Genomic DNA, 142,566 nt, shown 5'->3' on the forward strand with positions numbered 1-142,566 from the left:
GCATGAGCCCAATTTTTCCCTCCCAAAATTAATGTTCCTCATCCTCAGTGACAGAGAGACTTCAGAGACACATGCAGATCAACACATTGGTCTTCTCCTGATGTTGGAGTTCAGTCAGTACTTGAAAGGTTAGCTCTATCGGCGAACACAGTGATGGGACTTTATGAAGTATCCCAGATTTCCTGAATGCAAATTTCCATCATTAAACCTTGACAGGCATATGTCAACACAGAAAATGCAGCTCATATCAATTACAGATTCAGTTCTATCTTCTCTGTGCTAATATGGCCTTAGAAAACTGCAGCAATGGCAACACGCTCACAACACTTCCCACCACAGCTCTGCATTTAGACCAGTTTAATGCATCTTAAACCATAAATACTGACAGATCACGCCTTCCTGTTTCTTCTATCATACTCATTACATCACATTACATTTACTCATATGGCAGATGCCTTTATCCAAAGCGACTTACAAGTGAGGCAACTTTGGTGTCTTGCCCAAGGACACTTCGGCATGCGGACAGGAGGAGCTGTGGATCAAACCGCCAACTCTGCGATCAGTGTACAACCCACTCTACCACCTGAGCCACAGCCACCCACACTACACTCAATCCCTGGATACTGGATTCAAAGACAAACCTGTTGAGCCTTACATGCCGTAGGACTGCCTGAAGATATTTAAGGCCTTTAGCAAGTCACGTACTAATAATTCATATTTAAAAGTGACTTGCCAAAATTAATCTCATCACATTCCTAATGAGATGAACCACAATAAATCCGTCACTTTCGGTTATTCCTTGCACTGTGCTCTTAGTTCTTTGTGCTGTAATGTACAATCTGAAGCCGAGCCCACACAACATTACCCAATAACTCCATCCTGTTTGGCGGCGTTGTACTCTTTGGCTGCTTACCTCCCTGTAGGCCTGCAGTTCCTGGAGCTCAGTGAAGAGCTTCTCCTCCCGGGAGAGGCCAGTGTGTGGGCTGGTGGGTGCAGTGTGTCACCTCCTGACTCCTCCGCCCACAGGAACTCATCCACTCCACTGTGCCTATAAACGCAGAGATGCAAACATATGTGATATGCTGGGGAAATAACACTGGGATTTTTTTCTTTTGTTCAAATGAAGCCAGTCTTTCCCCCAAATGTAAATTACACCACTGAGATTCATGTTGTCATGGAGTTATCAGGACAGACACCTAATTTTAGTTTTACACAGCTTTTAGATTTGAATTCAAAGTATCTAGAAGGGGGATCCCTCACCTAAAGTATATGTACAAGCAATAATACTCTCCTCATTATGAAATGATTTACACGAAAATACATCAAAAAGAATTCTTACTGTAGCCTTTACCTTTACCCTAACCTAAACCTTATTCTAACCCTATCCCATAAACCAAGTCTTAACCCTCAAACAGCCATTTAAACTTTAGGGGTTCAGCATTTTGGTCCCCACAAATCTGTTGGGCCCCACAAGTATAGGGGGCTGACACACACAGAGTCTGACCAGCTGTTTTACATTCCAGGGGAGACAGAGAGCCAAGCGGACTCTTCAACTGAAATTACACTGTTGTATTTCGCAAGATGTTATAAAACACACTTTCACAGAAATCAGGACCACAGCTCAAAATGCCTCACTAATCGCATGAACTGCCCTCCATCCTTCCAAATCTTAGAAAGGGCTAATCAAATATGCTCCCTCTCCCTTCACAGGCCTAATCCCTCTTAGCCAGAACGTAAGAAACGTGCCACCTGCTTCCAGTCATACAGCTTGAGGCCTGACTGCCCTTGTGACACCACGCTGCCCTTAATCTCATGAACAAATGCATATAGCTTCATCTAGCCTGGATACTACAGCTGGACCTGGACTCACTACTGCATGCAAACGTATATGTATTACCACCCTCACTTACCACACTCATAATCATTTGAATTAACTTGCTGAATGGGATTAAGACCCAAAATATGTGTTTATGAGTGTATTTTTCACAAAGGCCAAAGATTATGAAAGGGGGAAACAAAGAACCCCACACTTTCCTTCTACAGATTAAACTCTGTCAAACATAATAAATGTACTGGAATGATGCCAAACTGTCCTCTATGAGTCATATGCTCTGGTCAGCATTGAAACAGACATCATTCTTAATTCAATCTGATTTAATTCCATAAAAATGCTTTATCTCCAGACAGAAGTAGTGAGACTGACAACTGACTGCCACAGCGTGGACAAAACGCGTCCCACTTCTCTTCAAATCCAAAGTGGCAAGATAATCCAGGTGCACAGACAAACAGGACACTGCAGCAGAATATGATTTGCGGATTCTCTGGAGTCTGATAAAATACTTTTTTAAGAGAATGCATGTAAAGATTGATGAAGAGTTTCCAGCTTGTGTGTTTTGAGCTTGAGTCACTGCTTTCAGTGGAGAGGATGACTACATGTATGTGAAATGTAGGAGGATACATTTTGCATGAAGCATCAAACTGAATTGTATTTGCCATTCTAAATTCTCTAAAAGCAGCATACATAAAAAACACTGTTCATGAAATCAAATACATATAAATACTGCATATAAAATCAATCTTTGTATTTTGTGTTCAAAAGAGCACAGCACTGTCATCTGATTTCACAAACTGCCTACACAATATTGTCAGGATCAAATCAGACCAAGCTGGGATCTGAGTTTACTGAAAAAGTAGAGCAGCAGTGTTCAGATGGATATTCATAGTAAAGTTGCCTTTAATTTGCCATTGCAGTAACCCATTCAGGATAACATGGGTTGTTTAAACAAGGATGGAGATGTCAGGCTGCATTAGCATCCAGACAGACTCTGCACCCAGAGGATTCAGCGGTGCCGGGAAAATCAGTCATTAAATTTGCAGCTGTTCTGCAGAGCTTCACCGTCTGCTTACGGGATGAGGGACAGCGTTTTATGGCCAAGATGCGTTCATCTCAGCGCAGGTTCATATTTCTGATTGACCTCACAGATAAAGAGATGCCTGTTGACATATGACACAAAAGCCCAGGATGTTTTAGGAAAAGTGTAGTTGTAAAAAGATGTGGATTATATTTTTACTTCTGAACTGTGGAAGAGATGGCATGCCATCTTTGAACAGCAGGGTCTTGAAAGTGCCCATTCAATATTTACAGCATACTAATGTTACCAGCCACCAAAAAGGACTGTGCTAAAAATACACATTAGTCTGTAGGTCATGCTTAGTCCTTGCTTCTATATTGGTTTCTAACTGTCAGTGAGTGGTATTCACCTCATTATAGGCTTTAAAAACCTGTTTACACGTGCATGAAATGTGAATTTCAAAATCAAAGCTGGATGCCATTATAAGGCTGTCATTTTCCACAAAATTATTCAGTGAAAATCACTGAACTACCGTGTGAAAGTCTGTGACAACAACATGTTTATAGGGTTTTTTGTTTGTAAAAACATTTAGAATATTTTCTCACTAAATCATTTTCAATGTAATGCCTTAGAAGCCTGGTCTCCCTTTTCCTTTAGTGTTCACACTATAAACACTATAAAAGAAAAATGACTGTAAAACACATTTCCACTTGCCATTTAAGAATCTTTTCAGGTTTGTTGATGTGGCAGCCATTATTCTGAGGCATACAGTATTCACAATTGTTGGTCTGTCATTATCTTTTTGATTGCTGTGGAGATATTCGTCACTGCCCGCTGGCAGATTTTCTCGACCACTGCGGCTGAACAGTGACTTTGTTTACTGCTCTTTGCTCATCTATTGTAAACAAAGGATTTTTGTTGTTTCTCATTTCAAGTGCCCTTCCCCCGTCTACCTTTTGTCTCTGAAAGCCCTGGTTTGTTGTTAGAAGCCTTCAATTGGAGCCTGGTTGGCCTGCCCCCCTCTCCTGCCTCAAAGGCGGTTGCAGATGAAAAATTTATGACTGTATGCCTTGAAAACCTCCACATTCCATTTGAAGTGCTGCTGTTCCTCTGATGCTGCCCCCACTGATGGCGACTGCGTCTGCCGTCTTCATTTGACCAGTGCTTTTCCTCACAGCTGGAGTGCAAATCAGGGAGAGAGTGTGGGATGGCGTCCATGGCTTTACACCCCTTTACTGATATTCACTAATCAAGGAGAGATTTCTCTTGGCTGTGTGCAATAAGACATTGATTAGCTGATGGTACACTCGCCCCCACACAGCTCCCTCACAGTACAGCGATTTGTCTGATCTGGCTCTTTGTCTCATTTCTATATAATATCATATTAGAAAAATGTTGTTCATATTATACACACGTGGTGTTGCACCTTACACTCTTAGGTGTAAAGGTTATATTCCCTTGCAAAATGCTCTTTCATTAGAGTGTATAAATGACATGTATAAATTATGGAGGATTACACCGTGCTGCTACTCGCTCAGTTAAATGTGCTCACTGGCAATAAATACAAAATACATTATTTCAAAGGCCAATAACATGCAGTAATGCTTTACCAATATATATAATAAATAATATTCCCACACTGCCATGGCAGCCTGGCCATTACAAATGGCAGGATTTGTACTAAAGAGTCACTCTACTTAATACAATTCCCATTTGAGTCTATTTAAATCTTAATTCCCTCCAAAAACAACAAGAAAGAACAAAAATATTTTTACCTTCAAGTTTTGTTTTGTTTTTTCAAAAGTGCATTTTAGTGCAATTTCCCCAAAGAAATGCCATAAATAAAGACAAGACAAAGCAACAAGTAAAAAGGGGCTTATCCTAAACATTGCAACATCAGTGAGGATTTTTTTTTGTGAGTATGCTTTTGTTTTTAGAACCTTTAGCTTTGGAAAACATCATGGGACCAGATGTTGCACATATTGTTCATGATTATTACTAAGACTGTGTAATCTTCAGATATGTGTATTGAGTAACACTAATAGATGTGTTACTGGCACCGTTTCATATGGCTGTGATCTGTGTTTTTCATTCACTGGGGGGAGATTTAATCACCATGTAAAGTTGCACAGTGATAATGACAACCTCTGTGCCGAGGCTGAACACGTGGGCGTCTGTGCCCAACACCTCCACTTCCCTCAGATCCTTAGTAACTGGAAGAGATATTTTCCCACATCCCTTTGTTCAGTTGTGAAATGTGCAAATAGAGGAAACAATAAAAACAATATGCTAGGGAGTGAACAAGTAACCATAGACACCCTGATTATGATATTACAAAACAAGAGATTTATCCTGACTTTAGAGTTTCATGGAAATATACAAAGTCTGTGAAAATGAGTCACAATAAAGATCTCACGCACAGAGAGAAGAGGATAAGATGGTCAGTTTGCTTTGTAATCTGAGTCCATTTACAGTACATTACATATAAAATGTCAATAATTAAGATTTGACTTAACACAAGACTGTAGAGAAATTCTTGTGTTCAAAGACCTTGGCAAAGCCTGCTCTCATGCATCAAGTCACACCGGTTTCTAAGCAACAGGTAATTTCACAGCACACACCGCTGTACGTGCAGCAGCAGCTTTTCATAGTCAGGTTTCAAATTTCAATTTAAAGTCACATCTGATGGCAACCTTGAGCCATTCAATACTGTTCAAAGCTCTGTTCAAAGATGGGGGGCATTGTCACACTTGTCACTGGAATCATTAGTTCAGGACAATGAGGAAGCATTCATCGTCAGCAGCAAGGTCGTCTCCAGCTCCACATGAATCAACATTCCCCTGCACGACCAGCGGTTTCCAGGCGCGGGCTCAGCTTGGAGAGTTTTAACGGCCATGATGGAAACCAAATCACCGCAAGGCGGCTTCCGTGAAGATCAGAGTTAGCAAAAATATTCAGGGAAACTCTCAGACTCTGTTTTAAATGATTCAGCAAGATTGTGTGATAACGTCAGACTGTGAGCGGAGACTATTCACAGGTACTTTGATGTGATTGAGAGTGATGGCAAAAAAAAAAAAAATTACTTGCATGAGTTTTTCATAACATTATTTTCGCTGCCTTGAAATCACTTAGTATCAGGAACTGGCCGTAAAATTTAGAATTATGGTAAAGATTAAGTCTGGTGATGGCCTTCATATTTCCTCTTATTATTTATTATTAATAAATCCTATGAAAAGATGTAAAAAATGTGTTGAATGTACTTTCTGTATAGCTCATTTCTCTGTGCCATAAATGAGTCACACATACACTGTCTGAAAACAGTCCCCAGTGAATTTCTTTCTGTTTGAATAACATTTGCTGAAAACTACATTACCCAACTGATTCAGGAAATTACCAACACTTAAAAAAAAAAAGAAAAAAGAAAAGAAAATCTTACTGTGTATTCATGACCAATTTTTAAAAATTTACCTCTTCAACAGACTGACACATCGTTGGCTTTGTCGATCTCTTCATGGTATTTATTGACAATAAGAAAACATTTTGAATATCACCTGCCTTGTCTCTCAGTGTTTCCTGTGTCAATAAGTGGTGGGCAGATAGGATGATCGTCTCTATTGTTTACCATCCAAAACGGTGCCATATTTCTCAGAACCAGCCGATAGCGTTAAAAATCTATTTCCTGCAATGGATTGACCTTGACAAAGTGCTACTGTTAACACACAAACAAGGCAATCAATACAAGAAACAGAAATGACCCAGTTCTAGCCTTTTTGTCATGGCAAACATTTTAACATCACTCATGGCCACAAAAACAGAGGTGTAACTAATGAAGCTCCTCTCTTTAATACTGTAGGTGTGTCACTTTCCATGAGACGCTGCCATTGTTAATGTTGGATCATTTGGTTAGACTTTTCAAGGAAAAAAGTGACATGTTGGACAAAGTAACATTTAAATCCTCTAATTACATTTATAGAAATGTTTCTTAAACTATATGCAGCATGTAGTGTTCAGTCAGAAAACGCAGACCAATTCATACACTAAAAATTTATTTATTCATACACAATTTTCTGCCCGTCGGTACAGTATGCAGCTGTTGTTATATGGGGAGAAGTGAAATGCCATCCTGACTGAACATGATAAATCCCAGCATGTTTTCATTTTGGTTTTAGGATTCTACAAAATAAAGCTCTACTGCTGCTGCTGATGGACTACAACACAACACAAGCCGAGTCTCACGGGATTCCAGACTAGTCAATAATTCAGAGTGAGGTGAGAAATTTTATAAGGAGGCAGAAAGATAGTCGACAGTAAAAAAAAAAAAAAAAAAGGGAGAAAAAGCAAAGAGTAGATGTGGGGGAGTGACTCCTGTTTGCCTGCTCCTGACCCAGAGCAATAACACGCCAGCAGAGGCTTTCAGGGATTCTACCTGTCAATCAACAAGATACTCCTTACAGGGGAACGGTCAATATGGAGTACAGGAAAACAACAATTTTTCTTCCATTTTCTGTGGCTCCCATTTTACAAGAGAAATAGAGAATGTGAGATAATACGCCAAGGAATGTGTTGGCCACACAGGTATAAACAGCAGACACTGGTGCTGACAGCGGAGCAACAGAGCAGGGTGTCTGCAGCATAGATGCAAATCACTGCAGAGAAGATTTGCATGAGCTGTAGTTAGCAGCTTAATCACAGTATGAGTGATGATGTGAGATATTAAACCGGCCAGTCGCATGTGTACAACTGACAACCAGCCTGACAAATGATACAGGTAATGAACTACAAAAAAATAATTCAACAGGGTAAAGAAAACAGTTTTTTGTACATGACAGATGAGTTGAAGACGGAGGTTAATGATAAAAAAAACCCAAAAAAAACACGTTTAAACATGGTTAAATAATATTTATTGAACAGAGGTAAAAAACAAGAAGCCTGGTCAATAAACCACCTTCCTGTTGCTGTTGTGTATCTTACATTTTCTGTTCGAATTCAAAGCTGATGTCATGACAAATACTCATCTTGTTTTTCAGTCACAATGAGTGGAAACACAAATGCATGGTACACACATTTCACGACTCACTCCAATAATTTATAAACTCACAATCTGACACCACAGAATAGATGTTGTATCAGTGTTAGAACAAAGTGATGTGTCTATGGCAGACAAGGCTTTTTTTTTCCACTTTAAAGCAAACAGCCAAAGGCATGTAACATCTAAATGTGGCTGCCTGCTAAATAAAAGGAGTCTTACAGCGCGGTGCCGCTCTTTTTCTCCAGAGGCAGAAATCCCCGGCAGGTATGAGGCGGATCTTTTTGTCAGGATCAGGGCGCTACTTTGAAAAATAATGACGCTCTGTGGCGTTACGCTTTTGTGTTGTGCACAGTGAGGGTGAGCCGTGTGAAATTCAAAGACAACCTATTTCTATGCCCCTAATGCAAACGCAAAGTCATTCTGAAAAGCAACAATATGACATAATAAATGAAGTTTATTCTGCAATATATCATTTTACTGGGCCAGTACACTGTCATTTTAAAAAGGGAAACTGGGCACAGTAAATGTATCCACAAGCTACAACACCACTTCTGAACTGACTGTACCTTTGGGGTCTGTTAAGCAAACTGGCCCTGAAGTGCCACTATCCTTCCCCCATATGTGCACCACCTCCCATCTACTCACTGGGGCACGTACATGCAAATGACAATCTGCTGCCGTACTAATTAAGGTCTGGGTCACGTGAAAGAGAGCGGTGTGACTCCTTCAGCTCAAAGAGGCGTTTTTATGATCCAATCAGACAGTGAGCGGCCTACTGATGAAGGCGAGGACTGTGATGTTATGAAAATCGTGTCAGAAATCATCTTTGAAGAAGAATTTCAGGACTTCACAATAAAATAACCGCATTCTGCCCTGCCCATACAATGCCCACAGGGGGTTTCCTCACTGGCTTATCGTCAAACCTCTCCGGGAAACATGACTCAGTTTTCCATGGCGGTCATATGGGGAATCAATACCATGATGTCACTGTGACAGCAGGTGGGTATTAAAACCAATACTGATAATACATCAGGGAAACTATTATCGCAAATGCAGTAACATAATACTGGGCAGATGTTCCAAAAAGTGTCTAAAACCACTATTGCTAAATGTATGTAATATTTCTTTCTTCTGTAAAGAGAATTCAGTGGTGCACTTGTGATCGTAACATCACAGAAATAACATCACATATTGTCAACAGCAGCAAATTACAGAGCAGGTTTCCTTTGAGAAGCAGGAGGTGACATGAATGTTGCTTTGACAATCAACTCCTGTCTTTGGGAATCACCGCCGGCTTTTATCAGCTGCTCCCGTCTCTGAAACACATCAGTTCAGATCATCTGAACTGAACATTTCACATCTACCAATTCAACCAAGTTACACGGCGAATGCTCCAGTTACAGCACAATGTTACACAATATGGTAATTTATAAATTACACAAGCTTTTTTCTCGTGTCAGAACCTGTTGGGCAGAACCTTATTTACGGCTGCTATAGCATTCCTCCTTTAGTGTCAGATGAATACATGTGTCTTTGTTCAGGCAGTGACATGTGGAGAGCAGCCTTTTGCTAATGCAGTTTGGCATGAGTGATCTTTGCAGGGGACCGACACAGTGTGATGGCACTATGGTCTCTATGGGATTGACCATCAGCTTCAGAGAACACCCAGATTCCCGGTCGTCTGGCCATTTGTGCTGCACTGACTTTTACAAATCATCACGCTGACCACTTCCCCGCCTTCAAAGCAACCACCGCAATCCATCTACTCTGACGGGAGTGATCGCATTGGTGTTTAGAAACTCCAAAAGAAACCCCACTCTTAACAGTGCAAATCAATGTATAATCTACACCTTTCTGTATTATATAGCAATTTAAAACTTATGTAAGGAGGTCGTAAACATTAAATGTGTAACTATTATCTATAATAAAGGCATTCACATCAACAGTATAACATTCCTTATCTCTTTTCTGTCATCATTTGTCTGACTTTTTCAGAAGTAACCAAGCCTTTATCTCCTCGGACAACAGCAGCTTTATGACTGCAGGTCAAAATCCTCCCACCGACAAGGGACCAGGTAGAATCCATTATCTAACTGATGAGAAGCTATTTTTCCTATGCTTCAATAACTTTTGTTATGAAAGGAAAACAGATCTGATTGATTTTGTGCCCCATGGAAGCAACGCGATCCTCTATATTGATCCTCTTGAACTATAACACAGTAGTCTCAGACGCCATAATAAATCCTATTGGTAGAAATAATGATAAAGACTCTCTCTGACTTACTTTCACATATACTGGAAAAACAAAACCTCTGATATCCCATTCATTTCGGCCTGACTAAGGAATACTATTATACTTATGATATTTATTCTCCCAAAATGTGACCCATACATATACTGTATGTGGAGGACAGAAAACCTTGAACACTATATCATAATCAGGTCTAGCCCAGGAGGATATACTGCAAAAACTAGTATATTTTATTTTATTATGGTTTTAATAATATTGTCAACCTCCTTGTCATGTCAACTTTAATTTATGCTATCCATTAGAATTATGACATAAACAAAATCAAAAATTTCAGATTGGAAACACTAAATATGTAAAACTAGCAATCGGCCACAGTTCTGCCTGTGTGGCCAATAAGTGGGTGTTCACACAGTCACCATTATCAAGCCTCTGAAGCCAACATGTAGCCTTCGAAATATCCTAACATCACTGTCTGTGGTGCATACATGGACTTATCCGCACAGCTGTTGATAACCGAGACAAGCTCTTGATTCAGCCTCATTCCAGCAGAGAGGTGTGAAAGTCAAGCATCTCTGAGCACACAGTGAGACACGTCGGCAGCTTCAGACTATGAATACATTATTCATCAGAAAAATCTAACGCTTTGCAGATCAGGAGGCATCGTCTCTTATGAAAAACTGGTCAAACTCAGGCCCTCTGGCACAAACGATTCTCTGCTGAAAGGCATGCTAAATAACAACACATTCGATTTTCAAACCCTCTGCTTGGAAGAGTCACTTAAGATTTTATTCTAGCAGTGGAGAATACACTAAAAACATTACATTTCTTTTCAATGTGTTTGCTTTTTAAACACAGTGGTGATCAGCCACAATATAAAGGTTGGATGATTTCCAATTTATACTGCACACATGAAGTCAGACACAGGGTCTATTAATGAGTTAAGAAATGAATCAAGACAAAAAAGAAACCGCTACATACACGCACAAACATGAAATGCGTAATCCTGTGTGCTCAGAGAATCAAACCTAATCAGTATTTCTCTGCCCTCAATTAGCTCTTTTGGGACATTTTGGCAAATCTCTCATTTTGATAGCAATTATGTTGGGCATGCTGTGGTGAATTTTTCATTCCATAATTAAAAACTCAGAGATGTGAGAAATGCAAATCCCCCATCAGGCTGAGACGGGACATGTTGCTTTGACGGGGGAAATCCGTATTCATGGCGCATTATCTCGGATAAATTCTGTGTGTGGATCATTTCAGTGCCTTTCATTTTCTTTTTCCTATATGGGATATTTGTTATGTTTCTCTGATTTAAAAGCCAGCTTTAAGGGCTAGTTCGCTCTCCTTTTCCTAACACCTAATGAAATCTCATTCTTAAACAGCAAAGTGCAAAATAAAAAACAAACAAAAGCAAATCATGCTCCCAATTCAAGGAAAAAAATTAAAGGTTGTGAGAATATGTCAATATGATCGAACTCTGTACCCTGCAGTTTTATAGGTCATAAGATAAGACTGCAACATCCCAAATTCAACAACAAACCAATAATCCACTGCACACACAACCCACTTTAGCACATCGCCAAAGCCTTTAAATTTATGCTTACACAGACCACCCAAACACACACACATGGAGAATGACAAAATAGAGGCCATAGCAAGGACGTCATCTATCACACTGACATGTACAACACCCCAACTAAAGCAGACATCAACACACACACACACACACACACACACACACACACACACACACACACACACAATCTCAAAGAGCAATAACCACCTGATATCAATAACAGAGAGAATCCTTCATCTATTTGCTGCATATCTGTATTTTACCTTTTTTTTTATCTCACTGGATCAGAACAACACACAGTACAGACACTGAGCTGCCCACACAGTCTAATACAGTCTAATACAACAGCTCTGCAATAAACCTCATCCTTGTAAAGCTTAAATTGTTCAGTTTTGGTAACACTGTGTCGGAGAAGTATTATATCACTGATAATTTACTTGTATTGTATTAAAAGGTGACATTTTGTCCAACCCCATTTACACACGACGGGAACATTAGCTTGTATTGGTGTAGCTAATAAACTGGCAAGTCAGTGTAAGTGCACAGCTACTGTATGATGCCTGTGGCGTACTTAGATCAAGTGTAAGTCATTTAAGATAAACAGATCATGAAGATCAAATTAAAGTGTGTGTGCTGCGTTTGCCAAGGTGTTCTCCAAACGGTTATATAAAGAGGATTATTACACCGCGGCTCAGACACGACCCTCCCGCCCCACCATGAATCCAAGGCGCTTGTCAGGCAGGCGCAGCAGGAACGTGACAGACTGAGCGCTGTGTCTGCGGCAAAGTGATCATGACCACTTTAATAACTATCAGGAAGATTTGTGGTTGTCAGAGGCTCCTTAGATATAACATCCCATTCTCAGCGCTCATAAACTGGGACATAAATCTTCCCCTCCTGGCCTGCAACAATAACAGTGATATATCACAACAGAAACGACCTGTATGACTGAAATTGATTTTTTTTTTTTTCCCTAGTGGTCGCTTCGGTCCAATCAACCTTAGATGTCAAAATGCAATATGGAAGCACATTTAAGACATAACTTGATTATTAAAATCCATCAGACAACACTGTATTAAATCTCACTAATCATGTGTGTTAAATTTGAACTGAAATTAAAATTCATCTTTGCTAAGAAATCTGTGTTCTGGGTGTTTAAGTTATATTTATGTTTTGATAGTGCCATGAAGTCTCCCCTACATTACCCTGCTGAATACATTAGTTACTCTGAGTTTGAATCATGACTCACAGGGTAACGTAGAAAGTGCTGAGGTGGGGAGAGTTCTGACAGTCTGTAACAGTTTGTGTGCTGGTTGAAAATAATGTCTTGTATCAATGTTCGTACGGTCTATGGGCTATGATTTGCTCCAGTCAATAGCACTCCACAGAAGTTGACAGTGCGTCTCCTAGCACTGGCATTCAGTCAGTCAACTGCTGCCGTGGAAACACCCCCCACCCAGAGGCTTGAAGCTTAGACACGAATTGAAACACAGCTACTGTTTCTACACATATGTCCAAAAACTGTTGTGTACCTCTTTTGAAAGATTAAAAAAAAAAAAAATGATGCACAAATATGCACTATATTTTATATTTCTATAGACACAAAGACTTAAAATTATAATGCTGAATTATGTGTGTAATTTTAGTTATATGTTCAAATCGATCAACTCTTTCTGTTACATGTAAACAGTGCATATGGACTCATTGGCACTATGTGCCCATGTGTAAATTATTAATCAAACATTACAATGTAAATGCAAGACACCTGGGTGTAGAACAGGAGAGGATTGTTGGAATATGCTTATACTGACTGAAATTTACAACCGGCCGACCCAATTCAGCTTCATTACAGCTGTCGACAGAGATAAGCAGTTCTTTCATGTCCGCTCAAATGTACATGTTTTTCCACCTTGAACACACACAAATCCAATTATGTTCTAATTGAGTGTTACAAGGCTCATTGATTATGACAGAAGCATGGCAGCAGACTGAGCGGGAGAAAATATCCCCAGTAATTAGCCACCGGCACCCAGGAGGCCTCCAGGAGGCATGATTTAATACTGAGGCGATATTTCTCAATATTACTCAATTTGAACTGACTTTGCCAACAATGAAATGTTAATGTTTATGGAGAAACCAAATAAAGAATAAAAGAATAATCAATTGCAATGGACTCCAATAAACGATGGGTTTGTTTTATTTATTTGAGGCATATTAGATATGAAAAATATTGCCTTACATACAAAGCAATGACTAATAAAATGGACACCTTTGAGAGCAGAATGCTAACTCAGTTCAATGTTTTTCAGAGGAAAAAGTGGAGTCAGCTAGTTAATAATTATGATGGAAAGCCATTCCACATGATTGCTTTGCTAGTCTCAACAGTTATTTTGCATCAGTGTTCAGTTTTAACAAAACAGACCTAGAGAGAGATACTGGGAAACAGCAGTCAGAGGAGGATGTACTCACTAGCTTTTATGGAAAGGTCATAAGAAGGTCAATTTTCCCTGGTGAGCGGAAGAACGAGTCTGGACTCTTTCAGATGCATAAAAAGCTTCCACTTGGGATTTCCACTTCAGTGTCAGGAAGCTGGCCCAACAGAAGAAAAACAACGTTTAATTCAAACTAATGCCCGTAACAGTCACCAGCAATTTGGGCCCTGAAGTGCTGAAACCCACCCTAAACTGTAGTTCATGTTATTCCTGTGAACCAGAACCAGGTCTCTATAAAGGCCAGAATCTAAGCTCTGAAATTAATGAGGACAATGTCTCTCTCTCCTTCTCTCTCCCTCTGCACTATCCTCTCTAATGAGTCGGGGACTGTGCAGTGAAAGAGAGTGGAGTCTTGTGGCTAAGATGCATTTGAGAAGGGCGTCTTAGTGCAAACAATCCTGATATAATGATGCCATGAAACCACACGAGGCTAATTTTAGCGGTGACACTTTGTATCACAACTGCTCCGGTTATATGCAGAGGTGGATTTGAACCGGTGTGATTTCCCGCTCCTTTGTTTGAAAAAAGAGAAAATGACATGTCTCCGGTGTTGTTGTAGATGAGCCTCACTCATTTTCCTTAGGAGCCACCGTGCACTCGTCTCCACAAACAGGAGCTAATGATGTTCTTCACAAGGGGTCTGACTTCATGAAGGGACACTGAGCACCAACTGTCCTCGGTGCATCAACAGTATATCAAAGCAAAGACACAATATAAGTGTGTTGATAGAAATCTTCTCCCTCATCATCAAACAAGTTAAGTTTGGCAAAGAGCCCCTCACCAGCTTTGACATCGACATCTTTATCTGAGCCTCGTACAAGCAGAACCTCGATCTTCAGGTGAACATCATCATCATTATCAAAAGGTAATAATGCTACTGTACACAGAGTAAAGACTAACAGTGAAGACCCTTAGCCGCACCAGTCTGCACAATGACATCAGTGCATCCAGAGCTGGTCTGAATGATGTCTCCATTGCCACGTTGCGCAGCAGCTAGTTTCCTATTTTAGTAGAACTTCCCGTTCACCATGACTCCTATTCATTGTGACAAAACTGCTGGAAAATCAAGAGATATGCGTCAGAATTCATGGTGACTGAGATTTGATATTGCAGAGCTGATGCAACTATGACAGGAATCTCCTCCTTAACCTGAAATGTCAACATGACAAAAAGTCCAGCAGTTTGTCACAAAGGTCACTGAATATACAAAACTTTAAGACACAGTTAAAACTCATACACAAACGTATACTTTGGGATGAACGCTTAAAACAATAATTTCATCCAAAGAGGCTTCAGCATCGTTTACTTATAGTTTCATTCATTAATATAAATTGCTAAAGGTCAGCATTCTGCAGCCTTGACTTGAACTTGTCCCTATTATTCACATCTATATGTTTCACAACAGCTTTTCCTCAGTTTTCATGCAGCTGCACTTTTATGATGCTCTCACCACAACAAGATAGAGACAGTTCAAAGTCCCATCACCACACACTTGGCCTCTCACATGAGGTGTGGAGGAGGAAAAAAGGAAAAGTTGCTCTTGAGGTTGATGTGTTGTTTATGTAATTATTGAACTTCTCAGAGGTGGGTGTCTGTTGGGAAGTGATTAAAACTCAAGTCATCTGAAATTCTCCAAACCAAGAGACAGACAGCACGAGATTAACACAAGGTAAGGTCCTATAATATCAATTTGAATTTCAGGGGATTATGTGGAGCTAGTCTGGTGTGACGTTTTAGGGGAATGAAAGTGCCAAACAAAACTTTATTTAAAACCTTGTGCATTGCTTGAGGAAATTAGCTGTAGGTGCTAAAAATCTTTCTTGGACATTAATCAACCCTCAACGCCTCCCCGACGCTGCAGCAAACCTGCAGGCCGTCGATGAGGAGACCAACTAAACTAAACTAACTAAAAAACTGATTAACCGGTGTCGGTAATATAAAATACACTCGCAATAAAACACTCTCCTATCGCGATACTTACGACTTTGCCACGGAAAGGCGCACGTGTAGGTCTGATATATATACACACACACACACACACACACACACAAAGAAACAGTACACATTCATCTCCTCGTGTGAACGTAGCTAGATGGTTCCACCACATGTGAGGCACAAGTGACTGAGTTACCTGTCATGGCGCTCAAACTGAAGGTCCCTTTGTTGCCAGAAGCTCAAGCTCAACTTCAAAGGCATGAAATGTGTCTGTTTGAAACCGAATCCAGGGGATCCAGAGGACCTGCACGGCTGCTGCAGCTGCACCTCTCAGAGAGGAGACGAGCATGCTCGGCTGTGGGAAGTGGGACAACAGTGATCTGCCTGCTTCACTGCTGTATATTGTTTTAAACAGTGCCAAATGAAAAATAAGTGTGTTTTACTTCGTACATCTAGAGCATAAATGCTTACACCTTAAACAGACAATTAACTGAATCCGTGTAATGGCTAAAGAAACAGTTGGGCTACTCAAGAGTCCCTGAGTGATGATGATATGGATGTGTTCAAGTGAGTTATGGAAAGTAGAGCACTGATGCGTCATGGGCGTTTGAACCACATTCAGGATGAAGAACTTTCAGAGGTAGTGTCAGCATTTTGTTTTATATTTAAACATTATTTCTGAAGGATGCTCTTAATGTCTTTTTTAAGTATTGGAGTTATTTGCAAACTGTTTCCTTTTCACATGTAATTAGTTTGTGGATGCTTGACTTGTTACTGCTGCTGATGTTGCTCTTTATTAAAAATGGATTAGTAAATAAGTAATTCAATTATGTTTGTTTTTACAAGGCTCTGCTTAATATTTTTTCCTACCAAAGGGCTTTTTGAGCCGACTTCCTAAACCTGATACAAGTAAGATGTCTGGCTCAATCAAACTGCCTCTCTGTGATGTAATTATAACTGTTCAAAGCATTCTTTGTTCAGTGACCCCTTTATTTGCTGGGCTGCTTTTTCTTCAGGAGCATATTTGATTTGGTGGCTTAATGTGCTTGAGAAACCATGTTTTCTCAGGAGTGTTAGGAGGGAAAATTTGTTGCTTTTTAAAGTTGTGTGACTGTAATCCCTGCATAATGAGTGTATGCTGACATGGAAGCAGTGTTGCAAAACTGACTTAGTCTCAGCTGGCTGCAGCTGAATGCAGGAATTGATGCAGACATGTTGCACAAGATATATGCAACCTGCTGTGTTGCTGCTCTGTATGTAGTGGTAAACGTAGAAATGTGAATATGTTTGCTGTAGCTTTATTCAACTTGTTGAACAAAGAAAATAATTAGAGCTAGGTGTTGCTATGACCCTTGACCTTAGTGTGTCTTTGTAGCACTCACATGCTTGTGCTTTTCTTACGTCGGAGGTCCTCTGTGATCATTTTCCCTCTCTTTATACGCTTGTTGCTGTTATTAGCTGACTTGAATTCCTTGGCGTTTCTGTCCCCTAAGAAACAAGTAATGTTGCTGTTTTGAGACAGTCTCTTATCATGAGAAACAAGAAGCAATGGTAGAGATCATGAGGAGGGTAAGCAGGATACAATAGAAAGGAGTGAAAAAAAATCTGATAATTAAAACTGTGATGTAAATGAACACCAAAAATCTGGTGGGATGGGACAACTGCTTTGTTTAACCTCTATGTGCTGCTAGACTGTGAGGATTTAATATGCAACAGAGATTTGTTATGAGTCAAGAGTTAGCCATCGCTGACGACAAGATGAAATACGATAAGATAAGGTTCACCTTAATTGTTCCTCTGGGAGGAAATTCCAGCTCCAACCTGGTGTGATGAGATGTGCCAGTTCACACTGAAATATAAGACTTATAAACAATCTAATATAATTTTCTTTAGGTCTGCAACTTACAATAATTGTGATTATGGATCAACCTGTAATTTCTTTTTACTGAATGAATCAATGAATCTATAAAAAATGGTAAATAGTAAAAATGCCCCTTTTTTCTGACCAAAACCCACACACAAAATTTACAGTGATATAAAATAGAAAAAAGCAGAAGATGTTAATACTTGAAAAGCAAGAACCAGTGAATGAATTTAATTATGTGGCACTTTTGCTTGATACCCAACTTAAATGCTGAAAATTGTTAGTGATTAATTACTGTTGCTCATCTAATAAAGTAATCAACCAATCATTTTGGCAATAATGTTTTTAACAGGAAAATGAGAGGAACTTAAGTGGTCTGTAACAAAATGAGTTTATCCATCAACAACACAATAGATTTTGCTTTGGTGCTTTTTCATTTTGATTTAAAAAGTTGTGATAATTGAAGTGGTAAGTTAAATTTATTCTCTTAAGGAATGTTTGGCTATTATAAATTCTACTCTCCAATGTAAATCCACACAATGGAGAGAGGCCCATTTTGATTGTTGGATATTATTTGCATATGATGAGCTAATAAAAGACACCACTGGAATGAAAAAGAAAGATCTAGAGAAGCTTTGGTTGAATTCCCCTCCTCTGGGCAGTGTGACTGCACATATTGTTAAACCATTTCATTCTCACATATCATGTGCTAAGTTTAAAACAGATTTTCCCCTTTTCTCATTATATTTGTACAATCTTAATTAGTAGTTTACATGTTTAAATAACCCAGTAACAGGTTACCTGGTTTTTAAAACTACTTCCACACAAATATGCCCTTGAAAACATTTATCTTAATTTATCTGCTGAAGACAAGATACTGGGTTGAATGAACCCGTCCTTGATCCTTATCAAGCTGAAGGTGAAGAGGCAGTGAGGTGAGCTGTGGTCTGAGTGTTGTACTGAAAATATGTTTATTTGGTTCCATGTTGTTGTCCTGGAGATTTACCTGGATTTAGTTTTGGTAACCTTTCAGAAATGTACCTGAACCATGACAGAAGGAAACAATGTGAGAATTTCCCTGTTATCAATGTGGAACTCCGCTCTGATAGGAAAGACTCATCCCTCCCAGCTACCCACACAGTCCTGGCCACAGTTTTATAACTCTGCACACCTGACTCCTTCAGTCCACAGGTCCAATAACACAGCTGCAAAAAGTAGATGTAATCCCAGTAAGCCGCAGGTGGCCTTGTAGATTGGCTGCCCAGATCTCCACATTTTTCCCTCCTTTCACACACTGCCCCCCTCTCACTCTCTTCCCCAGGCTCCCCTTGTGGTGGCAACCCTCAGCTGAAATAGGGCCTTTGCAGGGTGGAGGCAACACACTGCAGCCAGGACCTGTCACATTACTCTCAGCTCCACAGTGGGACCAGGGCACCTGAGTACAGCTTGTGAGGGAGGGTAACAGAGTGTCAGTGAGAGCAGACCAAATACACGGAAACAAGGACACCTCTGCAGCAGAGTCCGACTTGGGACTTGGGAGACACTTTTGCCCCTTGAGTCGAAGGGGATTGCAGCCGTGTCGCTAGAGATTGTGGTTAAAAGTTCTTCAGCTCCTTTGTAAGACTTTGGATCTGTTTGGAAAAAGAGAACAATGGATAAGGATGCTCTACTGGACTACGAGTACCCAGACCTGGATACCGGTCCATCCAAAATTGAAGTCGAGTAAGTACATGCTCACATTTCTAAGGACTAAACTTTAGTTTTATGTGCTTTTATTGTCTGTCTGTTGTATTTTTTGTTGTATTGTATGTTATTCATAAGATGAATTGCTCCATGCTTAAATGTGCATAAGTAGTTAATCCAACTTTTGTAAGTCTGAACAGTTCTGCAGTGAGATACAGCTATCATTGAGATATCAGGTGACACTTGGCACACTTCACCAGAGCCAGTGTCAGTGTGTGATCTTGTTCCCATTCATATTATTTGTAATATTATAATAGAGACTGTATCATTTTCATGTTTTGAGAATGTAGGTTGTTATAGAAACTGGTAAGTTTTGCCCACAGAACTTATAAAAAAAAAAAGTATAAACAAAAATTGGGTGCATTAAACCCCAAATGACTCATTGTTTGAACATTTTACTGTTCTTTTGTTTTTCCAAACACAGACAATGAAGATGTAGCACATGAAACCATGCAACTTTGGACATAAGATCCCAAACTCTGAATACTGACACTCATTCTTTACTCCTGACCAATCCCACAATGCAACAGGGTGTATGCAATTATTTCCATTTAGTACTTTTGGGATGATTTGTTACGTCTGAGTTTCTTTTGTATGTGGAAAAAAAAAAAATCCACCATGTTTCCATTGGTACAGAATGATGAATAGTAAAACTGTTTATGTTTAGTAATGGCCTCAGAAATAGATGGAACAAGTGTCGTTTATCACCAGCCGCCATGTTTAGCTAATAAACCGTCTGGATGTCGTGTAAATGAAGACATTGTGGCGAGTTGTGGTCTGAAAAGCTTTTGTGTGGCCACTACTGTAGCTCACTAAGCTAAGCTATCTTAGGTGTAATTCCTCTGCTTTTGTAAACACTCAAATGTCCTGTTGGTCTCTGGAAATGTGAATCTTAACATTGGCTGAAATTTACAAATGGTCTGGTGCGGTGCCGGAGTCTGTGCTGTGAGTGCCAAGTTACAATATCCGCACATTGTTTGGACAGGTAAGAGACTGTCGTGAAAAATGTCAAAACATCCAGTCTGGAAGCTGCCATCACTGTGCTTGCAGGCAATATATGAAGTAATTTTAAAGTCCCCCAACTTCTTTCATGTATGAGGCCTTCCCTGTTTGTCAAGAGTTGTAATTACTGCCCCATGACCAGGCATTCCTGCTTCTTTAGTGTACAGGAACGTGAACATAGGCATTTGTTGTTTTCCTGTGTCACGCTGATACCAATCCGTTTAAATGCAAATCTCTGCTGCAGGATTTCAGCTACAAAGTTTCCAGCCACAAATGGTCCTGACAGTGACGTGTGAAAGGTTTAGGGAGGTATACTTTAGGTCAGCTCAGTGACTCAAAGCCTTGAGTTTTAAGAACCGGATTTATTGTTTTGCTCTCTCTTCCTTTTTTTAGAATAATCCCTCCATGTGACCCCACTGCCGATGACAGGCTCTACCATATATGCATCACTGCGATATCTGTAAGTCCGCTTTCCCATTGGATTAAAATAACATAACATATCACACCCTATCCTGCAATCCCCTGTCATTCAGTCATTGGGTATATGATATCAAACAAAGCGTTTGTGCTGCATTGAGAGATCATGGTTTTTGAGATATCAGGTCAGCCCTGTCTAATTATCTTCACCCAGGAAGTTACTGTATGTTTTCAGCTCCATTTGTTTGTCTGATAGTTAGGAGATTATCTCAAAACGCATGGAACACGTTTGAATGAAATTTGGTGGAGCATGTCCAAGGAACAAATGGTTCTGGCCAAATGTTTTTTTTTTATTGATGCAGACCCAGGTGTGAATCCAGGGCCCAGGAAGGATCAGAGAAAGTATTCACATCACAATATCAAACATTTCTTGCTGGTCTTGAATATAAAAAAACAGTCACTTGCAGCCCATAATGAGCAATCAATGTCTTTTTTGATGGAGGTCCTGACCCCACAATGATGACTTAATATATCAAATTAAGAGTGGTGCAAGGGATTTCTAGTTACATCAGACAAACCGATTAATACAAATCCAAATTGAATATATAATAATTAAGCCCAGAGGATTTACCAGTTTGGTCCTCAGGCCTAAGTCTAATAATTGCACATAATATTTTGTGTGTGTATTTCTCCTCCTCTCATGTGTACATAATGATGTTACTTGGTATTCACTGATTCTCCTTGTGATGTCTGTTTAAAGAAGAACTTAGAAGTTGATCGTCACTGGCCCAATTTAGAGCAAGGAATTCTTCCCAGCCTTGTGTTTCCTGAATGTGTCACGGGTCATGACAGGTCGTTGAACTCTCACCGGTCGGTGATCCTGAGTGATGACACTTGATTCAGACCACATCCACGGGGTGCACTAATGAGACGCTGAGGTTCGGCCTTTTGTGGCATCAGCTCCCCTCACGATTAGTCAGAAGGAGGGTGATGCCTGAGCCCTGGGCAGTCCACAGCTGCATACTGCTGTGCAGGTCATGCTAACTGATGTATTTCCTCCTCTAGCTTGTTGTAATGCTGATCCTAGCGATCTTAGCCAGACGCACGAAGGTGGGCAACAGACAGAAAGGACTCCCAGGTTTACTCAGGTGAGACTCTTTTCTATGTAATAAACACCATGGTTAAATGTGCAATGAAATAGCTGCCCACTACTGCTGGACGATATTGGTACCTTTTGCCTCCAGATTGAATTGCTATTGATCATTTTTCAAATATTTATAAATTGAATTCCAGTCTTCAAGGCAGTTATCGGCTTCCATTCATTTTAGTATTGTTTGAAGATCAACATGCAAACACTTCAGCTAAGATAGGAAAATCTGTCACGGTGAACATTTACCATGAGAGATGCATATTGCAGGTGGCGTTGTGATTACAAGCTCAGTTTTTGAGAGCGTTAGGTCACGTGGATTTTTGAAAAAGTCTGAATTTGGAAGTTTGTCAGCTCACCCACAAAAGGTTTTTAAAGAAGAGGCCACTTATAACTTAACTATAATACAACAAATCTTATCGGCACTAACTTTGACTGGCTGATGAACCGTTGAGTAATTAACCTTAAAACCTTCTCGAATGGACATGCCCAATGGCCAGCAGATAACACTGGTCACACTGCGTAACTTGTAGGTGTGAGTGTGTTGTTTCTGGAGCTGGGCGCCAATGAAAAAGGGTTTTCATGCTTAGTGAAACTTCTGTGTATTAATAGAGTTTGAAAACTGTGATGGATTTTCTTGTCTCAAGCAAAGTGCAATACTCAAAGTTGAGTTTCATATCACACTGACATGAATGGGAGCCAAGGGCAGCCTGGGAGGTAGAAAATCACGATGAAATTGTCTTATTGACACTTATAACACTTATATGGTCCTTTTGAAGTGTGATCATTTCTGGTCAATAACTGTTTCATCCAAATGTGAGGCTGGTAACATGTGGACTCTAAATACCTGCTCCTTGATTTCACAGTCCAGTCAACTTCCTGGACCATACACAGCACAAGGGCCTGGCAGTGGCTGTGTTTGGAGTGCTCTTGTGCAAACTATGGGGCCTGGTCATATCGCCAAACCCCCTCCCCTTCACAACAGATTCTGAGAACAAACGTGAGGAGGTCATCTTGGTTCTTCCTGATCTAACATCAGTCTATTCAGTGTTTTTCGCTTTCACATTGTAAATCTTCTATAGCTGCTCTTCATCATGATTTTCCTTAAAGTTGGATTTTGGATTTTTATCTTAGTAATTAAAATTTCCCTCTTTTGGATAAGTGGACAAGAGAAAGGATTTGTAAGGAGATCAGACAGAGTCAGATGGATAGATGTAGCTCTGTAAACAATACTTTTGTTAAATATATGTAATTGGATTATTTCCTTCTGTGTGTATGTTATTTTCGACTCAGGAGCTTGATGGTAAGCTTCACAAGAAGCTTTTTTTTTTTCTTAAATGAAATTACATAGGAATTGACTGTAAGGAGTCAGTCACCTGCTACTTTACACAATCCCCGAACAGGACAAGCTTAAGAGTAGGAAATATAGTTGTTGTTCAGTATTGTGTTAAGCAGAATTAGTTGTCAGAGTTATGGCCTCATGTCTCATGTCACGTGCTCACAGCTTTCACACACTTGTTTGTATTTGCAGAGAACTGGGTGATTCTGGGAGTATTCTACTACCCCGCGCTATACTACCCTCTCCTGGCATGTGGCACCTTACATAATAAAGTTGGCTATGTGCTTGGCAGCCTCTTGTCATGGACACACTTTGGTGTTCTGGTATGGCAGAAGATTGACTGTCCCAAAACACCTCTGGTAAGCAAATAAAATGATTCCAATTCATTTATCACTAATAGATTGGTGTGGAATCTGGTGTCTAAGGATTGTTGTGTGTGTCATCTGTCTGAGTTTTAAGGATTAATTCAAAGACAAAGCTGAATTGTTTTGGGTCTGGAAACCCATTGATTACCGAACAAAGCTGGACTGTTGCATATGTAAGAGATGATGTGATTTGAAAAGATGGACACATGGTTGGGGATTTAAACCTTTCCCAGTCCCAGATTTTGTGCCACATTCCTGTTGTTTGGGTTTTCTGTGCGATGAATGTCTGCGACTCACAACCATTAGTTCCACTGCCTGTTGGTCTTAATCAAGAAGCTTTTTCACAGTTAATCAGTTTAGTGTGTGTCAGTATAAGAGAGACATCCAGTCATTATGGCCCATTGTCATGGTTGTCTTTTATTTTCAAGTGATGCCTGTCTGTTTATCCCACTATGAGCTGGCACAGATGAAACACTGCAGGGAGCATTTCAGCTGAAAGACAGAATACATTTTTACTGATTAATACTATTTCTTTCTAAACAAACCAAAATACACAAAGCTATTTGTTCCCACTTTTTGTGTCAATACAAGATAATTTTAAGATGTATTCCTAATGTGTTTTTCCAAAACTCCCAAAACAAGTTGCTTTGATTTTAAAATCTTCTTTTATTCCTTTGTAGATACACAAACACTACTCCCTTTTCTCCAGCTTGCCCCAGATAGCTTGCTTGGCATTCCTTAGTTTCCAGTATCCCCTTCTTCTATTCAAGGGCTTAAAGGGCACAGAAAAGAACAATGCTACAGAGGTAAGTTTTGATCTTCAGCAGTTCCTGCATGTTTGATTCAGGATGGTTGCAAAGTTCTTACAGCACTAATTGTTTGGTCTGCTTACATAACAGACTGAGTAAAAGTGTCTATGTTAATTAGAAGTTCACGTTCATGTAAGCCTGAACTATAAAAAAAAGAAATAAAAAAAAAAGAAAAATCTCACTAAGACGCACATTTCCTCTCAATCTGTGCACGTGAAGAACCTTTATAAGCTGCCTGCTAATCAGGGGGTTTATGATGCTCATACAGTCTGGGCTGAGGGAAAATGTGAAGTCCAGCGCAGCACGCCAGTGGCCTAATCATTTTAAGTAGATTTGACGTAATTGGTTTATGTTATGTTCTTGATCAGATTATGAAAAGGTTGCCTTGTTTTTTCACCGAGGAGACACAATGCTGTGTTTATTTGATGCTAATCTCAGCATGGGTGTGACAAAGCCGGGGTGAAGCCATTGCCTGACTACCCCCCCCCCCCCCCCCCCCTTATTGTAAGGAGGCTTAGCTTGTGAGCAATACTTTTTCCACATGTTGATGATAAAAAAATAAAGTTTAAATTTAAACTACCTAATACCACTTACTCCCAGAGGATTTCAGGAATATGGACTGAAACATTGGTGACCCCAAAAATCACATCAGTTAGTTCAGTGTTGCCACACTATCCTGGCTTGTTTACTATTTTATTGTCATGTGGTTCCTCATATGGTTGCTGTTCTTTCAGGATCTAAGCAGCAGCTACTATAAAGACTATGTCAATAAAATGCTCAAGAAGAAGAAGCCCAGCAAAATCAGGTGAGAACTGCAGCCTGTTATCAGTAACCCTAACCCTGTTACATAGCTATGTTTTTCTTTTGACATCTGTTCAGTTGACATTTGGTGCAGCTCCGAGTTGGTGTGTTTCCATCATGTACTGATTTCCCTATTGAGTTTATGAGTTATGGTCGAGAACAGACTTCAATGGGGAAACAGCTGGTGGGAAATGTTTAGGCCTACTGTCGACCTTGATGGATTGAATAGTGGATGTCAGTGTGGGGTGACCATCATTTCTTGGGAAACAATTAGGACAAGAGTGTTCTAGGAAAAAAGGGGTCAGTTCAGGCCATATTTGTTGTTGTTTTGTTCTTGTATCTCTGCCAAATGGTGCTGTCGAGTGTATAACAAAAGACAGATGATCTCTGTATCAGAATGGGATGTCACTTTGCAAATGTACTGACTGTTTTCTGCTGTATCTTCCATGTGCACGTTAAAAAGAGATTAAGGTAGCATTTCACCTGATTCACCTCTGGGTTTAGAAATCTTTCTTTACCGAGTTTTGGAGAGGCTTCTTCCTTTACATTTTTACATTTTAAAGAATGTTCTTGTCGGTATTTTAAGCTTTTATTAGACACAGTTAGCGAGATGACAGGAAATGAGGGACTCACACCAGGGACATTCACATTCACAGTCAGGGTCTTGACCCCTTAACTATGGGGTGCCCTGTGATGCTTTAGTTTTTAGCTCACAGGAAGAGGCTGTTTGTAAAATCACATCTGTGAATGTAAGAGTTTCCCAGCCTGGATTATATCTACTAACTAAATACAGGACTGTCCCATGTGGTGGTGTAAAAAAACATCCACTTTCCTTTGTCTCTTTATTCCATATGAAAAGAACATTTTTAACTGAGGTCAATGATGTGCAAAGAATATCTATTGAATGAAAATATCAGTAATCTGGTGGCAGGGAGACTAGCTAGAGGAAACAGGTTGCTGCTCTTCCTGTTGTTGTGTCCTAGACACTAAATCCTGATTAAGGAGAATCCGCTCACTGGGGCAATTTTTCTACAATGATCAGCATCTGGAGTATTTTTTGCAAAGTAATCATCTCTGGTGGTTAAATGATTGTAAATCTTTCCTTGTACATTCGATGCAAATGACTAACACAGAGTCACACAGAGCTTGTTATCATGGTGAATTAGCACCAGGAAATAATGCATTTCCTCTCTCTTTTGAAGTGCATGTTTGACTCATAGAAAGACCTTTTCTCTAACTTGACGTATGCAAAGATGGTGGCAAAAAAATGGTTCATTCATTCACAAATCTTTCCTACTCCTACATGTGTGAATGTGTGCGAAGCCTTTAAATGTAACTCTGTTTACCTTTTCACTTCAGCACATCGAGCACAGAGATGCCCAGGCTCCCTCAAAGAATAATTGATACTGTGAAGTCGTACATTTATACACCGGAGGAAGGTAAATATGTGAACTTGGTTTCTTTCATGCCTTAACGTGTTATCTCCTGTTAAAGTTTAAAAACAAATTTTATTTTTTGTTTTTTTTAAACAGCTTTCCGTTTTCCACTGAAGTTGGCTATATCTTGTGTAGTGTCATTCATAACACTGTATCAGGTAAATACAGTATCTACTATTAGACTTCATGATCTATGATTATTACATTAACTGTCAAAATTCTGATTCAGGACAGCACTCCACTCATGCACTGCACAGGCATATCATGTTAACTATAACATAGTACATAAGGTCAAAGTGATAATCGCATTGAATTAACCCCCCTGACCTTGGCCCGATAACTCCATACTCTGAATATCATCAGATTATGTTTTATGCTCGTAGGCTCAGAGTTTCTCCAGTAATGAGTAAATAATGTCCTTTTTTTTTTTTTCTTTTTTTTGTAGGTGGGTCTCCTACTGATCTCAGCAGTGGTGCCTCCTCTCCAGACCGCCCGTGCAGGAGTTGATGAGGATGTTGCCAACCTTTTAGCTGGCTTCAAGATTATGCTGTCTCCAGACAAACATGAAGTGGTCAGAATCGTGGTTTATTACATGTGGTGTGTAGAAGGTGAGTGAAACCATTAAAGCAAAAACGGCCATTTAGTGATTGGAGAGACTCTGAATACAGTTTAATCACATTAGACCCTTTTTTTCATATACCACAGTGATATTAACATATTTTCATGAACCACCCAATACAAGCTGCAGTTACTGTAAAAGTGTATATATATATATATATATATATAACATGCGAATTGTCAATGGATGACATCTTCATACAGTGAACAACCTGAAGGTCATGTGCTATGTTTTTCTTGCAGTGTGCTTTGTCTCAGCGATGACCCTATCTGGCTTGGTCAACCTGGCTTTGCTCATGCGGTCCATGGTTCTGCATCGGTGAGTTTAAGAACAAGACAGTGTTGTGGCTCTCTTTATCTATCAGGTTTATTTTATTCTCTTCCCAAAGTTTCCAAGAATCATGAATGTGCTTTGCATTCTGGTTCCTTCATTATAATGTAATGGGTCACACTGGAGTTATTATAACATAATGGAGTACTAATCATCCAGACAGACAGAGTAGCATTCACTCTGCGTTAACTGCTGCTGGAATTGAAAATGGCTATTAAGATAAGACATGAAATGCTCTGCTATTACCATAAATTACGTTGTATTAAAAGAAACGTTTTCCAAGTCGAGTATTGAATTGCATTTCAGCCCCTATCCCCTGCTAAATTACCTCTTCAATTTGCTATATAATTTGTACATTTAGCAATAAAGCGATTTATGTATTGCATAGTCCCGCGTTTTCTTGATTGTGTTTTTCTTGCTGTAGGTCAAACTTGAAGGGGCTGTACAGAGGAGACATCTACAATGTTTACAACTGCCAGAGAAGTATCAGGGCTTCCCGGCCAGCACTGGTCTGCTGGATGGGATTCACCAGCTTCACGGCTGCTCACATCTGCATCGGTACAGTCCCTGTACATACTGAATAGTGAAAGAAAACAGCAAAGATTTTAAAGATTTTCAGGAGATGATACTAAATGTTTTAAATTTAGTGTCCTACAGTTGAATACAGTACTGGGGTGCGTATGCACAGTATATCATAGATAGTCTAAGGGTAAAACACTAATGGCAGGTCCTCACTTAGGCCAACAGCCATAGTAAGCTTTCATCATTTCCTTTTACATTATTATTCGTAGTAATTCTGTTCACACTACTAAAATGCATCTAAATGCATCTCTCTAGCAACCAAGTGACCAGCTAGAGATGTACCAGGGTTTGTGAGGTTACACAGTGAAAAGAATGATTGTTCGCCCCTCCTCTCAGTGTGACATGAGAGAGAAGTCGGTGTGCTGTGTAGATTTGTTGGATACAGGACGGGGTCTAAGCCATGAGGCCCTGAAGCTCTGATCTTTCCCCTGCAGGCATGATCGTCCAGACCTTGGTGTTCTTCTTCTGCCTTCTGATCGCTGTCTTCCTCATCGTCATACCTGTCCTGCACAGACAGAATCTGATTCTCTTTCAGCTCCTGTGGAGCATGTGGTGAGCATCATTACATCTCTCACTCATTACTTCCTTTTATAACATGGCTGACCATGAAAATGCTTCAAAAATCTATCGGACGAACTCAAACGTTTCACGGTCAATGAAGAACTGAGGCTACTTTGTATATGTACATGTATGTTCTATAGAAATGACTTTGGCTCTCATGTTTTGAGCCTTCTGTCTGGCTTGTATCACCACAGGAGATGTTTGATGGTTGATTTTTTGTCTTTTCAGGCCGTTCTGGCTGATGATTGTCTTGGCTGTGTTGATTCAACACATCACCGCCAGGTTTTGCTTCATCAAGAAAACAGCAGGCACTCGAGACCTAGACAACAGGTTTACTATATTTGTTGCTATATATTGTCTGTATTGTGCTCACTGATTTGTGGTTTCTAAGTGTTTTGATTTCCTGATATACGTTCTATCCGCATCTATCTCGCAGGGGTAATCTGTTCCTGCTGACGTACCTGCTTTTTCCAGTCAATGTTCTGATCGGGGTGCTACTGGCGCTCTGGCGCATGATCATCACGGCCCTGTTCAACATTGTTCACATGGGACGCATGGACATCAGTCTTCTTAACCGCAACGTGGAGGCATTTGACCCAGGTGAGCAAGATATGCTGCACTCTGTATAGAGCCATATTGTAACTGTCTACTACGCTGACCACACCAAGGCATCAGGTCAAGTTCAATGTCATCTGCAAAAAAATATTTCTTGATGTAATGAACAGCTTGTAGCGTGGAGGTCTCACCTCGCACCAGTTCTGGGTCTATTATATATTTGTTCAAATAAAAACTAGCAGCCTAGCATTGCTAGGGACATGAAAACCTTACATTACATTGCTCAGTTATATTTTACATTTTCCTTTTTCTTTTTAGTCTGACACATGATGTTATTCATTGGTATTAACATCATGCTTTTGCCTTTGTAGATGTCACTGAGTTTTTTTTTCACTCTCACTGTGGAGGCTTAAAGAGAGGCAATTTTCTATGAGTAAATGCACTTTTACTGATCCCACTTAGAGGCCAGAAATGCGTATCCTCTCCACTTTACCCCGCTAGCACCTCACTGCAGCTCGTATGATATCTGTATTCTGTGCAGTGCAAGGGACTCTAATTGCGCACCAATTTCTGAACCGGCTGCAGATTTAAGACATCTGTTGTCAGGAAAAGCAGGTGGTTAAAAAAAAAGGAAAAAAAGAAGTGTGATTGTATGGCCATTATGTGTGATTGCCTCAAAGCCAACATGGGGTGCAGTCCTATGTGTTTATTGCTTTTGCCCAGTCAGAGTAACCCCCCTCCTCCTCCCTGTGTCTGTCTGCAGCCTACCGCTGCTATGCTCATTATCTGAAGATTGAGGTGAGCCAGTCTCACCCTGTGATGAAGGCCTTCTGCGGGATGTTGCTGCAGTCTGTGGGCCAGGATAGCAATGCTGCACAGAGGTCACGGGATGCTGAAGAGGGTCAGTAACACAAATCTCCGTCCACATCAGTGGAGGTCTACGGCACAGAGGAATGAGCTATATCAGGCTTTGACTACACAGACAGTACTCGTTAGTGGGATCATTGATGGTTTTTGTGACAATAAGGATGATATTGAATATTGCAAGCCTCATCCTTTAAAGATAAACAGTACATTCCTTTCTATATTAAAGGCATCTTTAATTTCTCCAGAGGGGTTTAAAATTCAGTAGCAGGTCACTGTAACACAGGATCAGATCATAACACTTTCTTGTGCGCACAGAAGAAATGAGAGCTTGGCAGCTCTGATTTAATATGTCAAGAGCAAATTGAGTCTTGCCCTAGAATAATTTACAGACCTGCTACTGGTCTCAATCAAATCTGTCATAAACTAATCAGCTGTCCTTCTGGCATGCGTACACCCGTGTGAGCCCCTCAGCCTCTGTCACCAAGAGACAGCGTAGTCCTGGAGATTTAACCAATACAAATAAAACCAATATATCATTTATATACAACAATTTACCCAAAATATGAACAGCAACTTCAAAGCTGGCTGCTGCTCTGCAGCGATGGTACTGACTCAAACAGGAGGTGAGTTATAGTCGCCTACATGTTTGGTGACAAGTGAACGTACATCATAGTGAGAAATGCATCAGGCTTCATCTGTTGTTGTGGAATCCAGTTCTGTCTGGTGTATAGTCACAGCTGAGTCCAATTACAAATGCACAGTGGAGATGTTGCCTGTTTGCATCTAGAGAACAATGCATTATCAGGAATAATCTATTGTATTACAAAGATTAGTTCTTGGGTATCTGAATACATATATGAGCTGCGCTAATTGCCTGTTTCATATTCATGTAGCCCAAGGGGCTTAAGCTTTCAGTGTGTTAATAGCAAGCCCAATATGCTCGTACCATGCTTAGAGGATTAGAATATGATTGCTTTCTATTATTACTCTTTCTGTAGTATCTAGCTGGTCCTGGGTGGCCTTCGACAGAGTCTTTTCCCATTCCAGTTAAGATTTTAAAAAAATCCTCAGAATACATCTTGTGTATATATGACATACCTTTGGTGCTTTAATGATGTCTGACTGTCCTCAGGGATCCAGCTAGTCCAGCAGGAGAAGAAACAACACAAAGTGTCCAGTGCCAAGAGGGCCCGCGGGCACTGGCAGCTCCTGTACACCCTGGTCAACAACCCCTCCCTGGTGGGCACCAGGAAGCACTTCCAGCGTCAGACTGCAGAGAGCTTTCTAAACGGAAGCCTGAACCGCAGCACCAAGGAGGGGATCAAAAAGGAGGCAGCGACCAAGGAGGCAGAAGCCGCTGCCAAAAATTGAACACGAATGTGTCCCTGATTAAGGATTTTATTCAAAGTGTCTCTTGGTTTTTGGGCAAATTCTGCAGTCACATTATTTGTCAATCCCTACTGTATATGTGTCTGCATTTGTTGAAATAAGTGCACTTATAGCTCAGTGTCTCGCGTAGAGATATTCAGGAAGCCCTTTTCTGTCTGTCTGGAGATTGTGTGTTTACTTTGTGCTCTTCATGTTCCTCTGGTTGTTTCAAGTGTGAGAGCCACAGTCTCCAGTCAGATGGGAAAGCTTGTGTGGCACTGCTCTCCCAACTAAACACACTCACTACACGTCATTTTCAACACGTTTATGTGCTTATTTTGGGAAAGCACTCGTGTTATTTTTCAACCGGCAGGTTAATCACATGTGTTTTCCAATATGTTGTTATTATCTTGTAGTGCAAATAATGCAGAATGGTAGTTGCCCAAACTAAACACATGGATGTGCAAAACACTGGAGCATCCTTTTTAAAGAGGGTATTTATATTTAGAACTTTTCACTATTTATGACTTTACAGAATGAATTGTTTTCATAGACTGGGTAATGCATTTTCTTTTTTTCCATTGTACACATTTTGCGTAATTCACAATAACCTGTGGAATAGGAACTACCAGACAAATGAAACTGTTTATATTTCCTGTAGGCATTTAAGTCCTAAACCACTTGCTGCTACCAGTGTAAAATCTTATCTGGTTTCTGATATTCACCAACATTACACCGTCTGTCTCTGCATTGACATTTAAAATTACGACTTTTAAGTCAAAATAAAATATAAAATTTCCCTCCTGATTACTGTGAAAATAAAACTGAAGTTAAAGTTTATTTTTTTCTCCCACTCATCACTTATATTAATATGGAATATTTCATTCTAGAGTAGGTAAACTTAGGCTCCAAATGCATAGTGTGATGCTGATGTGAAGTGATGAGCGAAATGAAATGAACTCAACTGGACCGACAGGAAAATTAAGACAAAGGAGTTTTTTTTCTTTTTCTTTTTTCTTTATATCGGCGCTTTCATACGCAGCAGTTTACCTTTTGCATTAACACACTAACGCCTCAAAAATCACACTTTATATATCGTTTCCTCTTTTGTTAGAAAATACAAAGGAGAGGGAATAAAAAAGCATGACAAATTCAGCTCCTTCAGAATCCATTTCAAACTTATATTGGTTGTATCAAATTATATTAACGTGATTACTTTTTTTCATTTCAAATGAATTTAGAAAATAATATAGCTACCTGAGCTCTATTTTTTTTTCCTGGAGTGTCTCAATCTGTGTCCACGAGTTCAGTGACGAATCCAGAAAATGGTCTGTATAGTTTCATATGTTTTATTAATTCCACTTACATAAAATTATATCAAAAAATCTCAAAAGGTCACGGGGTTTCTTGTTTTACAACATAGTTCACAAAAACTCACTATGCATCAAATTACAAGACGGTGAAGCCGTGAGACGCTCACACGCGCCCTCTCTGATGAGGCTTCAGTTAAACTTACCTTCGTAAAAAAGAATAATTTCAATTCACATGGCTTTACATCACAGGTTGACAGTATAACATCTAAAGTCCTCTAGACTACACTAATAAAAACCACACAAGGAAATACGTGTGACATGCCATGGACACGTTCATTGTAAAAAGCGAGAGTAGTATAGCAAGCACCCGTGGATTAAAGAGGTTAAAATCGCACATTTTTTAAAGCCTTATACGTTACGTGAAACAACATGTTGGTAAAGAACCTGGGATGTCCCGTTAAGCACAACACAGCTGACGGTGAAATTTCCCTTTTGGGACTCACAGGACAGCGGGCAGGACGCTGCTGTGTGCGATGTCAGGCGCAGTGACGCCGAAATCAAATACCCTATCTGCATCTAATAGTATCATTTCATCAAATCTCATCATCCAGATTTGTTGGCTTCTGCTCCGTGGACGAGTCAGTGGAGTCGGAGTGCCGACACCTGAGAAGATAATTGGCCCGTGTGAGGTTTTGGAGAAGGCTCATCCACAGACGCACACAGCTTAGAAAGAGCAAATTTTCCCTGATGCCAGTTTGTTTAAAATGGCTTTGCAATATATGGCACTTTTATTCTTATTTTTTGCTTCGCTTTTTTTGTGCTCTCCAAACCGGCAATTAAAATTTTTTCATTTTTTGCTTTTAATTACGCATAAACTCCGCTCGCCTCGCCGTCCGTGTCTGTCCTGCAGAAAGGGAACACTTCGTTGTTTTCATGTCAGTCTTGAGGTCTGATAAACTAGAAGTCTGTGCTTGCATTCTAAACGTATGTTACCTATTTTAACCTTACAGTAACGACAAATGTCACATGAATCAATTCACAATCTCAGTGACTGGCGGAGTAATTTCTGAGGTAAAAAAAAAAAAAAAAAAAAATTAAAAGATCCACCTTTTTTTTTTTTTTAACAGGCGCCGTCGTTTTTCACTTGTGGTAATGGTGGGTGAGTTACCTGCTTGAATGTAAGCTACTTAAAAGTAAAATATTTTACATGATACTCGCAGACATCAGCGGAGCTCAGCGGCTTGGCTGCTTGTAGTTGCCGTTGATCTCCTCCGAGATGTTGACTGCCTCTGCTCCCAGCGGTAATCTGTCACTGTACTCCGAGCCCATCTCGAACTCCTCCTGGTTGGTTTTGGAAGAGGAACCGGGGATGGACTCGGTCACCACGCTCCCCTCTGCCTCCCCGTCTCCCTCCTCTCCCTCGGCCTCTCCCTCCCCTTCGCCCAACTCGCTGGGGTTGAAGGTTTTCTCTGACTCCACAAAAGACGCCCTGGGATCAAAGTCTCCAGCCATTTGTTTCTCCATCTGATCTGGATTGTGAGCCTTCATGATCAGTTTGTAGGTCTTCCCTTGGTACTTGTATAACAAATGGCAGCAGGTGGCCCCCAATAAGGGAACAGTGGCCAGAGCCAGCAGGAAGATGCTGACAACAACGATGATAAGCAGGGAGGGGATCTTCTTCCTAGTTGTGAAGACCACTTGGACTTGGCAGTCCTGCCCCCCATAGGTGAGACAAAGTGTGTAATTGGTGCCAGGCTGTAAACCACGGAAGTGGTAGGCATTAACCCCTTCTTCTATATTGGACCACTCAACCACAGAGTGTCCATTTCCTGTATTTACACAGAGGTAGACCATGTCCAGGGTGGCTTTACCGGATGAAGACTGGTACAACCCCATGGGCTCTTTATTCACTGTTTCCTGGTTTTCAGTTTGACTGAGATGAAGGTTAGATTTGCTGCTGGGAAGCTGCAGCGGATTCAGCTGAACTTTGGCCTCCGTCTCCGACACCTCTAATGCAATAACACCAAAATCAAAGGTGTACTGCTTCAGGTCCTCCAAGCTCATGTTGAAGGCATGGTTGGAGATGTATTCGCTGCTTTCTCTCACACCGCACTTGGTTGCAAAGGTGGGGTTCTTTGTAAAACTGCCAGTTGGATCCTTGCGGTCAGTTTTGTCTGAAGCTTCAGGACTGCCCTTTGTCTTTTCTTCAGGCTTGGCCCAGTCGATCACATTGTTTTTAGAGGTCTTGGTCTCTGTGGGCTTTTTAGCAGACGGATGGATTTTGCCATCTGCAGAATCGAGCACTGAGTTACTGGCATGTTTTTGGGTGCCTGCCATAGCCACTCTAACACTGCTCTCTGCTTTGCCCAAATCATTCACTGCAGAGCAGCTGTAATTTCCATCTTCCCTTTTACTCATACGAGGGATGATGAGAGTGCCGTTTCTAAAGACGAGAAATCGATTGTTGGTTGTTTTATCATTAATTGGCGCATCATTAATCTCTGCAGTGGATGGCAGAGGGAACAGATCGTTTTGATTTCCTGCAATTACCTCCCAGCTGACCTGTGGTTTGGGGCTCCCTTTTGTCTCACAATTTAAGATGACCATGACACCCTCATAGAGCTCTGTGTTCTCAATGTTGGGCTGGTAGGTTATAGTGACAGTAGGGGCCCTACAGTCCAGTGTAGGTATCTTTGTAACCAGTGTGCCTTTCAGGTGTTCAGGGGCCTCACATACAATTGAATTTGGCTCAGGGACAGAAATCTTTGTTGTTGTGATCCACTCCCTCAGCCACTCCAGGCTGCAGGAGCATGTGAAAGGGTTGTTAAAAATCTGAAGGTGGGACATGGAGGAGAGAGCGCTGAAGGTGCCCTCCACAATGGTGCTGAACTTGTTATTGTTAATGCGCAGCGACCTCAAGTCTTTGAGTGTGGAAAAGGCATCCTTTGGAAGGTTCACCATCTCATTGTTGTTCATTTTCAGAAGCTGCAGGGCAGTGAGGTTGTGCAGATCCTCCCATGGAAAGTTCACAATTTTGTTGTAACTTATGTCCAGGTTGCGGAGCTGGATCAGGGGGGCCAAGGTGTCCGTCTCTATGGTAATGATCTCATTGTGGGCCAGCCAAAGAGAGGTGACCTGAGTGATATTGATGAAGCTTTTACTTTTCAGTAATTTGATCTTGTTGGCAGAAAGGCTGACGGTGGTAACGTTGGATGGGAGGCCCACAGGTACCACCAGCAGGTCCTTGTAAGCACAGTCTGCAAACTGGTGGGAAAATTTATCCTGGCAGCTGCAGAGCTCTGGACAGCACTGCACAATGCCAATCACAGTAGTCCACAAGGCAAGGAGCTGCAGGAGCCTTCTCGCCATTTTCTGCACCTGCAAGTATCAATTACCAGACATTAGCCAAATGACTTTTTTTTCTTTCTTTCTTTCTTTCTTTCTTTCTTTCTTTCTTTCTTCCTTTCTTTTTTTTTTTTTTTTAAATCAGATGCCTACATAACATCCATTATGTCCATTACAGCAGCGGATATGTACTGTGAAAGCTTTTATCTCATATTAATTCAAATGTGTAGGCTAGGTTATGCTTTTTTAAAAGGCTCAACAGCACTTAAAAACATTTCAAAACTGCATTACAAACTAATAAAAGCAAAGACCCTGAAAACAACAACACGATATGAACAATACAACTGCTGCTGTCATATCTGCAAGCATCACACACAGTTTCCCATTGTCTTTTCCCACAAATCACATTACAAAAACAACATTTATAGCGTTTATTTTAGGAGTTTTGGACATCCATGCACATTTGCTGTGTCTCATATTTTTGCAGCAATTTCAGGGTCAGGTCTCTCCTGCTCTAAGCGCGTTTCCACAATCCGGTGCGGACAAACTGGCGCTGTCTGTGGTGTTGAAACCATTTAGATTTTTGCAGTTACTTGAAAACACTTTACTTTCAAAAAAAAAAAAAAAAGAGTTAAATGGCAACATGTCCATTTGCTGTACGTTGTACCTTTCTACACTTACGCACAGATGCCCTTGTGATTCACTAGAGTTGCAACTGGCCTGCAGGGCGATTTCTTCCACCTCAGCTTAGATTTGGACACTGCTCATTATTTGGATTTTTTTTTTTTTTTTTTATCATTATTTTCTCGAACAGTAACCACCTGAGTAACTACTGAATCGTCTTACCTGTCCAATGATAACTTCAATTCCTGTGTCTTATAAATCACCTTCGGAGTTCACAATCCTCTGAAACAAGTTTAATGGTCGAATAAACTCGAGTCCTCATGTGTTGTGGATCCTTTCACATGACTTTTGCAGGCCTGGACAGCGCGGATGAAGGGCGGCGGTGGGACCATTTTTCCCGGTGAGTCGCTGTTGCAATCCGACGGCGCTTTTTTCCTCTCCAGCGAGAGTGGGATCCACTGCGCGTTCCCGTCGCCGCTGAGCGAGAAAATGAACCGTGAACGCGCAGCCTCTCCCATCTCTCTCCTCACTATTAAAGATACAGAAGCTCCGGGTCCTCCACCCTCAAAGAAAATTCATAATTTAGAATCCCATGTTTAATTTATTACCCCGACCCAAGCCTAATCTTTGACCTCATTCGGTTTGCCTTTTGTCTATTGTCTTTTTTAAAAAAACAGAGTTTCCAAACGCACTGACAGATTTCAAGTTTAGTTGTGCTGCAAGAAGCAGGTTACAGACACACTTTCCTGCAGCATTATTAGAACTGATCTTCAATAATTACAAACAAACAAAAAGAGCCTGAATGTCAGCAGAGTACGAACATTAAAAAGAGGCAAAATCTCGAGCCACATCAAGAGCCAGATCATTTGATGGCATTTCATTATAACAGCGTTATGTGACGCCTGAATTCATATGTAAGCTTTAGTGAACATGTTATAACCGGAAGTGGAATAGAAAGCTAATACAAATTACTTTAAGGAAAAACAAAAGAATGTTATCTCAACCTGAAATATTTGTGATTATGAATTTTTAACTAATTTGTTTTAAATTCATGAGACAGCCTCTGACTTTGAGCATATTATTATCTTTTTTTCTTCAAAAAAACGTTATTATTCATTATGTTTCCTTAATTGTTGGAGTCATGTTGATTAGTGTTAGTACTTGAGGAGACTTGTTTCCTGCTAAAATACTGCCATCGTCTGGTGTACTACAGTATGAACTCTCTGTGACATGCAATTCAAACAAAACTCCACTTGGCCATAACAATAAACAGTGGTGGAAAAAGTAAGTCTAAGAGTAATAATGCCATATACTAATATCATACATATGTATGTATGTGCATGTATATAATGTGCATATATATATATATACACACATACACACGCATACTCATATAAACACATAACAAAGCAACAGCTGTATAATGCACATATTTCACAGATCACCAGGAAAGGCCAGCTTAAGATAGGGTTGGACCTGTTTGTTATGTCACAAAATTAGACTTGAGCAATGCAATACACAGCAAAACTCAACACATTACACACTAAACATCATTAAACATTAAACACACATTAAACATCACATTAATTTTGGACGATTCTCACTTTATCTGAATTAACTCGAGCTGCTGAAGCCTCAAACTTTAACTTCAGATACATTTTCAAAGGTATTATTATTGCACTGAACAAGGAATCTGGATTTTGCCCTCCATCACTTACATCGGAAACATCTCAGAAAATGATCTTTTAATGACCAATATGGACAGGACAAATGATTACAGCAGTTTTAATTTACATATTGAACTTTAACTATCAAAGGTTTGATACTGTAGTTAAGGTTGGGGGTTGTAAATATGTCAGTCCTGTTAGACAACAGTGACCCCTGCTGTCGAAAAACTGTAGTTGCAGAAAGAATCTGAATAATTTCTGTAGGTCAACCCACAAACCTCACGCTTACAAATAATAACATTAAGAGTGCTGACACATCAGGCTTCAAGTCCTTACAGTGTTGTCTGTACTGTACTTAAATTAGATGCACTTTTCTGATGAAGGCTAGTTTAAGCTGGAGGGCCTGGGGATAGGAATTTAGTTGACATGGATGTGGTTGGGGTTCTGAACCTGTTAGACGACAGAAACCTCTGCTGGTACTGTACTGTAAATACAGACTGAATTTATAAACTTGCATGATCAGCAAACCTTTCAGTAACTTATACAGGTATACAAATATTAAACATATTTTAAGTGAAGCCTTATTAATTTCCTGTGTTATGTTGTGCTTTGGAAATGTATCAATATTTCATATGTTCTGAGTATGGTTACAGTATTTTTATACCATGGGGTGTGGTTCCAGCAATGAGCTTTGTTTGGTTTCATTTCTTGGAAAAAAACAGTGTTATTGTTTGTTTGTATTCCATTACCGCATTTATTTTGGCTTCCTTCCAGTCCTGTCAAGCACAACAGGAAAACTGCAAATTGTAGTCCAAGGCCTCTGGAGATCAAGTTTCTCGTATCAAAAACCAGAAGCTAACGGTCACGATATCGCACAGTTTAGATTGCAGCCCGGTGCCATCTAGACTCAGAGATGGCAACAGTAAAGAGATGTAGATCCTGAAAGTATCTTAAAGTAGGCTGTCAGAAAAATCCTATCAGTGATGCTTAACTATACAGTGTGACACCAAAGGTTGCCAGGAAACCATGTTTTAATCCTACAGTATGAGCAAAGAGGGCTAGGATGACTCATAAAATGACTCATACAAACCAAAGACTAATCATGTGGTGATCCATAACAACCATGTTTTACATCTCCATTTCAGCTAAGAATACATGCTTCTACCTGGCCTGTAGGTAGACTTAATCATGGGAGGCAATTAGCTGTTAGGTCAGGTGCTGTGTCAGATCCAGCTTAAGCCAGACACTTCATGATCTGCATGAAAGTGACCTGAGGCTGACTGCAAGACACATGCACGTGCAGAACAACAAAAACAAAATAACAACACAGCATGCAGAGCCACTACTCCCTCAAATGTTAAGTCTGTGATGAAACCTCAGATGAAAACAACTGTGAAATTGTGGTGTTAGGTGGAGCCTGTGGGCAGAAAGAATATTTCACTAACTATAGAGCATGTGTTAGCCAATGTTGTAGTAAATGAAAAATATTTTCCTGACAACCCAACATAGTAACAGCAGGGTTTGGTCACAAACAGCTAACCCGCCCAGACGACTGTGCTCTGTGACTTTTGTGCTGCTATGATGATATTCTGCCTTCAGTATCACTAAAAGTCACAGCAGTTCTTTGTAACAGATATTGGCAGTGTTTGTTTTCTGAAAATAAAAATTGTATTCAGAGGTGCTGTGTAGATGTGAATCATGAAGTTTCCCTTGGATTTAGGATAAATTAAAGATAAACAGCATGAAAATCCTCATGCAGTTTCCCAGTTAGTTTATCTGAAAGAATATTTGATGAGAGTCCAGGATTTCCACTCAAGTGGTTTTGGAGTGAAGGGAGTTTGTGTCTCTCCTTGTGTAATAAGATGTACTCATTTGGTCATCCTGGGCAGCGTTGAGACTTTGGATCCAGGAACCAGACAGATTAGGTGAAAGATTCTTACAGTGTTGTCTACTCTCTGATTAGGATGCACCTGGTTTACTGAGGGCAGTCTGATGAAGGAATGACCTACTAAGGAAGAATAAATTCAAATTATATGATCTGTGATGCATGGATCAACAAAGAGAGTTATGAGAGTTATGATTTTCAATTCCATTCTTCTTTTTTTATTTTAATGATATATATTAATTTGCAAAATATAATATGAAAAAAAACAGTTTTTGAAATTCTAAGGACACATTGCTAAGTACAAAAATCTCAAATATGAAAGATTTAGCAATAAAATAAATGTTTCAATTGTACCAGTAGTGTTTAAATAATAAATATATTTAACTTAGTAGTTTTTACCATGTCTTGTTTGAAGCGAGACATGGTAAAAAGAATGATCATTGAGGAAATAACATTTTCACTTTCTTACAAGAGGAAAGTTGAATTGATACACAATAAAACGCAACACTGCTCACTTCATTGTATTCAGCTGTTTTGCTGCTACAGCCTCACTTGGTTGCTAAATGTTAGCTAATTATTAGTTTAGTTATTAGTTAGCCTAGAATTCATAAGCAAACTTTTGCCAGATATTGCTGTGTAATGGACATTACAAAGCCAGTTCTCTGACTTGTCTCTATTGGTTTAACATTTACCATTACCTCATTCAAAACATCAGTAACAAATGTTTGCACATTGTGTGAGTATAGTCAAAACTATTCCCTTCAACATCCATCACAAATCTGTTCTACGCAAATGCAATAATATACATTTACATTTATGTTCATGTATGTATGTTTTATGTGCAAATTTAAAAATGTGCTCTCTTTCTAACTTAGACGTGGTCTGCTCAGTAGCAAAAATATCTTTCATTGCATATTTTTCAAATAGCCCCCTACCACTTGCTGTTACAGTGGTAAAACAAAACTGAAACATTCAGCGAAGGTCTCTGGGTACTTCCTCCCTTCCCTAAAAACTGTGAAGTAATCTGAGTGAGGCACAGAGGAAAATCACACGGAAGCACAACAGCTCCTTGACCTCTAATGACCCAGAGAGAGCCACAAGATACCCCTCTACACTACATCTCCTTACTGTATATCGGTCTGTGGCTGTCTGCCTGGAAGCTTACATTTTAACGCTGTGCTTGGTTTGAGGGTTAGAGTCATATACATACTGAACCCTGTTAAAAGGCATTCCCTCAGATTACTTCTTATACCTTCCCTCTTTTCTTTGTCTTAAAAGAAAGACAAGTACTCACTCAATGAAACATTACAATGCTTCATGCAGGATCAGGATCGAAACAAACTCCACAGGCGATCTAAGCTGCATCCTGCTGTTGATTGGTCGTGCTTTCTCTCTTTTCATCATATCAACCTTTTCCTGTTCTAAACTTGGCTACAGCTTGTTCCTGTAGATTTGAAACTCTTCTGCCAAAAACCTCTACTATGTCAACAGCTGCACAAAGTTGGTTTGAAGTTCACAGGAGGAGTGTTCCAGTTTGAGTTGTTGAGCTTTGTTGGTGTTACAGTGGATTTCCTTTAGTGCTGCCTGTGTCCTGGCATGATTAGCCATGGCAGAGAAAAAGGGCCTGTGAATGTTGATGCTCCATTTTCAAATGTGAGGTTTGGAGCAACAGGAAGTTTAAATAATAATTATTTGAAGCACTGCTACAGCCAGTCCAAGTATGATAGATACTGTCTGCGATGCAACAGCTATTGCATCGTTTTCTTTATAAGGGGTCTCACTTGCAGTCTTTGTGAGGATCACTTGCTGCGTAAGGTGATATTTTTTCACCACTTTTGTGTAGTCTTTTTCTTTGGAAACACACTCGTAGACGCCATAGTTCTCTTGTGTCATGACAGGGATGAGGTGCAGGCAGTTAGACTGCATTTGCAGACAAGGGCTGCTCTTGCCTTTGTGCTCCCAGGTGTAGACCGCATGGTAAGAGTCTATGGGGCACGACAGGTAGAAAGGGACACTCAGGGGGACTGAATGAACCGTCCTCAAATGCACTGGTGATGATGAATCTATCTCCCGTCTGGTCCGGTTTACTTGCTTTTGTCCTAAAAGAATAAAAAATAAAATAAAATATAGATCTGATCTTAATTTTGTGGGCCTTTAGCCAGTGTGTAGTATGAATAATAGCAGTCATTAGTTACCTTCTGCTGATGTGGGACAGACAGTTGTTTCTCCATTCATGACATTTTGAATGCCCCCACTGTGAACAAACACAAAACATGTTCCAGCTAGTACTTTTTTTCTTAATGTGATAGATGATCTGCTTTTTCTATAAAATGTTTGACTCTCATTGTGCACTAAAGGGTCTTGGTGTGAACAATGTCCACACTTACGGGACAGTCGGGGTGCATCCAAACTCAGTCCAGGCACAATATGGGTCCCGGGCCAGAACACATGTTTCACAGGAGTTGTTGTACTCCTGACACCTCTGGAGGTCCAAGGTGGAGATTTTCTCTGGAAAGCCCATGACTAACTTTTTCTGAGCAAAGAAAGACAAAAACACAATTTCCCTTTAAGCCAGCATTAATAGCTTTTTTTCCAACTTGAATGCAGTGCAATAAGCAAACCAAAACAGTATTCCCGTCAAACAGAGAAGGGAAGCAGCACTTGGACATTTGCACATGTGCATTGAGGATAATCCTGAGATCTTTGACAGGGGACTAACTATAGCCCAACTGTACTTTACACATAGTGAATTTTAAAAATATCAATATGGTTCAAATGACTAATGTAAAAAAACATTTTCATCATCTGAGAGCCGTAGCAAAGTGACAAAAACACTACTGACAGCACTGCAACGCAGATATTTAGAATTGGCGTTTTAAATGAGCTGTACCTTTTTGGAGTCGAGTTTCATTGATTGTATGGATGAACTGTTGGAGAGTTGTGTTTCAGAGATGATGAAAGGTTCAGATCCGGCCTCTAAGACTTTATGGATCTTCCCAGAATCTGTTGGAACAACACACAGAGCGCAAAATGAAATGGTGTTATTTTGGGAGTGCTACCTAATGCTATATTTTTAGCCCATTGTTTCTAGCAGAGATTATAAATAATGCATGATTACAACAGAGGTCAATGAGGAAACACAGAGATTGCCTCTGTATTAAAAAGTTTACCAGTGGCTAGAAGCAAGATGTTATACATGTGCTGGTCCACTGCTTGAACTCGGTCCACAACTATCTTGGTATAGTTGTTGCTGCTTATATAAAACGGAGCTGTGTAGTGCATGGAGTGAACCCAGTCAGTCATTTCAGGGTTATCCTTCACCACATTGACTGTGGCCGGTGGCAGTCTCCTGCTATTTGGAACACACTGAGAGATACATGGACACAAAACTGAATATTTACAGGACACCAATTCTGACGTCATCAGGTATACAAAAGTACAAGTATATACAAAGTTGTATAAAAACAAATTCAAGACAAACTCCTCCAGCTGTAAACTGAATAGCTGGAACAAGCGAGTGGTTTTCTCTACAATTTAAAGCATAGAGAGGAAGTTCCACCCATTTATGTAACATGTCTGAGTTTTTTTTTTTTTTTTTTTAAATCTACACCCAGGCTCTGTAACTGCAAAGCAACATCGCAACAAAACAAGTGCTTACCGTTCCTGGCCTTGGTGTGGGGATGTCTTTGTTGTAGCCTTTGAAAGATGAGGTCTCAAATATTTCTTCAATCATTCGTATAGAATAGATGCAAACTGCTGTAGAGTTCCTAGCAGTTAAAAAAGACAACCGAGGTTAGCATGGATAGCACTATACCTCAAGAGTAATGACTGGATTTTTACAAAAGTTTTGCGGCACAGGGCAGGGCACAGAAGAACTGAATAACTTCTCATTCATTAGCCAAATTGGGTGCAGTCCTCACAAAATAGATCATACCAGATTCATGCAACCCCATCAATCAAACTTTGTGTATCTGACAGAATAAGTGGGAAACCCTCCAAACTTATTGACCAATATTCAGTTTCCACTTCAGACACAAGGGCCCTGCCAGTTTTCAGAGGCTTGGTTGAGTGATAGAAGGGCAGCTCCCTTGGCCATCGAGCAAATACAGCACATGGTGTGAGAATCTGCTCAGGATGGGATTCAATGAGGCATGTCCCACTGAATTTACACATAATGGTCAGTTTACTTGTTATGAGAAGTACCACTCAGCTGGTGTCATATCTTCTGAGGCTCTGGGGGAGCTTTGTCAAGTCTGACGAGATAGTCCCGATGATATGAAAATTCATGCCTCGCAAACAGGGGACATTAAGTTTGAAAGAGCCTCCTACTGGGCGGGGCCAGTCAAATGAAATGATGGTATTATAGCACATGACATAACGTTATAGTGCATAATGTTATTCTTATGTGTGGGTCTAATCTTGAGTCCTAAACCCATTCATAAGATGTAGTATGTATCACTTAACCTCAGGGACACATTAGATCATATCAGATTTAGTTTTTTTGATATCTGTTTATGTTTTGGTCACGTGGAAAACCCGTTCTCCATGGCGGTTGTTATTCATGACAAAGCTTGTTCAGCAACACACTGTGTGGGTCCAGACCTACAGGACAAGGTTAGTTTTGTCTCCAAAACATTTCAAAATGCTGAGCTTTCAATTTAAAGCAAGAGCTATTCTGTGTTGCCCAGTAAGCGCTTTACTCATGTTGCTGCCTAGTTGCTGACAATAAAGGAAGGGAAAGTGTCGAACCAGCTACTCGTGAAAAGGGCATAGACTCTGGTGTCGTGCCAGTCCTCGGCGTGCATCACATAGATGTCTTGGAGACGGCTGAAATACAGCGACTCTACTGGAAATCCACAGACAAGTCGGGCCTTGAGAAAAGATGTCCACATGTTCTGGAAGAATCGTTTTGATCCTCCTTCATCTACCTGTAAAATAATACATATGAATTACACCGGGAAGACGCTCTTTCAGTTTTCTTGCTAGCTGAAATTCATCAACCAAGAGTTATTTGAGAGGACTGAGGTGACATGGGCCATGATATCTGGAGGGCAAGTCTTGTTTTGCAGAGATGTCAAATAACAAGGGTGAAAAGACAGCAGTTTATCAAGGAAGAGGAAGGCTGACTCTTGGATAGTGGGAATGAGACCACCCTGAAACACACCATTGTACTACTACATTAATCTGCTTCAATACTTTAATTATGTGTACCCTTGTCAGACCCTGGCACTGTATTTACCAAACCATGGCATATCACCTTTCCCACTATAATTCCATCACCCTTTGTTTTTTTTAAGCACAGTGCAAGCCAATAATTAATTTCCAACAAGGTTATCATATAATCTTTGATGACAGCTTGAACCCTCAGTATGAACACATCCATGTGCCATAACTCTTCTGATAAACCTGTAAATAGTGGTTGACCTTAAACATGGTTCCCTGAATGAAACAAAGACTGACGTCAACATCTAATAACACTGCTTTGACAGATGGTGGCACTTCATCTCCTTTGACTGGCAAAGCAGGAGACGCACTGACAGAGCATGAAATTATTATTGAGTTTCACTGAGCGTTCTTTATGAGTCCTATAGGCATATATCAATATCAATGTATTATACAGTCTTGTTCTCTGGAAGTATTTAAGCGACAGCCATAATAGGAGCTAATCAAATTTCCTGAATGCTGTTGAAAGGAGCTTCAGTGCTTCCTATCGTATCTCCTTTTGCATAGAATACACTGGACTTTCTTTATGAAAGGAAAGGAGATAATGGCATCCCACAATTCTGTGCGGAAGCAACATTTATGTGGTGCACCATTGTGCAGTAGTTTCACCAGGGTAGCCCCATGTAAATGTAGAAACAACAGAGCATCTATTTTATACTTGTGACACGATGCAAAAACTTCTTCCTTGTGTGATTGGCTGAGCTCCAAATTCATGGATATAGATCTCTACTCTCTCAAATCTAGTTAGGAGTCGAGCAAGAATATTGAATTTATAGTTAACAATATCATCATCGTAACAAAACACTTTATACATAAATGTTTCACTAAATACCCCCATCATGCAATACACTGAAATTAACTTTCTCTACTGAACAAATGTAAATAAAAAAAAGGTCAAGAGTGCCTATGCCAGGAAACTCTATACACTTAAATGTTTCTTATTCTATATTTCTTTCATTTTATGTTATATCAGCATTTTAATCCTGTTTGTTTTGTGCTTAGAAAGGAGTATTTATGTTCTATGTTTTATAAATAAAGTTGGTTTAATAAAAAAAAAGTGCGGTCAGATCCTCTCAGCACCGCAGTTGCCTTATGAATTCTCCCTCATATTTCTCCTTGACTTCATAATATTTTCCTTTGAGGTCAAGAAAAGGGGTTAGCCCCCCCCCCCAGAGGTCATACTAGTCTTTTTCATCCAATCAATGTTGTTTGAACCATAGGTGGACAGATTGATACCTAATACTGATAATACATGATCACATTTAATATGAATACTGTATCATCAAAACTAACAACAATAGAAATGTTCCAGCATCAAGTAATCAATTCGTATTGACCTTCCATGTTACTTGAAAAGGACTTGGATGACTAGCTTGATTACTAAAGCTGAGCTAATGAGGTTTTTGAGAGCTTAGTGGTTTAGAAAGGTGCGAGCTTCACTGACATAAGCCAAGTGCACTCCAGTGTCCAGCGTACCTTACAAACTCTGGCAACCCTTGATATCCAGGGGTCGGCCTCTGGGCTGTGGTCCGAGTTCTTTTCACGGAAAAAGATGTAAATTTTATCATTCTCAGGGTCTTCCTTTCGCTTCACCCAGGACACAGAGATGAATGTGGGCTCTGTGAAAAGAGGAGGAAATGTTTATCAAACTCCACTGTTTACAGTACAGTACAGGATCAGCAGATGTGTGACGCAAAAGCTTGGCATGGAAAAGTCAACATGATAATCACTCTGCACTGAGGAGTGAACAATATGAGATAAATCGTTGAAGTGTTTCCTAAAAAAACGCCCTGATTCACGTTAAATGATACTCAGGAATCAGATCATAAATATTAATTATTGCTTATTTTCCCTGTTTTGTATTGTCACATCAGAATACTGCAGTGTAATAATCATCAGACATTTCCATCATTTACCCACCTGAGACCCAGTTGTCATACATCCACACATTAGTTCTGCTGCCAGCTTTCCTTCTGAATTGCAATGAACTTCTATCAGCACCCAATGGCGCAGCTGCATATAGGTCCCCATCTAAAAATATCAGAGACACATCACATGAAGACACAGCAGAAATGTTCAATTATTGAGAATATTCATGTGAAAATGCACTGGCCTGCCAACTCAGTGCTGTCACACATGACTTGTTATTGTTACATAAGTCTGCAATTGTGAGCCACACTATTTAAACCTTCAAACACATGACCTACAGTAATGCAAGAAGCTGTACTATACTGTGCTGTACCTACCTACTGTGATTGATAGGGAGTTCTGGGTGTACACGAACGGAGAGATGCCCGTTCCCTCATAACTCTCCACTATTTCATGAGACTGATTGTTCACTGATGAAAACTGTGGAACCACAGACAGCCAACAAAATGTTAGGATACACTGTCTATAGACAAGTGTGATGGAAAAAACACAGAACCACCCAACACCAGCCACCCAACACCCTACCTACATTATAAAACAGGGTTGTTTGATTAAAGTTTAATTCAGAACCACAACTTCACAACAGTCCCACGCTTTAATCAGCTGTGCCCCACTGTTACCAAAATAGCCACAAAAAAACTGCAGTGTCTCAGACGGATATGATATCAAAGGACCAGTGTGTAGCATTTAGGGGTATCTGTTGTTCTTAATTATGTTTTCATGAGTTTATAACCACATGAAACAAAAAAAAAATCGTTGTGTTTATGTTAACCTTAGAATGAGCCCTCCACAGAGCCCACCATGTTGCACCGACATGTTTCTACAGAGCCCAGAATGGACAAACGAAACACTGGCTCTAGAGAGGGTCTTTTGCGTTTTTACATTTTACCAACATTCAGTTAGTTGCAATCTGCAATCTCACTGGACGCCACTAACTGCTACACACTGGTCATTTGAGTGTAACATGTGCAAACACTCACAAGTTTCCAGCACTGGGGTTTGTGTCCATTTGTTCCACAGACAAACAGACTGTCCTGAAACTTCTCAATGACAGTGATGACATTTTCACAGGGACCCTATGACAGAGAGGCTGTTATTGCCAAGTTGTTACACAGAACAGATTGTATATTTCATTTTAAAAATCCATTACTCAGCAAACTTGTTGAATAGTCATTTCTGATAACATTATTCATTCTCTAGTCACCAACCTCTTGACACTGCTGTTGCCCCGTTGTTTTCAGAGTAAATTTCTGTGGGAGAAATAAAATGAGGCATTATAAATGGAAGATTAACATTTTTAAAAACAGTCCTTGTCAGTTACTAACCAAAAATAATATTGCTCTAAAAGCTCTGCCCAAAAACCTGGTGCTTTTAGTGACTAAATGTTTGAAATAGCTGGAGGATAGATAAGATTAAAGAGTATGGCACCTATCTGAGATTTTCTCTCTAAGGTATACTTTCTTTGACCAAACCTGTTTCACTCAAGATAATGTCTTTGAATGGTTTCAGCTGTTCCTGCCACAGACTGGTCTCCATCAGTGAAATGAAAATCTATGTGTGTCTTACGGTCAGAGCTGTCATTTGCTCTAGTTTAATGGACAACAATCAATAACCCATCCCTCATTCATTCTTAAGAGTGGATGAATTAAAGTGGCCTCACGAAAGTGTCTGTCATCATCTGAATTTTCTGGTATACATGTGCAATACTATGGAAACTGTTGTGTGTCGTATGTCATCAGGGTCTGTTTGTGACGTGTTCACCACCAGCTGCACTTAATCAGGAGCTTGAAGCCAGAAATGGCTGTGAAAGGTTAATGTACCTGTCAGTGGATCACTGAAAGACCAAGAGAACAATGGGTCTGTCGCAGCCATCTGTTACAGTAACATCTAATTATGACCAGCTGCACTTCCACACAGATATCAAGCTGAGAGTATACATCAATAAAATATGAGACGACTTGATAAAAACTACATGCAAGTGCATTTTCTGCAGGTGATAAAATACATGAAATAAAAAAGATGAAAAGCAATGGTTCACCCACCTCTATGACATGATAGTCATCCATGTCAAGTTTTAACACAAAATCAGTCCCCCCGATATACATCTCCTCAGAGTCCTCATGATGGAATAAGACACTATGATTCTGACAGACTTGATATTCAAATCCACCACTGACTGTATCTGAGGGAGGGACAAAAAATGAAGGGTCACATTGTCATATTTTAGACTTGGGAGGATGTAAGTGAAGATTCAGACTGAACAATGTCAATGCCCGCTTTGTGCAGTCACATCAAAAGATCTACTGTCTGTTTGATCCGATGAACAAAGTTAAAATAGGTCTTGCTGAAAAGCTCAGAAAAAAGAAGAATCCAGAAGTATCCAAATTGCTTCAAATAGTTGTGCACCTAGCAGCGGTAGCTCCAAGTAAATTACAGTCTGTTACAGTACTGCTCAAAGTCTGTGTGATCAGCTCAGATGTACAGAATTTTATTACAGAAACACCAAGATAAGGAAGAAAAAGCCACTACAATTGAAATAAGTCTGGTGCTGTAAAGTTTGACTTCTAATCTCTCTCTCTACTGTAGCTGTAGAGTTCTATGGTCATTTTTGAGACTATATTGTGGTTTGTCATATGCAATGATGTTTCTGAAACAGTTTTCCCTCTCAAGTTACATTAATAAAATCATCATTGAATTTGTAATTGAATTGTGTGCATAACAATTAGACTATAACATTACAAAATTATTTAAATATGATGTATGTGCAGGTGTTAGTGTTTCATTTAAATGTCTACAAATTATCTTAGTAAATTTAACCTCTGTTTACAGCATGATTCTTGTATGTAAAGTGTGACGTGCTGTATGCGGTGGTGTGTCTGCAATTTTGATTCCCTCTCCCGGTGTTACCTGTTTTTTGGAGAGTAAAGATGATATATCTAAACTCACGTATATCTTGGGGAGTTTAAAAGGGATCTGAAGACAGGATTGACTGCAGGCCTATTTCTAAACAGCTACAGATATTCGAGACATTAATTTTAAGTGGATACCTACATTGCCAATTAATTTTGACCCAGTCAGTTGTTCAGAAATGAGAAATGAAGCTTACCTTTGCACAGAAGTCTTGGAGTATTTTTAGATCCAAGAATCGGTGTGTCCTTCAAATTAACACTAAGGACAAGCTGAAAATCTCCTGCAAGCCAAATGTAAATGATGACAAATCGCTTCATTTTTGCGCCTTATTTAGAGAGTATGTGTTGTGCCTGTACGTATCAACTCTACTGAAGCTGTTCGCAGCTTATCAGAGCAGAGCGAATAGTCTTATGCTGCGCTGCTGCTCCCCTCCTCCTCCCTCTCCTCCCTCTCCTCCCTCTCCTCCCTCTCCTCCCTCTCCTCCCTCTCCTCCCTCCTCCTTCCTCCTTCCTCCTTCCTCGCCAGATATAGTCACGACTGTACACCGTTCCTGTCAGGCTTTGAGGGGTAAGGCTGGACCCAAAATGCAGCCAACACTTGGGAAACGGTGCAAAAGGTTTATTTAACTAAACAAGAAGCTTACACACAATACTGGTGAAGCACAGGGAAACACAGGGGAAGAACAGGGAAATACAGAAACTTAAAACAGGAAACGGGGCAACATGAACAGACTGAGGACAACCACACCTGAACAGCTCTGCGACCAACCACATGCGAACAGGCACGTGAATCGACGAGGACAAACCCAGAAATCAACAAACGAACCGACACAGACAAAGGGGAGCACAAAGACTATATAGACAAGGGATGCTATGGTGATTGCACACAAGTGAAACACATTAGGGCGGGACAGACAATTACCACACAGAAACAGGACCAAGACAAGAAGCAAAAACACTGAGACACACAAGAAAACCAATTACAAAATAAAACAGGAAGTGAAAAAAGTCCGAACAAAACTAACAATAAGTGTCTGCCATGGCAAACCATGACAGTTCCTTAGAGAGACAAATAAAATAAACCTTTAAAAAAAACTCTGACTCATTTGAGCTTTTCATCTGAGACAACATTTCCAACGGATATTTCCATTTCCACTGTAGCCCACTAAACCTTCCCCTATTTTTCCCCAGTAAATATTTATATAAACATTGGCATCAGCTCGTGAAAGCAAAGAACTGACCACATACATGATGCTCTTTTGTTTTCAGCTTTTTTCACTGACTTCTTTTCAGCCCAGTCCTCGGATCTCTTGGCATTTTGCAAATGATCTTCTAACATCCAACCTGTCCAAAATTGTACGCTTAACTTGCATTTGCCCGCGTTTGTCCCACAACAAATTCTTAAACTTTAGATCTGATCATAAAATCAATCTTTTCCTGCCTATTTCACACCATTAGGAGAGCACACCTGTCATTTGGCTGAAGGCAGCCACAGGCAAGCAGCTGGCATCTGAGTTACGGCCACCTACTTGATGTAAGTAAGTCTGAAGACGTATACTTCTCAGTCCTGTTCCCTTTTGCCCCATTTTCTACATCCTTGTCATCCTGTCCCATCTTTCTGCTACATCTCCTACAAGTAATGAGCACATGTTCTACTGTTTCTGTTTGGTGACAAACATCAGCATAATTGTTGCATTTTACTATACCCTGTAAACCGGCAATAGAAAATCAGGGAGGCACTTGTTTGGTCCCAAATTCATTCTGCAGCTCAAAAATGACCTCACATGTGCAACCACAGCCATAAAGAACTACTGTATCTTCAGTGTAGCACAAAGAGCTTTGCAACAGATGGTATGGCCCCCACAGAGCCCTGACCTCAATGTCTGATTGGACGATACAGCTTAAATCCAAGTTCTCCAAAAGGCTTGGAGCAAGCTACCTGCTAAGTACCTTGAAAAACGGTTTGCAAGTGTACGTGAGAGAACTGGTGTTGCAAAGGCAAAATATGATTGCATCAAATTTGATTGAGTTTTTTTCTGTTTACTGCACCAAGTATAATGAATAAAAACTATAAATGGCCTCATTTACAGCATCTTTTCACAAATGCCTAAAGGTTTTGCACATGACTTTTCCTTCTTTGGCCTTTAGGTAGCATTAGACAGGGTTTCCACAGGTTTCCACAAAACCAATAGTTCATTGTCTGTCTCCCTGTAGACTGATAGATTCAAGCTGGCCCAGTACCCAATAACAGTTGCTAAGGTCGTAAAGATATGATAAAGTCATAACAAAAGGGACCTTCAGTTGCTAAACCTTGGGAAAGTACTGCCTGGACTGCTGACTTGGAAATGTAGTAAGTTTTGTATGCGTTTAGATATGCCTGCAAAGAATGTGACCTCCAGAATTTGGTGGAACATAGTGTTAACTCTTTTTTAAAACTTGTATTGCTCATCTCTTCTCCTCAATGCATTGAGCTTCAATAAATGCTTCTAAGACATCTGGGTCTCCTTAAACTTCTTCCATCACAAATTAACCAGATCACAAGATTTCAATCACAGATGTATCCCTTTTGTTTGTCAAAAAGCAATTCACAGACAAAGAAATAATATTATCCTACATAGCAACACTAACTTCTGTTTGGGGTAAGTTCATTCTGTTATCAAATTGCAATAACAAATAGATCGAAATAGATTTGTGTGATGTTTGAGAGAGATAGTGTTGTTCTTTCAACACCACTCATACATATAGATCATATTCACATCTATTGTATTTAACCATGTTTTACAGCTGTAATCTCTGAGACCTCAAACAGAAGTATTTTACCATTTTCTCAAAAGCAAAGCATCAGTTCAAAATCCTGTACATAACCCATTTTCACATAAATAGGAAAATTCAAGGTGACTCAGCAATGCAATGTGTGTTTTATTTAAGCTGTGATAAACAGAAGATTCAGATCAGGATCATCATCTTTTCAAGCTGAAAAAATGCCATGCCCCGCCCCTCTCTGCTCCGCTCCCCCATCCTCCAATCAGATGAGAGGAAGCAGCAACACTCTTCCTGTTCATATTGTTTTTATTTGCAGCTACTCAGCTGACCGACAGCCATGGTAAACACGTTTAACAGTCGTATTATTCAACAACTATTGAACTCGTTTGCTTCTTTAGAAGTCCTTTTATTTAGAGGACGTTTTAGTTGCATGCTTTGTAAATGCTTTACGTATTTATTTAGTTCAACACTATGTTTAGCCCGGCTTTCAGGTATGGCTAGCAGAATGGCTAGCTTAGCTAGTAGCATTTAATGATGGATGGCTAATGTAAATGCTCACGCTGCAGTGTTTGAGGTGATGCTTTTGTTGCAGTACATTATTTGACACGTTTATTATGTCTTGTCTGATGTAGCGGTTCCGTTTCTGTGGAGATTTGGATTGCCCAGATTGGGTGCTTGCCGAAATTAGCACATTAGCGAAAATTGTGAGTAGTTGCAAATGACATATACGTAATCAATACAGCAATATCATTTTTCATTGTGAGTTTATGATTTTGTTTTGTAATAATACGTGTGTCTTCTGCCTTACGATCTGTGACAGTCAAGTGTCAAGATGAAACTCCTGTGTGCTCAAGTGCTGAAGGATTTGCTTGGGGAAGGCATTGATGTAAGACTTTGACATATAGTTGAAGTTATACACACACATTTCACCCACAATGATTAATACTGCTTGTCTCTTTACATTTTTAGTATGACAAGGTTGCAAAGCTTACTGCAGATGCAAAGTTTGGTAAGTCTCCCTTCTGTGGAAAAAGTATTTAGATCTTTACTATACCTACAAGTGCATTAACGGTATTTTAAGATACTGGACACGTGACACTTTACCCTCCACGCAGTTTCATTGCTTATAGTGTAACTTTTGTATTTGATTTTCTTATTGCAGCTTCCTTGTCTTATTTGTTTCATTTGTATATAGCAGATGCACACATACAGTATACTAGTTTTTTAGTTACTTCTATGCATTTGTTCCTATACTTCTGCTGTAGTGACAGTTAAGTTTCCCTGCAATCAACAAAGCTTATCTTGCAATTAAAGTAAAAGTATGTAAGTACTCCTATACAAATAAAAGTCTTGCACTGAATACTGAAGTAAAAGTACATATTATTGGATTGTTACTGATGGTAAGCATTTTGCTGTTGTAGTTGGTCAAGGGGAAGCTACTTTATGTATGATGTAGTGAAAAACAAGTTTAAAGAGGCACAAAAACTCACATACAACTACCTCAAAATTGTTCTTAAGTACATTATTTGAGTAAATGCTCTTACTTACATTGGTACTGCCTTTAAATCTGACTCATTTACCTTACACACAAGCCCATAACATTATCACACTTGCATTGTATTGTTTTTTTTTTTTTTTTTTTATAAAACATGCATTTGTGACATCATTCGTTTCTGCAGAGAGTGGAGACATCAAAGCTAGTGTGGCAGTGCTCAGCTTCATTTTCTCCAGTGCAGCAAAGCATGATGTTGACAGTGAATCTCTATCCAGTGAGTTGCAGCAGCTCGGTCTGCCAAAAGGTCAGTCCCCTGTGGTGTTCTCCATGTTTGGTATAAAAATGCTGATTATGTTATGTAATCTATGCTCACACATGCCCAAAACTCTTGCCATGCTCCCATTTTTTGCCAAATGGAAGGAGAGCAGAACAAATCATCTGACCAATTTTTTAAAACTACTTGTAATATTTCATTGCTATTCTGCATTAAAGGGAGCTTATTTAGCAGACCCATATAGCTGTCAGACAACCAAGGGCTACTGAATACAGATATTTTCAATATTTGCACATTTGTTATGAAAATATGCCCAGAATATGAGTCCCAGCAGGTCAAATATAAATTGAAAATGGACCTTAGTTCGGAGGACACAAACAATGGCCTCATTTCCAGAAACATGCAGGTCATAAATCACAGCCTACTGTGTTATTGTTTGAGATTATTGACTATAATTGCCTATTGTGTAATATATTTGGTACAACGTGTATTCAGCTGGTACTTGAAGGGAACATTGTGAAGCAAGGACAATGCACTGCGGTGTTGTGGGTGGTGTGGTGCATTGTGACTTTGGTGCCTCACTAGTATTAAGCACTCCCAGTTGACTCCGCCAGCTTGACATTGTGTTCTCTTTTAATGCTGTTTAATTGAGACAGTTTATTGAGTCTTAGTACTGCTGATACAGAATTAAAACACTTTTATGTGAATATGCTTGAAATAAATCCTGACTATTAATTATGCACACCTGACCTTTTAGAACACACAACAGGACTCTGCAAATCATATGAAGACAAGCACTCTGCACTGCAAGACAAACTCAGGGAGACGAGCCTGAGATGTAAGTATTTCTGTCTGTTTTGCCCTTTTCAAAGAGGAAGACAAAAACTACTGATGATGAGCGCTGCTATTTGTGAGGCTGACTGACTCATTCTGCTCTGTCATGAATTTCAGTAGGACGATTGGATGCAGTGTCATGGCGCATTGATTACACCCTGAGCTCCAGTGAGCTACGAGAGGTGAATGAACCTGTGATTCAGCTTAAACTCCAGGCACAAGGAGCAGAGTCAGGCTCCACAGAGACGACTGTTGTCTCTGTCTCTGCTGACAAGTTCAGAGTCCTGCTTGCAGGTCAGTTCTGCATTGGTCAAATCACAATTTTCTCATAGTTTTTCCTTTTCAAATTAATTTTATTATTTATTTTGTTTATTATATTCCTTTGTGTGTTTCTACAGAGCTCAAACAAGCCCAGACAATGATGAATGCACTATAATGAAGTCTGACCTCAAATGTCTGATCAAGAGCTGAATCGCGTGCTGATCGACTGCCAAAAGTGCCATACTTGCATCTTGTACAGTCTAATTTGTTTGTATGAATGCAGTTCAAAAATTTTAAGTGAAAGGCTCATTCCTTATTTGGATTAACTGATATTTCATTGTGTTTTTCCGCCACATTAATAATAATTGTTGAGAATGTTTCCAGACTGGGTGATTTGTCACTGAAGCAGAAGTACTGATTGGACCATTTTTGTAAAATATTGAGTATTACTTAACAAAATTTGATTAGAATGATGTTGATAATTTGTGTGTTGTCTTAATATGCTCATATGTAAATAAAACAAATAAATAACATGTAAAACACTGAAATATTTCTATCCTCGCCCAGGATCCGTAACGACTACATCGCCCATCATGCATTGGGCTGCTCGGTTTTCTCATGCTAGGTTACTACGGTTGTCTAGCGTGCATCTAATATAAACCGGTTCAATGCATTATTAGAGAGTATGACAAAAACATCCACTTAGATCAGAAATACCTGATAATTACTCGATTACAAATAACGAGCGTAAGAAGCGCGGAGATCTCGCGATACTTTCAAAAGAATGATTGGTGAACAGTGATGTTACACAAGTTGTTTGGTAACAAGCATGTTGTGAAAGCTTTGTGGTTGGTAACATGTGCCCATTGCTGCAGCCCGGTGTAGCGTGGAGGAGCAAGACAATCTCTGTAGGTTAAAAAACTGCACTTTCGGCTTGATAAATCAGCAAGTTTATCAACAGCGAAGTCTATTTCCTGGTTTGGGTAAGTTATTTGAACCGCCGTGCTCTTTCACCTGAGTGAGCACGCCAGTTTTTACCTGTGTATGGTTCCTACCGGTTCTCTTTCCCCTTGTTATGGAGCAATGTAGAAACTGGATGTTTTTTTCAGCCTGGGTTAAATGATTAATCAACAATACATTCGGGACACGCATATTACAGTGGCTTCAAACAGTCTGAGACCACATTGAAAATCTGTAGTATTTTGACGTAAAACTGTAAATAATCAATATGTTTGAAACATTTAAGAATACATGAAGTTATATAATGTACTACACTAGTGCATTCGATCATGTACCCATTAGTGACAAATTAAAAATAGCCCATTTCTCAGAGACTGCATTCTTCCACTTCATACTGCAGCAGGATAATGACCCCAAACACACCTTAAAGCTGTAATGGAAGAAGAAGTATTTTGAATGGTGGTCTCAGATTTTTGGACCGTACTGTATGTAATATAATTACTTTTTGATATTTAATTTATGAAGTTAGTTTAATTAGTTAAGTAGTTCGTTGTAAACACATTGAGTGTTCAGATACTGAATTAACTTCAAAAATAGCTACCATGTGTAAGTTTTTAAATTGTATAATGTAAAATCTCTGAAGCTCACTGAAAACAGATGACATGCCCTCAGTATTTTGTGATGTAATCTTTGCTCTTTTTTTCTCTGCAGTTGTAGCACAGCTTCATCTGTTCCATCAAAATGCCTGAGGGACCAGAGCTCCACCTGGCCAGCCTTTATGTAAACAAAATGTGTCAGGGAGTGGTGTTCACTGGACCGGTCAGAAAATCTGAAGTCAGCAAAAGTCCCGATGTGCCCTTCACCTGTGAGGCCTATCGCATCACAGCTGCTTCCAGAGGCAAGGAAGTGAAGCTCACGCTGACGCCCATGAAGAGCGATGGCCCTAAAGAGCGGGTGAAAGCAGGACAAGAACAACCCATGGAAATTGTCTTCCGCTTTGGAATGTCTGGCTATTTCCGTCTCACCACAGAGGATGAGTTGCCCAAACACGCCCATTTACGTTTTTATTCCAACGAGACACCCTGCAGAGTGCTGAGCTTTGTGGATGCACGCAGGTTTGGCAGCTGGCATCCCAATGGGGCCTGGCAGCCTGACAGAGGGCCCTGCATCATGTTTGAGTACAAGAGCTTCAGGTTAGCCATGTTACGAGTGTCACTTGTGTCCCATGTTCAGTGAAAATATCACTATCGCACTGACCTGTAAAACATTTTGCAGGGAGAACGTCGTGTCGCACCTGTCTGACCGTGCTTTTGACAGGCCCATCTGTGAAGTTCTGCTCAATCAGAAGTACTTCAATGGTATCGGGAACTATCTGAGGGCCGAAATCCTTTTCAGGTGATAAACATACGCATCCCGCACAACTATTCAAATGACACTTTATCCATTTGTACATTATTATTACAGATACTGACCTTATTAAATGGGTCGGTATCAGGTTTGACATGACAATCCATTTTAATTATGGTTTATACAGATGTCAAATTTGGGAAAAAGAGAGCACTGGTATCAGATCAGTACCCCGCGTTGAGGTATCAGAATCTGATAGGATCTGATCCAACAGAAAATGTTGGATGAGTTCATCCCTGATCAGTATTACAGTATTTGCTTGTTTAAAGGGAGACTCAAATATTACTGTAGATGTATTCGTATGTCTAGTCTGCAGGTGGATATCCTTGCCAGATATAACCAGTGGCACACACATTCACAGGACGGAGAGCCTGGCACTCACAGTAGGCTTATACATCGCTACATGTTTTCCAAGGTCTGTGTCCTTCAGATATGAAATGAATGGTTTCTTTCACTTTTCAGTTTGTTACTCTCCGTGGGGAGCTGTACTGATTCAAACACTGAAGACAAAACAGCCTTATTGTTTTAGAGAAGAGGCCTTTTAAGTTTTTTTTTTTTTTTTTTTTTTAAAGGTTGAACATTCCGCCCTTCGTGTCTGCCAGGACCGTGCTCGAAGGCCTCGAGTCAGAAGATTTATGTGAAAGTGGCAAGTCTGTGAAAAATGAGATTGCTGACTCAAAGGTGAAAGGGCCCAAACAGGACAACCGCATTTCTCATATCATCAGACACTCAACCACAATCACTCTCCATTTTCTAACACTGCCTCTCTGTTTTCCTTCCAAGACGTCAGACAGAGCTAAAAACAAAGGAGTGAAAGTGGAGATGGGGGACCTGCTCAGACTGTGTCATACAGTACCTCTGGAGGTGGTCAACCTAGGTCAGTGATTACGTGTCTCAAGGATTGTTAGCTTTCCTTTAGAGAAAGGCTTCATCCTTACGGTTTCATTTTCCTGTGAAATGTCTTTGATTTTTTGAAACCTTTTATGACTTACTGTAGGTGGAAAGGGCTATGACCCTGAGAAGGCAGACTACTCTGACTTTGAGGCGTGGCTGCAGTGTTATTATGTGGATGGAATGAAATCTATCCGGGACCACAATGGCAGAACGATGTGGTTCAAAGTGAGTTCAAGGAACAGCCTACACTCCCCTCCAAAAGTATTGGAACAGTGAGGCCAATTCCTTTATTTTTGCTATAGACTGAAAACATTTGGGTTTGAGACCAAAAGATGAATATGACACAAGAGATCAACATTTCAGCTTTTATTTCCAGGTATTTACATCTGGATTTGATACACAACTTAGAAGATAGCACCTTTTATTTTGAACACACCCATTTTTCATGTGAGCAAAAGAATTGGATCATGTGACTGACAGGTGTGTATTGTTGCCCAGGTGTGTCCTATTACATTGATTATTCAAACAATTAATAGCACTGAATGTCTACGCTCAGTTTCAGATTTGGATTTTATAGTTTTTATATATAGCATTTATAGTTAGAGGTGTAACTAACATGAAAACCAGAGAGCTGTCTATGGGTGAAAAAAAGCAATTGTGAAGCTGAGAGAAGATGGAAAATCAATTAGAGCCATTGCAAAGACATTGGCCATAGCCAGTACAACCATTTTGAATGTACTGAAGAAGAAAGAAACCACTGGTGTACTAAGTAACAGACATCGAATGGGTAGACCGAGGAAAACAGCAGCAGTTGACGACAGAAACATTGTGAGAGCTGTAAAGAAATACCATAAAACAACTGTTAGTGACATCAGCAACAACTTCCAGAGGGCAGGAGTGAAGGTATCAGGTGTTCGCAGAAGACTTCATGAACAAAAGAATAGAGGCTACACCAGAAGATGCAAACCACTCATTAGCAAGAAGAATAAGAAGGCCAGGCTGGAATTTGCCAAAAAAGTACAGAGATGAGCCTCAAAAATTCTGGGACAAAGTTTTATGGACTGATGAGGTAAAGATGAACCTTAACCAAAGTAATGGAAAGGCTAAAGTTTGGAGAAAGAAAAGATCTGCTCATGATCCCAAACATACAAGCTCATCTGTGAAACACGGTGGAGGTAATGTCATGGCTTGGGCTTGCATGGCGTCTTCTGGAACGGGCTCATTAATCTTCATTGATGATGTAACACATGATGGCAGCAGCAAAATGAACTCAGAAGTCTACAGAAACATTTTGTCTGCCAATTTAAAGAACGATGCAACCAAACTGATTGGGAGATCATTCATCACGCAGCAAGATAATGACCCAAAACGCACAACAAAGGAGTTCATCAGGGGCAAGAAGTGGAAGGTTTTCGACTGGCCAAGTCAATCTCCAGACTTAAAGCCTATAGAGCATTTTACCTGCTAAAGAAGAGACTGAAGGGAGTAATCCCCCCAAAATAAACAACAACTGAAACAGGCTGTGGTGAAAGCCTGGAAAAGCATCACAAAAGAAGAATGCAAAAGTTTGGTGATGTCAATGGGTCACAGGCTTGATGCAGTTATTGCAAGCAAAGGATTTGCAAATAAATATTAAGTCTTAAACACTTTAATCTATTTTAAGTCTATCTGTTCCAATACTTTTGCTCACCTAAAAATTTGGTGTTCCGTTACAAATAATGCTATCTTCTAAGTTGTGTATCAGATCCAGATGTTAATACCTGGAAATAAAAGCTGAAATGTTGATCTCTTGTCTCATATTCATCTTTTGGTCTCAAACCCAAATGTTTTCAGTCTACAGCAAAAATAAAGGAATTGGCCTCACTGTTCCAATACTTTTGGAGGGGAGTGTATATTTTAATCTCTGGCTCAAGATTATGTATATCACTGACACTAATACATACTGTTCTACCTCCAGGGGGACCCAGGCCCCATGGCACCTAAAGGTGTGTAATACTTGAATACATTAAACACCTTAAATGTATCTGAGAACAGCCTCACTGATCTGGTGTCATCGATTTTGCTCATCACAGATTCAAAGTCCCCCAGGGCAAAAAAGAGAGCAAAGAAAGAAGATGACCATGATTACACAGACAACAAAAAGGTATTAACAGATTAACAGCCTTTATTTTGTTTTGTTTTTTTGCTTGGCTTGTATTAAAGTCTACAAATGTACCTCTGAACAAAAGTTTGATTTCATTAGTTGGCCAGGAGTCGCTCTGAAAGCACAACGAAGAAAAGAGTGGTTAAACAGGAAACTGTGACCAAAATACCAAAAAAAGAAAAGGATGGAGGTTGGAAGGAAGCCAGATCAAAGAAAAAACTGACCGAAAACAGCCGGGAAGTAAACACACTACAGCACGAGAAGCGATCAACTGCACGTAGGAGGGCAGGCAGCAGTGCAGCGCCAACTGCAGGTGAGCTCTTCATTTTCTCCCAAAGTGAAAAGTTGTTTCAACTGAGGGAATTTTAGAACCAATTTTGATCTAATGGATTCCTCCTTGTTGCAGGCTCACTGAGGCGGAGCAGCAGAGTTACCAGACAGAACGAGTAATAAAAATGGGGAATGGGGGAAAAAGGGAGGCATGTTTTTAAGTTTTTATACTATTAACTGTTTTTTAATAAAAACACACTACGACAAAACTTCTGCAAGTGTCTGATTTGAAACAAAAGTATTTGGGGCTTTTTGGCAATAGTGCGTCCCTCAAATAGATGTGCTGCACTCAGTATCAATCAAGTCTAGACAGACCCCTGACAGACATAATAGACTGTAAACAGAGCAGCACCTGATGATTCATTTCATAGTTACTATGAAACTACTAAATTCTACCTTCAGGACCAATGTCTATATTGGTCTGACTGTCATATAGTCTGAATTCTTTATTTGTACAAAGTTTAATTCTCTCCATCACACATACATTTAATCAGTATTCCAGATGTGATCTCCCCAAGACATGATAATCACAAGATGAGAAGAAGTGACACAATTTGAAAGGGGCTGAAGTTCAGAGTAATTCCCTCTGATGTAATGTATGCTGGTTGGGTGTGTCTCTCCAAGAGGTCACAACTGAAGGAAGGGAGGGGAAAAAAAGTTAGCAGACTATACAACATAAATGATGCCAGACAGCAGGTAACACCAAAAATAGAAATACTCACTGCCATGCCTCCTTCATTGAAAGGGTGGTGCGGAGAGTTGCAGTCGCACTGCTCCCATGTGATTCGTACAGACGGACTACAAGTGCTCCCTTCCGGTCCTCGGCCTTGTCATGCATAATCGTGCAATTAGAGTAAATAACATTTAATGGGCTGAGTGGATTAAGTCAAGCTAGGTCAAGCTGAGTGCTCACAGGATACCTGCTTAATGGTTTCCAGGATGACTGCTTCAGTGCTGACAGAAAAGGCACTCCATGGCACAGTGTCAGGAGTGCACTGGATTAACCTCAGAGGGAAGTTGAGGTTGTACGAACACTGGATCACAGAGGATTCTTGGAAGGATCCTATACAAAAGACAGTATTATCACGTTACATTTGTGTTTCACATATGTCACAGTAACAGTTTTAAATTCGAATGAATATGCTTTATTTTCAAAAATGCATCCGAAACACAAATGAAACCTGTATGTGGCATGATTGCATAGGTGAAATGGTGAGTCCCCATGTCAGCATTGGCATCTGGGGCCTTAGGTGCTCTCAGTCTACAGTAAAGACATCCACTGTTAGATGCAAGGTTTATTTAAAATAGCTGTAAGTGAATTGTACTATTTGTAGAATTTGTTGTATATTAACAAGTGGGAAAACTCACAGGGACAGCGTCATTGTGTTCTTGTGGACTGAATAACCGTATTTACAGTCATTCAGCAGTGCAACTCCGAAGTTGTGCTCTGACAAGTCAGCCCACTTGTGACCCCAAACCTAAGACAGAAACTATGATGTAAAACAGTAAGGACATTACAAAGCACTTCAGCAGCACTACCGTCATTCTAGCAACATCACTGACATCTGTTTTCCGACAATTTCGGTGTGCAGGACCAAAACAAGCCACAAGGTTCGGCTGTCAAAACACTGTGGGGATCAGGGTATATTAAGATTAAAAAGAAAAATCACTACTCATTCACTTGACTCCACAGTGGCGTACCTCAAATCTGGCCCAGTCCCATGAAGTGTTCCTGTGTGTTGGTCTCTGCAGATGGCCAAACTGGATCTCGTATGTTGCATTGGGGTTGTGCACTCGCACCGGGAATTCCACCTTGAGAAACTTGTGTGACTCTGCCCACTTCACCTGAAAGTGGAGGATTCAGCATTGGGGATTTCTTGGGTACTGAAGAATTCGTCTCAAAATTTCTCCAGATATCACTGATGTTGTAAGGTACCTCTGTGTTGAATTTGATGTAAGGACACATGGCGTCCACGACAATCTCCTGTGTGACGGTGCTTTTATCACTGATCCTGAGGGTGAAGCTGACACTCCCTCGTAGCCCACCTGAGGACACCACACGGACAGGCTGCACCACCTCCAGCACCGGCTTCCTGTAAGGTCACAGTATTCATATCTACAATAACTGCACACACTCTCATGAGTTTCGTGGTGTCATAGGATGGATGTAAGAGTAATGACTGACACCTTGTCTGAAGATGGTAGTCCATTACATCCCAAGCATCCCAGTACAGCGGGACATCATCAAACATGACAAACTGGTTCCCATGGCAGCTGTCAGAGACGGCTTCTCTGAAACCAATAAAGGGTGAGACAGGTGTTTATTAATGTTAATGTTGTATTAGACACAGAGAGATGTTTCGCATGTGGTTTCACAGTACCTGTTTGTATTGATTAAACACAGTGAAGCCAAAGTGCCATCTTTGTTTACAACAGTCCGTAAAGTCCCGTTCTCCATGAGGACAGTGCCGTCGGCCTGTAATGTTACACAGCACCTCAGTTGTCCAAATTAAATTATAACATACAGTGGCTAAATTAATTAAATGATCTATACCTTATATAGTACACACCTGAACAGTGACAGAGACTGGAGTCATCGGCTGTGTGTCTTTGACAGGAGATAAACCGACACTGGGGACGCTCACCAGAGCTGCAGCAACACAGATACCACATAACATCAGATATAAAGTTGTAGTTTCATAGGGCAACAACTTAATCGTTATGAGTATCTAACATACCAAGATCAGGTTTACCAGCACCATCTTGAATTTGGATGACTTCATGGCGCTCCCATGGCAGAGAGTTGAACACACCGACACCGTTTCCTTTGGACCCCAGGGCTCCACACGCCTCATGCAGCAGTGCAGTACCATCACTACGGATATCTAAGACACATTGTGATGTAGTTTTCATTTTGGAAAATTCTATGTAACAATATGGCTCTGATTTCAATGGACAGCTGCTGTAATGAAAACTGTACCTTCATAATACCTGAGTGCATCCTCCACAACCATCTCTATGCAGCTGCCAGGGATCACATCATGGAACTGGTTTAGAAGCAGCAGCCTGGACGACAATGAAAAAAAAAAAAAAACAAACAGTAACAACAGACACCAGTTATTTATTTATCAGCATCATCAAGCTTTAATGGGTGTGCCTGGACCTCCAGAGCTCCTGCAGTTTTTCCACAGGATACTTAAATGTCCTCTCCCGACACAGGGCCAAGCTGCTGGCTACCTCCACATCATGAAGGAGGCTCTCACACTGGCGGTTCCCTCGTTTAATCTGGAAACAACAAAGCAAGCATAAAGAAAACTGCATTTTATACAGCACAAACATTTTTAATTGTTTTAACGCATAACTAGTTGGCATTGTTTTTATCTTTTCATTGAGATCTCCTTATCTACTCCGTGCATGACCCTGCATAAAGTATGACCCTTTTTTTCCTATTTTGTGGTGTTGTGAGGGACTGTCTTATTTTGTAAGATACTAGTGGATCTTAGTAAATATATATATATATATACACACTAAGATTGGTAAAAGGTAACAATCCAAGTAAATCCATCATGTAAATAATCTATACTATTCAAAAATATGCATTTTATAATTTTATAATGCACAATTCTAGTTAGTCTGACTGTTCTATCCTATTTGTGTTTTTTTTCTCAGAGGAATCCTATTAGTTTTGATTCAGAAAGAATAATTTCATTTTACAATGAGGACTGTGAACAGATTTCTATTCTACCTGTGCTTCTGTGGTGTAGGTGCCATTGTGCAGCTCCAGAAAAAGTTCTCCGGTCCAGGTGCACAGCAGAGCTGAGTCAGCCCGAAGCTGTGCGAAAAGCTCATCAGGACTGGACATCTGGACTCTGAAAACACACAAGGAAGTGATGGAAGTGAGCAATGACCTCTCTGGGTAGACAATCGTCATTCATTTCATTCTAACCAAAACATGAATGTATGAACTATTATTGTGAAACAGCGCCATGAAGACATCAGTAGACATCACTCATATCCTGTAGTATTCATAAATTATGGCGTGGTCTCTTGCTTACGTGCTGACACGCCCTTTTGATTCATAGAAATCCCACGGTACAGAAAAAGTAAATATAAATCTACTGACTCATTCTTTTTATTTCCCGTTAAGTTTGGGCTTGGTCACTGGGGCTCACAAGTGACCGGAACCTACTTGGGAAGCCCGTCTGTGTCCTGAAGCCGGTGCAGTCTGTCTAGCATCAGCTGCGTGGGTCCGCCTCCGCCATCACCAAACCCAAACAGTAATGCACTGTGGTTGGCTCTGCCTTTGTCTTTGTTATTTTTTATTGTTTTCACAAGCTGTGGGAAGAGAAAAACCCAGATGAATGGAAGGTTTTGAAAGCATTGTAAAAATTCTCTGCACAGACTTAATTTATCATATTATGTTTACAAGAAACCAAACTCACGTCTTCAATCTTTCCTTTCATTTCGTAGGAATTTCCTGGAGGGAAGTGTGTTAAAACCTTGGATCCATCCAGACCTTCCCAAAAAAATGTGTTGTGCTAAGAGAAATCAAAACTGTAAAATCAAAACATGTCACATACTTTTTTTAAGCCAGTGTTTACTACCTACTTACAGGAAAGGTGTTGACCAGATTCCAGCTCAGCTTCTGTGTCAAAAAGTTGGAAATGCCACAACCCTGCATTATCTGAGGAAGTTGAGCGGAATAGCCAAATGTATCTGGAAGCCAGAACTAAAGAGTAAAGAGAAAAGATCCTTATATTATGTGCTCAATTACATACAAAAAAGCCACAAGTATAGCACAGATTTTATACAGAGGTTAGCTCAGGTTATGTAGACATGTTTTATGAATCCCCACCTCTTTGCAATGCATCCCAAACTCTTGGTTAAAGAAGCGCTGGCCCTCCAGGAACTGCCTGACCATGGACTCACCTGAGGGCAGATTGCCATCCTGACAGGCAAGCATGTCATTAAAAAGGGCTGAGTGACAGCAGGCCAAATAATACAGCTAAATTCATAATATGTGATATGTGATTTACTTATTCCTGAAATCAGGTTTACCATTTCCACCCACGTTCCTCCCACTGGAATGAACTGGCCTTTCTTCACGTAATGCTGGATCTGGGAGAAGAGTCCTGGGTACCAGCTCTTCACCCACTGGAACTGTTGGGCCTGGACAAAAAGCAAAAAGGTCTAAACTGAAGAGGACTGCTCTTGTTTGGAGAACCTTTATGGCTCATAGAAAACTATACCAGTGTGGAATTACCTGAGAGCAAGTAAACACAAACTCTGGGTTCTTCTCCATTAAACGGATCACCGTCACCCAACTTCGGCCACATTTGCGAATGGTCTCTTCATAAGGCCACAGCCAGGCTACAAATAAGAGAGTCACAAAAATGAACTAATTTGAAACATTTTTCAAATATTGCATGATTTTATGTACATTTTCTATTTGTTATTCAATACAGTAATACGGGTGGGTGTCATGTAAGAATGTTCTATACCTGAGTTTTGGTAAAAAATACCAAAACAATACTTTTTTGAAACATGTTTTTCTTTCTTTTCATTTAACAACAGAGCCCAGTTCTAAAATGCTTGATGTTGCGTAAACACAAGGAGTCTCATGAGAAATGTACCTAAATAAAATAGTCTAAAATTGGCAAAATTATGATTTAAATCATGAAATAGCTAATTCAGGAATAAGTAACAAGATTACAATCTGACTGCACTGTTGCTGCCAAGTACAGATACAATCCGGTCAGTACCAACAGTATTGGGATTTGATACTCAGCTGTATGTAATCTGAGAAAAAACAAACAAAAAAAAGGGACCTGAGTCTATGTGGCAGTGACCCATTGCATGGACAATGTGCTGGCTTTCCCCGTTTCGCTGGCTGAGGAAGTTGCGAGCCAAACTGCGTGTTTTCGAGAAAGAGCTGTTATCAGAGGGATCACAGAGGTTGACCATCTCATTCACAGTAAAGAGTGCCTGGTAGCCTCGCTGCTCCCCCTCTCCTAGTTCCTGTGGCGAAAGTGCAAAGAATGGAAAGGACTGTATGTTTGAAATTCCATTTGATTAAAGTAATGCTTCGTCATGCATTGTTCTGTGTGAAAATACCTTCACAATGTCAATAAGCAACTCAAAATCTGTCAGCAGCTCCCTTACAGCGCGGTTAAATACCACCAACTCAGCTCTCTGCACAGAGAACTTCCTGTTGGGATCTGGACCTGCAATCATGGACCCTTGACCAGCTCCAAAAAGCCCATTACAGGCCATCTCTACATAAAGGGTGACACTAAAGAATGAGACAAACCTTCAGTAAGCCACGTTTGTTACAGAAATAGCAATGAACTCATGTTTTGAATAACTGACCTGTGTGGCTCCTCATCTTTCAGACAGGTAGATAGGATGTAACTCGTCTTTTCACCCTCTTTAGTCAGGCCCTGCAAATCCATACAGTGTGTTACACATGGCAATAAAATCTACACGTTCGGCTAAGCATAGCAATTTTACCACTTTCAGCTCATTTGATGTGAATTCCACTGCTGCTACGTTACCTGTACTGGCTGTCCATCTCTCCATACCATTGCTTCCCCATCACATTCCCACAGAAGATGAACCTCTTTCCCTCTCCAGGATTCAGGGATTTTCAGGGTCACCTTAAACCAGCAAGTCCACCACCTTGAAAAAGCATCATCAAGCTTGGTTTAGTGCCAATATTATAAATAAAAATAAAAGATACAACAGTGATAAAATCAGACAATATCTCTTACGTCGGTCCAAAGGTATCGCCAACTTTATAAGGGGCAAAGTTCTGCTTGGAAGCTTCTGTGAATGTGATCCGTTTACGGGACAAGAGGGAGGTGAGGGATTCCAGTGGGTGAGAGTCTCCATAGAGTCTGCAGACAATAATCATTCATAGAGCAGAGGCAAACTTATTTCTCAAAATCATGAATAACACTTTAAATTTCACTCAAGGGCCTTCACTATCCCTCTAATGTTACACCCTAAATTAAGATGAGCAACAAGTCAAACCAAAGAAATCCATTCACACTGCACATGATGCTCTGACCAGATCTGATCAATGTGCAGTTTGCAATAACATACGCATCAACTACAGAGCACGTGAGCAGATGTGGACATCATGTGGACATTTGTTTTATAGCTGTATATGATCATTTATTTTAGAGCCTAAAAAATTTAGCGGAAAATTAGCATTAAGTATGACGAAGGCATTAGTAATTTACTTTTTAATATTAGAAATGACTCCCTGTAGATTTATTTAGTTTTTTTTCGTCCACACTATCTTGCAGACCAGTGCCCAGCTGATGAGAAGCACTGCGATCAGCATGACGTGCGGCCGTGATTTACATGATCTGGATGGATTTGATATTAAACAATCCTCTGCAGAAACCAGCACAAGAAGTCACACAAATATGTTTGGTCTCTCGCACATGATCGTTCAATTGGATGTTGTCCAAGTCAGCGCAGCTGTGTGGAAGAAGCCTTACCGTCCTCTCAGATTACAGTCTGTGAAGTAAATATCAGAGACAAATTTCTCTGCCCTCTCGAGAAGAGTGCGTCTGTTCTTCAGCACAGGCTGGTGATACATCACAAAACTAACACGCAAACACCTGCAGATCTGCAAAACAGCGAGCACTCACACACCAATGACTATAACTCAAATCCGCTGACAAGACCCGGAAGTGAAACGTTTTGTTATTGCAGTTAAAATAACAGGCCGCTAGATGGCAGCACCGTTCGACGACTGGCAACATTGTGATACAGTACTTCATTCATGAAGAGATCAGAAGGGGCAGGTGAAATGTGCCAGTGCTACCAGTGGATATGTCGGTGTCTTTAACAGAGAGGATTGGTGAAATCATGGAATCCTAGAGACCTTATTTAATTTATTTGGGGGGGTTGAGGGTTGAGAATACACATTTAAGATCAAGATAAGTCACTGATAGCATGATTCACTGCTAAAAGTAAACACACTACACTTCATTCAGAGTTACAAAATACAATGAAAAAAAATGCAATGAAAATGAAATTTTATTTAAAAACACATAAGTATTTATTTATTTATTATGTATTACTGGGATGGCAGTTATTCAGTTATTTACTATATTTTATTATACACAAAGTAACAGCTGAAAAACACTATGGCACAAATAAAATTTACAAAACAGTTTAACATACGGAGTGACACGGGATGTCAACAGTGAAATGACGCCACAAGCAGCAACAAGCAGGCAAAAAAGCCTTGTATTGGAGGACTAGTAAATAACACTTTGTTGCGGAAGATCAATGCAACACCATAAGATTTTATTGTAGAGAAACCTTCCCCATGTGCTTTTTTTTACAATTCAATCATTTCCTCATTTTATCAGGTAGCCTGCTGAGAAGTATCTAATGTTTGGGCTTACAGTAAAAGTGCAATAAGCATGCAAATACATTGAACATCAAGAATGATCCAAGAGAAATGTATGGATATGATAAAGACAGAATAAATGATAAAATTCCCAAGAGAAACCCTGTGAGGATGACATGATGATGTAATAACTCTCCAGGGATCCTGTGGTTAACTTCACAGGCTACAGTCAAACTGAGGAGTTCTGGGAGTTAATCTCGTGATCGGACGGGGGACAGGGGTTAGGGGTCAGCCCACATGCAGTCTGAATATACAAAAGGCTTTTTTCTCTCAGCATTATTCACAGGGAAAGAGCTGTGTGTTTCTGTATTTGTACGAAGCTGAGTGGCCTTTTATTATAAAATCCATAGAGCAGCTCTAAGTAGAGGGTTGGTGGAAATGTGGTATAGCCCATCCCTCTCAGGCCACCCTACCATCAGGGATGTCTGTCGACTCCTATCCCCCTATTGTTTGGACTGTGGTTGGGCTTTCCACCATGCCAAGACAGCCCAAGGGAACGGGTGCCATGCTCTAACTTGACCTGAGATTCTCACCAGTTCAGCTCTGGCCTGACTGTGTTTGCCTGGAAGTGTCCTGGAGCTCTTCTCCAGAAACTGACCACATCATGTCAGATAAATAAAAGGGGATTTGAGAGGACAGATGTTCCTCCTCCTCTAAGGAAGTAGTCATACAACATAAAACAACCTTTTAAACGTCCAGCATGGAGACCTATCATGTTCTGCCGGCCACAACACAGCAAAGGAAGTCCAGACTGCGGCTTGAGAAAAAAAACAGTACTTCCCAAAACCCCAGAGCTGCTTGCAACATTCATCAAGTGATCTGCTCAAACCTTGCGTGCTTCCACCACATGTCCAAACTGACCCATGGGACAATTTCACAAACAGTAACAGTACGAGTGGTGCGAAAGGACAAATGGTTATTGAGTTCATTTGAATCAAGGTCCTGGGAGCTATACTCTTGAGCTGTACTCATCTCTCTCACCAATGTTGTATCCAACACCTTTGGCTTTGTCCTGTTCAGCAGCGGATCTAAGAAATAAAAGAACCACAGGATATTCAGAGTTTAAATGAATCTTTAAATACGTGCAACTTGCAGTCTCAAATGAATGTCAGCTGTCGGTTTATTTAATCATGTTGGTGAGGTTTTCTTTCAAGATAATGTTTGTTATTTAGTTCCATAAAATATGAGCAAGATGTTGAAGTGATTAAAAGCTAGGACCATTTTCCCCCCCCCACAACTCTTAATTTGTCAATATTTTCCACTAAAACTGCCTGTTCATGAGGATTTGAGGTTTTATCTACCTCATGTCATAATCTTGAGTCAGCTCAACTAAAATGTTGGGTGTACTTGAAATATCAAGTTTAATTGTGCTCAACTAATCAGTTCAAGAACAGAAGTTTCAGCAACATAGGTTCCTTAGTTGACCAATATGCTTGGCCTCTGCAAAAATACATAGGCAACCACTGGTCCACCTTCTACAGCACCATGTGCCGTAAGAAACTTCCTTTTTGGATCAGGAGTTCCCAAGTTAAAGACAGACTTTAACCCTGTTTGTACTTATCAAAATGCTATCTCAAATTAATGATGAGCAGGTAAACTATAGATAAATACTGCAATGCTTAATGTTTTTTTTTTTAACTTATTATTACTGTTTTCATATAGTTGGTGCGTATATCAATCAAAACACACCTTTAAAAGGTACATTTATTACAGTGACTCTTCATAGTTTTGGTATATGAATGACAGGAAACAACGAAGGGGATTGCTGATGGTGAGTCTCCTGTGTCTGACATTGAAGACAGACTGCCAGCATTGTTCTCAGGAAGACAGGGAATTGTTTTGTAAAAATTCTTAATATATATATTTTAAATTCAGATTTACAAATATCAAACTTTGAGGCATCTAAAACTTACATTTGAATATAGTTTTTCTGTTTGAATATCAAAATTGTGTGTGTTTATTGATTCAAGAATTTGTTTTACTTTTCGTTTTTTCTGTTAGTCAATTTTCCCAACTGCAGAATTTTACATTTTAATGGCCTGTAAGAGCCAAAACCAACCCAATGCTGACCTGTTTGCTCAACCTAATATACTTATCTACTGACCCTCTGCACTTACCTTTTCCCTGGATCAACCAACTCCCTTTATACTTACTGTCATACTGACCTACAGAAGAATCAAAGAAAATCCTAATGCTCTACTTAACTTTTATTCCACTACCCAATCACTAACCTTGCTTTCCATGGTCCTAAAGGACTCTATCATGTTTTTTTCATGTTGTAATATGTATGAAGACTCTATTGATGTAACACAAGGCTGTACTTGTGTATATTTGTATTTTATAAATGTGTTTTATGTTATAAGGAAACCACTGACAAGTCCTTTGTTTTTCTCCTTACAGACTAGTGCACAGTTTAGCCACTTAGTTTCTACTGATCTTGCTTTGATGGACTTGACAAGTGCACAGAGCGTGATGTAGTAGCAGCTCTGGCTTGCACAGTCAATCCCATGATGTACAAGTCATCATATTCTGATTTTATTCTATTCTTTGATCACAATCCCTCAACCATCAATCAAAAATAACCTTGTGTAATTTGTAGAAATAGTGTCAGTCATTGTCAAATCTAATGTGATGAAAAGCTGTTACGGTCATTAGCTTAACTGTACTTAGGGTTTACTGGGTCATTAAATGGACACTTAATTTCCTGAAGAACTAGACAACTGTAATAATGTGTATGGAATAATCCACTACTTGGCTTTACTATACATCGAGGTCTATACAGAGGTGTATATTGTGTTACCTGCCCTTGATTGCACACTTGTACTTGTGCTTGGTATTTTACAGTTAATCATGGGATATTTTGAGTCTGTTATTTATGATGTAACAACTCTCACTAGACATCTGGACAACACTACTAAATGCTCGCCACACTATATAGTATAATGAGTGATTGTTGACACAGCACAAATCCTTAACAATGACTCATCCTGCCCCAGTGAGTGGGAACATAAAAGTCTAATCAATAAAACTATCACAAAGTATTGCCACACTTTTGCCCCACCTATCAAATCAAACAGCTCTTCTCTCCTTAAGTAATGCTGTTAATATTGTTCTGCAGTTAAGATTTTTATCATATTGTGTTGTTTTTTTCTCAATAACCTATTTCAACAGGAGTATTATTATAAAAAGCAGGTTTGGCCTTTCATTGCTCCTACATCATATGTCCAGTCCAGCCGTGGCTGAGCAGACAGAGCATCATATATTTCCACTGGTCTGGTTTAGTGACGAGGGATACAGTCTACTATTAGACTTACAGTAAATTACACTTAATTATCTATTGTGTAATAATTAATATCCAGGAGTCTCAAAGTAAGATTTTTCTATTTAAACTGGCATCATGTCATTTGGTGTAATGCATAATGTATCATAATGCTGCCTTTGTTGTGATTGTGTCTTTCCCAACATAGGGTAGTAAATGAAGGTTGGTTTAGTGATGGTACATTCTCAATCACTGAATACTTCATTGTGTTCTTTAAACTTCCAGTTGAGCAGAGGAGTATACATTGGCCTTGTCATTGTTACAGAGGAGGGTGGAAGAAAGAGTCAAAGAGTTGCTGACAAAAGAGACTGTCAATGCTGCTGTTGTACTGCAGGAGCACATCACTCTGAAGACGTTCCTAATGCCTTTTCAACACTTTACTGCCTTATCAAAGACTATACCAAAGGACTTAAGTATACATTAGAGCTAATACAAAAATTTTCACGGGCATCAGTAGTGGCAATTGTTCAGGCAAAGTTCAGGGACTCAAATATAGTAAAGTGCAAAGCGTAGTGGCAAGCTGACTAAGTTAACGGCAGCTACAGTATCACTGCTTCAGTTGGTCTGCTCGAATTTTACAAATGATTCTACCCTAAAACTACATCACACTCAGTTTTGCATACCAAACACACCACCATGCCCACATACACATCACATGGTCATAACACTCAACACAAGGCCTGTGATAACAAGAAAAAGGCCTGTAAGTCACAGAAAAATGCTTCATGCAGATGTTCTAAAAGTGTTATATTATAGACTATATGTTAAATATAGAATATTGTAGTACGTTATTTGTTCAGTAAAGAGATGATGTGCTACTTAAAAGTTCGTGCAATTTAATTACAACACTACAAGTTAAGCAGTAAGCTTTTATATTTCATAATTTCTACTTCTGTACATTTATAGTTGTTCTTCTATAGTAAAAGCACAATAGGCCAAGTCTATTTCGCATACAGTTTTATTAGATAAATGTTAATGGCTATTGAAACATGTCAAATATGTGGCATTTGCCATAATATGTAGCTATGCCTCATGGAAGTGTTAATACTAAGTAGATTCATACCAAAAAGTCCACTGTCAGTTTTGAAATCAGATAAAAAAAAATTCTGAATGTTTTTTGATGAATTAATTTTATGGAGGCTAGTACTGTTAGAAAATACAAAACTTAAGCTCTGTGGGCAAATTACGCAGTTACATTTTTTGAGTGAACTTAACATTGCACCTGAACTATACTATACTGAATAAGCAAACTGCTGCCTTAAAAAGATCAGTTAATTCAACAAGATGCTTTTATTTTCATGTTTGTACAACTCAATAAATCAATACATACTGTATTTGTTGGCTTCATGGAACTTTCTATTTTCTATCAATAAGGATTTAGGTTTGTATGACTGTGTTGGTATCACAAAAAAAAAAACTTCCTGATTAAACTTAAAGTTTAAAGTTGGTCAACTCTAACTGAAGTTTCTTAATCTGCCTAACTCAACATTTAAATTAAATTAAATTGAACCAGCTTGTTCATTTTTACAGAGACATTAGCCATGTTTGAATAGAAAACTGCTGTTGCTGATAATTTGCTGTAGGGAAACATAATTACTTCGGAGGTTGTGAAGAAGTATAGGTGGAAAATTTGAAGAAACAAGAAACATTTGACACTGTTCAAGGGAGAAAACCCATCTATGATGAGACTGTCACTCAGTCTGTCACCTCCAAAAGCAGATTGTGCATCAATAACATAAAGATATAAAAGAGGGTGATATCCGTTAGCACGTCTTCTCCTCTTTTATTCTTTCTTAACTTTATGAACGGCCATTTCATCTTTGGAAACCTTTATTGATTGATCTGCTTGTCAGGCTTTAATGCTGGTAGGAAACAATATTTTAAATGTTTATAAAAATATTCATAATACTTTCAGTTTTTTCTATTAGTCACTAAGGTTTTTGAATGTTTTCATTTCCTTCAGTTTTAATTTCAGAACCAACTTATTTTCTCAAATAAACTGAAGTTTTACATAATATGGACATTATACATTTTTTAAATTCTCTTTGCATGTGTTTCCTCCTGACGGCAGAAGTTATTTAGGGTTACAACACAGCACTATCATCAAATGTTCCTCTATGGATTCAGTTCCTCCCATACTAAAACCTGAAAAAATTAGCGCATGTCTCATCTTGTTTCCTCAGTTGTTAAACAGTTCTGAGAGAACCAAACATTTTCAATAATCTGTTTACTGCTAGGCTTTTTATTAAAAATCACCTTCCTAAAAAAAACTGTGCACAAATACGCACTATATGAGTGTTAATATATGATTCAATGTAACTGTTACACTTTCTTCAAAAGCTTTTTTCTCAAATTAATTTCTCAAGTTAATTCTCAAATGTATTCTTAACTATGTACCATAAAAAATCTCTAATTACAAAGCAACGCAACCCAAAGAAAATATTCTCCAGGGTACCACTTATCTTTTATAGAAAACCACAATTACACAAAATGGGCTCAAAATTTAAATGTCACACTGTCATGGATGACTAAGAGCGGCACAAGTGAGTCTACATTCCCAAAAATCTCAACTAATGAGGACGCAACCCCTGTAAACTCCATCTCTCCTTTTTTAAACCCTAGATGTATGGTTCAATTAAGTTTGCCATTCTCTTGAAATATCCTCTGCAATTGTCAACTTTATATATCTCACCCTCTAAAGTCAGTCATGGAAAACACCAAATTTACCCACTAAAATAGTTCAGCTCTTTCAACTTCAGTTTTGGGAGATTCAGACATCTTCAAAAAATGTGTGAGCCATCTATCAAACATCAAATTTAAAAGCTCTCATCTCAAGTGTTAATGATGACAATCATCAAGTTGACCAGCTATGATTGGTCAAGCTTAACGAATAGCACCTTTTATATGTATTATGTACAGAACATGATTTCAATTAGCATAACTGTGGTCTTGTTTTGTTGTTTTTGCCCTTGACTTACCTTTTTTGCCTTAATAGACAGCATATTAAAGAGACAATGAGAACAAGTCCCAGTGCAGAGCCCACCACAATGGTAACCAGTAGACCTGCAGAGTATGGGGGCAACAGAGGCAGAAAGGATTATGTGATGACTGGATTGTTTTCCTCCATGTGTTCATTTGGTGCGTGGGCTTCTATATCTGTATACAGTGTTTTATTATAATTAAAACAATAGTTTAATAGTTTAAATGGTAAAATAAATATTTGTTATGTTGTAACATTCTAAAGTAATTACCAGTGGTGTATCATATAGGCTATTCTATGCAACATACTCTACATTTATTCTAGTAATGATTTAGTTTGGTAAATGATTACCTATAAATGTAAAGCCATGATTTTGATATTGGAGCAATTATTCTTTTCCCTTATTAACTAGTTAACTGAATTAAATTCAGACAGAGAAAAGGTCATTTTAACTACTGAATTGCTTATTTATTAAAATTCCACAAGAGAAAACAAGATGTTTGTGGCTCACAAAGGGAGGATCCCTCAATGCTGCCCAAGTGTAAGATGAAGATGAAGACAACATATGGCAAAAAGGAAAGTGTAAATGTAGAAAATGCACAGAAAAGCAACATACCAGTGTTCATCCAAGATGGATCAGCTAAGTAGTGAAGAAAAACAGAGAAAAGAAGGTGAAAATGAAAGACACCCTAGAAACACCATTCAAAGACAAGAAGAGTTAAAATTTAAAGGGGTTTTCATGACAGATAAAGAAAACAAAAAAAAGTTAAAAAAAAATTAAATCATCTTCAAAGTCTTTTATATGAGAAACAAGCCTTTTCGTGACACAAGCTCACAGTTTAGACTCACTCAGACACAATGAACAAAGTGTTGCAGAAAAGTTTTAGGTCATTTGATCTCAATATCCTGCTGTTTGGCAATCAGCTCTTAGCATCATTTAACAGTAAAAATCTCGTTCCTGGATCTAATCATGTTTTTTATAGCAACTGCGTAGCACACACACACACACACAACACACACACACACACACACACACACACACACACACACAGCTAGTGTAAATGTCTGTGTCTTAACTAGTTGAGAAGTTGAGAAGAATGTTTTAATATACGTAGATAGTTGATTTAAAGGAGCTGCATGTGAGTTTCGCAACATAGCCAGCCTTAAACTTCATTCCTGTCTCTAGCAGTGGAAACCAAAATTTCTATCACTTCTTTTCTTCTACTAAAGTTAGCAAGCTAACCAGTTAGCGCCTGTCCAACTGGATCGTCACATCACTTTCTGATAGCGAGTCGTTGTAGTGTCCAGTCTGCCCTGAAGAAGTGGTACTGCTCAGGCTATGTCCACACTAATATGCTTTCATTTTAAAACAGCGTTTTAAAAACACACGACTGTTTTAGCTGGATATCATCAATAATCTCCATCCATAATAACACACCTGAAAACACATATCAAAGGATCATTAATGTACATTGCGCGTGTTGTTGTAAACAGGAAGCAGATTGTTTACTCTGCAGTTGGTTAGTTACAGAAAATACTAAGAATGAGGAACAGCAAAGGCAGTTGTAACGTTATAATGCAAATTTTAACTGCACAACAGCTGGTAGCAAAGACAACAAGGTCAGCAACGCTTGTTATTTATTATCCATGTTGCATTCACCACTGGTAGTCATGACTGATAAGACCCAATCACTAGGCAAAGCAGGTGTGTGTGTCATTGTTTCCAAAGGTCTCGACCTGGACCTGGACAGTTTCAATGTAAGACACAACACAGCTCGCTTCCATGACATGGATGAACACCAGTAGATTAAAACCTGGCTCAGACAGGCACAGGCAGTTTCTTCTATTCTGGTCTATGCTTATGTTCAAAAATGTGCAGCTCAGAACCTTACATGTTTTACATATTCTGCTGTATAGATATAGAAGATAAATGTATAGAATTTAAATATCATAGTGTGTTTATATCCCTGTGTTTTGCTCTGCAACTTTCTGTGACCCTGAAGAAGACTAAGCTGGCAGAGAAAATACATTCTAATAATACCATTTCTATAAGTTCAGAGTGAAAGGTGCAAATGCAGTCGAGAAGAAATTTACCATGTGTGATTTAGGTATAATGCTTTTATTGAAAAGTTCCCTATCTATTGTACAGTAGCTGTTTCCTTACGTATTGGAAATGGCAATTTGAACAGATGTACAAATTGTCAAAGACAGGGATGTTGTGTAAAGCGCTTAAGCTCTTGCAAATTCTTTTGGTTTAGCTGCATCTCTATTTTGTGCAAGACAAAAATTACTAGTTAGCTTTCACAATTACCATACTATAGAAATGAAATTGGCATACAGTATAACATTATAAATGTTCCTTGCCAGATATTTTGTGTACTACATGTAGCTTGATGCGTACAGTTTTCCAAGCACAAAATATGTGCTTCGAAGAAGTTTATTATAAAGCATTGTATGGCGAGGCAACGTTTTGCAAACACACCTATAAGCCATTGTGAAAAAGAAGCCATTTCTTATTTTTGCAAATTTCCATGACAAAAATCAGAAAACATATTCAGATTGGCTTAACGTTTTAGAATCTGCTTACAGTACTGAGCACAGTCACTGGTGATAAGTGGTTATGCGTATGAGTTAAGTGTGCAAAAACAATAACTACAGTAAATGAACTCATACTAAAGTAGTTTTCTGATAGAACTCATAATTATGTGCACATACTGGAAAGAATAATTTAAATATTAAATAGGTTTGTGAGAAACATAAGTCAAAGAAATGCAGGGCGTGGCTTGAAAATGAGTCTTTCATTATAGGACACACGAATGATGTCCGCTACAGAAAGTGACATAATGTGAGTCTCAACTATGTCAGGAATCTAGTCTTCCCACTCCATTGGCAGAAGCCAAGGATGTGGATAACCCTGGCTGTGTGGCTTCCTGGGAACAGTAGCAGGGGAGAGGCTACCAGAGTTTGTCATTGGCACACTTTGATTTGATTTGACTTTGATTACTGTGGAAGTCTTCTTCTGATTCATCAAGGCTTTTGTCAGAGAGCGATCCAACTCAAGCACCTCGTCTGTTGGCCGTCCACGAAGAATATTTCTGATAGTGGGGAGGGCTAAATCAGATTTACAGTCCAGGTAGCTTTTGAGGTTGAGCTCAGGGAAAACTACATCTCTGAGAGCGTGAACCAGCTGGTTCTCAGTGTGGGACTGTTTGAGCTGATGGAAAACTCTCTGCTCCAGCGAGACGTAGCAGAGTGCGTCTTCAGCCAGTCCTAACTTTCCCACAGACCGGTTGGTCTGGCTCTTCTTCCGCAGGGATGGATTCAGCGTCTGTTGTTTGGACTTGGACAGAGTCACACTCTGGTGGTTCTTGAGGTCTTTCTTCTTGCCAGCATGGAGCTTCTCTGAGCCACTTGGAAGGAGCTGATAGAGTCCTTCATCAGCCAGGTCTGCTAGGTCGCCAACCAGCAGCTGCTGAACGATTCGCTTCCTCGTGAGCGGAGATGTGAGTGAAAGAGTACCATGCAGTCCTCTGCCTACACCAGACACAGAGCCAATCACAACTTGTTAAACATCCCAGCTCGTGGAATACTCCTTGGAACGACGTTGGGCCTTCACACCCAGAATGCAAAAGCACTGCCTGTAGCGATAAACTAAAAGCACAAGCCATCACCTGCTAAATGCCGCTCATGAAAGCTAACAGCAGAAGATTCCACACTGCCATGTCCAAACAAATGTGCCATTAGAAAAGCATAGCTCTGAGAGGGAAGCTTTGGAATGAAGAAAGCATGCACATTAACACAGCACTATATGGATCTAAATACCATACAGTGTGGTAAGCCAGTCAGCCACATAAAAGTAAGCCTTTAAATACAAATTTAAGGGCTGCAGACATTCTCAGTATGTCAGAGAGAGAGACAGTTAATTTGTTGCGCCTTAAAAGATGGCCTACTTTCTAACAAGCTCATAAAAGTCAATCAAATTTGAAGATGATTGAGAATGATATCAATACAAGCTCAACCACAAGCAGGTGAAACCATACAAGCCAAAGCCCACATGACAGCCCCCTGTGCTTTGCGAATAAAAAAAAAGCCCACACATCATCCAAACCTCGTCGTTTCCCCAAGCAGTGCAGCGGCTATGTCGTTTATGTGACCTTTGCACTCATGCTCCAACAATAAAGCAATCCCATTTTGAAGGCCATACTTACCCTCTTTAAATGATACCAGGACAACTCGGCTGTCAGCGAGCTGTGGTTTCCTGTAGTTGCCATTCAGTGGCACAGGGGCTGAGTCCTGGGCATGGGAGGAGTAGAGGGCTGTTGCCAGGGCAAGAAACTGTGAAGACACAACAAAACAAAAAGCACAGAGATTTTTCCACACCAGTTAAGTTTAAATATGAGGGACCTACTATATTAGGCTGTCTGAAAAACAGAATTAGCATTCGTTTCTGAGTGGCTTATTTATCCTAATATCAAATCTGCTTAAAAAAAATAATTCTAACTGATGAAGCACCTGTTTGCGAGATATTGTCACATGATTCCTGAACACTGTCCACAGTACACTTGGATAGCACGGAGGAGTTGTCAGGGACCCGTCGTAGCGATAGTACTCATCCAAACGTGCAGGCAGCAGCGCTCTGATGTTGAAGCCGGGCACCTGCACTCTCTGATCTGCAGGTTAAATAAATAACAAAAGTATCTTGTGACTGTTTAACAACAGTTTATGTCAGAATAAAATACAATAATAGCCACATGGATGAGGTGATGAAGAGCATGGAGATTCTCACCCCAGAAAGAGAGGAACCAAAGCTCTCTGTACATGTGTCAAAAGCTGACAGTAGCCCTTCCAGTGAGTTTTCAATCTTTTTAGGTGGATGAGATGTCACAAACAAAGCCTGAACACTGCGCTTCATATTGTGAACTACCCATGCTCATGACTTATATTTATTATTCATTATGTCTAAACTGCAAAAAGGAAAACAAGCACTTTAGACTTACCTCTGTATTTGATCCCATTGATGAACTTTAGAAACTGTTCAAAGGCAGGACTGAACTCACCAACCTGTGCAGGAAACATAGTTAGATGGTTCTGCTCCACAGATACTCACAGGTCGGTGCGACAGAGTCAGCAGTATCTCACCTCAATCAGGACACCCAGCACTGCCAGGCCATCAGATTTGTCTACGGCCATGGACATATTGGGGTACTTATCTGAATTGAAGTGTACCACATGCATCTGTGAAGAAAAAAGAGAAATAAGTCAAGACCCAGTGGAACAAACAAAACAATATAGAATTAGTCAAAAGTTAGATAGCTGAAAAATATAATTTGTTCCTTTATATGTCCAATATGTTATTAAATGAGGTCCCTCAGTCTGAGTTGTATGTTACTATATATCTGTAACTTCTCTGTAGAAAATATAATGTGAAGCAAAAAAGGAGAAATAAAATGACATCTGAACAGAGCTACAAATTCATCTATCAACAGGACTGCATGGATAATGGGAAAAAATCTTTAATGTATTTTTCTAATTTTTTTAATTCTGTATACGCTTTTGTCATTTGAACCCCACGCAGTGTAGATTCAGGGATCATGCAGGAGTGATAAAAGATTACACCTTTATACCATCTGGCCTGTTTAGATTTCTTTTAAATGATCTTTTTATAAAAACAAATTTGCAGCTAACTGTTGTCACTACTTATACCATGGCATCCATGCACCGTAAGTGTTCATTGGATTAGAAATAGCGTGCGGTATTCAGGGGATGTAATATTAGTGAAAAGTCTATGACAAAAGGAAAGCGAGAAACACTGGATATTTATTATTTCACTGGGTGGCCTATTACAGTACATACATAAATACCAGACTGTCAGTTGTTTTGGTGACAGTTTTGCTTATTCAGTGCAACACAGAGGCGTGTAGGTCATTCCAGTCAAATATGAAATTAAATACGAAATTGTATTTACAGTCTTTGTTCCGTCTTGGGAATTAAGGTAGACATTTGCACTATTTTTGGGAAAAGTTCAATTTCCCATCATTCCATCCCTCAATAACAACATGTCATCAAGGAGCTGTGGTTCTGTAGTCTGGAGAGACTTGAAAAGATGCATGCTCCCGATGTGTCCACTCAGAAACTCAGGTCAAACCACAGCACCTTATATGTGGCTCTGCCGCAGCTGGGACATGGTCACATAAAAGCACACAGGTTGTAACCATTACAGCCTCTACCCACTGTAATTCAAACGATACCAAATTATATAAAAAAGACTCCTATTTTTGTTTATATCATAAAACAGACTCTTAGATGCTTTCAGATGTTACAGTCAAATCTTCTGCTTTACTTAAAGCACCGATGTAAAAAAAGCAAACTAGTGTGTGAAAACTGCTTACAGGGCTTGACACATTATACAACACAGACAGCCACTCCTTACCAGAGGTGGTTGAAAACCAAAGCATATAATAGTCTGGCACTCTAATCCCTTTAAACCCTTCAAAAATAAGGCACGCTGTCTGAGGCTGACTGAGATGATGTCTTTTCCTTTTAATGTGAGCAACCAAGTGACAAAACATGCTAATTTGCTTGGTAAAGGGATGAGTTATAAAAACAACAACAACAACAACAACAACTTTGAGCTTAACGCTTTATAATCTCAGTAGTAGAGATTTTAAAGACCTACAGCTTGTTTATTGTTCAAAACTTCTAAGTGTCTTTAATTAGAATAGGTTTACATAAGCATTCAATTGTTCGTTACGGTGGAATGGAAGAGGCACTATAAGCATTCTCTGACACTGTCTAATGAGTAGATATAAAACTGGATGCCTGTCACAGTGTTGAGTAACTGGAACAGTAATATGCAGACGCAGAACTTTGGAGAGTTCCTTAAGCTTAAGCAGTGTCTGCAAGTCTTGAAGTACGTCAGTGGCTCTGATTTCTCCGCCAGTCAAATGTCACACGTTTAAGTCATGAAGTATTAAATCATTTGTCTGGTGGTCGGAGATGTTGTTGTCTGACGCTGCAAATAAGTGAGAGATCTATGAGTGGATGAGTGGACTGAGCTATGTTATTATCAACACAATGTACTCTCGCAAAATGGCACCATTCAGAGTGTTTTATATATATATATATATATTATAGATTAGTAATACTATGCATCAACTATCAAGGTGGAGATGTTTGTTTGTGGAGTTGTTTATTAATAACTTTATGCTTTGTTGGATAGTGTATTCACTAACAATGCATGACAATGTATAAACTGCTTTACATGTAAATTTTCATCTGCAAAGTACATGTATTAACTATGTTAACTACAAGTGGCTGATAAATGTAGTGGAATAAAAGGTACAAAATGTATAAAGGTGCAAAATAAAGGAATTATTAAAGAAAGTACTAATACCTTGAAACTGCACTTAGGTGCAGCACTAGAGTAAATGTATTTAGTTCATTTCCACCTCTGTCTTTTACATCAGTAGAGGGAAGTATTAGGTAGTGATGTATGTTTTGTTTACCTCTGCTGCATACTGCTTACTGTTCACCATGTGCTCAGAGCCGGCAGCCCTGTTGGAGGAGCCCCAGTGGAAATGAAGCTGAGCTGCAGTGTAATGATGAGGCAGGCTGGAGATGTGCATCTTAGAGGGCAGGGAGATTTGCACTGTGGGTCAAAAGAAGTGGATTCCCAACACACATAAAAGAGCAGGATAGGGGGGTTACTTCAGTTGACATGAGGATATCGAGAAACATCAACTTCACCTTTATCTACACCGAGGAAGTCAGCGTGGCGCGCTCTGTGCCGTCAAAGTACTTTTGCAAAATCGATGCAGCTATGTTTAAGTCACTGTATGGTGGCGTGACGCAGGGCGCTTTCCACATGTTCGTCAGCGTATGATGAATGTTTACAAGTGGAAAACGTTTGTCAGCTTATTTCAGACACACGTCACGCTGATGATGCCACTGATGTGGCGTTGGGGCCCATCAGGTATGCATACATAAGCAGTTTACGTAAACAGATATCATAACAATCACTAACACAGGGCAGACATTACATGTACGTTATGCTATACACTGGCTGACACTGAAATCCCTCATATATAGCAATTTCTACATTGCACTTAAATTAACATGCAAGTAATCTAACCAGTTGTGCAACAGACGTTTTAGTTTACTTTTCTCTGACTGAAATAGTTTCTTTCTTTTTATGCGGCACAGTGGCATACTTATCTATGTTCTAATTGCTGTATTTCAAGATTAAATTTATGACCATGTTATAAATAGATATCAAACATTAAACTGAAGCGTGGCTCTTTTGTTAAGATGCATCAGACCCAGTAGTTGCAGAGCAGATGACTAATCCAAGCTCATATTTTCCCAGACTAAACATGGAGCCCTTTCTTTGGGTAAAAGGACAGTTAAGATAATAAGAGAGTGATTATGGAAAATTGCTGTGGCAGAGGTAGAAAGAAGATACTCCTATCATTTTCGTTAGGGATGACCTCTACGGCAAGAACAGACTCCTCCAAGTTTATGTGGGGCCATCTCTAATGAATACGTTGACTAGTGCATCACTTTGATTTAAAGAACGTAGATCCCGAGCCAAACAAAACATACCGTTCTTAAATATTTGCTTCGTTTGATACACAGTTTTGTTACCTGAGATAAAATGTGGTTAAAGTTATATTTAAAGTATTGTACATAATAACATGTTTTGTGGACAACACTGATGATTTACACTCACCAGAATGTCCATTATTCCCAAGAGTGAGCTGCTCATTGGGTGACAGGTTGTAGTTCTGAATCTCAATCGGACGCAAAGTCGGGTCGAACCTCAGCAGCTCTGACTTGATGTCTATTGGAGACTGGAAAGTTCCACCACAATATGGATAATTCTTAGACCAGTGGTGCTCTCCCTCTGGCCCTGCAACAACATCAATGTAGATCATAATCATAATCATAAAACACCTTTGATTTCAACATGATATAGCAAAATTTTCACAATTTTAATATACTGCACAGTGGTATTTCATATAGTCTAAGTCATCCAAAAAGTGTGTTTCGTTTCATCTGTTCTTGGGAGACGTTGCATGTCCTCAACAAATGTTAAACTGTTCTATTCTAAAGGGCAAATGAGCAAATGTACGTGCCTCAGAGTGAAACTGAATAGGGGATGGCTGCAAAGAGGATCAGGGCTTGTCCTGGCTTACCAAACATTTTATCTGCAATCAAAGTGAAGTATTATTATCTATGTCCAAGGCGGCATGGGAGAGGCCCGTGGCTCCGCTCTTGGCCCTTTCTAAAGCAGTGAGAGTGAGAACCAGGCTGTTGTTTGCGGGGAGAGCCAGTGAGAACACTGTCTCTCTCCAAATGAGAGGTTTCTATAAAGCACAGGACAGTGAAAATGGCCACATTTGCAAATCAAGTCATGCAGTTTACTCAGTGACCTCAGCTGCGTGAGGGTGTCTCTCAGTGTGAAGGCGATGAGGCAAAAGGGCTTTGAAATACTTCAGTAGAGAAGAAAATGGTGATACTAAATTGATTGACAAGAAAATCAAGCAGCTCTTCATTTCTGATGTTTTCATTCAGTGTGTTGACTGAAGTGCAATCATCCATACTGAGCTTTTCAAACATGATGCTTAGTATACAGTGAGGATAATAGTTTGCAATGAATGGATCCTATCAAATCTGAAATAACATAACTGTAGTGAAGTAGAAAAAGGCATGAAAGACCCTGAGTGTACCAGTGCTCTCATCCCTTCTGCACATTTACAACTAATTCATTATCTGTCCAGAATTAATCTAAAACCCACCATTCACCATATGCCAGCAGACCGTGGTTAAATATGAATGATGCAGCATGAAGCCTGCCCCCAACCCCATTGTCAGTTCCCAGTGGATTGATTGTACAAGACATGCCAAAAGGCATCAAGTGAAGCTGTGAAATCACTGAATACTTGTTTGAAGCAAAAGTCATAGTTCAATCGAGGCAAACACTCCCTATAATAAGAAAGAAAGTTTTAATTAGACCCAGCCTGCCCTTTAATAATGGCCTTCAGTGGCCCCTTGGCAGTCCTTGGTAGAACATACATGACTGGGTAATTTCTTAAATATGGGGCCTTTTCTACGTAAAGGCAATGTTAAATGAGAAGATTTATACTAGGTTTTCTGCAAAGTAAACCACTGAAGATAAAATCAATGGTAGAGCAGGTTGACAAAACTACAACAGTCATCAACAACTTCACTTTTTTCTACTTCCACGTTAAGGTTCAGTGTTTGTCCTTTGCCAGAGGGTGGAGTGTTGAGGTGGAGATAAATCGTATGACTCAGCTGTGCCCCCGTCAACAGAAAGTGCTACCAGCCCTGCAGACTACTGACTACTACTACTACTATACGGCCTCTGCAGTGTTTGACTGTAAGTGAGGATGAAATCCACTACACTGCACTTATGAGGAGGCCAGAAGTTTTATATATACAGTATATACATGTATACTCACATATGTATTACTACATCAATTATTTTCCTCAGTAGTCATCACATACATTTCCAATTTAATTTGTAATTAATTTAATGTGTTATCATTAAGGTTTGTGATGATATGATTGTTGTATTTATTCTTGTATTCTAAGCATTTTTGGAAGGATCCAAGTGTTTATGTTTACATGGCTTTGACCAGCACAGTACTGTACTTTGTACTGTCACTGATAAATTAGACATTTTTCCAATTTCCCATTGTTTGTTAAGGTGTTGTTCCTATTTTCTAAATGTGCACAGGTAGGAGATGAACAACTGTGTATCTACAAAGGGCACCCATTAAGGCCAAGCCACCGCTATAATAAAAACAGAGTGGATCAGGCTGTGTCAGAGGTCTGAATTAAGCAAGTATAGTTTCCTCTAACTATAACCATTTGACCATAAATTACTGTGCAGAGAAAATAACTCTTTTTTTATTCATCCCTGATGTGTCTGTGTAAGAGAATTTGCACGCTATAAAGTTATTTTAAAAAGAGGACACTAAGTTTGTCCCCAATGACTGTAGTAGTCAAAATTATTAGTCAAAAAAAATTGGAAGAATAATGATATTAAGTTGATTTGCTGCACCTGTCTTGGTTTTAACATTCAGTCCCTGAATGCCACAGACTTTTGAGTAGCAATGACACAATGACAAGAGGTCATGCTCTGAGCGCAGTTTATGTAAGAGAGAGTCATGGTTCAAGAAAAACCCTGCATATAGAGCTTAAGGCATGAGGCAAAGGCAGTCAGCCACTTACGAACTGTTGTGACTAGTCTGTAATGAACTCTACAATTACATGAGGTGACAGGAGGGTGGTCAGCACTAGGTTTGTTTGGGGGTCAAAGAGAGGCCACAGAGGGTTTTTTTCCTTTTGATCAGAGAGCAATGCATTTGACGGTGTTATCACTTCTGTTTTATTATTTTGTATTGCCAGCTCAAAGCACTGCTGTGTGGGGCATAACAACAACATCTTCTCTGACTCAGTTATTGCCTATCAGAGAATTGCAGCCAATTGAATTCTAACACTCAATTAGTTAACGCTGGTTTAAGGGTAGAATAGCACTGTGAATGACCAAGGCATACAAGTGCACATGGAGTGGGATTGCAAATGCACCAAAGGTGCACATTTCTATCCATATTTGTCTCTTATGAAAAAATGATCAGACTTACCACTGTATGTCCATTTCGCACCTGAAACAGACGGAAAAAAATGGTCCCACTGCATATTAAAAATATAATAATCAGACATGCAAGTGCACATATGCAACAGGATGCAATGCAATATTTTACAATTTTATCCATAAAATAAAATTAATTGAAAGCAATACATCTGGAACAAACATTCAAAGTTTTAGTCTCAGAGAAAAATGGTCACTTTTCATGTCACCCTCATGCCTCAGAAAGAGCATGTGCAGGTGGATGGAGACACCTGCCATGAAGCATCCCTTCTGCTCAAGACCTATAGTGCTAGACAGCCCAAATAGCTTGCTTTAAACCATTTTCTTCTTCTTCTGTCTACTTAACACAAATCTAAAAGTGCATGAAAAGTTTTTTAACAGGCTACTTTATGCATTCATGAACGACCTTACCATGCAGTACAGCGCAGAAAGCCAGCTGTAGTAAAACGGCGGATGTGAAGCTCGGAAAGTGCATCTTGGTCTCCTCAGCCCACGCTCGTGCGGCAGCCTGACGTTAACCCGGTGGCAGAGCAGGAGCTTGGAGCACCAGAGCGCGAGCCTTCAAACGAGCTTTTATACTCATGTTGTCAGCTTCATTGTAGCTTGCACTGACGTCAGAGCAACAACAAAACCAGCCTCCAGAGTCATCTGGTCACCGGAGAGTGACAGCTCAACAGAGGCGACCGCATCCAAGCGAAGTCACTCATTTAGGGTTCAGGCTCGAAAACTGCCGACGGATGAAAGGAACAGCTGAGCGGCATGCACGTGCGCCGGTGTTACGCAGAAATGTGCGAGCCTTCAAATTCTGTGACGTCAAAAGACTGATGGGTTGACCAGATACTGGCAGGTGAAGTGTGAAGGCTCCATACCTACTACCTGTTTGTGCTGTCACTATCAAAACGTGTGATCCTGTCGAAACACTATGGGGTCACCATTTTTAGTAAAGCGACCGAAATTCAATAAGACACTGTGCACCCAGTGACTCTACAGGCAATGCACCTTGCAAAACATAGCTATTTATTAAATGTTTTCCTTCCATTTCTCCCACCTTCCTGTAAGGTGGAAAGTTGTTTCCCCCTATTGTCTCTAGTCGTTTGGTGTTTTCTGCCCACTACACAGCCATGCACTGAAGTCAGTGAACATGAAAATTTTGAAATTCACCATTCCACCCATGGGACATTTTGGCCTTGGTAGTGCTACTTCAGATGTGTTTTGATTTGAACAAGTCTTGTGTCAAAGTCTACTGCCCCTTTAAATGGGGTTTACCTCCCACAAATTATGTTTCCCATTATGGTTAAGCATAGGAGAGATAATAACTGCTTTGGTCAAGGGGAAGGTTGGGGTCATGTTAAGCATCACTGAAAACAACTGGTTGGGTGAGGTATAAGGTGGGGTTAGGTTAGAGTTAAGGTAAGGGGAAACACATATCACACATATTGACCGGGAAACAGACTTTGACACAACACCAGAATCAATCTTCATGTAACCTTGACAAATTATAGGTTGTTTGAAAACTCTGACTGTACACAACATTTTAGCATCTGGATATCACTGCAACAGCTGTCGACAGAATTGGTTCAGACTTGTGGCTATGGCCTCAAAGTATTTCCCGTACTAGCCTACTTCAGGCCTTATGGAGCCTCATTATATCCAAAACCCCCACACAAAACACTTACATTTCTACCATGTTTGTTTCTCTGCATCTTTTGTTCAGGGACTCCTTCTGACTTTTCGATTATAAAATGAAAGTTGTCTTTCAAAAGAGACCAGGGTTATGACTGTAATCAAAAGGGTTGATGAACAGTAAGCTTTTTATTTTTGGGGGCTTGATCACAAACAGGGTGGTGACTGGTAACAGCTCAAGTTACATAGATATGGGGGAAAATAAATGACAATTAATAAAAAATAATGCCTTACATGTATACCCCATGCATAAATAGCCAATTGTTCTGTGCTCACCCTAAATTATTTTTTTTCCAGATTTTGTGACCTATCATCTATCATACTAAAAACAAATTTTATGAAAGCATTTTTTCTTATACCTTGGCTTATGATGACGGTGATCACACATTACAGATCAAAGTCTTACACCGTGACAATTGGAAACTGATGAGTGTTTCATCCAAAGTGACAAAATAAGAAGATAGAGTAGCTCCCTGAGGTAACTCTATGACAAGGGGATTTGAACTCACTAAAAGTGCCCCATAGTCCTGCCCTTTGCAAAAGGTTAGGTTTCATTTGCAGTCATTTTTGCTTACGGTTATCTCAGTTTTGATGCATAAACTCTCAACATGCTCCATAAAATGACAAAAATACGCTAGTGTAACTGTTCTTCTTTATACTGACCTGTCCCTCAGTCTACCTACACAAATATGGAGAGGTTTCAAACATAACACTCAACAAATGAAATATTATGATACACTATTTCATATTAGGCGCTGTACATACTTGTTATATCTGGTTATGTCACAATATAAGAAGTTGCAACTTAACTTACAGTAAGAGTATAAAAGGATGATGTCTGTTGTTAATGTGGCACACCTAAAATAGGGTGACCACATTTAGGTGGTAAGATTCCTTTAATGAGTATTATTTTCAATCAGAAGTCATATATGGTCTTGAGGTGCTCCGTTTTTTGGGTAACGGGGGGGCAGAACGTTCGTGTTCCTATGAGTTGCCCCGGGGAACGGTTATGGAACGCACCTGCTGCTGTTTCCACAGAGGCAATCTAGAAACGAAACGAAACGACATATGTCCTCATTCCTCTGCTTTACCTGTTTTATACAGGTCAGTAAACGGTTAATGCATCGTGCAATATTATGTTATATTGACCGAAATTATTAGCGTTAGTGTTTGTGTAAAGTTTTTAATCTGTTTGGACGAGTTATTTGTGTTTGGATTACATCTGAGAGTGGGGACGCTTTCCCGCGCAAACGCAATTTTGGGCCGAGCGCGACTGTAGTTCCATTATAACTATAAATATGTACATTTGTTAAAGTTTAAATATGTAAGGTTACGAATTTGATGTGTTTTGTTTATAAGCCTGTTTTAGGTAAATGTAAGTTCAGGAGGATAACACAAGCACTTTGTCTGGATACACATTTCAGCGCTCTTTTACAGAAGCAAGATGGGTAGTTTATGGTATTTGAAGGTGTTTTATACACTGTAAAACTACACAAAAATTGTGTTTTGAACCAGTTTGTACAGTGAAATGGATAAAGACAATGTAATGTATTTACAGAAATTGTTTATTGGGATAAATTTAGATATGTGTTGATTAGGATAGAGAAGATGAGAGAAAATGTATGTTATTGAGACTGAAGTACTGATTTAAGTGAGATAAAGGCTGAATTGGGGGAATGTGAAATTGAACTACGTAAAACTGAGATGAGGTAAAAGGGATATGCATTGTGCTTATCTTGACTGTTATGATACATGATGTTAAATAAATCTTACTGGGAGGCAATCTGGAAAGGAAACGAGACAACCTGTGTCCTCATTCCTCTGCTTTACCTGTTTTATACAGGTTACATATTTGTTATTAGGGTCTCGCATCCCTGGGCCCCATAACATTAACATTAGTTTCGATTGAAGGTGACACCATTAGGGAAATGACTGTCCAAAGGTCAGTAATGACAACCCACTCCCGCTGTAGTTTACAACCTTCACTCACTCCAGGAAAGACAGCACAACGACAAGCAGCAAGATGAAGCACCTGTTGTTTTGGGGAATGGTTTTTGCTGCAATCCACATCAGCCATTCAGCGGTTCCAGGTATATCAAACTACTTTCTTCTTAAAATACTCTTCTTTTAAAACCATAACCAAAAGGTTTAGGCTACTTTTCAAATCTGGCCAGGCTATCAGCAGGTAGGCTCCTATTTAGCCTTATGTATTGCTCCCTTTTTGAAATTGCTTTATTTATTGATTGCGTTATTTAAAACATAACTGCAAAAAATTGTGGTTTACATATTTTGTCTATTATTGATTCATGTTTTTCACTTATATGCAATGTTTTAGTTTCACTGAAACTGAATCAGGGAGATAAAACTTCACCTTCAGCCCTTTCAGAGCAACATGGCGGTTATATTGGCGGTTTGATCTTTCAGTTTTCCTGTACCGTTGGGACCAACATGGGACTGAATAAACTAGGCTTAATTATACACAGTATCAGTGATGCCTGCATATTTAGATGTGATAGAAAAAATTGTTTTGGTTCATTATACAAGTCTAGATTGCATCTCTCCGCAGAATATAATTGTATTTTACTTTTTTACTGACTTTACATTCATGTTGTAACTTGCAACTGAAGCCAACAATGATTGTCTTTAGCTGTGACCAAAAAAAGGAAAGCTCCATTTACTCTCCTGGAAATGTTATTTACACACTTCTAATGATTGCACTAAGCTGACTGGACAATTCCTTCCTCTATAATTCCAAACTTTTAAACACTGAGATTATTTCTGTCTGAGCCAACTGAACATGATGAGATGAGACTATGTCAACCTGCAACTTCGTCTTGTCTCACAGCTGTGTAAATTATTGGGAAGGTCCAAATTTTCAGCATCCAGACAGGAGTTGTCAGTTAGTTAGTTAGTTAAAATCCAGTGTATTTGGGGTAAAAAGAACCATTTGAAACCACTTCCCTTTAGTGAAATGTGTGAAGGGTGGGAGGAAGAATGACATTTTTTATTGCTGTCATAAAAACAGGGAGTGGGTCTCTGGTGATGAGGTTAGTTAAACATTAGTGATCAGTAGTATCTCAATGATTTCTACTGAAGCATATACAGTATCATACAGTAACTGTGCAATGGACTTCTCACCAAGCCAACAGAACTTCTCACCTAAATCCTGTGTATTCATTGCTTGAAAACCAAAACATCACCATAAACTCTGTGCTAATAAAACTTTTCTAACTTGCAGTTTATTTTTTATCATCCAACAGAATTCTGTCAGTTGCCCTCTGATGCAGGTGAAGGCACGTCCTTCCTGTTTTTTGTGTATTATGATCCCGTCAAAGACCAGTGCGATCCTTTCATATACAAAGGCGAAGGAGGAAATGCCAACCGTTTTGTAAATGAAAGACAGTGCATAAGGAACTGTTCCACCCGTGCAGAGAGTATCTACCCCATGGTTGGTAAGATGATTTTATGCATTTATAGATACAGAAGTCTAATGCAATCATTCATTTTGTTTAATTACTTATCCTCAGTTTTAAATGTGCAAAATGTAACTTCAAAATCTGCTGAAAAGAAGATGAACCCATACTAAAAGAACATGTCCTTCTTGGCTGTTTGAGGACTTTGGACCATGAACTTGCAAATAAGGTTGAGGTTTATGACGCAAAGGATCATGAAAGGAAGGAAGCCCTCCATCAGAACTGAGAGAAAGAAAGGGAGAGAGGCCTTCTTCAGTCATATGTCTCAACCAGATTTTAGGCAGGGATCCCTGTGCTTGAAGAGCATGTTAATCATTACTGCAAAGCCTACATATTATAAGTGGCAATGCTATTTTGTGTGTCAATTTAATGAACCAAAGTAATGCATAAGTTTTACTGTTTCATAATTTTTTCTCAAAGAATTACTGTATTTCTTCAGAGGCTCTAGGAAAGACAAGTCAAATTGAGTATAAGCGATACGCCTCCAAGTGGTGAGAGAGCAGGACTACTTTTGACAGACAAGTGTGAATGAATACATCCGAGGCTTTTACAGCCTGCTTAATAAAGGTTTAATCATCTAATACTCAATCAATCGCATTCGTGTTTTTTATATTATCATTATTATTATTATTATTATTACATTATAAACTGCAGCCACTGCTATGATTATACTTCTAATGAGGATAATGATTTCTCTTCACAGAATCTGAAGCTTGCCACTTCAAAAAGGCCATAGGTGAATGTAGTGGTCAGTATATGAGGTATTATTACGATTCTGTTCATAACAAATGCAAACGCTTCATTTGGTCTGGCTGCATCGGAAATGGAAACAGATTTTTCGACTATAACAGCTGCAATGCCACATGTGCTGGCATCCACGGTGAGGGCAAATCTCTCTTTTATGTACACAGTTGCTGATAATTATATGTTATATGTTATACAATATCGATGTGAATATATCAATATGTCAATGCATAGTTTAACACTAATGATCATAGTGATACTATCAAAAAGGTGACACATTTTATCATGTTTTTTAACATGTTAATTGCCTTGAAGATGACCGTGATGAACCGGAAGAGGACGAGCCAGACACTCCTATTGGTGAGTGGACACACAATGAATTCAGTGTAAATTTTGCTTAAAGCCATCACATGCTGCAGTCTTCATTTACAATATACTATAAATTATTTCTTCTTTTGGGTTTGCTTTAGTCCAAACTCACTTACTGGTTACAACTGTAAAATATTGTTTTCTGGTTAGTTTGTTTTTAGAATCTAATCTAATTACAGATGTCCCCATCATTACAATGTTGTCCTCTTCAACAGCGATCATCTGTGGAGTTTTGCTTGCTGCCATTGTTGCCTCTATCTTAATAACTGTGATCGTCTTGACCGTTCAGTCAAAGTAAGACAATTTTTCTTTGTCTTAAGTATTACATAAAGAATGACTACAACTATAAAGCAATAACATAACTTACAGTTAATGACCACTCTCCTTTTCCATTTATTGTATTTCTTTAGGAAAAAGGTCTCAAAGAAGGCACAAGGAAAAAGTAAAGAGCACAAGTCTGAGTCACCTCTTCAGGGGCACGGAATTGAAATGGCATAGATGATCATGTCACCTCGACATGTGGAGTTTTTACCAGAGTGATTATCATTATAATTGTACTAGTCTTGAAGCCAAACATATCAACTGATTATTACATTTAAGTCCAATTAAGATTTTTTTAATGACATATGTAGTAGCAATAACAGTTTTGTTCAGTTTTGTATTTTGGTTCACCTCAACGACATGTGCAAAGTGATGTCTCTTAAGTTGTATTTTTGGCTGGGAGCTTTATCCTATGTTTTTATTCAGTAATCCTAAATAAATCTGTTTAGTCAGTGTAATCAAAAAGAAAACAGAACTCAAACAATTTGCCAATTAATCCATCGATTGAACTGATTAATCAGCAACTAATTTTTCAAGAAAAAATGACAGCCATTCCCTTTGTTTCAGCTTGTTAGAATTTCCTGCTTTTCTTTCTCTTATGTGCTAGCAAAGTTAACATATTTAGTTTTGCATTGTTGGTTGGACGAAACAAGCAATTTAGGATCAAGGAAATTGTGAATCCTCATGAATTTCTGATTTTATACACCAAACAGTTAATTGAAACCTAATCAGTATATTAATTATTAATAAAAATTAATTGTAAAAAAGACATCCGTCAAACACATCCATCATTCATGCCGGAAAACTTCTATTTCTTGTTCTATTTCTGTTTAAGACATACATTCGAGCTCAGGAGCAGAACTACATCATTTCAACTTCAGACACTCATGCTCATCATGTGCACTGTTATCTGTTGTGTTTTTAGCTGTGTGAGAATTTCAGTGTTTCATTTTACCCAACCCTATGAGTGAAATTAACTATGATGCTGGGCTGCTGCTGCTGCTACTACTTCTACTACTACTACTACTGATACAATTATTATTATTATAACAGCATTCATATATTATATAACAAACATTAATGTTGTGTATTCAATAATTTCCAATAATCATGCAAACACACTATACAAAAAGAGGCCACTGTTAATGTGAATTTGATGACATCTTACAATTTACAAAAGCCAAAATGTGTTATTATGCATATATAATACAAATGTACATATATACAAAACACCACATGCTAGAGAGGCTCCCAGAAGAAAGCCTTGAACCAACGAGTCTGTTTCGATGACTTGAGCTGAAATAATGGTGAAGGCCTGGCACGTCGTCCTCTCACCCCCAAGGCACAAAATGTGTGGGAACAGATGCATTTTGTAAATACTCATTTCATGTTGGCGCCCACCTGTTAATTACACATCACTCAATGTTGCAATATAACTGACATTTAAATTATGAAGTGTAAGTATCAAAAACACAGATCTTACAGGCATAGTGTTTTAGTAAATACATGACATTGTTTGGAAGCTCCTATTCATTAATACACAGCACATGATGAACATCCCTGGTGATAATTAGATGCTGGCAGGTAAAGTAATTGTCACTGTTTCATTTCACATCCATATTGAATTTGATGGCCAGAATTAGCAGCTAATGCTACTGTCACTTTTTCATATTCACTTGACATTAGATTATTGGAGGCCAAACTTACGGGCTGTGTGCATTTCTCTGTGGACTGAGCGCTTTGATACAGTAATGATACAGCATCACCTAGACCTGCTTTATAATCAAAAAAGACATGGAAGTCTCATCTTATACAATATGGGATCTTTAATATTAATGTACCAGAAATTCTGCCCACCATGTGTCATGCAAATGTCTGAAAGCAAGATGGATCTAGACAGTTTGACGATGGCCAAGTGAGAAAATGAATGAACGAGAGCTGCTCATTCAAAGTAACCCAACCAGCTGGTCAGCTGCGAAAGAATCCCTTAAATCCGCTTTAACCCAGCATGAGCAACCTAACAGTGTGTATTCATAATACCCCAAACAACCCAGAATTATGAACTAGCATAATTAACCCAACAATCTGCACCACACAGCATTTTTTTTGAGTGTACGACTTCCTGCTCAGCATTTGCGAATCTTACGTTTTAGATTGTAAGGTCTCTAACTTTAACATTTTACTCACATTCATTCAAGGTGTATGGCTGTAGTATCAATAAAAGTTAATGTGCATGCTTTGTATTTGGTATATTCATGATATTTTGGAATAATCAATGGAATGCATTTGTGGGTGTTGTGCTTGTGGGGTTCCAATTTTTTTATTATTTATATAGGTGGTGTAAATATTCACTAAAAAATAAGATAAAATAATCTCTTTTCAGTCTCACAGTGGCGAAAATTGCAAATTTAAACATTTTGATTATCTTTGTGTTTTATTGCTAAATTTGTTCTCAGACAGTGTTTGCATTTTAAAAAATGCCTGTGGTTTTGTGCCCTGCCACATGTTCACCTTTCAGTAAATTAAAAGCTGACTTTCTTACCCTTAAGTTGAGATGCCATGTGTAAGAAGATGGTGTTGATCACAGTGATATTTTATGTATTAATTAAATATATTAAATCATTATTTTAAGGTGTAAGGGTGACATTTTGTCAACTCTGATCAGAAATGTTATCATTCATCATATATGAAGAAAATTAAGTTTTATAATTATAAAAAAAAAAACTGTGTTGTTAGCATTAGGTGGTTCGGTCAACTGCAAACTGTCAGTTTCCAAACACTTTAAAGTTGATACATTGTTAAGTTTTTAATAGAAAATGTAATTTTGGTCACTTTATTTGATAGATTTATTTCTGAAACATGAGTGACTGTACTTACCTTGCACTAGTGAAAAGTGTTGTGCTATGTCATATAAAGTAAGCGTGCCTACGCACAAAACACGGATATAATTGCGATTTATATTCATGGTAAAACTCTTTCAAAGTTTAAACATGTTTTAAATCACGTTACAGATGATTCACTCACTATTCATTTTGTTGAACGTGCCATCAACAAAACTACGCATGCGTGCGACTGCCAAACAAACAAACCTCACAATATGGCAGAATTTGGTTAAATAGCAGAGCCTCCAAATGCCAGTGCGTATAAATCTGACAGAAAACAATGGCGACCCAAATATGAAGCACCTGCAGTATTTCTAAGCGACCTGGAGGGTGTAACCGAAGCAGGAAGTAGTTCAAGGCTACCACAGATTTTTTTTCATCTTTGTTTTCTGTTTGGCAAACGGCCGAGCCGGCAGACGCTACGTCACTTCCTCAAGTTATTTCCATTTGTTTGTGACAAACGCCAGCAGTCATCTAGTACTTTTTACACCAAAGATAACGTTACCGTTTTATTTTACAATATGTCAGGGTGAAAACAGCATTACCATTTTTTTCTGTTAACTGCTGTACTCTGAAATTATGCAGGAAATCTAGTGGCTACCAAACGTATTAGCGTTAGCAAAGACAGGAAAACGTGCGTCCGCGAACAGAAGTAGTTGGCCAGCTAACGTTAGCTAGCTAGTTTAGGTTAATTGGCTACCTATTGTTAGCTGCCTTGTTCCCGGTGTCGCTGGTGTTGTAGTGTTGGATAACGTTAGCTGACTTATTCACTTGTAAGCTGATGGAGTGCCCTCATCTGAACTCAAACGTGTGCTGCGCTGTCGATTCATCCAGGTTCCCTAACGGCACTCCGTCCTCCTGGTGTTGCAACGGTAAGGGAAATGTTTGTCACCCTTTAATGTTAAAATAAATTACATCTGTTCATATACTGTTTGGGATCCTAGCCTCTGGTCAGGGTACTGACACTGCCACATGTGTTGCAGCTACAATAGACACTGTAGCTACAAGTACGCACACCAGCTATCACAAGGGCAAATTAAAATTCACAAGATAGTGTATCTCCTTGTCAAACATGAAAGAATGGCCTATTGAAAGACAAATCACAATAGTATTGTCTCATTAAACTGTTGATTTCACAAATAAGACAGCCTCTTTTTTCATCTCCAGTTTGCAGGTCCAATAAAAGTCCATGGATTTGCCTTACCTGTCAGTTGGTCCATTGTGGAAGGTAAGTTGGTGTCTGCTGTTGTTTTGTTGGCAACTAAAGCTGCATTCAAGAGTGGCAAACATAGTCCTTTTGCTTTTGGTGACCATTTTGAACCAGTAAATCAATTATTCATTCACATAAGCGCTGCAAGATGTAAATTAAGGTTCGTAGTTTACAGAAGTCAGACAGTGGTCACTGAGATTGCCGTGTTTAAATACAGCCCTCGAAACCAGAGGTTAAAAAAATATGTTTAGTATTTGTCTTAAATATTCTCACAGAGCTGCAATTGTATTAGGATAGGCCTGGTTAACCCCATTTGTTGCCTCGGGTGAATTATAATTTTATTCTTGAGACACAGCTAAGTGTTAATTTTTCTCCTTGATGGACTTTCACAAACCTAGAGGGTTTTGTCTTTTACAACACATACAACTGTTAGATACAATACATAAAGGTTTCGCAAGTTGGAACTTTATTTTCTAAGACAGTAGACAAAAATGACACATTTCTTTGCTTGGTTTTGTACATCATAAGAATATTGTAACACATTGTGTATATAAATCTTGAATAATGTAAAACAAACATTTATAAATGTAACAGGTGATAGCTGGAATGTAGGTGAAATATCTATTTTATTATGCAGCAGACGGATTATGTTTTTATCTAAATGGTTAGATGAGTTTTGAAGATTCTGGAAAGACTCAAAACATCAGGATGTGTTGTTTTCTGGGTTTTCCAAAGATTTCAAAGGTTTTTTCTTTTAGTCAAATAGATGCATAGCTCTGTTACTTGAATGTAATGGTAATACACAAGAGGTATTAACAGTTATAGTCTGGTAGTTGAGAGGCAGCATAGTTGTTCTGGAGAGCATTTTGAGCATAAATCAGGCCAATACACGTTGATAGTTGTGTTCTAAAATAATCTATTTTTATCTAGATATGTCAATGGACATGCAAAGAAGCACTTTGAAGACAGTCAAGTCCTTGGCATTAGTCAAAGGAAGGGTGAGAAACAGGAGAAAGAGAAATCCCATCACTCTGTCTGCATGGACTGCAGCAACTACAGCGTATTTTGGTGAGTGTCCTTCATGACAAACCTATCTATGTCTACAATCTGTGACTCACCATGGGGCCCTGTAAAAGTACAGTCATTAAAATGTTTAAGAGTCAATGGATTGTTATTCCATGGTAATGGGAACCAAATGCCTTTTTTTCTTCTTCTTTTTTTTTTTTAACAATCTTCAGTAATGTATTGAGGCTTGATCAGTTACTTTGCAAGTGATCCAACATTCTTCTGGCTACATGACACAAATAATCGCATGTTGATGCCAAACAAAACAGTTATTCAAATTTTATAAACTATATGAGGTATTTAATGAAAATCACTCATGCCACATATACACCTATGTATCAGTCCTACACTGTGGTTCAGTGCTAACACAGTGAAGCGCGACGCAGATATATTTATTACTACTGTGTTTGTTATGCAAGATTTTGATTGTTTCAAAATGTTATGTTTAGCTTTATTGTTATTTGTATATGTATTCATGTTAAGTATGTATATATCTTGTCTAATGTGGATTTTATAGTTACAGATGTGATGAATTTGTTGTCAATGACACCAAACCTGGACAAGTGCAGAAGGTGAGGGAACATCTTCAGAGTTTAGAAAAGTAAGTACTCAAGAATTAAGTCTTTTTGTGTCATTGTGTTACTTCATCTTCATTAAGTTTTCAGAAAAAACCCCTGGCTTGTCAGGAGGATACCCATAGCACATGTTTAACAACACTGTCAATAGAAGATCAGTATCCAGATAAAATATTTTTCCCTCTTCCAGCTCAGCATTGATGGGTGACAGACAGAGGAAAAGAAAACTTCAAGAAAGCCCAGCTCCAGACAGCAAATTGTTAAAAGACAATGTAAGTGCCTGAAAATATTATGATGGCTTTCTTTTGTAAGAAGAAGCAAAGTTGCAGCCACTCAGCCTCTGTGCAAATTTTAAATTAAAATTTAAAAAGTTATTATTGCAATATCTTTAAATGTTAGTGTAGATCTTCAGTTTTTTGTCCCTCAGACATTTGAATATTAATATATATATATATATATATATATATATATATGTGTGTGTATGTATAATAAATCTACATATTAATGTGTCTCACTCTTCCATTTCAGGATGGGGTAGCCTTAGGTGCTACAGGCCTGCGGAACTTGGGCAACACGTGCTTCATGAATGCCATTCTGCAGTCCCTCAGGTAAGGCTCTGCACTGAGGATGAGGTATGTGGGTGGTGAACTGGGTTTGCAGCATGGTTCAGTAGCTCAGCCCCTGTAGACCCGGGGCCCCACAACCAGTCATCCTTTATTAATACAGTCTGGGGCACAGTCAGGGGGATTACATGGGCTGCTTGGAAACAAGACACAGTTAAAGGCCAGATTTTCCAACTAATTTGCCTGGTCCCTAAAGGATTATACTGGTGTGTTTGCACATTTTCTTTGTGTAACGTACATCTGATATGACTGCTGACCATTTGCTAAAGCATGCCATAGATTAAAAACAATCTGGTATCCTACTTTCCAGCCACTCATTCCTTTCCATTAATTTCAATATGGTGTTAAAATCCATTTGCAGAACCTTGAAATGTGCTTCAAGAAGCTAATTCATCACTCTGAATATACAGTTGTCTTTGTTACATGTATATTATATTCGCAGTGCTTACCTTGGCTGCAACCTTCAAGTTTATATAAAAATGCAACTTAAAAGCTTCATCAACTTTTAAAAAAATCTATTTATTTTTCATTTATCATTATTTTTTAAAACACAGAAATAAATAAAAATGATGACAAATAAAACATAAACACAGTAGAGCAGAAAGCAACATAACATCATTAAAAGGGAGTGCATGAATGGTATAGAATTTCTTGTAATTCACTGATGAGAATATGCTTCAGGATGTTATGTTTATGGGCTGGTAGGAAGCTACAATGGCTTAGATTTGACTAGCCAACTGAAAAGCATGGCTGTGCTGTAAGAAAATCAAATCCAGAAACAGAAGTCATAACAAGAATGACATAACTTGGCTAATTTTAAAAAGGTTGTTGTTTGTTATTTGAATCTACAACTTTAGCTCTGTAACCAAAAGTACCAGCAAATTAATAGTAACTAATGGCTGCTTGGACATTTGGAAAACATTTTAAATCTAAAAAAAGAAAAAAGAAAACTGACATAGTTTGGAGGAGGGTCAGCAGTAAATAAACAACTTGATTTATCTGCGATTAAAATGCAAAAACATCCATATGATCATTCAGCAGAGTTAAGGCAAGCATATATAACTAACCTAGATCTTGGGCAGTTTACTTAGTTGATAATAGTTGTTCTTGCCTGTTACATTTTTTGCAAATTCTGCAAATCTCAGGTGTCAAGTATCTAATCACTAAATGTGTGTTTTCTTTGACAGCAACATCGAGCAGTTCAGCTGTTATTTCAAGGAGCTGCCTGCAGTAGCTTTACGCAGTGGTAAGACAGCAGGAAGAAGGATGTACCACACCCGCAGCCAAGGGGACAACAGTGTGTAAGGTCCTCTTCTGGAGGGGGGAGGATTTATGGGCTGAGTGCATTGATCTGAAATTAATTTCAGCAAGTATTAAATTGACAAAATAGTTGTTTGTGAGTGATCATGGGAGACAACCCTCTCAGAAATCTTTTCTTATTAGGATCTTAACAACAGTAATTATCTCAATGCTGCTGCAGAGAAAGATTCAATTAGTACAACAAATACAATGAATGACAAGAAAAATAAAAACCATTGTATATAGTATAGCAGTTTTTGACGTGTGTTTATGTGTTAGGCTTTGGTAAGTCTTTTGCATTGATAAGTTTTCTTAACTTAGAACAGTATTAGATATGCTTTAGGGTTTGGTTGCGTCATGTCGTGCAGTGTTGTAACAGGCTTGCTTTATGTTGATCAGGTCTTTGGTGGAGGAGTTCAGGAAAACCCTTTGTTCCCTGTGGCAAGGGAGCCAGACAGCCTTCAGTCCAGACTCCTTATTTTATGCCATATGGAAAATCATGCCAAGTTTCAGGTATGCCAACACTGTACAGAGTATTTTTCAGAATTAAGCTCCTAATACTGAGCAGTTAACAGTTTCTTTTTCAGTTCAGTTTTCTGTCTTTGTGCTGAAGTGTAACATGTTAGAGTCAAAATATTGAGAGTTATTACAGTAGTGTAATTTAAAGCTGTGTTTGTGTGTCCAGGGGCTATCAGCAGCAGGACGCCCATGAGTTCATGCGTTACCTGCTGGACCACCTGCACAGGGAGCTCCAGTACAGTCGCAATGGGGCGTCTCTACAAGTCTCACCTCAGGATGGGGTCAGACTCTCCACAGCAGAGGGCAAATGCTGCATGTAGGTCCATCTAACCTTACAATTATTTTGTTTTTGCCAGTTTACATATGTGTTTTTGTGTTTGTGCTGTTTTCCAGCTGAATTTATATCGACCAAGTACACATTTAGCACTGTAATAGTCATGCTATCCACCATCCATGACTTGGCTCATGAAAGTGTCTGTTTCCTTTTTGTTGATCCAATAACCCATTTAACGATGGCATATTGTATATTATTCCTTAGCTTATACATTGATTGAACACAAGAAGATTTTAATTTATACTCATTAATGATTAGAACTGCTTTATGTTTGCCTTTTGATTCTTTACAGAAATGGGAATGCCAGTGTTGTCACATCAATTTTTGGTGGAATACTTCAGAATGAAGTCAACTGCCTCATATGTGGGACAGAATCTCGGAAGTTTGATCCATTTCTTGGTAAGGCAATTTTTGTTAGTGACAAACCACATACAGAAAGTTGAAGAAAAGTACAGTATTTTTTTTCTTTTCAGTCATTTTGTGACCTGGCAAAGCCATTTCTACTGCAAACCTCTCACCATTAGTGTTGCTCCCTATCACAAAGTGAAATGTGTATATTTTTTCTCTACATGACAAAGTGAATGAAAAAATGTAGACTCACTGTCACTTTGGGGTATATAAGTACAGCACGATACAGCCTGATGATGTATGATATCAGAAAATTAATATCTTTTCCTTTTGACACTAGATCTGTCTTTGGACATTCCCAGCCAATTCAGACAAAAGAGAAGTAAGGACCAGGAGCCAGGGCCAACATGCACCTTACGTGGTAGGTTTCCCACTGTTAAAGGCAATGACTCATAAGACATGTTTTTTTTGGCAGTATTAGTTTCTATTTATGAACTGCTGAGTTTAATGACAGCATTTTATATTTGCTTGGTTTTGTTTTAGACTGCCTACGTAGCTTCACTGACCTAGAAGAACTTGATGAAACTGAGCTGTACTATTGCCACAAGTGTAAAAAACGACAGAAGTCCACGAAGAAATTCTGGATCCAAAAGCTGCCAAAGGTAGGAGACGGAAATCCTCATTTAATTTATTACTCCTTACTAATTTGACTGATTATTCTGTGAAAGTAAAGTACTGGGGAAAGTGGTGTGCTCTGGTGTAACTGGAGGTTTTATTTCCAATTGTAGGTTTTGTGTCTGCACCTGAAAAGGTTCCACTGGACGGCCTTTTTGAGAAACAAGGTTGATACCTATGTGGAATTTCCACTGAAAGGCCTGGACATGAGGGGGTACTTACTTGAGGTGAGCTGAGATGCTGATCATGCAGTTTCACAATATAGTTTTTTCAAAAGTTATATCCCAGCCGAGGCATTTCAAAGAATAGCAGACATTCTTTGGCAATCGAGGGGTTTTTACAAGTTGATGACAAATCTTCTGAAAATGATGAAAAAATAAGGAATAATAAACTTATGAAAATGAAACTGGTGCAGCTTTGTTGGACAAAGTCAACAGTCATGTATCAATGGCCAAAGTAAGTACCATAACAGGTCAGAGGTCACCTACTCATTCAGCCCAGTTCTCTGATAATCAGCTGCAGTTCTGTGGACTCCAGAAACAATGACTGTGCCTATACACTAGTATACAACACAAATAAACAATTTCATAAATACTTGTTTTTGTCTGCGTGCAATCTTAGGGAAGATTTGAAGAGAAAAACAAGTTTCTGGAAGTGGTCATTGTGGAAATTTTTATTGGCTTTACCTCAGCCGTACTTGTAGAGACCATCAAAATACCACAAGAACCTAGTGTACTTGTGCCAAATTTAAACCTTTTGTAATGAAGGGGTAAGGTTTGGTAACCTTAAAAAGGAGCCACGAATCACACTATGGAAAAATCATCAGCAAAATGCCAGACAGCTGACTCTGGTAAAACACGAAATATGAGTGTAATGACTGCATTGTAAGTTGAGCAGCCACAGACAGCATGAAGAATAGACAATTTGAAATGTAGATATTACAGAAGGCCTGTTTTATATGCACAAATTACAATAGCTCATTTGCTAAACTAGTAATTTAGACTGAAATTTTCCTTTTCACGGTCAGCTGATGATGGAGGAAAAAAAATATGTCTTGCCATGAGATAATTTTTGGCCTCTGCCTGACCAGAGATGCGCTGCATCTGGAAAATGATGGAGATTTGTGTACACACTAATGAATTGGATCTTTAAAAATGTACCAAATTTAGATTTTAAATGACTTATTAACAGTAATGGGCAGGCCTGTGTTGTTGCAGTACCACATGTAGTGTGTTTATTGTTTAGCAGTAGCATCACTTAGTGGCAACTGCATTGGTGGCAGATCTCCAGCCTGCCATGTAGGATGAGTCAAGAGCTTCTGTTTAGTGTTCAGGAAATCAGAAGGGCTGTACTCAGTGTCCGCTACATTTGTGCAGATGCCTGAAATATAATGTACTTAGATCATTCTGTGTCAAAGACCAGCTAAGTGTTTACCCTCTTAGGTGTCTGAATGTTGAGTTGCTCCAGGGGGCACTATTGTAAAGCAGTTCTGTTTCTGACTGATTTCACAGTGGGAACAAAGGAAAAACGGGAATTTTCCTTCAAATTATTCCTTTTTTGTTGCTACGGTCCTTTAAGTTGTAATGTTTTTGAGTCAGTGAAGCCTCTTGTCCTTGTATAAAAACACCTGTGAGTCCTCTATTACGCTGCCTCTGTTACCGCCCAGGATGTTTGGTTTTTGAGACTACCACTATTTTCACTTGAAACTTGTCAGGTTTATATGTGTCTACCAGTATGACAGTTAGACATTTGGCTTGAATGCACATTCAGATGCTAAGCTATCCTTCTACCCTCTGTTGTAAATCTTTGGGGCACAATGGTGTGAGTGGAACTGAGTCCAGAGAGGACATTCTCATCTTGCTCTTTTACGTTTGCAGCCAGAGAACGCATTACCAGAGAGTTGCCTGTATGACCTTGTTGCTGTCGTAGTGCATCATGGCTCTGGGTGAGTAGATGTTTAGCATTTCTCAAGTTCGATCTTATGATTTATTTCAATGCCTAAACTGTATAAAACTGTTATAATTGTGAAAATGTGGGTACCAAAGAAGTATCTTACTTTAAGTATACAAAGGGAATAGTTATAATTGATACTCAGTGCTTCTGGATTCAAGTGTCATATGTGTAATTATAATTTGCTGTTTTAATGAGCACTTAAAACAGCCACAAGCTGCAGCATCTTGATACCAGATGCATTTGTGACCATGGTAGCAAAATTAACAGCTGTGTCCCCACATGGAAAAAATAAAATCAACACTCAACCGTAAATCTATACATTATCATCTGCTGACCAGTTCTGCCTACCGCAGTTGGCTGTCACTCACTCCATTGCTGTAAAAACAATTCAGATCGAGTTTAGTTGTAAAGCCTTGTGGACAGCTGCAGTTTAAAAATTCATGAAGCCACTAAACGCTGAAAGGCATTAGGCTGAGAGTCCTTGAAAATGCGTTTAGATATGCCAAGAGCTACTGTTGATTGAAGCGCTGCTGTTTCTACCTTTGGCCTCTGAGTGGTGATGTTGCACTGCTGCCGTGCTGCGAGGCTGAACACGTCCCTCTCTCTTCAGCAGCAGTAAATGAAGTCTTGTCAGACGCCGCTGATCGGAACATAATGTATATGTCTGTGTTCACAGGGTTGGATCAGGGCATTATACAGCATATGGCAGCCACAAGGGCGGCTGGTACCACTTCAATGACAGCACAGTAACTCTGACCAATGAGGACACAGTGAGGAAAGCCAAGGCCTACATCCTTTTCTATGTGGAGAGGACTGTCCAGGTGGCCTCAGACCAGACTGCCACAAACAGCACAGCCACAAACAAACCTGCTGTGGACACGGCAGCCGTGGACGGTGCTTCTTCAGAAGCAGTTGCTCAGGACATGGCTGCAGCAGACACAGTAGCCACAGACAGCGTTTTGATGGATACGTCAGCCATGGACGAGAAAGCCCCAGATAGTGCCACCCTGGAAAATGTGGGCAAAGACATGGCTGCAATGGATGAAGCTGACATAGCGTCAGTGGAGGCCACAGCAGATAGGGATACCTCAGACAAGGCCGCAACAGAGGGAGCTAGCCAAGCTATACAAACAGTTGCACAATGATTGTCTCAGACTTCACCGTCTCAGACCAGCTCCTCACTCCATTTTGGCTTCACCTCAGCCACATCTCTCACAGTGCTTGATTATGATAGTTAATTTTCACGTTTAATATGTGCAACTATTTTGTTTTTATGACCTGCATGAAAGCATCATGTATAATTTGCTGCTTGATTTTTGTTTTGTATGACTTTCTGCATTTATTTCCTTGATGTTGTATTCCTCAGTTGAGGTAGACTTCTCCGTAACCTAATAGATTCCAAAGGTGATCGTTTAAAGTAATGAAGTAAAGCTTTAGCCTTGGAAAACCTCAGTTGGTCCAATGTTTATCCTAGACTGATGAGATTCGTTGTGTGAAGACAGTGTGTCATTGTAACAATATTTGGAGTCTTTATTGTTTTTAAAGTTTCTAATTTTATATTTTCCACCTCTTAAGAACCTCATAGTTCTCTTTTCCAGGTATTAGGAGAGATTTTAGGATTTAGAATGCAATGCATTTATTGACTGACAAGTGCTCATTAGGGCTGTAGAAAGTTGTTTTAACCTCTTGACCAGAACCAATGTGAAAGAAATGATCATTCTCAAATTGTTTTGTTTGTCTGTATCGGTGCTGGAGAATCTTTTAACATTTTATGTTGATCTGAAATGGGCTTAGACACGGGCCCCGATGAAATTCTCTTTTTAAAATATGTATCAGGCAAAGTGAACATGACAAAATACAAAAGGAGAATCTTTTTTCAAATGTTTGGTGTTCTCTTTTTTTTATCCTTGGGGGGGAAAATAAAAATTCACCTTTTTCTGAACCCCACTCCCTTACTAATAACCCAGAAAATCCATTGCCACAACCAGACAAACTGTAGCAGTGACAACTAAACGGGCAGATAAGGTTATTTATCTCTACCATTACTCTTTTAAGCAGCTAAAATCTTCTCTCTCTATCCACTAGGTGCTAATGTAGAACCATAAAGAAAAATGTCAGATTTTAGATCAAGATTGAGTTTATTTGTGCTTCAGTTAGTTTGTAGTTCAGTTAGTTAAACCACAGTTGAACGATACTGATGCTTCATGAGCTGTTATACAATTAATTTGTGTTCACAGACGTAAGTTTGCAGTGTTGGGAAGATGAAAAATAAAACTCCAGGACAGACAGTCCGGGCAGAGTTGACACAATTGGTCAATTGACAAAATATTAATCTGCAACAGATTAATTATTTAAATTCTTGCTTTTCAAATGTGAGATTTTGTTGCGTTTCCTCTTCTGGCATTATAGTAAACTGATATCTTTGATTTTTTTTGGACAGAAAGTGATTTGAAGACCTCATCTTGGACTAATTGTGTCCCATCTTTCACCATTTTATAGTGATATCTAGACCAAATGATTTATCAGTAATGAAAACAATCTATAGTTGCTGCCTTCAAACCCCCCAAAATTTTTTTTACTATGTTTACCTATAATTTGTCCAGCATATTCTGTTGCTGGATGTTATATTTTTTATACATTTTTATGTTCTTAGAAAAAGTTTAATATCAAATATCTAAATAAATATAGACTACAATTACAATTTTTCAAATGTAAACATAAAGTGTTCATATATTGACTTGTTTACCTATGATGTAATGTGATTTTGTTGGCTGGGGACATGCACACAGGAAGGTACTTTATATGCCCAACACCCTTATTATGGCTTGTAATGGAAAACAACTTTTGATATGTTCAAGTATGACCTTAGAGGAGAGACTGCAATTTTTTTTTTTTTTTTTTTTTAGCATGCCATTTTTTTTGTTGTTTTTTTTCCTTCCCTCTAGTGAACATCTCCACCCACACACACACACACACACGCACATTCATAAGAGCTCCCCTCGGGACACGTGCCAGCCAGCCAGCCTTCTCGCTCAGGCAGAAACAAGCGCTCCTGTATGTTGATGAACAGCTGCTCTTCCTCGCCTGCTCACAGGTGGCTGTGGGCTCGCTACTCTGTCCCCATTAATGACACAAGTAGCCTTTTTTCCCTCCTTTTTCTTATCCTCTCAAAGGCTAGATCACAGCTGCTAATAATGAGCTCACATTGCATTGTGTGTGTGTGCTAGTTTGTTAGATCAGAGGTCTGGTAAAGGACATTATGACACAGTGAGTCACAGTACAGGCTGAATTCAGCTTCCCAACAGTGGCATTTCCCAGTGTCCCTGTTTTTTTGTTTTTTTTTCAGAGGTTGGTGATAACTAGTGGAACAGAGTGTAGCTAGCAATGTACTGTGGAGTGATGACATAGATATAATGGTATTTTTCCTTTTGCCATCTCAGTATGTCCTCTGCGCTCCAATTGAGCAATTTCAGGCACACACTGAGTCATAGTTCACCGTGTTCCTTGAGGCAAAGTCCTACGTAACACTGTTTGTGCTCGTGACTTTCACTCACATGAAGGGTGTGCCAGGTTTAGGTGAGGTTGAAATTATAATGGCTCTGTCATTATTGTGAATATAACAAAGGAAGGTTCTGTGGTCATAAAAATGGGTCATTAAAATCGTGTTGTTAAGCATTCATATAATACAGTGCAATAGGTGTCTGCTACTGTAAAGGCTACCTTTGTAAAAACTAATTCCACTAAGTAATTTGTGTTGTGTTTTGCTCCACCCAACATCACGTGGACAAAAGTATCTTTAATTTTTTTCCAGCACCTACGGTTCATCTTTAAACATGACAGAATTAAAACATAAACATTCCCTCCTGACAGGTTTGAAGACTCGTCTTTAGATAATGCTGACGTGGGTTTTTCAACAAAAATGTTTAATTGCCTCCTTAAAAAAATGACATCTATTCCTTCTCCCTCGTTGAAAAAATGTTGAATGTGAAAACAGCCTTGTGGTGTCCAACTCGTACATCACTGCACACTGAAGGTTAAACATCACTGTGAAGGAACAACAAAACATTTCGGAGGGGATTAAATGTCTCAACAACAGCTGCACATTTTAACTAGAGGAGCATTCGTCGCAGTTGCAGGGTTATTATATTACAGTGCATTTTGGAGGTGTTTCTCTTTTTACGTGTCAGTCTGTCTATCTGTATCTGAGAATTAGGCCAGGGCAGTGTAAACATCTGGCTCAGTCCACTGCTTGCTGCCTGTTGCGAGCCATGACAGATGGAAAGGGAGCGTATGGCTCAAACACTTCCATCTTTGACTGCACCGGCAGTTGTCTTCCCAAAATAGCCCGCACTCCACAGCCTTATATGTGCAGGCCTCCAGCATGTGCCTGAGAAGGCATCATGTATCTAGGCCACACAATACAGGCTGTAGGCTCATTGTTGCTGCTTGCCAGCAGGCCTATCGCTGCCCCGGGGACGAGGCCCCTCTTTCTGTCCTGGGACGGCTCACCATGCACCTCACCCAGCTCAACCGTGAGTGTCTCCTCCACCTCTTCTCCTTCTTGGACAAGGACAGCCGGAGGAGTTTGTCCTTTACCTGTCAGCAGCTGCGCGAGGTCTTCCTGGACCCCCGCCTCTGGAATCTACTCCACTTCAGCTCCCCGTGTCAACTGAGGAGAGACAACTTTGTGCTGGGACCCTCACTGCGTTACTTGACTATTTGCTGGTACTCCAGCAGGGTCCTGCAAGTGTGCAACATTGAGGACTGGCTGAAGAGTTCGTTTCAGAAGGACATCTGCAGCAAACACGAGAGCCTGGTCAGCACTTTCCTGGCCCATGTCTGCCACATGTAAGTGCCTGTGTGTGGTTCTCCCCTGCTTTGTCATGTATTTTAACTACTGACAAACAACCGACAAAATCATTTTTCTAATAGTCAGCAACAAAATACAACAGAGGGTGGCACTAGTGAGTTTTAGGCTTGTGACCCCTTTAACAGAGTGACGTCTATTTGAAACCTGTCATAACCTGTGCCTGCAGGTTGTGACTACTCCAACTCGAGTGATTTATTTTACTGTGTTTGAATCACATTCAGCATTAAAATTATCCTGTGATTCACATCAAAAAAAGGTGTAAAAATAGGTCAGAAAAAATAAGCAAAACATGCATTTTCTGATTTAATCTTATTGGTTCTCTTGTGAGCTCTCTGAGTTATCTTGTGACCCCCCTAGCTTGGTCTCAAATGTGACCGTAGAGCTGAATTAACATCACTCTAACACATCCTCCATTAAAACTGAACATGAGTGGCTTTTTGGGGGGGTTACGCTTCATTGTAAGGTGATCCTGTCATGTTGTCAGTCCTTGTAGCTGCTTTTCACATGGCAATGCGAAAATACTTTCAGGAGCCTGTGGTTTCACTGTTTTGTGCTACACATGAACATTTAAAATTTTGTCTCGAAAAAAAAAAATTTTTTTAGGTCAGATGCATGATCACGCAATTTATGTGTTTTTCAGGGTCGTTCACACCCACCACAAGGAACAAAATAATTTTCATTTAGAGGCACATGGCTTACTGAAACTGCCATGTTTAGCTGTAGGCAGCAGGCAGGAAAATCATTAGAAACAGATGGTGTATCCGGAGCTGGCTATAGAAACAGAAAAATGACACATCTGTGGGACACAAGCCTGATTCTATTAACTAACATAACTGTGGTCAGATATCAAATTATATTTATTGAATGATGTGACAGTTGGATTTGATAGGTCTCTGAAACGTAGCTTTATTGGCTTTTGGCCTTGTGTGCGTGGCTGGCTGCAAGCAGGAGTCAGCCTGGAGAGGCGTAATGAGGTCTCTGGATAATTTTTTCGAGGTAGCCAGTAATAACCGTTGATGTGAGGGAGCCAGGCCACCGCAGCTGGCTGGGAGAAGAGGAGGGAAGAGGGGCTGGCTCATGCGCTCAGCGTATGACCCTGTGAGGATTTCCTGTATTGTGAAATTTGAGACGCAAGACATGCGAGCTGCGAGACCAGTCGAAAGTAGAACCACCTACTTTGTCTGGGTCCTGTATCTCAACGGGCTCAAGGCACACTCACTGCATACTGATAAAGCCTCCCAAATAGTCTGAGGGAGAAAAAAAGCAAGTGCACGTGACAAAGTGGGAGGGGACACGGACAAGCTGTGGGGGTGATAAAGAGTGATTTGGCTGCAGACCCTCCCAGTCAGCTGCAGACTGGAGATTTACGCAGGCAGGTGGAGCCTACAATTGGCTCTTTGTTGCTGTCAGAGGAATGAACATGTGCATCTGTCTCTGCCTGCCTCTTCCTGGATAAGACTCCACGCAAACTCTGACGCCAAGCTCATGTCAGTCTTTTTTTTTTTTTTTTTCTTTTTTTATCTTCATGGAAAAAACTTTAAAACATCGCATGTCGGCGGTCCGCTTTTTAGTTCAGTTTCCATTGTAATGAGCCTTGAGTACAAGACGACTACAGTAAATCAAAAAAAATTGATTTTGATTTTGATCTTGAGATCACAGCATTAGAGTTATGCAACATGAATTAACATGCTAAGCATGCCATGTAGTGTAGGTTGCACAGTGGGTGGCACAAGAAGCTTTGGCTTTTATGGTTAAATCTTTCTGAGTAGTTTAATTTCAAGATGAGCACCAATCGAATAAATTGATGCGTTCTCTTAGACTGCAAGCACATCTTGAGTGACTATTTAGGTTATGAGTTATGACTTCTGCTCACAAAGTGCCCACAGTTTCAGCTGACAGCTGCTTGAAAATATTCACTACTGAATTTAGATAGTAAAAGACTTACAAAATCTATTTAGCATGTTTGAAAGGAACCCTTCCACTTAACAGAGTAAGGGAGGGGAATGTTAAATATATGTCTCAGTTCCTTTTCAAGTTCACTGGATAATTTGACCAGACAGAATAACCATCAGGAAACCAAAGAGGTCATTAGAGAGATGATTACAGGTTGGTGGTGTGGTGCTCTGCTTCTGCTCAGCTCAGACCCGACTGGCCTCTATGTTGTGTGTTTTAATGGGGAATACATCATGTCTCAAACTTTAATGGAAACAAGAAAACACACGCAGACATTTCTGCGACGTACAGTATAGATAGAAGTTGTCAACGGGCAGTACAAAGAAAAAATAAGGCAAGGGAATTTGAAGAGGATAGATTGAGACAAGGTGGCCTGGAGATAATTACATGCGTTTGTGCGAAAAACAACAACATCAACAACACTCATGAAAATCTGTGCAAAGTGAGGGGACGCAGAGAGGGTGGATTATGTAACAACGTGAAGTTTGTATACCTATCATGTTTACCACCAACCTGTGCCTTCAGTTCTGAGGCACACTAGTTATCAGAGAGCAGCTGAATCTCTAAATGCCACCAGCTTTGAGCTCTTGTCATTACTCTGCTCTACCTCCTCCTTGTTTCTTTGGTTAATGTCAATACTGTGCAGTCACATCCGCTGATAAAAAAACCCCCACATTGGCTGTCCCCCGCCCACCCTCCGTGCAACAATGAGACGGGGCACGTGGATTGACTATGCTATCCCATGTTCAGAGGTTACTGGGGCAGCAGCCTCAACACTTGCAGGCAACTGGAATATGTTTGGCTCACATGTGGTAAAGTGGTAAGATTATGTAAGTCTTTATGTAATCTGCGTCAGTGAACGTGAATGACATCCCCGGTCCGTAGCCATCAGAGTGTCTGTCGTGCCAGCTCTGTGCCGCCAGCCTGCCAGTAGGTTGCAGTGCACTCCTGATACTGGGTGGAGACATGCAGTAGCACATGCATTTTCACAGCAACATTCATTTGTAGAAGTAATTCCTGCAAAATGTAGCATGAGAATTTTTTTTTTTTTTACCATGCTGTCATTCATCAAACATCCTGTAATTGTTCTGTGCAATAGCAACATACTCTATTTATTCACAAAAGCTTGTTAAAGGACGGAAACACATAAGCCCAGTGGGACACAGTGTAAAGAAAAGATAGCTTGCTCTGGGTGTTGAACCACCCTGTAGTTAAAAATATCATGTTGCTGCCTCTCAGTGGTGGTGGTTATATGTAATTCACCTATGGCTGACCCCGTGATCTACAGTATACTGAATGTTTGCCTCTGTTATTTGATTCTATCCAAGAGATCTGAAGAGTATTCATCTTCACACACGCCAAACAGCATTGCTTACTCAACACTAGTCCTTCTCCAAACAAACTCATCATGCCCTATAATATATGTCCCCAAGCGTGATGAGTAAAGATGACTCAAAACAGGTCTTAGGTACAAGTTGTACTCTAATCACGTGTGTGGAAACCTGTCATTGGCTAATAACGTCACTGCCACTGTCTGTGCACGTAGGTGTCCCAACCTGCTCCAGATAACCCTGTCTGGCTGTGGACACATCACCGATCAGGATGTGATCTCCGTGCTGCAGAGCTGCAGGAAGCTGCGCCGCCTCCGCCTGGAGAACTGCGTCCGCATCACCGACTGCAGCCTGCGGGAAGGTGTGGTGGCTCATGGAAACGGTCTGGAGGAGGTCAAGGTGGACTTTTGCAGGAACGTCACTCAGGCGGGGCTGCAGGCTGTCAGGGGGAACAGGCCGGGGATCCAGCTGAGTGCAGAGAGGAGCGCTGATATGATCCCTGACAGCAAGCCCGAGGAGAGGGTGCCGCTCAGGAGGACGCTGCAGAAAGTCCTGCAGTTCTCCTGAGGGAAATGCTTCACATGCTTTCACGTGGACCACAAGGGGGGAAAAAAAGATGTGATTTAAGGACTTGTCTGTGTTTGTTCTGTTTTGTATTTATATTTAATAGAAGTGTTTTTTGCACCCTTTTGATATCTTTTTATACAACATGTGCTGAATATGAATCTTCCTTATGTGCCTTTCAAGCTGTCTCTATTCCATGTTATTTTAATCAGGGAGACTTCCACACACACACTTACAATAAAGTCTTATATACACAGGTGGCCTCATTGGTAAATGTTAATCAATAAACATTGAAATGCTGCAATTATATGATTTATATTTGTCATTGTGGGAAATGTGCTTATTCACTTTCTTATTTAGAGTTAGATGAGAAGATCGAAGCCTATAGCAGTAAATGTGCAGTTAATATGAAGATGTTGCCAACAGCCACTTAGTTTAGCACAAAGACTGGAAAACAGGGAAACAGCTAACCTAGCAGTATGCAAAAGTAAAAATAAATAAGTCACCCAGCACCACCTCTAATTCACTATTTAACATAAAATTTATATCTTCTTTGTTTGCTGTTTCATGGAGATGTTAAGGAGGTATCAATCACCTCAAATAACTCTCAGCAAGAAAGTGAATAAGCATAATTCCCCCCAAAAAAGACAAACTATTCCTTTAACAGCACATGCTAGTTTAATTAAAACATCACCTCCCTCGAGCAAGTTATGTCCACCTACATGGTACAAAAGAACAGAAGTCGCATGGTTGCACTGTGCTCTGTGTCTGTCACTCTAAGACATGTCAGCGCTGGGAGGAAGGGTTCTCCTAGGGCGAAGTGGCCCTGCGCCTGAGCTGTGATTGGAATCATGTTATATAAGACTGTGAGACACATGAAAGTAGGTTGATTAGTGGAGTGTGTCTGTCTATAAATGCCATGTGACAATTTTATTGCAGGCTGCTGGGGCGCTACCATGCCTGTCCAATGACTGCATCTCTAAAGAATAACCATACGTTGTCACAAAAGGTCAACTTAATAAGCTTTGTCCCCCATCCTACCAGGACATGTGCTTTTATGATATAATACTGTATTTAGCAAATTGCCCGTTTCATTTTGCTGTTCAAGAAAGTTCACAAAACTGTGTTTGTTTGTTTGTTTGTTTACTTACTGTTTGTATTGTTGTTGTTTTTTTTCAATACTTCTAATTCAAATTTGAGATGGACAAAAATAATAGACAATTTTCTGAATGTAAATGTAAATCTCCATAGTGATGAACCTACAGAAATCAGACCTGTTACAGTTTTCAGCTTCATAAAATAAAAAAAACAAAACAAAAAAAATGACACTTCCTGGTGTTAGTTTGTTGCTATGAATCAAAAACAGACATTTATATATTTCATATAAATTTATATATAAATGATTATGACTCCATGTAGAATCACTACTGAGGCTAAATATTATCTGAATATACCAACTGAAATATATCTATATTGAGGTATTATTGCCGAACTATAGCACTGATGATTGTAAATTTTCTCTCAGCTTCATTATACAAAATGTTTTAGGATAAATTTTTAAAATTTCACTTGGCTTTTAAGTCATTAGACGAGCATCAAGAGCACAGCAACGAGTAATTTTATTTTCTTTCCAGTAAAAACCACATCTTTGCATATTGAGTTGATAAAAGTCAGAACACATTCAAATGAGATACAAGATCATTTTGTCCTCATGATAGCTCTCTCTAAGCACGTGGGACCCCTATTATACTTCATATATATAGTGGTGGCAAAAGAAATCCCCCGAGCGTGGGTGAGGATAATACAGCATGTACAGTTTTAATATAAAATAACGTGTGGTTTTTCCAACAAAGGAAGCCCCAAACCAACTAGATAAATATAACTCTGCTATTGCACTGAGACAGAGGCTCACTGTTTAAAGGCCAGGAAGCAAATGCTATATCATTTACCATCAAGAGACATGCCTTAATAGCAAAGTGCCTGCTGGGATAGACCATTAAGAGTTATGAGTTCCAGGTGTGGAGACACCTGAGGCACATCCGGCTGCCTACAGAACTCCACCACAAGACCAAGTGCGAGACATGTAACAATGCAACGTTTTCAAAGTGTCACTGCTCTGCTTGTTTCTTGTAGGGGCAGGGTTTTTTTTTTTTTTTTTTTTTTGCTCCTCTGATTTCAAAAGAAGACAATCTTGTCAGACCTGTTGCCCAGATGCGTGTCCTTAAAAGCACTGCGTTTTGCTGTGCAAGCCATTCAATGTAAGGCAGCTGCAGTCCTTTTTGTTACCACAACAGTACTGATGTGTATAACATTGTATGACTCCTCCTCCTTTATGCGGCTCCTTCATTATATCTGCATTGTGAATAAAGTATCCAAGCACAGCCTTCACTCTGATGGAATCCAGGGAGAAGTAATGATTCGTACTAACGAACAAAAAGCCAGCTTGTGTTTGAAAAGAGCAGCTATGTTGAATAGAAAGACACACTCTGAGCTGAACAAGCATTTTCTGTGTGAATGATTTGATATTTAAAGTTTTCCGCAAGCTCATAAATACATAATAAGGATATTCACAGTATATGTCATTGAAATCTCAAACACTTCATGTAATGCAAATGTTCTTTTATTGGATCTGTGCTGGTACATTCAGCGTAATCGTGATTTTGTGTTGGCCTCATTTAGTTGTTTAGTTGTAAAAAAGGATTGCTCATGTAAGAAGTGGTGTAATATGAATCCTCCAAGATCAAATGTGGACCCCCACATGCGTCTGTCTCCACTTTGGAGTGTTAAGGACCTAAAACTTGTTTAAGCAACCTTCCCTGAGGTGGAGCAGACTGGGTTCGGGGGTTGGGGATAACTATGCCTTCAAACAGACCACACTTTGCAATTATATCCTCCCTTAATGAGAGCAGTCTGCTGGAGGTTTCATGTTCAAAAGTGCATAAGTTGAATATTGTTCCAACTTCAGCTCTCTGGTTGAAGCATCAATCAAGATGAAACCTTTTATCTTTATGACACTGCTTTCAGAAAATACACTTTAAAAAAAGAAGAAGAGAACAGTTTTGTTTGAGCGGCCCCAGGAAGTGTTTCAGCCAGACATCTCATTGCCAGTTTTCACCTTTCCGTCCTCTCTTATGTAACTCTACCACTCCACCACACAAAATTTTTTTGAATGAGCAATCTGCTTGTTTGCTGATGAGCTTTCCATTAATACTTCAGCCAAATAATCCACCAAACTGGAAAAGGGACATCATGAGTGGTGGAGGAAGTATTCAAATGCTTCATGAAAGTAAAGGTGCCAAAACCAAAAGTTGAGAGCTAACAATGATACACAAGTAAATATTTGATCGGATTTATGAGCAGCATTTTGGTGTTGCAGCTGATTGAGGAGGAGCTAATTTGAACTCTTCCGTACATGTTTGGGGGTATAATCTGTAAAAATGTGACTTTTATAAACTCATCTTATCTTTTGTTTGTAAAAGCATGAACTCATCTTAAGTTAAGTTAAAGTTAAATTGATTTAGCTGTAGCTGTCAAATACATATGATGGAGTAAAAGGTACAATGTTTGTCTGTGAAAAGTAGTAATTGGGTACAAAGCAGAAAAAATGTGAAGTACAAGTGCCTCCAAAATTGTGCGTTAATACAGGACATGAATAAATGCACTTAGTTACCTGACCAAACAACCAACCTGCAAGAACAGACGGGCCATCACATGGTACGACACATCTGAACTAAATGAACAGCAAGATTTAAATTCTGTGGTTCTGACAGAAAATCCATAAAAAGGCTAATTCCAAGGGACTGATTAAGTTGGCTCCATTAGAATAACAAATTTCATTAAAAGAAATTTGAGCCGAGGGGAACAGCTACCTCTCTAATCATTTTAATTAGCTGCTCTCCTCTCAACAAGTGGCATCACATGGAGAGACAAGAGACCGTTAATGTAAATGATGTGGCATTTTTTTGCATGTAGTTAGGAAGATAGATGCTTATTACGTTTGAATGTGAATCACAAAAGACAGAAGTCTATCTTTTAATAATTTATTTGTGAGTGTAATTTGTATTTTAGAAATGTATTATGCTAAACCAGGTTCCTGGCAGGTGACAGGAGCATATCAAAAGAAACAGTGAAAAACAATCAAAATTCCAGAGAGGCTGCAGATTTCCGTATGACGCCTTTTGGAAAGTTGGCTCTCTTAACTCCTTTGCCACCCAATGATAATGTTTATTTTAGTTCCTCAGCTTTCGCCAAAAGACTTCTAAACGCTATCGCTGTAACCTGTACAGGAATGTTAAACTGGTGGAAATGATCCTGTGCATTGACTGTGGTTTTCAGCAGCTTTACAGCAACTGTGTGTCATTAGCGGTTCACTGTTTTTCAACCCAGACGATTTTGCATTGATCTGCTATCTAACATTATCAGACTCATGATGGACCGTTTTTTTTTTTTTTTCAATGATCAAAATTGATGCAGCAGAAGCACCATTTTATTTTCATGTATTTTCTTCCTGGTCAAACCCTGGCACCTACATTACCCACAATGCAACACAACCTCTGATAGTTTGGTGGGAGACCCAGCTGTCTTATGCTGGTAGCAGATAGTGTAGCCTCAAGCGGCTCGCTCCAGGCAGAGTGGGCTACAGAGGTCTGGTAAGGTCTGATAAGCTCACTTCTCTCTAACTCCAAACTCCCTGAGTTTTTCATGTTCAAACTTGTTCTCTTCAGATCCAACCAACCCCGGCCTCACTCGAGGCAAATCATCAGATTTTACACAGCTCCCGTTGGAGCCACAAAAGACTCTCTACAACTTTTTCCCCATATGCAGTAGCACTCCCCGTGACCTGTGAATAGACGTTGCTGGGTAATAGCAGTTCCCTTTTTTAAAATGTAGTTTCCCATAATTTAAAACCAATACCTTTAACTTTCTGTTGCAACCTAAACACTATCCAATGAGCCAGTTGTTACAACCCTCAAACGGACAAATCTGCTTTTCAAAAACAGGAAATTCACAGTGCAGCCTAACGTATCTTTGGATGTAAAAAAATATGCACAAACCATGCTGTCAATCAGGTTTTGACAACTTTTCCGGCTGCTGGGGTGGGTGTAGACAAAAGATACAACACTAATAGTTTACCCGATATAAAGCATACAAGTGGCAGATTTATCAGGATATTTGAAAATAGAAAGTGTTGTCTAAACTGTTGTGGTTAATATCAGTGAGATTCTTCTATAGATATGAACTTATATAACACAACTTCAACATTTTAACTGGCTGAATTCTGAACGACATGCTAGACACAAAGAGCAAAACTTTTTGGGGGGAAATAATATATAGTCTGCATCCTGCCATTAGCAGAACAGATTCCCATTATAATTTATAGATGCTCTCAGTATGCCAGCAGGCAAAGAATCCAGTGTGTTATCTAAAGGATTCATGCTGCGAGAAGGCCTTTGTGGAGCGAGAAGTGCGGGCCTTTCCCCTGTGTGAAATATGAGCTGATAAAGACAGGATGCTGGCGGTAATAGAGGGCGGGGGGACTGAAGCAATGGAGGTAAAAGGCGAGCCATCTGAGCCCTGAAACTTGAAATCAGCAGTTTCCTGAGAGCCTTATAAGGTCAGCCATGGGAGGCATTTCCAGTATCCATCCACCGATTATTCACCCATCGAGGGGAGGCGGGGGTGTGCAGACTTGGGTAGAGGGAAGGGAGGAAAAGGAAAAGAGGGAGGGTTTCTGTTTTTTTGGTGTTTGAGTACTTTGTGTGTTTGTGAGCCCGTGACTGAGTGCTCGTCCAGGCCCAGACTCAGAGAGGGGCTCTGTTGATCCCTTTCACTGCAGAGGACATCTGAGCCTCTGTGTGATGCAGAGTCACTAATAAATGTGCTACTTTTTATGACCTAAAGCTTTATGGTATACGAGTCTGGGGTGTAGGCTGTAACCTAAAACTCTACAGCGGCGATGAGTAATGCAGTCTAGACAGCGGAAGCATGTGTTATCTTCTCTTGCATGAGACAGGGCATAAATAGGTTGTAAATTCTTCATTTCCTGCCTCTATTATCACACGTAAATATTCATATAAGCAACAAGCACATTTACACTTGATGCATCCTGAGCTGATCAGATTCCTCCAGCCAAGGATCTGTCAAGTGTAAATGCAAATGGGATGAGATCCGAATTTCATTTTGAAAACCTTGTTATACTCATTATGTTTAATGATTTCATAAAAAAAAAAAAAATACAGTTTATACTGCCTTGTATTAACCCCATATTGTTGCAATTTTGTAACTGTTGTTATTCCAAAAATGAAGACTTGTATAACTACGCTCCTATTTCTAAGTGCTGGAACGTAACTAAGTACATTTATTCTAGTACCGAAAAATAATGTACTCAAGTACAATTTACAGGTAATGCGCTTGAGTATTTTCATTTTAAGTATTTACTTTTATTTAAGTAAGATTTTGAATGTAGGGCTTTAACTTGTAATGTGTGTTTACATTGTGGTATTGCTACTATTAAAACATATGTCATCCATCATTTTTTGAAAAAGTCATTTCTGCACATGATCACAGTGTAGATGCAGTTGGATTTCTCTGTGGCATAGGGAGGTGTTTGGATGTGCCCACTTGAACATCTTGTCCAGGAAGCTCTCTGGATCTGAGACGTCTGTTCAGAACTCGCTGTAATAGCTTGATTAGAAATTACTTACTTCCCCGTAAGTCTCATTTTAATGACATTTCAGTGCTTGTTGCATCTGTGAACTTCAGTGCTTGTATGTGCTATCTTGCACCTGCTTGAGTAGGTGTGAGTGTGTCCTCAGGGCCTAGTCTGCAGATGGAGAGAGACCATTTTAATAATGGAGCAGTGCTTTGATGCCCCTCTCTTGTCCTGGGATACTTTATACTTCATATTTCTACACTCAAAGGCTCCTTGAGGCCTCAGTCCTTAGGTGGAGTCTCAGGAGTTCTCCTTGTATCTGAGGCCACAGCTGTGAATTATTTAGAGAGCTTTCATAGCTACACATATATAATCCTAGATTGATTGATGATTCAAATATAGGCTGCACACAGCATATTTATTACTGAGAGTAAGGATAAGAAAAATAAAAGCAACAATACGCATTCAGGTACTTAGACAGCATTCAAGTGTTGTTACCTTGGATTTGTCGTCTTCTCTGCACACCCACACTGATATTGTGCAAGGTGCTGAAATGAGGTGGGTCACGCAACAGAGAGGGAGATAAAGAGGGAAGATGGATGAGGCAGAGCAGCATCCTTCCAGGGGAGTGGAAGGCCGGCTCAAGAACACATGGAGTTCAGGGAAGAGACAATGTTTGTGTCTGTCACAACATGACAGCCAAAATGCCAAAAAAGAAGAGAAAGAAATGTCTTTGGAGCCGCCACACAGACGGAGGTTTGACTCAGTCGTTGGCAGTCTCTCACCTCCCACTTTCACACGCGGTGAAATCACATCAAGATTTTATTCCAGTTTTATATGCAGACCTTGCTGAGAGTACTCCTCCCTCAGTGTGAGATTTACTGAACGCACACTCTGTCCTAACACACATCCCAGTAAAATGAGGAAACTATATCTAAATTCAATGCAGGTTTTTTTTTTCCCTTCCACATTATGCTGGTATTGTGCAGACTGAAGTTTCCACTTATTCTCTTAGTGTGAGTGCTGCTTCCTTCCTATCATTCATAAAGCATCATGTAACATATCTGACTAAAAAGTAATCCAATCGCTGCACTAATGGCACCCAGAAGATAAATGGCTGCTCTCATTTTCTCACTGACTATTCAGAGCTAGTTTGTCTCTTGATTTATAACACTGCAGGTAAAAGAGAACAACAGGTTATATCAAAAGGTGATGTGAGGTAAATCCAACCACCTACTTTTGCTGTCATTTCAATAAGATGCTCCAGATTGTGTTATTGACAGCCACCAAAAAGCTCCAGAAATCAACCTATTTTCATAACAATATGTATTTATGCACACATTTCTCTTTCTCCCTCGATACTCTCCGTACGATCTAATAATTCCAAATTTGATTTCCCTGTGGTTCTTAGCTAACTTGTTTTGGCCCGAGGCACACACGAAATAGGAGGCAAGAGCACACAGAAGTGGGGCTACTGCTCCCCTGTGAGCCAGAGGATGGGTCTATTTGTGGAGCTATTTCTGTTTCTGTCTGCCAGAGCATCCACAAAGGCTGCCGAGCTCCGGCCAGAGCGCATGTGAGGGAGTAACTGGAGCACTAAAGGGGAAGACAGTGAAGACACTGATGATGCTCCTTGGCTGGGCTTCAGGCAAGGACAGAATCAAAACGCAGTGCAGGATGTGAAGGAGCTCACTGAGCTGATATCGTACACCGTGTGCCGTTTGCTTCTCCCCCATGTGGCCTGGTAATTAGACAAGCAGTATGAAGGCCCTCTGTGTCTGTCGATCACAGCCTCTTCAGAGAGGTTGCTTACTTGGACCGGGCTACGTCCCCAACTGGTCACACTCTGCATGGGATGTAGGAGGACAGCCAGCCTCCTCTGACGTTAGCATGGATGGAGGACGGAGCAGCAGATGACATGTGCAAATAGGAGTGGGAAGCTGAACAAAGCATGCTCGTGAGTCACAGCATGGGCACATGAGTGTGCTACTTATAATGACAGGCTTTCAACTTGAGTTCATAATGCACTCACTCTTTTGTTGTCAGCACTCAAATTGCAGAGGGAGCATGGATGGAAGGGATTAGAAACATAGAGAGGAGCAATGGGTTTCTAACCTTGGTGAATAAGAGGGAAGCAGCAGCAGGCTGATCTGCCAACTAAGCTCACCATCTCTCATATGTTCTGTTAGAGGTTGAATGTTGAACATGTGTGCTCACTATTTAGCAGCAAATGTCAGCTTTCTTTGTAAATCTTTGTTTCGTAGGTCGTTCTAACCAAAACTATGTGAATAGAGCCTCGGTGGGACATTAATCCACCTGTCTGATTATGATGAATGATCAGACCTCTAAACCTGAACGCATTCTGCATTCAAAATTTTTATGCTTAAGTAAAAGTACAGACGTATTATCAGCAAAATGTTATAAATGTAACAAAAGTAAAAGTATTCATTATGCCACATGGCCCCTTTTATGGCTTTAGATGTATCATTATTATCACTGATGGAGAATCTTATAAAACCATTTCTCTCTGTCGTGAAAAACCGTATTTTACAGAACAGTAAGAATAGCTTACTTCAAATTGTTAAAAATTCAAATCTAAATCAACTTGTTTAAAAATTGTCTAGAAATGAGTGTCTGTATATTTAAACGTGAAAGAAGCAGGTTAGGCCCTAAGTTCGAATTATGGAAAAGTTGATTTTAGAAAAATTCTTGAAACAAGTAGATCAGCACTGAAAACTGGCTGAAACACTGGAAAACAAATGAAGATAAGCGCCTCAAACACAGTATTTGAGTGAGTGTATTTAGTTTTTCACTGTACAACACAGCAACCTGACATATAGTTGGCTGATAAATTAAAAGAACAGCCAACATAAAGTGTCTTAGTAAGATGTTGGGTCATGCTGCCAGAACAGCCTCATGCTCTTTGGCATTGATTCTACAATTCTCCGAACTCCACTGGAGGGATGGATCACCATCCTTCCAAAGCATATTCCCTCATTCCCTCATTTCGATGATGCACAACAGCTCATCTTTGTTCAAGTGGGTTGAGATGTGGTGACTGTGAAACCCATAGTATGTGATTCAAACTGCCTTCATACTCATGAAACTATTTAGTGACTCGCTGCTGCACTACGGACAGGGGCATTGTCACCCTGCTTCTCCACTCTTTTTTGGGTTTTTCCTTTAATTTGTCACCAGTCTGTATCTCATAGAGAACCCAGGAACCTCTGACCTCATTCACATGATTTCCTGGACGATATGGCTCAGGTGTGACATTTTAGCTGACTCTCCGTGAACGTTTTAGAAAAGGAATTCTGTGACAGGTCAAGCTACACCTCAAATTTCACACTGTGTCTTGTTACATTCTAACTCAAAAGGCGATGCCAAAGGTCAGGTCAGGTGAGGTAAGAATAGCTGGGAGGTCTTTCTTGTCAATGCCTTCCCGCAGAAGCTCAATGGACTGAATAGCAACTTGCTTTTGCCCCAAATTCTGCACTACCCTATTGTATTTCAATAATTATTCACAAGTGACATGGATGGAAAAAGCAGTCCCGTGCTTAACAACCAGCAAAATTTAAGACACTTAAACTTTCCTTGTGGGTTGACTGAAATTGCACAGACATTTGTGTCAACACTGAAGAGTTTTGTTCCAGCATAGTATTACTCACTGAGTGACTTAAAGCACTAAGTTCAATAAACACGTCTGGTCATGCTGACAGGTGTTTATAAGTTAAATCCACAGATTAATTAATGACATGCCACTGTTTATGAAGGGTTAGCGTTAGTGTTAGCGTTAGTGTTAGCATTAGTGTTAGTTTGTTTATGTGCTCTTTCACTGATGAAGGAGAGTTTGTAGTCTTTTCATTTGAAATATCCAGAACTGTGTAAGTAACTTAATCCATCTTGGTACAAATGCACTGTGTACGTGATAAGTACACAGTACTTCTCTTTTGAGATTATTTTTAGATGGGAAAATTCTTTGGAGCGTTACAGCAACTTTATACATACAAGCCTGTTTAGATCTAAAAATGTAATATGCTCAAAATCTTAAAATAAGTAATAGATACAATAGTTTTCAGAGATCCATATTTTCAATGACTATTATTTGAAGTGTAGAAAAATGCAAATTCATAATTTTACAGAAGGTTATGTGCTGGACAGTTACTTGACTGGGAGAAGTAACTCCCTTGAGTTGCTGCTGGTTTCCTAGCAACTAACCAAGAAATCTGACATGATTTTGTTACCGTCGGATTGAGTCAGGTTAGCTGTTTCCACCTGTGTCCAGTCTTTATACTACGCTTATACATATTTACCACGCAGATAGGAGAGTGGTATCAATCTTCTCATCTAACTCAGCAGGAAAGCAGAAAAGCCAAAATGTCCCAAAATGTCAAACTGTTTCTCTAAATACGATAAATACCTCAAAACTGTTTGTCAGTAGAAGTTAATATGATGCTTCATAAGACACAAAATTATACTGTCATGCAACTGATTGTGAAAAAGCATTGACGACAGGATGTGACTTGCAGTTTTGAGATATTGGTCATTTCTGACACCGACAATGATACAGTTCTCTTCACCCACTTGCAGACATGTCAACAAGCTGTTGTCAGAATGGCTGCAAATGCACCACAGCTGGCAGTGACATCACAATTAAATCCAATATTAACACTAAACTTGTTCGAGTCATTTTATAAGATCTATTTAGAGTTTGTCTGAATCTGGCTTCACTCGTTTAAGAACATAAATAGCTAATTTAGGCTTTTTGTGAGACTGCAAGGTTAGCGTTAGGGCTAACCATCCAGGAATAATGTGTGAACACCCCAAAGTGTTTTTTCTGTTGTGTGAATGCAACATTATGTTACTAGTAGATTTAAACTGAAAAGCAACACACAATGACTCAGAGATCAAGTTAGTGATTAAAAACGACCTGATGTGGAGTCACAGTTAAGTCACAGCAGAAGCAGGAAATATCAGATGTTCCGCAGGCGGCTCAGACCAGAGCTCATGTTTTCATAAGAGAAGAACAGAAAAGCTCCTCTGAGGCCAAGGACAATGAGAGGTCACTGTGTGTTAAGCACCAGCAAGTGTGCAGTCACTTTACTTCTCAAGTGTTTCCTTATCAGGTGCACGAGAGAAGCTGTAAAGACACACGGACATCCTTTGTCATTTTGGGAAGAGCTGGTGATTTCTGGTTGTGTTTCCTGCTTTTTTCTTCTCTGATCTGTTGAAGCTCATTGTTCTTAAATCAATCCACTGTGACATAAATCTGTGAATGACTTTAAAATGAGATTACGTCATTTCTGGTTCAGTAATTACTCTTTGTAAACAGAAATACACACTAATCCGCTAATTGGTTACTCCTCACTAATACAAACACGCTAAGGCACGTACCTTTACACATTCATTTACACGCACACACAAATGTACACAAACCCATTGACCTGCTGGAAGCCCATCCCCCTTGCTCTCTGTTTCTCTTTGCTAAGAAATACCAGCTCCTCGGCTCCTGGGCTCAGCCATCTGTGACACTCTGAACCTACTGACCTTGTGGAAAAGCAGACCCGTAAATTAGTCTAAAACATTTGGCTGAAACCTGTCCTCCTGAGGATCAGTTGTCAGACTCAACTAGCTCAGTTATGTTTTGAGGCTATTTCTCCTCTGTTCGCACCTCTTTACCACCGCACATGTGTGTCTGAGAGGTTTGAAACTGAAATATAAATTAGTTTCCATTACATCATGCATCGTCCTTACATAATTATATATGTCTGCTCCTGATAGAGCATGATTTAAATATGCAACATATGCCGCTAAAACTACTCTTAAATGTCTGGTTGGTTTTCTGGTACTGTGTTAAAATGTGTTTTGCTATTTCATGGCCTTGTTACTTACAAAGGGGACATACAGTCACGACTGCAGACACAGATATCTATCACAGAGGAAACTGAGGATCTCTATCTGGAAAAATAACCCACAGTCTCGCTACATGGTCACGTTTTATTGACTAAATGAAAATACCACAGAGAGGATGGGCTTAACTCGGGCGTACTCCAGCCAACACAGTATGAAATCATAAGCAGGAGCAGATTCACATGCACAAAAACATATATGGAAAATTTAGTGCTTTATGGGAACAGAAAACATATCATTCTGACGTCCTGGGGCTTGCAGCAAAGGAAGATTTAGTGCAGGATAAATGGCTGTAATGTTCAGTGTCCTTGACTGGCTTAGTTTGTGGCTATACATAATTAGCTGTGTGACCATTAAACTGTTTAACCAGGATCCCGCTGAGCTGAGTTCCAACTGATGCTGCTGCGTGAATCCAGACCTCCTTGGAAAGTTAATGGGCCATGGGGGAGGCTCGAGCTAAATTTAGGTAACAGCGTTTCATCCTGACTATGAGATTTGTGCCCAAAGTCCACAGAATCCTCCCCCCACCCTCTTACCCCCCGCCCCCCACCCCCCCCTTGTCACCACTACTCTTTAGGCTGTTGGCAGATTCATTTGCGCTTGACCTAGTTAATGTCTCCGGAGAGATGGAGGAGTAAACACACGCAACTGCTCCTCTCCAGAAAACCTGGAATTTTCCACACTTCAGACGCCCAGTTCACAGGCCAAGCTAGTGTCCACAAAAAGGAGAATGAAGGGAACATTTTTGGCATGTAAGCTACTACAGGGGGAAAAAAACCCAAACTTTACAACTTGATAACACATTAACATCATACCAGGCCAAGCCAGAGTGAGGCCATCAAATAACAATGATTTGATTTAACCAATTCTTACAGGTTTGTCCCTCGTGGTCTCCTGTACCGTTTCAAGCCTCCACATTCTGAATAAAGTGTTAAGTGACATTAAGTTTTAAGGTTACTCCTCAGAGATGACAAGTATAGAAATATTAGCTATAAATGGGTTGTGATCCAGTCACAGCAGAAACAGTACACCCAGATTTAGGGTTTGGTTTATATTGGCAAATAAACTTTGAATTGACAATGGGCAGCACATTAATGCCCTGAAATTATGAATGTCCTTGAAGTAAACATCAATAACCTTTTAACTTCCCTTTATTTCAAATGTCCTTAAATTCAGTCCTTTTGTTTCCATCTGTATTTTCTTTATAAAAAGAAGTGTGCAATATACCTGTGACTGGTGTAGGCTGTTTATTATGAATAGATTATCTAACATCTTTTCAGTTAAAGCCGGTGGGATAGGAACATGGTTGTTATCCTGATTAAGTAGATTTGAATGCAGTCAGTAGCATAATTGATTCAAGGGAAGATACAAAAGAACATAATGTCTGACGTTATCAATAACATTAACAATTACTCTTTTCTATTGGGCTATAGCAGACATTTTGACTTGGAAAAGCATGAGTGTTACTAATAACATTACAGTGGCTCAGTTCAAGTGTCCCAGTAAGCCCTTACAGTGTGACACAGAGCGAACATGCACAACACCAGGACCTTGAAACTGAAGCAGCAAAGCAGAATTCAGCCACCACTGATTGTAATGTTAACACCCGACTGCTTTTCCTACCGTGACGGCCTTTTCAGGTCAACCTGCACCAGGGTCTTATGAGCTGTTTTCATTCACTCACCACTCCCTATACTGTATAACAGACACTCAGTAGTTTATTCTCATTCATAAATTGGTGGACAGCAAACATAGTGCACCATCTCTGCCTGTGTGACACAGAGCTGGTGCTGTGCACGCTGGCTCTCAGGGACACTTGAATGGAGCAGAGACAAAAATGTCAGTGTGAAAAAGGTGTAGCCTACCCAAAATCACCCACTTCCTGTTACTAACTGTAGAGGACTGTATAGTGTGTCATATTCATTCTCTTCACCAGCCTCATGGTGTCTTTATTTAAAAGAGGATTAACTCTTTTCAGCAGTTTTCAAGTTAAGTTGTACAAAATGTGTCTAAAAATGCCATTTGGAGGGAAAGCTGTGAAACAAGCATTCCTGCGGATGCTGGGTACTTCTTTAAAAAAAAAAAAAAAAAAAAAAAAAAACCCCAATGGGAAACTAAAATCGGATGCTTTATTCAATGAAGTCATCACATGGAGGAGGGATGCTGCTGTTTGCACATGTGTGGACTTGTGGGCTAGAGGGGATGACACGAGAAAGAGATGGAGGGAGGGGGGCAAAAGAGGCTGAGGTGACTGACTGAAAGAGCACTGAAGGAATTAAGAAAGGAAGATAAAAAAAAAAGTATGAGGGGGCAGGAACAGGATTAGTGTACTGTATGTAGAGTGATGGGAGGCATGTGTGTGTTTGTAATAGAGAGAGAGAGAGAAAGTTGGGGGCAGGGGAGTGAGAGAGAGAGAGAGAGTGTGTCACGTGTATTCCAGAATAAGCACAGAGCTGCACTGGGGCAGATCTCTGGACACAGCAGCAGCAGTAAGTCAGACCCTCAGTCCTTTAGGTCCCTCATGCTCCTTCCACATGTACTTTCTGTAGCAACCACACTTTGACACCTGTCCTCCCCTCGCTTTATCTAACCCACCCACCACCACCCACCTCCCCCATTTTTTCTCTCGCTCCACAGCTCTTTCTCTCTCTCTTGCTCTCTCTCTCTCTAGAGAATCACACACCTCGTGCACACTGCTACCGCGAATCAGAACCATCTTGTTGCAATGATTCAGTCTACAGCGCTAAACATTTTCCAATGAAGACAGAGGATTTTCAATGACTTCATCTCTGCATACATAATGTCAGCGCACATGCTCTTAAGCAGAATGGCTTTACTGCAAATGCACAGCATGTTGTTGACATTTTAGGCCATTACACATGCATTGTCTCATTTCAGCTCATGCATAAGAGCAGGTGCAGTAGGTGTCCAGTTGCTAAGTACAGGGTACGGTCATCACTCCTAAGTGCCATCTTGATGTTTCTGTCTCAAAATGAGGTGATGAAGGAGAAGCAAACTACTCTCTGTGGCCCTTGTTGAAGCTCAGAGCTGCTTCTCAGAAGAAGGTTGGAGAGATGCCAGGTACTTTTTTCACTTTAAAAGGTTGGGATGACATCCAAACAAAAGAGCTGTAGTCCTAATGTGGGCCTCACAATGTTATGCAAGTGTAGTGACTGCTGCAGCATAATACAAAAAAAAAAGAAAGAAAAGAGAATACATAAAACCCACGTTGAAGCTTTTCTGTTTTTGTTGGTGAGGAGAGCAGGGACCTCACACCTGGGGCATAGCCAGGAACACGTGTTAGCCACAAACAACCTCCGCTATTAAAGATCTGCTCTGGATGGAAATTTCTATGCTCTGACTCAGTCTGACTTAAACCGCACTGTAAAGTAACTGTGAATGAGTGACTACCGCGCTCCACGTCAGCTCCCACAACTAACATTATTAATGCCATTAAACATAACTCTGGAAAAGAATACAAGGTCTAGATGGAAATGTTATTATGAGACACCTGATCAGATGCAGAGAGCGACTGTGCAGAATGACTTGTTACCAAAACGTACCTGCACAGCTGCATATATTTTTAAAAAATGCAACAAACTTTCATTTTGGTTGTTCAACACACACAAGGCTGATTTTAAGACATTTTTCAATTTGTTCTTTTTTAAATGTCTTATTTTGCAGTTCTTGTAATATAGCATGTAGAGCTGCAAGATTTATCAGTTAGTTGATTGACAGGAAATTAATCCGAATTTTATGTCATGTCAAGTAATTTTTCAAGGAAAAATTCCAAACATTTAATCGTTCCAGCATCTGAAATGTGAGAATTTGCTGCTTTTGTCTTTAGAATATAGTTTAACTGAATTTCTCTGTCTTTAAGACAAACAAGACATGTATTAACATAACCTCAATTATGGCAAATTTGGTGCTATTTTCTGGTGTTTTACAGACAAAGTGATTACTCAAGAAACTCAACAATAGTGAAATGCTGATGCAATGATTTTTGAATCTTTAAAACAACAACCTTTCTTTTATTCTAACTATTTCAAGCTAAAACTGCCAGCAACTTGGTTTCAAGTAAACATAAGTTGTTATGTTTTCAAAGTGTCGTAACTAATTTATCAGACTTTGTTCATGAAACAACACTGATGGAATGATTAAGATTTTCTTGATAAGAAAGTAAGAATATAATAGAAGTAGGTTGCCATGTGTATTTGAGTTTCTACAATAATCAGCTTTATCAATTACAAAACTCAAATCTCTGAAAGGACACGTCAGGCCTGTGATGAAGTATCGGGTCAAAGCTAGCTGTGAGCTAACTATGATCATCAGCTCCTCTCTGAGTGAGGTTGGATGGTTGCCTACTAAGAAATTATCAGCCCATATCACACTACTTCTAGATAGGATCTCACACTGAAACGCCCACATAATGATCCCATAAAAGTGCTAGCAGAGGGAGCGTGGGTAGCTCTACATTGGACATAGATTTGGCGGCTAGCCTGTTGTCAGCCATTTCATCAGATCTCCACAGGAAGACTTGGTCAACCTATCAAGAAGTGTCTGCATCATGTCTACATGTTATGACTACTCAATTATCTGCTTATTTCACGGCACATGATCACAATCCGCAGCTGAATCTCTATTCAACAATGACAGAAGAGTCCGAGTAGAGCTGTTGGTGCTTGCGTCCAGCTCTCTATTTTTTGACCCCTGCTTTTTTTATCTCTCATAAATCCCCTTATGTAACCCTAACCTTCACAATAAGATTATATTATACTGCTGCTATGAACTCAAAATGTTACATCATCTGAAATCGATATGAACACATTGCTGATAAGCTTTAATATGAATCACAGGAGAGCACAGTCCATCTTAAAAGGCTTTTTTTTTCTTTCTTTTTTTTTTTGAAGTGGAAAGCAAATACTGAAAAGCCAGTTTCTTTGAAGCGCACACTGGCCCAGGTTCCAGCCTAGTGAAGGAATTATTCAATGTGCTGCGAAGGCAATGCTTGTGGTGAGCTCACAGTCCTCTGCATCATGCGTAGACCTCCTCATCTGTGCGTGGAGAGCGCAGGCTGGAGCACTTACATAACCCAGTTAAAATATACCCCAGTCACATGTAACGTTCAGCCCTGCAGATAGATATCCCACTGTCGCTTGAGCTGCTCTGGCAGCCGTTCAGACATTAGAGAGTATAAACACACACACACACACACACACATACACACACAGAGCCATAAAAGATTTGACAGTGATTCGCTGCCAGACATTCTCAACTGCCTGCATGTGAACTGAACTGTCTGTGTGGAAAATGGTCAGGGAGCTTTCTCTCGGAGTGAAGTGCATGTGACTGACTGGAGCTGGATCGGGAAGAAGCCACAAAGGGAGAGGGAGGGTACATGACGGGGTGTCGGAAGTCCAACCCTTTAAAGTCACGAAGAAAAAATGCGCCCGGTATCACTTCTCCTCTGACTACATAACCTCCAACACCAACTCTCAATGCTATTGGCTGAGCCTTGCCACACACACAACTGGCATTTTTTTCCCACACTGCTGCAGCATGCCCACACTACGTGCAGTCACATTTGTGGTGTGTGGGCGGGGTTAACTCGGCGGAACTAACATTTACTGTAACAGGATGACATATCTGGAGGAGTAAGCTACAATGGTGTGAAGTGGGGGACGTGTTCTCTAACCAAGATTAACAAGAGTTGCAGGATCCAGACTCAGGGAAGCTTTGCCCAAATAATGCAAGAAAAACAGATTCAGTCCATGGTGATTTTTTTTTGTGTGGCTGTAATGTGGAACATGTGGGGATCATTATGAAAACAAGATCATGTTTTCTGTGCTGAAAACTTGGAGCATGAGATCCAAGCTACAAAATTCTATTTCAACTAGATTTGATTGCTGAATGCAATAAGGTTTAAATCCTTTGTAGAGGTAGATATGCTCAATTTATTTTAAATGACAAGAAGCGATTTGAAGCAGCTGGTCCAGGATCTTGCAAACTTCACAGGAAAAAGTTATGTAATCTTGTTATTTCAAAGCTATGAATCGCTGAAATGACTGAATATTCTACATCAACATCATCTCCTGTGGCCAGCTGGTCTTTAAAGGTCTGATCCACACTGTCATGGCTCACCTGTTTGTGTTTATGTTCCCTGCAGCGGCTTTAGTTGTCGTTAACACAGTCATGAACATTCCTGTCGGTCTTCTCCTCCCTCCAAGCTCAAACCAAAACCCGTGCCTGGGTAACACTCCGACTATTAGTGGTGAGCAGTCATAATGTGAGCAATGCTGTGGAGAGCCCACTGATTGGTGTCCCAATTTAGAGACACACTGCTCGGTATACAGCCTGCACACACACGCACACGCACACACACACACACACACACACACACACACACACACACACGCGTGTCACCATAGGTCCAGATTTGGGTACAGGACAGCATTTGGCCCAGAGCCAGGGTACACCGAGCTGAGTCATATGCACAGCTCATGCACAGCATGGGACAGCTGCTAGTAAGACAAGACACACACAAACGTGTTCCCCTGCCAACAGCACCCAAACACTCTCACATATACACCCGTATCTACTTGCAGCATACTTGCAGGTAAGAACAGGTTCTCTCACTACACAGCATCCAAAACAAGGGTCAGTTGAGGCTATCATAAAGCCCTCCACACGCCAGCGAATGTTTTCAATAGACTGGCTATTGCATTAGGCACGTCACCAGGTCCGAAAATGAGAAACACATTTTGCAGTGTCTCATACAATAAATTGTACACACATGCATGAAAAAGCCCCAGAGGGCCACAGGGCTTCCAAACTTTCTCAAACCATAGGGTGAGGTTTGGCAATGATGAGCACCCTCGCAACACGTGCTGTGTTTTTCTACAAGGGAGCGTTAGGACAGATGTTTAGTGTATGCCTTATAATAAAGTGGGAGTGAGTCTCTGATTTGGCTTTTATTTTTTATGAATGAGAGCCGGAGACATCCAGTCTCAGTGGGATACAGAATCAGCCAGCCTCTTTGACAAATTGAAAATCACAGTGCCAGTTTGTGCCGTGTGACTCATCTTGGATCCTGACAGGAGAATGCTCAGATAAAAGAGTTCCCTTTGCGAGGAGAGATCGCAAATTGCTGCTGTTGGTCTTTATGTGGATGACAAATTGCAGCGCAACAGAATGGAGCCGGATTATTGTGATTGCAGAAACTCTCCTGGAGATTACACGGATGATTTACTGAAATATTCAGAAGAATCTGCGCTTTAACTCTGAGAAACACTTAAAAAAAACAAAAAACATTGAAGTAGCTGGTTAAATCAGTTGCTTATATAAATACAGACACTGTTTTCTCTACGGTTTAGCTGCTGTGTGTACAGTTTAAAGTGCTGCATGCATGTGCCTGAAATATCTCTTTGATCCCAGAAAAAAAAATGAAAAAAAATGTAAATGTCTGTTTCCTGTGCTTTGAAGTGGATGTGATGTATTCCACAGTGACAGGGAAGCCTTGAAGACAAAAAAGGGAAATGAGTTTGCTGGGAAGCTGTAGGAAGCTCTTGGTCGTCACAAAGTCTGGGGTCACTGGAGGACCTGGGCCGGGGGAGCAGAAGGACAGGAGACTGTTTACTGAATGTTTAAAAGATTGAAGCGGCTTACTGGACAATTAAAAGTCAACATTTAGTGACCCACTGTGCCAGCGGGCCTGTCAACTCAACTGGCTTTATGGGTGCTCGGGTGTATGCGGTGCACATTCCTCACAGCAGGATGTGAATAAAGCACAGCAGCAAAGTGTAAACCCACGGTTAGGACACTGGGTTGCCGGTGCCCTTGCCTGGCCTGCTCCTCGCTTTGACAGCTGCACATAAAACAAAAGTAGCCACATACGCTCCTCTATGATCACTTGACCATAAAATGTCCTTACAATCTAATTACCATGGCACAAGCTCATTATAGAACGCACAGGAGACACTCCAAGAAGTCCTTCTGCGTTTTCTGTCAGGCAGATTTGCACCCAGTTGTTAAAGCAGTCTGGGCAGCGGTCTTCTGGCTCTGTAAACAACTCACAGCGCCTCTTCACATGTGACCTGCTCATTCTAGAGAAGGGAAAGGGAAATGTGTTGTTTAAATTCTGTTTGTCCTCATTATCAATCGATGGGGGATGAGGAGAGGAGAGGAGAGGCTGGTTATGCCTTTGGAGTTTGAGTGGGTGTCTCCAGTGCGCACGTGATCTCGTTTGCTGCGAGAGGGTTCGTGACTCACTGGCTCCGGGCTCAGGATCCTCGTCTGGCTCTGACAGAGTGCTCCTAATCCCACCCTCTCAGGCAGTCAAACAGAGGTCCTGTGAGTCATGCCTTTACCGTCACTGTGTCCAAAAAAACAAAAACAAAAAACACAACCCCCCCCCAAAAAAAAAAACAAAAACAAAAATGCAGCTTGAAAACCCTGTGCATGTCAAGTGCATTCCCAATTACAACCAGTGCTGCTTGTAATGGGATTTACTCATCAAGGGTTAAAGCCTGGGGCTTTTAAAGATGAACAACATGATGCAATTATTAATTAATTTGATTAGAATTCATCTTAATTTTCTACTTAATCAATCACTCTCAATTTAGAGTCCTCTTATGACTCACATCCATGTAAACTATTTCAGTGGCATATTTACTCAAGCACTGTAGTATAATCACAATTTTGAGGTACTTGCACTTTACTGGAGTATTTCCATTTTATGCTTCTTCATAATTCAGCTCTTATAAATTTCACAAATATGGTACTTGTTACTTGACTACATTTTTTCCCAATGCTATAGTTACTAGTTACTTTTCAGGTAACACATTTTACACACAAAATACCGTATGAGGATTAAATTACCAAAATAAAAAGTTTGTAAAGCAGGTAACTGGTTGGACCAACTGTAACACTGCTGATCACACGAATGTGTCAACAATAATGATCCAGTAATGTAGTAACACTAACAGGGTCAATATGAAATAAATACTTTTACTTTTGATACTTTAAGACATGTTGTTGTTTGCTAAGTATTTTATAGTGTGGCATTGCTATTTTTACTTAGGTAAATAATCTGAATACTTTTCCACTGCTAGTAAAAAATAAATAATAATTATAATAAACTTAAGAAAATGACCATCTAGACCAGGCAGTCTTTGTTTAAATATAGTCTGCTCAGCTGTCCTTGAGCAAACTCTGTCTATCGCAGTTGTTGCTGAAACTGCTGACTGCGCCTTTACCAGGCTGCTCAGCTTACTGACATGCCACAAGTCAGGCATCATCATCCAGATGATATAATGAGGAAGAATGCCTGTAGAATGACCAAAACTAGCCCATGGTTGACTTTTCGCCCAGCTGCTGAAATGAAACCGATCCGCGTGTCCACGTGTTTGTGTCATTTCCATGTCATTTGCATATGTAAACCGGCCTCGCCTATAGCTCCGCGGCTGCTCTCACAGAACGAGCCGATTTGTCAGCGGCGGCCGATTGAGGAGCAAATGGGAGAGCCGGTGGCCCGTAGTCCCGCCCTCCCAGACACGTTGCCTTGGGAGAAGCAACACGGGCCGATCACTGGCTGTTCTGCCTCACTCACTCACACGCCGCACGTCCAGCACATCAGCTGCTCTCTGCCCCGACAGACCTGCTGGATTTTACCGCTGAACAAAGGAAGCGCACAGGAACCAGCCGCTCCATCCTGGGAAGGTAGGCACCCTCACCGAGGCAAATGTCTCCTTAAAAATCCTCACACCGTCCCGATAAACAGCAGTGACTAAGCGTGTGTGTAGAGAGGAATTTAAATATTTTTTTTTTTTTAAATCATCCAGAGGAATTTGAAACAGGCGCGATGATGGGAAATAGGCAGTTATTTCTGTTGAAATATTAATGATGTGACATTACAGTTTAGGCGTGACACTGACGATTACATGTGCCTGCGTTTCCAGTTTTATATAATCTTAACAGTGCATGCTGCCAAATTTACTATGCCTGATGAGGAAGTCTATTGTGTCTGTTACCCTACTGGTTTGAACCCTGCGTTCAGGCGGAAAGATAGATCCGATGACAGGACTTTTTTTAATTAATTTATTTTTGTCTAAGGGACAGATACTGAACCTCTGGATGTGGAAAGTTCACTCATGTAATTCCTTTTTTTATCACCTTTTTAAGTTAGAGTCTGTATCTGTCATGTTGTGGGCATCTCTATTCAGGTGCCCCACCTACACAGGTAGATGGAGACACGGAGATCATAAAGCCTATCTGGTACGTTAGTGTATTCAAGGGAATAAATAAACATTTGTGTGAATTTGAATCTTTATCAGGAATATACTGAAAGACTGTAGGCCTATGTGGTGCATTCAAAGGCCCAGGACAAGTGAATGGTTTGACAAGTGTGGTATGATGTGTGTGTTGTTTCACTACAGAATCACATCAGTGGGGAAAAAAACTCATGGTACAATATATGCAGCATCTTTTCAGATGTATTGATTATATGTAATGTAATTTTAACTGGGAAGGGAAAGGAGAAGTGGCCGCTCTTTCCCTGATGCTGCACTGATGTGTCTCCTTATAGAGACAGATATGTGACTGAGAAGATCATCTTATTATAGGATATTATAGGATCTAATAAGATGTATTTAGTGTGCAGTAGAATATGAGATTCTACAGAAGTTTGATAACAAACACTTGGAATAAGATAAAAGATTCTTTCTGACTTACCTGGATGTGTGTTACTTAATGCTTGTGTAGTGTTTATATAAGTATAGTCTTTAAATAACCATTTGTAGTTGGATATTAAAGCGCTGAAAAGTAGATTACAGTTACTTGAAATCTCTGTTTCTGAAAATCTCCAATCTTGATACTGTATAAATCCAAGCTCAGGATATTCTGATATATAATGGGCATTTTATCACTGCATAAACCGTCTCTTTGCACATCATTTTATTTTCACTAAAACTGCTCACTTTATTATTATTACCACAATAACCAGCAATCAGACACATCTAAAAAAAAATTTTTTTTTTGTGTGTGTGTGTTCGGTGTTTGTGTAACATTAGAGCATGTAAACCAGTAAATCTCTGCTCCACCCTCCCCTGTAACAATAAGATCAGAAGGTGGTCGTCTTGAGACAAAGAACTAGGGAGCAATTAACTCTCCTACCCTCAAATTTCACAGGAAACAAGAGACAAGCCAGGCGCTAACCATTCAAAGCCCAAAAATAATCTCTGTGCTGAAAATGCTGCTCTCACTTCCTTTATCTTCTAATCACTGAGGAAACATGTTGGAGAGATGCAAAGATCCCACAAGCAATTAAGCATCCATGACGAGCATTTGTGTCGGAGGAGTTTTTATTCACGAGTCCTCATTTTGTGAACAGACAGTACCAGCTTCTCATTTTGTAAAATCCTTTTTTTTTTCTTCTTTTATTCCTCCCACAAATGTCACTTGTGTTGATGTGAGGTCTGCAGTCTGAGCCACTGGTCGTCATGGTGGAGGACCCCTGCCACCCCCCCCACCCCCTCCTCCTCCTCCGATCCCCTTTTGAATAAACAACCTAACAGTGTTTATGAATGAGTGTGGTGGCTGCAGCTGGCAGCTTATAGATAAAATGTCGACATTTGTTCTCGTGTGACGTCATGATGCGGAGAGATTTACAATGACAATAAAAGATTTTTCGTCCTTGAGTGTTGGATAGCCGCGCAGGGTTGTTGTGGACACTGGGGTGTTTGGTGTTTGCTTTTCATGGCGGATAGTTGGTGTTTACTGGCTCAGGTGTTGCAGCTGAAAAACAAACAGGTCATTGTGGCCTCAACAACTTTGCTCTCGCTGCCACCATCTGCTCAGAGCGCTCTGCTGTGACTCTGCCTGTATTCATGTCTGCTTGGTTGGAGGTGCACTGTTTCTTTTTTTTTTTTTTTTTCATCCACACAAACCTCAAGTACATTTCAGCATGTCAATATTTCAAGTACATTTCTTTTTGACTGCTGCTGCATATATTTCAGCTGGTATAGGGCTTGAATCTGTTACTTCTTTCTCTGCAGTTTCTCATCTTCATCACTTTGCTGTCTCCTAACAGTAACAATGACTTTCTCTCTGTCAGGTCAGTGATGGTCAGTGCTAGTTAGAGTCTGCAGCCGAGGATGTCTGCTACAGATTCGGACAACTCCATTGACTGGCTGGCTAGTGACAATGAGGACAATGAGAGCGAATGGGAGTCTGACTGTACCAGAAAGCACAGCCAGACAGAGGCTCCTCCATCCCCCGATGCCCCGCCACACCTGGGCCCATCTGACAGCAGCTGCCGCCGGAGCAGCGAGGTGAAGGAGGGTGACAGTAACTGGAGCGAGGTCAGGGAGGCCTCCAGCCGGGGATCTCCCCCCGGCTGCACAGAGACATATGACAGCGCCATTGGACTGTGTAAAACACAAGGAGAAAAAACGAACGTCAAAAACACTCAGCAAGCACTGAAGAGACCTCACATCTCCACCGAGGAGGAGTGCAAGGAACGGCAGCTCATTTCCAGCGTGTCGGAGAAAGACCGAATTTTTAGCAGAAAGGTGAGCATCCCTGTGACTCATGTCTGTCTGCCACAGGAGGTGGTTGACAGTGTCAGCAAAACTAGAGCATGCCCTCACACCTATATTGACTCCCCTGCTGGTTTTACAGAGTGCATGACATTTCCAGTAAAGATGACCCTGCCCTGTAATTCTTTCGACAGAATTAGTCATGCTTTTCTAAAGAACTACAGTCCTTCTGTCTTAAGTCAAGCACCTTTGATAAACAGAATAATGGGGGGAGTTTGGCTTTGAGCTGCTTTTATGTTGTGAAATGATATGAGCTTTTCGGGCAGTTTTTGAACACACTCTGACAGTGATATCACCTCTTTGTTGTTTTCAGTGCATGGAGCTACAATGCTACATTCATCCCCTGTCATTAATCTTGAATGGCCTTCGTTCAGGGAGATACAGAGAACGTAAGTCAGTCATTTCATATCTTTTTCTGTTTTTGTCTCTAGAAAAAATCTCAGTTGATTCCTTCTTTTTCACACAACCTTTTTTTTTTTTTTTTTTTTTTTTTCCGTGAGCCAACAACATCTCTGTCTGTCTCTCTGTGCTCCTGTGATTCTTGTGTCTCAGAGAAAAACAATAGACTGCATAGACAGAGTGCCGCTCTCTATGGAATTTGTGTCCCCAAGATTTGAGAGTGAGATGTCTGAAACACGTATTGTTGTAGGACTATCAAGTTACCACAAGTATTTCCTGTGTGTGTCCATCTTTTATAATGGAGCTTGTGTTTGGTTATGTTTTTAAGTTTCCCCTTTAAAAAAACTTTTTTTTTTTTTTTTTTACCAGTTGAGAATACACAACATGACATTTCAGACTTCCTTGTAAATTAGCCGCCTGGCAGAGGCGGTCGAGAACATACTGTACCACAGTCTCCACTCTGATAGGTATTATACAGGTCTCTGGAAGATAGTGCCATGTTCAGGCAGGCTCTGAAACTGCTTAGTTTGGGATCTTTGTCAAACCAAAACCTTGTGTGACCCAACACTTCCTGGCCACAGAGGCAGGGAGTCTGTTCCCTCACACACACACATTTCACACCACCCATCTGCTGCACACACTCAGCCCTGCTGTCAACACAGTTCATGTGGCTCATGGACCAACTTTCTTCTTTTCCAGGACTCAGCAGTTTCCAGGAGAGTGTGGCAATGGACAGGATTCAGAGGATCATGGGAGTCCTGCAGAACCCGTGCATGGGGTAAGTGTCCTCAGCATGACCCGCATACTGTTGAGTAGTGAGCGCCATCAGTTACAATCTATACATTTTGAGACGTATGTGTTTTTGCCCAGCTTCTGTTTTTTTACAAATATTTTATTTTGAAATACAAAGCCTTTGTTGCTTCAGATCAGAATCACAGCCACAATACATTCAACCACTATAATACATACAGATACAACTGGTAAAAGTGGCACTTGCTATCTTTGGGTCAAAGTGGTCTCCAACATGTCCGTGACACATGGTTCACAGCAGGTTGCCCTGCGAGGAGCTGCTACACCCACGCATTAAGGATAAATTTACTGCAGGGATGGCTGGGTCTCACTATAGCTGGGAATCTTGTTAAAAATGTATCAGGCTCCACTGTGGGAGCAGCACACTTGTGTCTGCTTGATTAGCTCTCCACTGGCCAGACGGTATAATGGAGTATGATATCACCCTTTTAAAGGAGACAGTCCTAGTCCCTGTAATATGATCATTTTTAAATGTTTTGATATTTTACATTTGTTTTACAAGATAAAATAGCAAACGACTACCATCCCCAGGAGCTTTAGCATTTGATTTTTTATGCTTAAGCACTAGGATAATGTTGTTGAAATCAATATCATTATATCAGTAAGAATATTTTCTGATAAAAAGTTACATGACAATATATAAAATGAATTAAAGAATTGATGTAAAATAATAATTACTTGACATTTCATTCTACAAAATCTGCCATAAAAAATTGATAGATAGATAGATAGAACCAATAGATAAAAACCTAATGCAATTTCATTTACAATGATATAAAAGCAGAAAGTCCTCAAGTTTAAGAAG

At 39.9% G+C, this 142,566-nt stretch overlaps 11 protein-coding genes across 16 annotated transcripts in view; 7 read left to right on the forward strand and 4 right to left on the reverse strand.

The window, feature by feature from the left end:
• The first annotated feature begins 19,278 nt into the window (after positions 1-19,278).
• Positions 19,279-32,783, forward strand: stra6 (signaling receptor and transporter of retinol STRA6). Its single transcript, XM_056387708.1, has 17 exons — positions 19,279-19,724; positions 21,141-21,207; positions 22,230-22,312; positions 23,178-23,311; positions 23,843-24,009; positions 24,696-24,821; positions 25,559-25,629; positions 26,985-27,064; positions 27,158-27,219; positions 27,507-27,669; positions 27,923-27,998; positions 28,435-28,568; positions 29,027-29,144; positions 29,382-29,483; positions 29,590-29,753; positions 30,472-30,609; positions 31,708-32,783. Exons 1-17 carry the CDS (start codon positions 19,654-19,656, stop codon positions 31,944-31,946), a joined length of 1,995 nt encoding a protein of 664 aa, XP_056243683.1. The 5' UTR covers positions 19,279-19,653; the 3' UTR covers positions 31,947-32,783.
• A 493-nt stretch (positions 32,784-33,276) lies between these two features.
• On the reverse strand, positions 33,277-37,722 carry islr2 (immunoglobulin superfamily containing leucine-rich repeat 2). The gene is made up of 2 exons (XM_056387707.1): positions 37,448-37,722; positions 33,277-36,634 (listed from the first exon to the last, which is right to left on the reverse strand). The coding sequence occupies exon 2, from the start codon at positions 36,623-36,625 to the stop codon at positions 34,490-34,492; it is 2,136 nt and encodes a 711-aa protein (XP_056243682.1). The 5' UTR covers positions 36,626-36,634; positions 37,448-37,722; the 3' UTR covers positions 33,277-34,489.
• Positions 37,723-40,972: 3,250 nt separating this feature from the next.
• On the reverse strand, positions 40,973-51,248 carry sema7a (semaphorin 7A). The gene is made up of 14 exons (XM_056388023.1): positions 51,036-51,248; positions 49,972-50,111; positions 49,138-49,179; positions 48,910-49,005; positions 48,247-48,349; positions 47,921-48,031; positions 47,477-47,619; positions 45,527-45,705; positions 44,436-44,544; positions 43,948-44,143; positions 43,668-43,780; positions 43,165-43,310; positions 42,973-43,031; positions 40,973-42,876 (listed from the first exon to the last, which is right to left on the reverse strand). The coding sequence occupies exons 1-14, from the start codon at positions 51,154-51,156 to the stop codon at positions 42,455-42,457; spliced, it is 1,980 nt and encodes a 659-aa protein (XP_056243998.1). The 5' UTR covers positions 51,157-51,248; the 3' UTR covers positions 40,973-42,454.
• Positions 51,249-53,877: 2,629 nt separating this feature from the next.
• commd4 (COMM domain containing 4) lies at positions 53,878-57,013 on the forward strand. Its single transcript, XM_056387120.1, has 8 exons — positions 53,878-53,941; positions 54,234-54,305; positions 54,422-54,487; positions 54,571-54,610; positions 55,281-55,400; positions 56,128-56,208; positions 56,322-56,498; positions 56,603-57,013. Exons 1-8 carry the CDS (start codon positions 53,939-53,941, stop codon positions 56,638-56,640), a joined length of 597 nt encoding a protein of 198 aa, XP_056243095.1. The 5' UTR covers positions 53,878-53,938; the 3' UTR covers positions 56,641-57,013.
• A 170-nt stretch (positions 57,014-57,183) lies between these two features.
• neil1 (nei-like DNA glycosylase 1) lies at positions 57,184-62,408 on the forward strand. Of its 2 annotated transcripts, XM_056387119.1 has the most exons (10): positions 57,186-57,448; positions 58,137-58,618; positions 58,701-58,820; positions 59,405-59,513; positions 59,616-59,709; positions 59,830-59,951; positions 61,684-61,711; positions 61,799-61,869; positions 61,969-62,182; positions 62,276-62,408. In XM_056387119.1, exons 2-10 carry the CDS (start codon positions 58,167-58,169, stop codon positions 62,317-62,319), a joined length of 1,254 nt encoding a protein of 417 aa, XP_056243094.1. In that variant the 5' UTR covers positions 57,186-57,448; positions 58,137-58,166; the 3' UTR covers positions 62,320-62,408. The 2 variants fall into 2 exon arrangements, with proteins under 2 accessions (XP_056243093.1, XP_056243094.1); XM_056387118.1 differs by having other exon boundaries at positions 57,184-57,448; positions 61,969-62,408.
• On the reverse strand, positions 62,352-69,894 carry man2c1 (mannosidase, alpha, class 2C, member 1). Its single transcript, XM_056387116.1, has 26 exons — positions 69,708-69,894; positions 68,970-69,095; positions 68,754-68,877; positions 68,569-68,639; positions 68,314-68,491; positions 68,028-68,217; positions 67,463-67,569; positions 67,258-67,368; positions 67,055-67,147; positions 66,812-66,928; positions 66,642-66,737; positions 66,389-66,534; positions 65,945-66,068; positions 65,363-65,484; positions 65,180-65,265; positions 64,938-65,084; positions 64,770-64,849; positions 64,581-64,675; positions 64,387-64,491; positions 64,136-64,292; positions 63,901-64,044; positions 63,568-63,677; positions 63,381-63,460; positions 63,120-63,262; positions 62,922-63,025; positions 62,352-62,832 (listed from the first exon to the last, which is right to left on the reverse strand). The coding sequence occupies exons 1-26, from the start codon at positions 69,806-69,808 to the stop codon at positions 62,727-62,729; spliced, it is 3,063 nt and encodes a 1,020-aa protein (XP_056243091.1). The 5' UTR covers positions 69,809-69,894; the 3' UTR covers positions 62,352-62,726.
• A 9,138-nt stretch (positions 69,895-79,032) lies between these two features.
• Positions 79,033-89,210, reverse strand: ca12 (carbonic anhydrase XII). Its single transcript, XM_056386305.1, has 9 exons — positions 89,018-89,210; positions 88,599-88,619; positions 85,658-85,837; positions 84,435-84,577; positions 82,069-82,164; positions 81,927-81,990; positions 81,442-81,599; positions 81,138-81,264; positions 79,033-80,463 (listed from the first exon to the last, which is right to left on the reverse strand). Exons 1-9 carry the CDS (start codon positions 89,079-89,081, stop codon positions 79,799-79,801), a joined length of 1,518 nt encoding a protein of 505 aa, XP_056242280.1. The 5' UTR covers positions 89,082-89,210; the 3' UTR covers positions 79,033-79,798.
• A 2,089-nt stretch (positions 89,211-91,299) lies between these two features.
• si:dkeyp-73b11.8 (BPTI/Kunitz domain-containing protein) lies at positions 91,300-97,437 on the forward strand. 5 transcript variants are annotated; one of them, XM_056386348.1, is made up of 7 exons: positions 91,300-91,393; positions 92,262-92,379; positions 93,550-93,741; positions 94,466-94,642; positions 94,822-94,866; positions 95,055-95,169; positions 95,286-97,437. In XM_056386348.1, exons 1-7 carry the CDS (start codon positions 91,358-91,360, stop codon positions 95,371-95,373), a joined length of 771 nt encoding a protein of 256 aa, XP_056242323.1. In that variant the 5' UTR covers positions 91,300-91,357; the 3' UTR covers positions 95,374-97,437. The 5 variants fall into 5 exon arrangements, with proteins under 5 accessions (XP_056242323.1, XP_056242324.1, XP_056242325.1 ...); XM_056386349.1 differs by having other exon boundaries at positions 95,091-95,169; XM_056386350.1 differs by lacking the exon at positions 91,300-91,393 and adding an exon at positions 91,400-92,132 and having other exon boundaries at positions 92,201-92,379.
• A 997-nt stretch (positions 97,438-98,434) lies between these two features.
• On the forward strand, positions 98,435-108,560 carry usp3 (ubiquitin specific peptidase 3). The gene is made up of 15 exons (XM_056387796.1): positions 98,435-98,950; positions 99,246-99,306; positions 100,219-100,356; positions 100,871-100,954; positions 101,119-101,200; positions 101,457-101,536; positions 102,739-102,852; positions 103,250-103,363; positions 103,536-103,685; positions 103,996-104,102; positions 104,392-104,472; positions 104,595-104,713; positions 104,840-104,953; positions 106,604-106,671; positions 107,356-108,560. Exons 1-15 carry the CDS (start codon positions 98,860-98,862, stop codon positions 107,822-107,824), a joined length of 1,872 nt encoding a protein of 623 aa, XP_056243771.1. The 5' UTR covers positions 98,435-98,859; the 3' UTR covers positions 107,825-108,560.
• Positions 108,561-108,681: 121 nt separating this feature from the next.
• fbxl22 (F-box and leucine-rich repeat protein 22) lies at positions 108,682-117,906 on the forward strand. Its single transcript, XM_056387797.1, has 2 exons — positions 108,682-111,527; positions 115,049-117,906. Exons 1-2 carry the CDS (start codon positions 111,061-111,063, stop codon positions 115,398-115,400), a joined length of 819 nt encoding a protein of 272 aa, XP_056243772.1. The 5' UTR covers positions 108,682-111,060; the 3' UTR covers positions 115,401-117,906.
• A 19,613-nt stretch (positions 117,907-137,519) lies between these two features.
• Positions 137,520-142,566, forward strand: part of LOC130176921 (uncharacterized) — a 9,101-nt gene continuing 4,054 nt past the window's right edge. The window contains exons 1-4 of the mRNA XM_056388342.1: positions 137,520-137,676; positions 140,069-140,525; positions 140,866-140,941; positions 141,651-141,729. Of these exons, the coding sequence (XP_056244317.1) occupies positions 140,109-140,525; positions 140,866-140,941; positions 141,651-141,729 (572 nt within the window). The 5' untranslated portion in view covers positions 137,520-137,676; positions 140,069-140,108. The remainder of the gene's footprint in view (positions 137,677-140,068; positions 140,526-140,865; positions 140,942-141,650; positions 141,730-142,566) is intronic.

The sequence above is a fragment of the Seriola aureovittata genome, chromosome 10 (assembly GCF_021018895.1).
Source record: "Seriola aureovittata isolate HTS-2021-v1 ecotype China chromosome 10, ASM2101889v1, whole genome shotgun sequence".
NCBI lineage: Eukaryota > Metazoa > Chordata > Actinopteri > Carangiformes > Carangidae > Seriola > Seriola aureovittata.

Coding starts and splice junctions, on each gene's coding strand:
- fbxl22 (XM_056387797.1), top strand. CDS start 111,061: ATGTGCCTGAGAAGGCATCATGTATCTAGGCCACACAATACAGGCTGT. Junction 111,528..115,048: donor CTGGCCCATGTCTGCCACAT/GTAAGTGCCTGT, acceptor CTGTGCACGTAG/GTGTCCCAACCTGCTCCAGA.
- si:dkeyp-73b11.8 (XM_056386348.1), top strand. CDS start 91,358: ATGTCCTCATTCCTCTGCTTTACCTGTTTTATACAG. Junction 92,380..93,549: donor CAGCCATTCAGCGGTTCCAG/GTATATCAAACT, acceptor ATCATCCAACAG/AATTCTGTCAGTTGCCCTCT. Junction 94,867..95,054: donor CGAGCCAGACACTCCTATTG/GTGAGTGGACAC, acceptor ATCTAATTACAG/ATGTCCCCATCATTACAATG.
- usp3 (XM_056387796.1), top strand. CDS start 98,860: ATGGAGTGCCCTCATCTGAACTCAAACGTGTGCTGCGCTGTCGATTCA. Junction 100,955..101,118: donor CATCTTCAGAGTTTAGAAAA/GTAAGTACTCAA, acceptor TCCCTCTTCCAG/CTCAGCATTGATGGGTGACA. Junction 102,853..103,249: donor AGCCAAGGGGACAACAGTGT/GTAAGGTCCTCT, acceptor TATGTTGATCAG/GTCTTTGGTGGAGGAGTTCA.
- commd4 (XM_056387120.1), top strand. Junction 56,209..56,321: donor CAGGGAGACGAGCCTGAGAT/GTAAGTATTTCT, acceptor CATGAATTTCAG/TAGGACGATTGGATGCAGTG. Junction 56,499..56,602: donor GTTCAGAGTCCTGCTTGCAG/GTCAGTTCTGCA, acceptor GTGTTTCTACAG/AGCTCAAACAAGCCCAGACA.
- neil1 (XM_056387118.1), top strand. CDS start 58,167: ATGCCTGAGGGACCAGAGCTCCACCTGGCCAGCCTTTATGTAAACAAA. Junction 58,821..59,404: donor AGGGCCGAAATCCTTTTCAG/GTGATAAACATA, acceptor TTTTTTTTAAAG/GTTGAACATTCCGCCCTTCG. Junction 59,952..61,683: donor GCAGAACGATGTGGTTCAAA/GTGAGTTCAAGG, acceptor TTCTACCTCCAG/GGGGACCCAGGCCCCATGGC.
- islr2 (XM_056387707.1), bottom strand. CDS start 36,625: ATGGCGAGAAGGCTCCTGCAGCTCCTTGCCTTGTGGACTACTGTGATT.
- sema7a (XM_056388023.1), bottom strand. CDS start 51,156: ATGAAGCGATTTGTCATCATTTACATTTGGCTTGCAGGAGATTTTCAG. Junction 43,311..43,667: donor TGAAACTCGACTCCAAAAAG/GTACAGCTCATT, acceptor TTCTTTGCTCAG/AAAAAGTTAGTCATGGGCTT. Junction 43,032..43,164: donor GGATGCACCCCGACTGTCCC/GTAAGTGTGGAC, acceptor GTTTGTTCACAG/TGGGGGCATTCAAAATGTCA.
- stra6 (XM_056387708.1), top strand. CDS start 19,654: ATGGATAAGGATGCTCTACTGGACTACGAGTACCCAGACCTGGATACC. Junction 22,313..23,177: donor GGACTCCCAGGTTTACTCAG/GTGAGACTCTTT, acceptor TTGATTTCACAG/TCCAGTCAACTTCCTGGACC. Junction 30,610..31,707: donor GTCACGGGATGCTGAAGAGG/GTCAGTAACACA, acceptor GACTGTCCTCAG/GGATCCAGCTAGTCCAGCAG.
- ca12 (XM_056386305.1), bottom strand. CDS start 89,081: ATGCACTTTCCGAGCTTCACATCCGCCGTTTTACTACAGCTGGCTTTC. Junction 81,265..81,441: donor TGACAATATCTCGCAAACAG/GTGCTTCATCAG, acceptor GTGTCTTCACAG/TTTCTTGCCCTGGCAACAGC. Junction 80,464..81,137: donor CCTGGTATCATTTAAAGAGG/GTAAGTATGGCC, acceptor TGTCTGGTGTAG/GCAGAGGACTGCATGGTACT.
- man2c1 (XM_056387116.1), bottom strand. CDS start 69,808: ATGTATCACCAGCCTGTGCTGAAGAACAGACGCACTCTTCTCGAGAGG. Junction 65,485..65,944: donor CCTACACCACAGAAGCACAG/GTAGAATAGAAA, acceptor TGTTGTTTCCAG/ATTAAACGAGGGAACCGCCA. Junction 64,293..64,386: donor GACTACCATCTTCAGACAAG/GTGTCAGTCATT, acceptor GTGACCTTACAG/GAAGCCGGTGCTGGAGGTGG.